Source organism: Panthera uncia (genome assembly GCF_023721935.1).
Source record: "Panthera uncia isolate 11264 chromosome A1 unlocalized genomic scaffold, Puncia_PCG_1.0 HiC_scaffold_17, whole genome shotgun sequence".
NCBI lineage: Eukaryota > Metazoa > Chordata > Mammalia > Carnivora > Felidae > Panthera > Panthera uncia.
The window spans coordinates 74,170,115-74,314,293 of record NW_026057577.1 but is presented as its reverse complement, the minus strand read 5'-3'; positions in this window follow the sequence as shown (position 1 = coordinate 74,314,293).

Below are 144,179 nucleotides of genomic sequence, written 5' to 3'. Positions count from 1 at the left end.
TAACTGAATTTCTATCAAAAATAAACAAATATAAAGTACTACAAAAAACACAAATAGTGTTTTGTTATTAGTAACAAAAAATAAGTTATAATATTAACAAAAGCTAAAACTATCTAACAATCATCTCATCAAAAATACTAAGACCATTCTAAATGATACCAAGGAAGCTCAGTGGAGAGAGTCTGCTGTTGGATAGGAATACCTAATACTGAAAACAGAACTTTCCACTAATTCATAAATAAATTTACTCCAATAATAATCCAAATTGGCTTTGAAAAGAATAGATGTGTTCTAAAATTTCCATGAAAAAATAAAAATCTGTGAATATCTAAGTATACATTCTAGGAAAAAAATGAATAAAATGAACCAGATACTAAACAAACTTTGAAACAACAGCATAAAAAATAATATGGCACAGGTGTAAGAACAGATGGGTAAATCAAGAGAACCTAATATAAAGCTTTAAACAGACCTATGCACACAGAGATAATACTGGATGAAGGTGAGATTAGCTACATCTGTAATACATTTTAAGCAGAAGAGAAAAAAGCACTTGCAGGAAAGATGACAAAATGACAACAGCTATATGGAAAGATGGCAGTGACAGCAACAGCAAGTCTTTCAATCTTTAGAATCCCTACATAAAAACAGACAAAAAACTAAATAACAAATCCAAAAAACAATAGAAACCATTTACAACAAAATTAAGTGACAAGGTATGTCCACAATCCCTCCAAATATGAGAAGGTGTGGAAGAACTGCCAAATACCAAATGATCTCCCTGGTAGTATACTCATGTGCGAGACCAAGTGATAGTATCTGGTGGCATATCTGAGTGATAAAACTATAAAAAGAAAATCACAAGAACGTGATTACTTTAAATGCCAGGATACTGATTACTTAAGGCAAGAGGGAGGGCACTGTGGTCTGTAGGAGTTTCTGGGGTGGCAAACAAAGTTCTACTTCTTGACTTGGGTGGTATTTGACTTCCAAAAACTATTCATTGCTGCTGTGTATGAATAGCTGGAAGGTAGTACTGTCATATTGTTCTTTGCACTTTTCTCCTTTTCTGTTGCATGAAAATTGCTCTAAAGAATACAATAAAATGTGGTAATCAAGAAACTGGCATATATGTTTTACTCAAGGACCAAGTTGTAAGCCAGAAAATCCATTTGTCATCTATTTCCCTAAGCCTAGCATCTAGAATAGTCTCTGGGTTTCTTTGATAGCTATGCCATATATAATCTTAAATAATAAAATAATATACACAAAATAGTATATATAGAAATATTGCTCTTTCAAAATTCTGGAATTTCTCAATAAAATTGATACTAAAATATTAGGAATGTATTATCACTCAATAATAAAGGATACATGATAGATAGATGATACCAGGCAGAGATTTTGTGACTAACTGCTTTTATAATACAAGTGACAGATTTTATGAAAATCTATCCAAATAACCCATTTATATCCCAATTATGACAATAAAGTTAATATTAAATGTGTTCACTATGTTTTGTAGTTTTAAAAATAACTTAACAGATATTATTACATTAGATCCTTCCAACATCTCTAAGAAATGATTCAGGTGAATTTAATACTATTTTCTTTTCACTCTTTAATTAACTTGGCTAAGATTTACATATTACATTAGTGGAAGAATTAAAATTCAGACTTAAGTGTTATCTTTCTGTGTCTAGTGGTTTTGTTAGTCATCTTAAAGCACTGATTTTTCTGGATTTGGAGCATAGTCCAGCCATATTTGGTAATTAAACCCAGGGGTTTAACCTCATTAACTTAATATTCTAACTGTGTTCATTAAACTAGGAACCTGCAAAACATAAGGGAACTTCTGAAATCTTTCCTTCTGCTTTCAAACTCATCAAAGATCACTAAGCAACCAAAGACGATTAAGGTAATAAAAGGAATGGAAAGACTATTTTGTTTGTCATCAACTAACAATCCTTACAAGGTTTAAGTAATTTCAGAAAAGCAGATTTCCTTAGAAACTCTAGGGCTGCAGTTTAGTTGCAATTAGGATATTAACAAAAAAAAACATTGACATAGGTAATGAAAATTCTATTTGGCTAGGAATACAATTCTTAAGATTTCTGGATCCCAGTACTTTGCTAGCCAAACTCTGGGTGCTTAATATTGACATCATGACTTGAAACATATGTAAGGGAGCTTTTTACAACATTAGTCTATTTCAACTACCCATGTTTTTATTCTATGTCAGGAATAAAAATAAATCTGATAAATGAGAACGTGGGAATTCAAGCCCTCCTAATCCGAGCTGAACAAATTAAAAAATTATATATATATATATATATATATATATATATATGTACATATATATATATATATATATATATATATCAATCAGCCATAAACTATTTCTTTAGTGGCTGTGAAGGCTATTACTGCGTTATTTTTACAAAGATTTATAAAGCAAACATCTCGACATACTATTGATCCCTCACAAGGAATTCTGGGGGAACAAATCAATTCAACAAATATTTATTGATCTGTGAATAGTGCCCGACGCTGAAAAAGGTACTACCAATACAAAATTCAGTATGAAATGAAACTCCTTGCCTTTAACTGGCTAACAATCAAGGAAGGAGAAAACACAGGAAACCAAATAATTATAAGATAATATACATGCATTTTTACCTGTGTTCTTTAAATATAGTATCTTTATCTTCATGCAACCCACAGTTCTGCAATGGCTCATGCTTTCAGAGGACACAGATGAGGTAATGATTAATTCTACATTGGAGTGTGGGAAGTCAGGGAAGTTGTTTTAAAGAAATTTTAATTTTTAACTAACTCCTAAATTTCATGCTAGCTCCCACAATCAACTTAAAACCTATATATTTGTGGTTTTTAACAAATTATTTTAGTTCTCTTTGTCCATTAAGTAACTTTGGGTTTTAAACTGCAAGTAAAAGAAACTAACTCAGAATAAATTAGGCAAAATAAAATGAATGAATTTGAAAAGATGTAATGATATCAACCCTAAGGAAATCAGAATGACAGATCTTAGAAAACATGGGAACCAAAAAGGATCTGGAGAGTTACATAGCAGAAACTCACGAACAGTCTTTCAACATGCTGTTGTCCAGGAAAAAAAAAAAAAATGAATTCCAATCATGTGTTAAAAGCAGAATATACAAAATACATGCCAAATAATACCATAAGTGTATCAATCAGCACATTAAAAGCAAATACTCATGTAATGGACACTCAGATATATAGAACATTAACACTACTCTTAGAAGCCTTGAATGTGTCTCTTCATCATTAGATCCAATCATTTCTCCCTAGAAGTAATCAAAATTCTAACTTTGCAAAAATGATTTTCTTGGTGCTGCTAAACTTCTGTAAAGTTCAAAAATAAGCAAAAAAAAAAAAAAACCCTCCAACTAATGTACACTATCTATTCTTTTTTATTATACTCAAATTCAAATCTTAGAAATAATGAGTGAAAAGAGGGATGGAAGGGTGAGTGGAGGAAGAGACAGACAGAGGATCAGGGGTAGGGAAGAGGAAGAGAGGAGAAGGAAGAGATTGCCTTATTCAGGTTGATCTAGTTTTGGGAACATCCCCACCCTTGAATGACATTCCCAATAGAGATTACATAGAATCAGGAGAGAAACAGTACCTAAACCTGTACAAAGTTGCCAATACCAGCAGCAATGTGAGTCAATACTGGTCAGGAAAATTCATAGATGTCTACTATATCCACACATTTTTTATTAGTGTCATTATAGAAAAACTTTCTATATACTAAAAGGTTTCCAAATTCAGAAAACTGTTTAATTTGGGACTATATATCTCAATTCAATCAAAAATTGAAATTTTGTCCCAACATTTTTCTTATAGTGTCACCTAACTATACCTTCTCCACTTTCCCTATTTTGTAGTTTTCATTTAAAGAGGTGATCAAATTTTACTCTTACTAAGAAGCCAACTAAAGCCCTTGTAACTATCCTGTAGATTAAGAGTTGGTACCCCCAAGTCAGGATGATGGTCTCTTTGTGCTAATCCTTAACATAATTTCTATTTAATGAGCACCTACTCTCAACTATGTGCTGCAAAGCACTCACATGCACTACTTTAATTTTTACAATGATCCCATAAGATAGATACTATTATCATCTCCATTCTATGGGAGAAGAAAAATGAGATTTAAATATGTTAATAAAAATCATAAAAACTGTCATTCCTTTTATTTAATCTGAGGCACAAAGTCAAAGTACACTGGTCGCTTGACTGCTATTAGACATTCTTAATTCAACAGAAATAAGTGCCCATATTAAAAGAGAAAATTTAGGGATGCCTGAGTGGCTCAGTTGAATGAACTTCCAACTTCACTCAGATCACGATCTCATGGTTTGTGAGTTCAAGCCCCATCTAGGGGTTTCTGCTGTCAGTGCAGAGCCAGCTTTGGTTCCTCTGTCTCCATCTCTCTCTCTGCTCCTCTCCAGCTCACACTCTCTCTTCCTCTCACTCAAAAACAAACATTTTTTTTAATCAAAGAGAAACTTTAGAAACAATGATCTAAAAAGTGAATTGAGATTTATTTTCCCTTTTAAAGTACTCTAGGAAAAGTAATCTGTATTAAACAAGGAGTGGTATCTTTGTGATAGGAAAGATGTTCAGTTTGACAACAGAAGTCATTTCCTTATAGGAATAAGTAATATCAAAATATAGTGCCTGGCTTTTAAGAAATTTGATTTTTTATCATCTATTATAAGATTCTATATAATAACATAGCCCAGCTTTGTTATATTATTAGGAATAAAATATCACATAGCACACCATTATGCTAATGGGGTCCAATGAATCACATTTCCCACTATCCAAATGTTGTCTGACATGGACTTGATCATTGGTTTCCTTAGGCCAGTGTGAAAAGCACATACACTCAGGGGCTTGCCTTCATGAAGTACTACTGCCGGCAGGTGAAGACGCCCATTCTACCCTTCTACAGTATCAAAGACCACATGGAGAGGAAGGCAGCCATCCCAGCCAAGCTGAGCTCCCAACAGACACTCTAAATGAATGAATCTGCATGATTGAAAACAAGGTAAGGTAAAAGAAAAATCACCAAGCCAACACACAGAATTGTAAGAAATCATTTTTTTCATTGCTTGAAGTAAGCAACAGAGAATTGATTTAGAAATTTGTACCAGAAATAGACAGCTGACGTGACACAAACCTAAAAACTGTGGTACTGACTTTGGGACTGTGTGGTAGTGGATGCTGGAGGAATGCTGAAGAATCTGCTATTGGAGGTTAGAAAGATGTAGCTCTGAAGCAATAACAAAACTTTTCTGCAATATTTGGAAGACAGAGAATATGCTCAATGATTCAGTAATAGACTTGTAGATCTGGCAAACAATTCTACGCAGAATGTTGAAAGTGTCAATTGTCCTTTTAGCTATATATGATAGAGTAAGAGAGGAGAAAGGGGCACTAAAAAGGAATTTCACTTTGCAAGGTAAATTTAGAAAACGGACAAAGAAGTTGCTTGGCTGGAAAATAAAACTATTTCACATATTCAGTCTTTCAGCAAAGGATTCTCAAAGAAATATATGACTTTAAGGTAATTATCAAATCAGCAATGTGGCTGTAAGACCCTTTGTTAAGACCTCAAAAAGCGTTAAGGGGATGCCTAATAGACATTCTCATCTAGACAAAAAAGGCTTCTAAGAATCATATAAGCATTGTCACTGTAGGGTCTAATATAATAAAAGAGGTCTACCTTTAAAGTAATTGTAGATGTGGCTTCAAGAGCATTGAATGAGCTTCCATCTAACATATAGAAAGATCACAACGTTTTTAAGGAAATGTATCAGTTTGGACTAAAATGATAGAGACAGTTTAAAAGGAAAAGGAGCCTGTGGCTCCCCAGTTTAATAAGAGCAACGAGCTGAGAAAGCTGCTCACCTACAAATACAGGTTTTTCCCATTAAAAAAAGAAGTCAGATGTCTCATACAGAATCAAGTTCTCAGAGATGAGATCCAAAAGCAACAAAGAAAAATGCTTTAGAGAATGACTCCCAGGGAGAACTGTGCCCTAAGCAAGAAACATTCCTCACCCCTAGTGTGGGGATCCATGATAACCAGTGCCTACCCAGCTTTTAGAATCGCAACGCTGAATTAACTGCCATGTTCTCTTTCTTCTTCTTTTTGAATGGGAGTGTCAATTGCTGTTCCCTCTTTCTGATTCATTGTTCTATGTGAAGAATGTGAGGGCTGGGTGCCTGGGTGGCTCAGTCAGCTAAGCATCTGACTTTGGCTCAGGTCATGATCTCCCGGTTTGTGAGTTTAAGTTCAGTTTCGGGTTCTGTGTTCACAGCTCAGAGCCTGGAGCCTGCTTTGTATTCTGTGTCTCTTCCTCTCTCTGCCCCTCCCATGCTCGTGCTCTCTCTTTCTCAATAATAAATAAATGTAAAAAAAAAAAAAGAAAGAAAGAAAATGAGGGCAAATAACTTGTTCTTTTAGGTCACGAGTATCTGGATCAAAAGGAGTTCCACCCCAAATGCCTCATCCATATCCAGACCCGATTCTGTTTACCAGATCATGGGTTTCTTCACTGATATGATGACTGGATGAAGCCATGGGTGTTTAGAAAGTGATGAGTATATTTTGTGTATGGGAAAGATAAGAATCACTGCAGCTGGAAGTTGGAGTATGGCAGATCGTTATTAAAATTTCTGTACATGTCTGTACATTTCTGTACAATAATCATACATTTCTGTAACAATAATCTCATGAGATCCTCTCCCTCATGATATTCACTTTTGCCATTCTGACATCCGCACATGTAATGCAAGCAAAGGCTTGATAAGCACTTGCATTTGTGACTTGAGCTCTGTAAACAATGCTCCCACTATGTGAGGAAGCAGAGTCTAGCCTTCTAGAGTAATCAAACACCACATGTGGAAAGAGCAAGCCATCGGAGTTGTCTTAGCTGAAACCAGGCCCCAGACAGTATTCTAGCTGCAAGGGTGCAGCTGCATGAGTGAGCCCAGGTAAAGGCAGCAAAAGAACTACCCAGCCACAGGTTACAATGTGAATTTTTCTGTAGCTCTTATCATCTATAACTTAAGCTGAGAAATAGTAAACATTCAATGAATACTGGCTAATTGATTGACTGACACTTCCATATCAATTGTTTTTATTCCAGGAATAATTTAGTTTGTAATACTTTACATGTCCACAAACATATAGCATATTAAAAAGGTGTTTAAAGAATCAGCATTTTGTTAGTTATCCTCAGCACTCTAGTACCACCAAAACAGACATGTAATTTTGACTTTTGATTTTTACCTTCCATTTTTTTTTCACATTATGATGTAGAAATAAGGCAAATTTGTTAAGAATTCCACAGTTTAAATCAGGTCTAAAATCACTGAAGCATGCATATTCATGTTTGATGCTTGAGATTTAGATTAGAAGACTGGATATGTCCTGAATAATGCCCTACTCAAGCTAGAAGGGCAAGGATAAGAGGATAAAGGAAGTCCCAGGTCAAAATATCACAGACTCTTAAGTATTATTACTTCTTCATTAATACCTCCCCAGTGTGCCACCATCATCTCTTAGCTGAGATGATGGATTCCTGAAAAAGTCTCCTACATGGTCTTCCTGTAGTACCAATGTAGCACTATAGTCTGTTCTCAAAAGAAGTTTAAGTTGCTCTCTTTATAGCATAATTAACAGTATGTCAATCTTGTGGTCAAAACTTAATCATTTTATTTGTTAGAGTAAAAACTATAATTCTAATAATCATCTTTAAGAGTCTACCCAATCTGCTACTTGTATACACACTTCTACCTCTCTGACTTCATGTACTTATCCATCAGTCACTCTGCTGGAAACACAAGGAACTTATGCTATTCCCTGGTTACATCAGAGATGTTATCACCTTAAGACATTTTGTCAGGCTGCTACTTTCTGGAATATTCCCTCCCAAATAGCCACATGGTTAAGCCCCTCACATGATCCAAGTAACAGTTGCAATGTCATCTTGTCAATGAGGCCTCCTTGACTGCACTATTTTAAAAAGTTTATTTATTTATTTATTTTATTTTTGAGAGAGAGAGACAGAGTGCTAGCCGGGGAGGGGCAAAGAGAGGGAGACACAGAATCTGAAGCAGGCTCCAGGCTCTGAGCTGTCAGCGCAGAGCCAGATGAAGGGCTTGAACTCAAGAACCATGAGATCATGACCTGAGACAAAGTCGGATGCTTAACCGACTGAGCTACCCAGGAGCCCCAATGACTACATTATATAAATCTTGCTCTCTCTCTCATGTCAAGTATATGGCTAACCAGATTAAACACTTAATAAACATAAGCAATTAATGTATTTTAAATGAGAGTGTTTGATAAAATAAACAATGGTGGCATGACACAACATTAAAATGAAAAAGTTACTTAATTTCAGTCAACTCTGTGTGTTAGTTAGGACATATATAATGCCACATCCTTTTGTTTGTAGAAGATCAGGAGACTATAAAAGGATGATAAACTTATTGTGGGTGCAGAAACTTGAGCCAAACTAATTTGGTTTCAGAATGCATGGGGTATAAAGTGGGGTGAGTGTTGCGGAGGACTATGAGCCTGGCCACCTACAGGAGTTAAAATTCAAATGCCAGGAAGAGCTAGACTAACAGCCTAAATACATGTCCTGGACAGAGTGTAACACGAAAGGAAGTGGTAGGGCCTATGGAAAACAAGAAAGTACATAACTAGTAAGGAAAAATGAAATACATTATCCTTCAGCTATACTTGCTATGTTTCCTCAAAGCATAGATCTCCCATTTAGTTCCATTAAAAAAAAAAAAAAAAAAGGAGCAAGTCAACTAACTTCCTGTCTCTGCATTTCTGTTGGAGTTTTTATTATTACTGGGTTATTGGGGGTGGGGGGTGGGGAATACATTTAGATATCATTTAATACATAGTTCCCAAAAGAGTTAACACTCTGCTTCTGTGCCTGATGTTCTGAGTCACTCACCCATACAGAATCTACTCTTATATTCTAAAAATAAATTCAATGATTTAGTTTGGTCAGGCATTTGGGAATCTAAGTCCTCATAGTCTTCAACTGTGACTGTGCTTGTGTGAAATCCAGACCCTTACAGAAAGAGATTCTTAGAAGTGACACATAGATCTCTTGCCATATGGTTTGCACATGCGTTTTCTGCATGCATGGCTAATTCAAGGGCATGAGAAAACATATGCAAACACTATTGGGCATAGAAATTTAGACATTTCTTTGAAATGTTGACCTTTAAATGTTTAACACCTGTAGTATACAGGATATGATAACACCTCACAAAACTACAAATCTTCACTGTAAATATAAGTGGTAATGGTCATCCTTTGAAAAAGGAAAGAAATATTCTCTCCACACAAGGTAATTTCAACTAGCTGAGTTTGGAATGGGAGTATTTGTTCATTCCAAAGTTTTCTTTTTTTTTTTTTTTTTCAAAATAGACAAGATAGCTCACTTAAATCACCATCAGAAATATAACGTCCATCATTCTATACCTTTCACAAGTTTATAAGTTTATAAAAAACAAATAATATCTCAAAATAGAATCTGTACAACAAAAGTAAATTCTATCAATTTCAGTTTTTTTGCACTAAGATTACGATAATCTAAAAGTATATATCATCTTGAATTTATATATAATGCTTTTTTAAACTCATTTAATCTGAAACAATACTATCTAAGGAAAATATTTCATTGTGGAAACAGTAAATCTGTGACACTACAGCTATATTTTTAATAATTATAATTTCAATTTAAATTACCTGAGCCAGGTGGAAAAAACATTTTAATTTTCTGACCCTGTTTATTCATCTATAACATGAGCTCAATAATACCTACCTCAGATTGTTTGAAGTATCAAATGAGATAATAGGTATCAACAGGCTTTGTAAATTGTAAAATGTTGTCTATCAGCTAACTTAAAGTAGATCTAGATCAACCTGCTACTGAATCTTGATTTTGTCACTGGCTTGCTGTATGATTTTAATTAGTTACCTAGTAATTCTGGTTTTGGTAGTGGTGAGGTTTTTCTGTAGCATATTATAATCCCCCTTCAAGGTTTTATATTTTGTGCATAAGGTGATTGCTTAGAAGTAGCTAGGGAATATGAAGTATGATAGCTGAGATACTCAAACTGAGTTGATAAATTTCTATAGACAATAAGATGATCCATATGCAAATAATAATAACTAAAACTGATTGATTTGTTTTCTGAGGAGCTATTCTGTACAAAACACTTTATAAATAAACAACACGAGTCATAGGATTCTCACAACATTCTCACTATGAAATACATGATGTTAGCTCTACGTAATATAAAATAAAATGTTCATGTCTGTTAAGTAACAAACAGAAGTCACAAAGTAGAATACAACTGGCAATATAAATATTTTTCCCCTTCACTTCTGAGTTCATAATGTTTAACTATCAATATATATTGGCAACTGTCATGACAAAAAAAAAAAGATCTACTTTACTGTGGTCATAATAATTGCTCCCTTTGGCAAATACATGAAGTGTGTGTGCCCTTAATCTTACAATCCATTCTTTTGGAAAACTACTAGCAAAATTTATAAAAAATAAAATTTCTCATATCAATATTATGAAATATACATGGTTTACCCTATAATTGTATAGAGACCAGAGAAATATTAATGAACTAAACACTCATTAGGAAAGAAATTGAAAGGCAGCCATGGTAAGAGGTGATAAGAACATAATACATGAGCTACTACTCTCTTCTCTAGAACCCTTGGTGACATCATGACTGCATCACCAGATTCTTACCTTGAGCCTAAACATGACCTTGGAATCATTCTTAACATAGTTCTCTATATATCTATTAACAATTCATTGGCAAAAATGTATTTGTCATCTATAGCCTAAACCAGTGATTTTCAACTGTAGTTGTGTATTACAATCACTTGGACAATTTCTAAAACATATCAATACTCTGCTCTGAGGGATTCTGATTCATTGGGTCTGAATATAATATATATATATATATATATATATATACACACACACACATATATATATGTGTATATATATATATATATACACACATATATATATATACATACATATATACATATTTTTTAAGTTACCAGGTATTCAATCAAACTGAATGCAATCAAATTGAGTATGCAATCAAATTGAGAAATACTGGCTAAGCTCATGGGTAAATATGTTTATTAGTATGTTAAAAGGACAACAAAGAATGAATTAGCATGGATCTTTCAGAAACAAGTACAACTAAAGAATAACTCACTATGAATTTCAGACTATAAATATTTTAAAATCTGAATATAAAGTTTCCCTATTTGTATTCTTCATAAAAGGGTTGACCCATAGTTAAAATATTTAATGTGTTTAATGGAGGATGTAAAGGGGAAACAAAGTCAAGTCTTCTTTTCACCAAACGTTTAACAGTCTTCCTAAAGGACTAACAGAGCAGTAAGGAAAGAAGGAGTAAGTGTGATGAGGTCTGCATACCAGAGGGATACAGAGAGGCCAATTTATTTTTCAACAAATTTCAGAGCAATATTTTAACTACACAGGCATCCTTTTTCATTATAGCTCATATTCATTTCATATATTTCACATGAGTGATAATCACTTTTCTAAAAAAAGTATTCCATGTTCTTTAAAATTATTTTTCAGCATTCACATTCTTATGAATGTAAAACACAGCCAAATTTTGAACTAACCTCTTAACATTTTTTTTCTTGAGTTAAAGAATATCAACAACAAAGCACAGGGTGTAGCATACATTCACCAATTGTGAGCTGAGAGCACTCACTGAACAACAACACTGAACATTTCATTCTTACTCTTCATCTACTTATGTGTGTGTGTGTCTGTGTGTGTGTGTGTGTGTGTGTGTGTGTGTGTGTGTGTATCATTAACTTGACATTTGTGCCAGTAACAAATTACAAGAGTATCTTCAGGACACTCAGTGGTCTTTTGCTGAAATTGTAGTCAAGTTGCCAGTTTCCATTGACATTCTCCAACAATTTGGCAGTTAAAGCCTTTGAGTTACAAATCAGCAGGTTTCATCTTAAACATCTGTGGACATTTAAGTTCACCGGAAAATTGGCAAAATTATCCTAAGGGATAAAAGACACTTGAGAGTGATATCAGTCATCCATCATCTCTCACAATCATTCCAGCAGAGCAACAAATTTAGAAGATTGGCGCTGGGCTCTCTTGTCTTCTCATTCTTGCCAAACCTGCCTTTCCTCTCTCACTCTCAAGTGCCCACAAGGTGTTTTCATGGTGGTAATTGCTCACACGAGCATTCATCATGGCTGATTGATGGGCAATGCAAAGCATAAGAAATGCCTCCAAGTGACCCCTCATCAGACATGTCACACAGCTGCCCTAAACCAAACTGAGAATGTGACAGTAAAACAAGTTACAATGTGCAAATAGGAAGAAAGTAAATGGAAAAAGCATAAGAGAGAAAATTAGACCAAGTGAAGATGAATTGTCAGATCATAAATTATTTAATTATACTTGCTTTGTCTAACTTTACATTGGCAGTTAGTGTAATATTTTACCACTAACTGTACAGGGTTTATGCCAATTCCTCCTCTATCAATGAAGTAAATTAAAAGTCATCCTGTGAAAATTATCACTGATTAATAAATGGACAGTGACTAAGATTACAAGACTCAATTTGTAGACCCTTATTTTCCTTCTTCTGTATTTAAGACCAACAGCCCTAAACGTGTGAGTACGTGAGACTTTTCAGAGTACACAAGGTCAAAACTCTATTTACAGTAATACTAAGATATTATTTATCTCCTCATTCTCTCAGGAAGAGATGGTAGACTTTCCAGAAGCTACATGATATATTCAAAATTATTTGAAAAGGTCATTAAAATAGTTGTTTCTAATTACTTATCTGTGTGAGGCTATATTTTCTTCATAAACAAAACAACAAACTGCAACAGACTGAATGTAGAAGCATGTTTGATAATCCAGCTTTTTCCTATTAAGACAGACATTAAAAAGACATTCAAAATGTGAAGTAATGACACTATTCTTGATATTGTTTTTGTTTCTACAAGTGTTGGGATTATTATTTCATTTAAAATGACTATTAAATATTTTAAATGTCTCAATTTTTCTTTGTAATTCAGTAAATATGAATACATGTAACCAAGATAAACAAGAGTTTTTGGAGGTCCTTAATAATTTTTAATGTATCATGAGAAAAAAAGGTTTGAGATTTGCTGTTTTAAACAATTTTTTTTTCAACGTTTTTTATTTATTTTTGGGACAGAGAGAGACAGAGCATGAACGGGGGAGGGGCAGAGAGAGAGGGAGACACAGAATCCGAAACAGGCTCCAGGCTCCGAGCCATCAGCCCAGAGCCTGACGCGGGGCTCGAACTCACGGACCGCGAGATCGTGACCTGGCTGAAGTCGGACGCTTAACCGACTGCGCCACCCAGGCGCCCCATAAACAATTTTTAAATGTTATCAATTAATTTTATTAATCTTCTTCATCATTTAAGATTATTTTTTCTTAAAAAGGTAATTGTGCACTAGCACTGAGATATTGGTTTTTAATACCACCATCCAGTTAAAGGATCCAGAATGTGTTAGAAAAATGGCTAGTTCTAAAACTTGGGTAGGAAATATGCAAGATGAGCCAGGACCATCTTGTGGTGCTAGAAATGAAGGAAATACTAAATAAAATAAACAGCAAGAGTAACAAACAAAACAATGATGGGGGTACCTAAAAGGGTCATGGGAACCAACTGAAAGAGTTCCAAAGGGCCAAAGCTGGAACAATTTTACCAACAAAATAAAGTAGTATTGGGTTATAATCCAAAATATAAAATAAGTATCTTGTAAGCCCACACTGATAAAAACTTTAAGTAAATTGGGCAGAAGGTATAAATAACCTGTCCAGAAGAATCATAATAATTTAGGTAGATACTCCTGTCTTAAGGAGGTAGAACAACCCACACCTTCAGTGCGTACTTCCGTCCACAGAATATGGAAAGGGGAAAATAAAGAGTAACTGTAAAGTGGAAAACCCTTCCCAACACTACAAAAACAAGAAAGCAAAGGAAACTAGGCAAGTCTGAGAAAACTGAGACAGCCAAGAGGAGTCTAGGGAGACAGGATAACTAAATATAATGTGGTACCTTAGATAAGATCCTGAAACAGAAAAAAAAAAGGCATTAGGTAAAGAGTAAGAATATCTGAAAAGAAAGTATGGATTTAGTAAATAATGTATCCATTTTGGTTCATTAGTTATGACACCTGTACCACATTAATGTGAAATGTTAATGATGGGAAATTAGGTACAGAGTTTATGGGAAATTTGTACTATTTTCTCAATTTTTATGTCAATTTAAAACTTCTAAAAAATAAAGCTTATTTTAAAGTAACTTAATTGTGAATATACTACATTTTTTTGGTTGAGCTCTAAGATCACAAAGAGAAGAAGACAAATAACTATTGAGGAGACTCTTTGTCAATATTTCTCAAAATGTCCTAGTACACCTGCATGAGAATCTAGCAAAGGAACCCAATAAACCAAGTTCCCTGATTGAACCTTCACCATGTTCTACTGAAATAAAAACTGTGGAAAGCAGAACCCAGAAATCATCATCTGAACATCTGAATAACTTTGTTTAATAAGACATGCTGTATTATTTGCAAAAAGAATTTTTTGCACCTTTACTTACTTCAGTGAAAGTAACAAAAATAATCTGACCAAATAACAAATAACCAGTAGATGAAATAAGTCTTTTTGAAAAACTTGAATAAATAATTTAGGGTTTATGTATTTAATTATTTGTAATCAGATTAATCATGCTAATTTTCAACATGGCTCAGAGATTGACACAACATATTTCTCTCAGTACTAACCTATTAGATAACCAAAGTTTTATAACTTAGAAGAGCAGAAATTTATTTATTAACTATGTATCAAATAAGGCTATTACCCTTAATTTAGTCAAATTTCATCTTATTTACCCTAAGAATTTCTAAGGAAGGAGAACTAATTTCACCTAATTTTGATTACATTTCAAATTTGTAATGTGAATAAAGAACTGCGTCATCAAATTTTAAGAGTCAAGTTAATTTGTCTCCAGCACAGTAATTGTCTCTTTTGTGAAAAAAAAATATTATTAGTAAACAAATGAAATTTTAAAACATTTCATTATGGTGGGATGACCAAGGGAAAGAAGTCATACCAGAAAGGTTGACAGAGATAATTAACAGCGAGAGCAGGCCCCCTCCCTTCTACAACCTTCATGGTCATTCTTAGAATTTCTACCACCATCAATCCTTCATGGGATATTCCCTAAGAAAGGTGATGTGTTGTAGCAAAGCAGACATTAAATAGGAATGTTAAAATTGTTTTTTCTGGTATAATTTTATTTGTAGAAATGGGACATAATAAGTGTAGTGTTATGTTTCTTGCTCTCTCTTCATCTCTGAGGATTTTGAAACTCTCAACAGAAAAGATAAAATATTCCATTGTGCTTTCCTTGCTTTCTGAAAGTATTTATTTCTCTTTTCACAGGAATGAAAAAAGAATCCTAACTACTTGACAAATTTTGATAAAAGTATAGAATAATTGTGAGAAAATTAGTGGTTGAAAATCTCACTCACTAGCACTTCAGTTGCAAGCTTACAACATTTGAACTTTTGATAATCTGTGATTCTGAGAAGCATTAAATTCAAACTACTATGGCTACCAGAAATTATGGTGAGAGATCTTTCACTAGATAACTTCCATCACCACTATTCATAATGTACAAGGGCAACATGAGTTGTATATTTCTTAAAGGATAGCTTTAGGACTATTTTGATGTTTAAAATATCTGGAACTATGTATTACCAGAGCTAGAAACACCAACAACATGTTCAAGACAATAAATGTAATAAAAATACATAGAGTGAAGATCTAATTCCACCAAATAAGATATTCAAGAAATTTAACTTTCTTTGCTATAACTAAGCTTAATTTGTATTCTAAGCATCTGTATCACTGAATGGCCACAACAGTCATTTCAGTGTCTCTTCTCATCTTTTCCCTGGGTTACCAGATAAATTCTTTAGAACTTTTACAGTGACAGGTTATGAAGAATATGGGTAGAAATCTGGGCATTTTCATTCATTATCTGTGTACGTACTACCTTGCAATTACTACTAGATGTTTGTGTTGCAGGGAGTCTTTGGTCTTTCATTCATGCACATAGCATCCTTGTCTTGAAAACAAGGTATTTGCAGTTTCATTGGCTGTGTCATGGCCATACTACTTTCTACCATTCAGAAAAATATTTTTGCTGTTCTCTATCTAGGCTCTGCAGGAGCACAGGAATATTCTAGTGGGCTTCTTCAGGCCCATTTGCCTAGACACCCACACAGATATTTCTGAACCATGCTCAGATAAAGAGAAAACATGGAGCCTTTTATTTCCTAGAATCTGTTTCAAAAAAAGACTATAGGATTATTCTACCTTCAAAGTTCACCAAGTCCACCTGGGGTGGGGGATATTTTCCTTGTCTAAGACTTGGCAATTAAAGGTGGAAAATGGGAGGGGGGAAAACTGTATCTGACCCATTTCCAGGAATCTATCAGAGACTGACAGCTCTTTTTCCCCTTTTTCTTCTGTCCACTCCCCAGTCTGGATATTCTTTATGTGGTTAGTGGGACACAGGCAAAACATGGTTCTCATTTATCTTGTATCTTTCCAAAATGTTTGTATTATATTTGGTGTTTTTACTCAAAAATTTAAAAAATGACTTATTCTGTAAATTCTACTATAAAAAAACTGCCTTGACACATTGGATGTCTCATGGTCTAGCTGCTGGAATGAGGGCAGGTCACAGAGCAAATTGGAAACATTGGGGAGGAGGTAGAATACCTAAGTTATTGCAAATATCATTCTGCCAAATGTATGTGTGTATATATCTTAGGAAATAAATCTTCATACTTCTATACTTTAGGCTTTTACTGAAAACATAACTGATATTCCTGGAAAGTGTTATAAAATCAAAAGGAAATATTATCAGAGTAGAAAATTTTCACAAATTGCATCTATTTCTGGTACAAATTATTTTTCCATTCAGGAGAGCTTACTTACTCAACACAGATACACTCATTCTGGTAAGGTTGAATCGACTGCCTCCTGAGCAATAAAAAAATATATAAAAACTGAAATTAAGGCACAGCTTATGTATATTTTATTTATCAGCCGATATTATCTTGGTAAGTATGAGAGAACTACTTACGAACTGATGTATGCTAAAAGGTTTTTAGAATGTGTTGAGAATCACTTATCAGGAATATTTATGTGCACATTTTCATTAATATATACTTCTAATTTAAATCTTAGTCTTTCAAAACCATCTTTCTTTAGTAAGAAGTGACAGGGAAATCTTTCATTATCTCCAATTTCATTTCCAATTCTTGACGGACATACACATTCCTTCCAGGAATAGAGGCAAAAAGTAAGTGATTTTAAATTACATATGGTCAGTGCTTTGGTTTATGTTTTATCCATGCCCACAAAAGGGTATCCACAGGAGTGTTCAGCCTATCTAAAATGGAACAAAGAATATGGGGAAATTATAAAATGAAAAATAAGTATTAGTGTGATGCTTGAAATTAATCAGCAAGTTGTAAAAGAAGTTATTAACACTTTTTAGATGAATATAATATCACACTTTAGTCTTGAGAATTTTCAAACTTCATCAAACTACTAAAAATTGTCTATTTCTAATTCTATTCAGCAATAAATTAGGGTCACCTCTCAGTCCAAGGAATCAAATCAGAATAAAGATGTGTAGAAAAGAAAAACTCATGGGAAGTACCTGAACACATTTCTCTGATGAAAAGCTACCCATTGAAAGGCCAAAACAAGCGAAACCCATATTCTAGAAAATTGTCCTCAAACAAGATGGACCTCTTTTTTGTGAAATAAATATTTAAAAAATATGATGTAATGATTTTTCCAACAATAGTGTTCATCCTTTAAACAAGAGTTTTGCAGAAAAGTGTGTATCAGGTTGTTGAGCCTCCAGGAATTCCCCCAAATTACCCCCTATCCAAGTCTGGGCCACCAAGTTATTCAGTGTCTTGTTTTTGTTTTTGTTGTTGTTGTTATTTTTGCTTTGTTTCAGTGTCAAATGTTAATCATCTAAAAAAAATGAAACATTATGATTATGGTTTAGCCACTATAGAAAAAAAATTAAGTAACCTGAGTCTTATTTTTCTTTAAGAAAAAAAAAAAACCTTTAAATTCTCAAACTGCACATAAGGCAAAAATCACAATTTCCCCCCCTGTCAAAAAGAATGATACATTAGGCTCACGCTGCACATTTGAAACATTTTTATACAAACTATTTAACACTGCATTATTCTGTGTAAGCATTAAAAGAATTTTCCACTAATCATTGCTCATGAATTGATAATTCTATGCGCTATAGGTGTTAAGTTGCATTTTATGTAGTCCGTACCTAAGAGGTTCAATGTGTTCACTCCATACATGCAATCTCCTCATTTAATTGGCCCCATGAGAAAACAATTCTCTTAACCCTATCTTCTTTTCTAATCCCTGCACAATGATAAAGGATAGAAATCTGCCTGGCAGCAACTACGAGTATACAAGTTGGCTGTAAAGAGTATAGCCTTTTATTGGATGTCTCCCTTTGTGCTGGGCTGACACAAATTGCCTTCTAACACGAGCAGGATCAATTAAGCTGGTAACAAAATTGTGGCAGAACAATGAGACCTACCTCCACCATAATGCCAGAGCTTTCAATATACAGATCCTGTGACTCCACAAATGAATAAAGACACGTATGCCTTATTCAAGTTGCTTGCTGCTAGGAGCTGGCTATGTTAGAGAAAGGGCTTAAGGAATGTACCATATCTTCTCTTTGAAAGTAAAAGTGCTGACACCTCACTGAGATGAGGACAATGAAAAGCAGCATGAGCTAGGACAGACGGAAGACAGAATTATAAAGACTCTGAAAGATAGGAAGAACACATCTTTGACATACAAGCCACTCTGGAATCTGAATAAAAGTACCAATCTGATTATAACTTCACAGAAAAAAAAAGTATATAAAATTTTTATTGAGCCTATTTCTTAGTGTATGAAATGTTGAACTTGATCAAAGATCCATTAGTTGTCATTGGTGAGAAGAAGCAAAAGTAAGATACCTAGCCTTTATCAATAATTAAAGCCAAATGAAAAATCAATTGCAATTTGGACTTGAGATTCAATCTGCCACAATATCTACGCGTTAGTTACTAAGAATGTTTATTTATACTTTTTTTCATATTATGCAACTTCAGACATGATGGTGTATAGCTCTAAAGGAAAGGTCTATCTCACAGGGAAATTTACTATGTGGAAAAAACGTCCAAAGTGCTATACCAATTACCCTTTAGAAAACAGAGGTGGCATTCCCACTTAACTTTCTCTGCAGAACTTCTCCAGACTACCAGAAATGTACATTCCCTAGGGTCCTTTATTTACTAACACGCTTTGAATCCTTCTTTCTAGTGCATGTTGTAGGAACTACTTCTCAAACAAATGTGGAGACTTCTAAATTCAATTGTCATTGTTTTGCCTTATGTTATGTGATCAATAAAAACACAATTCTTACTAATTGGCTTCATATTTTATTGGTTTTATTAGTTTGGGAAAATTTTAATATAATGGACTTGAAATGCTTTGTTATATCCAAGCAATGAGGATTTTTTTCCTATAGAAAATAGATTTTAAGTGAATACCTAGACAACAGTAAATTCCATATAAGATATACAAGCATTCCTCATATATATATATATATATATATATATATATATATATATATATATATAACTTTGATACCTAGTCTCATCAGATCACTAATTTCAAAGAAGTGATCAATATCTTAACACATAATTCTCTTGGTCAATTCAAGAGGCCTAATCTGAGTCAGCCAAGGAAGTCACCTCAAAGTGTTTTCAAGTATTCAGTGTCCTACCTAGGAAGTTTCTTTTCAGAAAGGCAGTGCTATAAGGTCGTAGAACTAACATGCATTTGAATTACCATGTCTTAGACTACTCCCTAAACTCTTCTTTCCCAAAAGAGGGATAGCCCAATTCTAAGACAAGAGTATATTGGTTTGAACTCCTCACAAATCAGGCACTAAGAAAGGCAGTATATCTGGAGAATGATCTCAGCCAGCACTATGAAGGAGTGGGGAAATGAATAAGTATGGAGGAAACAATAAACATGCATTAATGGGTTTGATCCTGTCCCAGCTAAATCTCAGGAATCCTGAGACTGAGCATACATGCCTCAGAATTCTGCACAAAGAAATATTTCCTTGAGTCTACTAGTTGTTCTGATGTCTAAATAGAAACTCACAGAATAGACTGACTTCAACCATAGACAAGGACCACTCCCTACTCAAGCCCTACCTTTATGATTTAGCTAGTCCCCATCTTTATGTTATTTCTCCTTTTCTTCCTGTCTAATTACCTGTTTAAAGTCTCTGAGTTTAAATCTGATTCAACTATATGACATAAAGTATAAGACACTTCTGTTCATCCTTAGGTCATTTGCATCAACAATAGGTCATTAACCAGTGAATAAATTATTGGATTTAAGTCGGGTCTACCCTGAGTCTAAGGTGGTGGAGATATGAGGTGCAGATTATGCTAACCCTTTCATTAGGAACGCATAATAAAGCACCTAAGCATAAAGCATGAAAGAGACATTATGAGGCTTCCCAGGGGAAGGCTTCTGAACTGGTAAGTATCTGGATTGAGTATTCTAACCACAGAGGTTGATAATTTTTCTTCCTTATATAACCCATGATACATGGTATGTGCACAGTCCCCTCATTCTCTGAACAGTTTTACAGCTCCTGATACAGTGCCTCATATTCTGTACCCAGATGCCATTGAATAAATTCAGTATTTATTGACTGACTCACAGACTCAAGAAATTCCAAGAAAAAGATAATAGGGTACATAGCAGGAAAATATTGGCTATAAGTACCACTGAAGTGAATCTACTGATTTGGCAGGTCATAACTAATACTGCTGCCTTACATGACCATCCTAGTATAGAATATTACCAGTTCAAACTGAAATTATACCTTTGTCAGCAGCAACCAGTCTCTTGCCAGATCATGCCCATGAAGTCCTTAGAAGAAGCAATGAAAAGCCTTTAGAAAACAAAAAATGACCAAAGGAACATAGATACCCCAAGCTCAAATATACTTTCAGTTTGCCAAGTCACTTCAACACACCACTACATAGTGAACAAAATATCTAGGAATGGAGGTAAATGTGATTCAGAACACAATTTAGAGAAAAATAAATAGTTACAAGTGAAATCCTCCTGGGCTACCAAGAAAATTCTTACCATTTTTCATTGCAAAATTGTCAGAGAGCTTTAGGAAGAAAGCAAAAATTTTAGTAGCTCTCAGAAGATCACCTGCTCTTTTTTAGTATTCTGTATAACCCAGGATGCTACCCTGTATGCGCTTCAAATTATTTTAGAGTTTTCTTTCTTTTTTATTAAATTAAAAAGAAATCTTTTTTTTTGTTTGTTTGGGGTTTTTTTGTTTTGTTTTTTTGGTAAAAAAGACTAGAATATAAATGCACAGATGTAGGATGTGCTTTTATTCTGATTAGATGTGATAGTTTGTCACTTTTATCGGATTTGCTTTGGCTAATCAAGGAAGCAAATATCTCCTGATGTATCATGTACAGCCCTGTAGGTCAGGAGCTATGAAATAGTTAAGGATAGAATTCACACCCTTAAGGAACATGAAAACTAGCAGGAGAATAAGATGAGTATGCAAAAAGATAGACTACAGTAAATCATAAGAGAGATGTGAAGTGATACTTATAGAAGGAGTGGATGGATGCATTATTAAAAACTCATGGAAAAGAATATTTGAGATGGTGTCTAAAAACTAGGGAGTGTTTTAACAGGAGCTACTATAGGAAAAAAGGGAAAAAAAGATTTAAAAAAACAGGGCATGTCTCTTTTGTTTGTTTTTTAATTCAAGTTAGTTAACATACAGTGTAGTTTTGGTTTCAGGAATACACCCCAGTGATTCATCACTTACATATAACACCCAGGGTTCATCCCAAAAAGTGTGCTCCATAATGCCCATCACCCATTTAGCCCATCCCTCTACCCACCTCCCCTCCAGCAACCCTCAGTTTGTTCTCTGTATTTAAGAGTCTCATGGTTTGCCTCCCTCTCGGTTTTCATCTTATTTTGCCTTCCCTTCCCCTAGGTTCATCTGTTGTATTTCTTAAATTCCACATATGAGTAAAATCATAAGATATTTGTCTTTCTCTGACTTTTTTCACTTAACCTAATATACTCTAGTTCCATGACTTCTTTTTTTTTTATTTTTTATTTATTTTGGGGGACAGAGAGAGAGAGAGAAAGCAGGGAAGGGGCAGAGAAAAAGGGAGACACAGAGTCCAAAGCAGGCTCCAGGCTCTGAGCTGTCAGCACAGAGCCCGACACGGGGCTCGAACTCACGAACGCTGAGATCATGACCTGAGCCAAAGTCAGTTGTTTAACCAACTGAACCACCCAGGTGCCCCTCCATGACTTCCTAATAATGATTTCTGTTTAGGAAAAGTATAGTTATAGATAGGCATAGAAACTTATAGGACATATAGAACGTAAAGAGATCATTAAACACCCAATTGGAGAAATTGTAACAATTTGAAAGCAAGATTCTAAAATTTCACAGGAGTAACATAGTTAGCTCTTTATTGGTTGGATATATGGAAGATGTTTCAGAAAAAAAGGTTCTCTCTCAGTAGCTAGAGACATCTCCAAAATTCATTTTCCATGACCCAAGTTATATGAAAGAGGAACTCCTGGGCTCTCAAGATAAACCTAGGCACCCAGCCTGTGTACATTTCAAAGGTCATCTTCAGGATAGTCTCATTCCCTGCTCTTAGTCCCAAAGATCCCTTGCTCATGGTGAATATTAGAGATAGGGATATGTGATAAGTGGAAAGAAGGAAGGAAAGAAAGAAGAAGGGAAGAAAGGAAAGAAACTTCCTATATATCGATATAGATAGATATATCTAGGTCGATCCACATCTATCTATAGAGTGAGAGAAAGAGATACTTCTCTAAATTTTACTTATTTATTTATTTATTTATTTATTTATTTATTTTGAGAGAGAGAACATAGGTGCAAGCAGGGGAGGGGCAGAAGGAGACAGAAAGAGAGAATCTCAAGAAGGTTCCATGCTATCAATGGTTGGTTGCAAACAAACAAACATTAAAAACGGCACCTGGTTGGCTCTAACTTTTAAGAGTTAAGTGTCCAACTCTTGATTCAGGCTCAGGTTATAATCTCATGGTTCATGAGATCAAGCTTGTATTGCTTGATCCCTATTTTTAGCAAAGAGCCTGCTTGGGATTCTCTCTCTGCCCCGCCCCTTTCCTCCCCTAATGCATATGCTCATGCACTCTCTCTCAAAATAAATAAACATTAAAAAAGGGGGAAAAAGGTCCATTGCTTAATGACAGGATCAAGTCTATACTCTACCTTTTGCCCATTTTTTCCCCATTATACCAAACTGCGTCTCTATGACTTTGTAGGGACACGTCCACATATATTCCAATGATTTCCAAACCTCTTAATGAAATCCAGACCTTTTCTCCAATCACCTGTCTTATACATTTAGCTCCTGGGTAAAGACATCCCTATAGATGCCCAACAGACAGGTAAAACCCACCGAGTTCACCACATAACTCTGTCTTCTGAATATACTCAACCTTTTCTTATCTGTTTTATAAGGAATCACATAAAACAGAACCGTATACATTACTCTTAACTTTTCCTTCTTCTTAATCTATCATATCTAATCAGTCACTGAACTTTCATTCCTTAATATTTTCTCCATTCCTGGTGCTAACATCTTGGTTCTGACCTGCATTTTCTCTTACTATTAAGAGATAATAATCTATTATGGTAAGCATAAGGGACCCTCAAACCCATCCTATGTCCCTTGACTATGTAAACACTTTGATAATCTCTTCTTTGTTAGAAAACACAAACATAGAAAATAACTGGCATTCAAATTATCTACTTTGTATTACATTTTAATGTTACATTTGTTAAAAAATCATTTTTGTTATTGTTTTTGAATAGTTTTTAAGAAAATGAATTAATAGAGCATTATTTATTTTCTCATTAACTTTCAGTAAATTAAATTCAGCCTCTAGCAAAGACTGTAGGGTAAAGCTGTTTTCTAAAATATTCTGCTTAAAATACACATTATTAATAAGTCTTCATAAGTTGAGCAAAACCATTTAACTTAAGTGTTACACCTAGAAATAATATATATTTATTTCTGAGGTTGCATACCTAATTTGTTGCTGGTACCTACAGAGAATTCTGTTATGAACTAGTTCGTGATATAGGACATTTTTACTTCTCAGAACTACTTGATTGCATTTTGCTACTCTATTACTCATCGACAACGAGCTAGTCAAAATAAAACTACTAAAACATTACCTAGTTGTCTCATCTGTAAATAAACATATATCTATACATATAAAATATTCTATGATTCTTAAAATAATGAAGAAAAAGCACTTGCAGAGAAAAGGCATGAAGGAGGATTTCACTCACATAACAACTTAGAGTACTGAAATAAAATATTTTTTAATGTGTCGGGAAAGATTTGGTTACGAACTAGGCATAAATCCTACGTTTCAGCATAAACGACACACATGCAATGACGTGCACATAGACATGCACTACACAGACATACAAAGCCTGTTCAAATCTTTCCCTTTATAACTGTGTATCACAAGCACACTGTGTATCTTAGCAAGCAGTTTAATTCATATGCCACCAAAAACCATGATACCCACTCTTGGTAACTCAGTGCCCATTTGAACTTTCAGTTCCTTCATTAAAAGCTTTTTGTTCCATTTATTCCCTCATTCTTATCATGTTCTGTTTTGTACTCATCTTTCCCACATAATAATCTAAAAAAATGAAAGAACATGTTCAGGTAAATATTTTACTCATGTCAAGCTAAATGGGCATGGGGAAAGGAGGAAAAATAAGAAGAGAGAGCCCTGGACTCTCCCATCTCTCTGTGCCACAACAGCTGTTGAACAATTTCTCATTTGCCAGGCTCTGGCTATCTCCAAGCATTTTTTGTTTTTTGTTTGTTTGTTTGTTTTGTTTTTTTCATACTCTTTCCTCTCTTTGGGAAATTGCTATCACTGGGCCTGGATAGCTCCTTCCCTTCCTTTAAGACTCAGCATAGCATCTCTTTGTGAAGGACGCCCTTCCTACCACCATGTGTATGGCAGGTACCCCATTATTCTCCTTTACAGCATCCTCTTTTTTCATTATTTACCAGAGTTATTCAGTACAGAGATGTTTGTGGGTTTACACGTATCATGTCATCTTTACAATAGACGACGTGGTCCATAAGGGAGGGCCGCTCTTTTTTACCACTGTTGTCCATCAGACAACACAATGCTTGGCCCACTACATTGTAGATGCACAATAAATATTTAAGGAAAGGGAGAAGGAAGAGAGGAAGAAAAATGATGAAAACTGAAGAAAAATAAAGCTATAAAGAAAGCAGGTAAGTTTTTAAGAGAGGGTAACTATGAGAAAAGAGCAAGCAGAAAATGGTAGGGATGAAGAAAAAAGTATGGTAAGCTGTTGGGAACAAAAATAAAAAGAAAACACAATTAAAACAAAATGATCTCTGAGACAGTTCAGCCAATACAACATTTTTTCCATGAATATCAACTAGAATACTAGACTGAAACAAGACTATGGATGTCACCAATGAAAAATTGTCATACTGATGTCTCCTTGTAATGCATGCACTGGTTTATGGACCCAAACTCCTTGAGTCAGCAACACAAATCTGGCTAATGTTCTTTAGAACAGCATTTGCCCTTTAGGGTTCCGATTTAGCTGACAGATGTGTAAAACCCCTTGTAACCAGTTACCTTGCTATTGATTACACATCTGTGAGGCCCATAGATTCATGCTTTTTTCCAGCTAAGGTCAGCATTACCTTAAGCCCTTCATCCTGATGCCGAGCTGTCTGTTTTAGAGGGCATGACATAAATTCAACCTATGCCTTGGCCTCTTCCACCTTATACCCCCAGTGTTCCTGTAGATGAATATGGAAGATATTGATCTAAAGTTCTCTGCTGGGAAATAAATGTGTGTCAGTGAATTTTGTGTTAAGGCCAAAGCCTGGTGCCATCTCTCTCTTATACATAAGCAAAGCCGAAGCTTACAGTTATCAGAGGACACTCCCAACTGAATTTAGGTAACAAATATGCAGTTGTCCAATGAAGCCTACCCTAATGGCCATGTTAAAAATTGCAAACTGACCCCATCAGTCGCATTCCCAGTCCCCCTTAACCTGATCTACTTTTTTATATTGCCCTTAATACCTCCTGACATATTTCACAGCTTATGCCATTTGTTATTTATTTGCTTCTCTTTCCAGTAGAATATAATTAAATTAGGTCAGGGATATCAACTGTTCTGTGCATTAATGTATTCCAAGAATTTAGAACATGCCTACCACATAATAGTCACTTGATTAATATTTTATTAAAAGGTGAATCAAGAATGAATGAATAAATAAGTGAAGATCAGTATTCTATATTATGGGAGGAAAGGAGGCAGGTAACAAAGATATAATCGTTGAGATCTTTGCCTTTAAAGAGCTTATGATTTACTTGGGACAATAAAGATACACACAGGAAATTGGACGATAGCCCTATGACATAGCAAACATTAGTAAATATAATTACATGTGTTAATAAATGCAATTGAAACATAAGGAAAGTAGCTTCCTGTAGCAGGAATAATACTAAACTTGGAACTTGGGGGTTGAATTCTGCCCTACAATTTACCAACTATAACTTTACCACTCACCAACATGACTTAGACAAATTACTTAAACCCTTTTAACATCAGGTTCCTTATCAGTATGAATGAATAATAATGGCTTCTTCATTGGATTCTTTTGAGGATGAAGTGAGACTACAAATGTCAAAGTAAATGGCCAAAAATATTCACTCAGTAAATGTCTACTGAATGAACAGACATTCTCATTCACAAATAAGACAAGCACAGTGGTTAGTTTAGTTCCCTAAGGTCATCCAGTTAATGTAAGACTAGGAATTCCAAGGCTTCTGATTCCCAAGCTCAGTGTTATTGAAAACAGTGTATACTGCCTATTCTGTCTCTTGACTTTATTCCTATGAACAATTCTGTTTCTCACACATAAGAAAAATTTATCATTTGTTCTAGAAAAGGAGCATCATTTCCCTGAAATGCCCTCATTAGGCTCCAAGATGTCTAAGCCCTGTCTCCCTTTAATCGGTTTACTTGTGAAGGAGCAATTTGGTTTACGACCTCTCTGCAGAGTCTGAAGGGTTTATGACCATGTGGTGTCAACAAGGAGCTCTAAGATGCTTTCAGTTCCATTTACTAGCTTTGGAGTCTTCAAACTGTAGGAGCCTATTTGTTCTGAAAAGACTGGAGTTTGAACATTAAACCTGAGCAGACCCCATGCTTTTTCTCTTACTGTGGAACAAGAGAACAATGTCCCTCTTACATTGAACAATCTCTTCTGTGGTTCATTCTACCCAAAGCAACATGCCCTGGGAAAATATTATCAGTATTAATGTGTTTTTAATAACACATCAAATTAAAACACATCATCTTGTCCTTTTACAAGGCTTCCAAAAGGCTGGGTGAATCTGCTTTGGTCAGTCTCATAAACTTTTTGTAAATGGAAGGAAATAAAGATTTCCAGGGAGACAACAAACTCACTGGCTCAAAGCTAGAAACCTGGAATATCTATAAATGAATGATGAATCTATGATCATGGAAAGGGAAAGCTACTATTTTACTTTCAAATGCGTAAATTGAGACAGATGTAAACAAGAGAATAGAATGTTTAAAGGCTCAGAGGCCTCAAACCCATTCATCATGCAACCCAGTTAGCATCACATGAATCCCAAATTATGTAGTAGAAATTTCAAAATAATGTTAAGGAGAAGCGCAGGAGATGTAATAAAGATAACTCAAGTAAAGTCTCACTCTAACTAGCTCTCAAGTACAAAAAGGTGTGGTTGTTACACAGGTATTACTGTTTGATAATTTAAGACCAGGATATGAAATGGAACCAGGTAACACTCTCAGTCTCTCAAATAACACACTGATTCTTGTCTGTGCCACCCTCTGATAAGTTTTATTGTTGTTTTTTCTCCTTACTCATCAGCAATTATGTGACTTTTCTGGTCAAATTCCCAATTCTGACTGACTCAACTTTTTGGTGTCCCAATTCCCATAACCCCAAAAAATGAGAGGAGAATCTCACTGGCCTGGCCAATCTTTTCTAACTCTCTACCTAAGGACTGGGACCCCCAGGGGAAGTGGAGTTGCATGGGCAGCACTCCTCCTGTAGTGAAGGCGGGTTCTGCAGAAATCTGTGATTAAAAATGATAAAGAGACCCTACCTAAGAGTGAGAAATGTAATTTCTTATAATCCTGTAATGAATCCACTTTTCTCCATTGCCACTATCTTAATTGAGCTGAAGCTACTGTCATCACTCACCTACACTGCCTGTTAACTGATCTCGCTAAATCCAGGTTCTCTTCTTCTAAACACTTCCTGCTGCCATCAGAATCATTTAACATGTCATTCCCTGTTCAAAACTCTAAAATGGCTCCTGTCTTCAGATGAAGACAAGGTCTAAATTTTTTAACATGCTTGCAAAGCCTCTTCTGACTCATTGTTACATCTTCATGGCTCTCTCTACTCTTGCATTCCCTCAGCACCAAGGCTCAGGTGGACTAACCACTTAAGAGTTCCTTAAGCACACCAGGCTCTTTGTTGCCTCCAAGACTCTGCATAATCTGTCCTACCTGGCATATTCTTCTCCTTCCTTACATCTGTCTAGTTATTCATGTCCCTTAGAATTTAATTTAGATGCCAACTTCTCAATTATCTCCTTCATCTAGGATGAGCATCCTAGCTGTATTCCTCTTCTAGCCCACATTACACTACTCAGTTGTCATGAGGTAATTTACTCTCCTATTCCTGCCACTCTCCCAGCCAGGCAGCTCCCAGGAGGCAGACCTCTTGTGAATGTAGACCCACCACAGAGCCTGGCATATAGTCAGTGCTTGATAAATATTTCTTGACTGAATGAATGAGAAGACAAAGGAACCTCAAAAACCTCTAGAACTATCTCCCAGTTTTATCCTTTTCCAGATGGTCATTTAGCCAATGATTGATAAATTTTATCTTCTTTCTGCATCATGGTGAAAATATAAAGCAATCCAAAGAAATCACAAAGCATAGTCTCCATAGCTTTAAAATTCCAAAAGCCCCAGAAAATCCATCAGTGTTACCCATATGTTTCCCTCCCCCCACCCCAAAAAAATACTTAAAATGATTGCAAAATATTGAAGCAAAAATAATACAAAAACAGGGAGGGGGACAAAACAAAAGAGACTTAAATATAGAAAACTGAGGGTTGCTGGAGGGATTGTGGGTGAAGGTATGGGCTAAATAGGCAAGAGGCATTATTAAGGAGGGCACTTGTTGGGATGAGCACTAAGTGTTCTATACAGGGGATGAATCACTGGATTCTACTCCTGAAATCATTATTGCACTATACACTAACTAGCTTGGTTGTAAATTTAAAATATATATATATTTTTTAATAAAATATTTTAATAAAATATTGCAAAATATTTTATTTCTCTGCTCTGCTGGTATTAACTCTTAGGCTTGTTTCCTAACACCAGAGTAAATAAAAGGGCTTACAATTGGCCTGCTGACAGGTACTCAGATAAACTCGTTGTCAGAGATATGCCTCTGAATCACTGAGTACCCCCGTCACTCTAACCAAACACAGAAAGTAAGGCCTCAACTGCAACTATAACCTCAGCCTTGTATATACATGGCACATCAACACATTCACATACAACTCCTTGCAAGGTCATGTGCTAAAAAAGTCAATCTTGCTCAGGCTAGGAAAGAAATGTGATACTTAACTACATTTAAAAAAAAAAAGTTTTTTTTCTTTGTATCTGCCAAACAGAGCCGCTAATAGCTTTTTACTATGTTTAACTTCTACTTACCATTTATGGAGTGTTTGGTAAAACCCACTTAGACCTACAGACAAGGTCCTCCTATAGTTTTCAGGTCCATGGGTTACTCTTCACCCCCAAAAATGCTTGACACATTGAAACTTGTCTGCAGGATTGGTGGGTCTCATTACAAGCTTGGCAAGTAGACAAAAAACTGTTTAACTTTTCAGCCTCCCAGAAATATAACATGATTAACATGAGTGGACATTTAGTAGTTTATGAAACAAGGTTCTAACCAGTTTTTAAATCTATTAATCTTTTCTCTTGGTTGTGCCCAGCAATCCCTGAAAAGCAGTCACTTAGATGTTAGCCCATGTCACCTCGTTGCAATTCCTCAGCTACTTTTTTTGTATGTATTTCTTTATAGTTACAGTCACCTACCAACAGAAACAATTTCTGTGAGGTGAGCATTTTAATTCTACCAATGCTAAAATCAGATTAAGGATTCTATTTAATTAAAAAATTATTGACATTAGGGGCGCCTGGGTGGCTCAGTCAGTTGAGCCTCTGACTTTGGCTCAGGTCATGATCTCAGGGTTTCTTAGTTCAAGCCCCACGTTGGGCTCTGTGCTGATGGCTTGGAGCCTGGAGCCTCCTTCACATTCTGTGTCTCCTCCTCTCTCTGACCCCCACCCACCACTGCTCATGCTCTCTCTCTCTCTCAATAATAAATAAATGTTAATTTTTGTTTTAATTATTGATGCAAATATTTTAAACACAGAATATAGGTAATGTAGGTAATGTACAAGAAGACACTAATTAGGAATCAAATGTATCAAATTTTGCACATGTATTATGTTACCACCAGTATGCCAAAGAAGCAAATGGAGATTGCAATTATTCTCTCATGGTCAGGCTATAAGAAAGGATGGAATTCATCTCCTAGTCCATCATCTCATGGCCTATAGGCTTCACGTGATTTACCCAAAGTCATATAGCTAATTAGTGTTAGAGCTTAGACACAGAAAAAACAAAGCAAAGTAAAACAATGCAACAAAAACAAGCTTCTAATTCCCAGTACACATCTAAAATTTACTTCATGTAAACAAACCTAACTATAATTCCATTTGCACTGAGGCAATAAGCTTCTCTTTATGTATTTATTTTTAAAATGTTAAATTGAAGTAAAATTAACATATAACATTATATTAGTTTCAGAGGCACAACATACTGATTATATATCTGAGTTCATCATGAAATAATGTGAAATAATCACCACAGTAAGTCTACTTAGCATACAAAATTATACATTTTTCTCGTGGTGAGAACTTTTAAGACTTTTAATAACTTTTAATAGCTTTCAAATATGCAATACAATATTACTGACCACAGTGACCATACTGTACACAACATTACCATGATTTATGCTACTATCTTATAACTGGAAGTTTGCACTTCTTGCTCCCCCTTCACCCATTCTGCCTACTCTCCAACACCATTCCCCTCTGACAACAACTGATCTGTTCTCTGTGTCTATGAATTCGGTTTTTTCATTTGTCTGGTTTTGTAGATTCCATATATAAGTGAAATCATATGGTATCTGTCTTCCTCTGACTTATTTCACTTAGCATAATAGCCTCAAGGTTGATTCATATCATGGAAATGCCAATATTTCATTCCTTTTTATGACTGATCAGTATTCCAGTGTGTGTGTGTGTGTGTGTGTGTGTGTGTGTGTGTGTATCACATCTTCTTTATCCATTTATCCATCAGTGGGCACATAGTTTGCTTCTACCACTTGGCTAATATAAATAATGCTGCACATAGGGTGTGCATGTATCTTTTGGAATTAATGTTTTTATTTTCTTTGTATAGATAGGTAGAATTGCTGAATCATATGGTATTTCTATTTTTAATTTTTTAAGGGACTTCCATACTGTTTTTCATGGTAGCTACGCTAATTTACATTCCCACGAATAGTATGTGAGTGTTCCCTTTTCTCCACATCCTTGACAACACTAGTTGATTGTCTTTTTGATATTAGCCATTAAAATAGATATGAGGTGCTGTATCACTGTGACTTTGACTTGCATTTCCCTGATGATCAGTAATGTGGAGCATCTTTTCCTGTTTGCTAGCCATCTGTATGCATTCTTTGGAAAAAATGTTTATTCAGGTCCTCTTCCCATTTTTTTTTTAATTTTTTTTTTCAACGTTTTTTATTTTATTTTTGAGACAGAGAGAGACAGAGCATGAACTGGGGAGGGGCAGAGAGAGAGGGAGACACAGAATCGGAAACAGGCTCCAGGCTCTGAGCCATCAGCCCAGAGCCTGACGCGGGGCTCGAACTCACGGACCGCGAGATCGTGACCTGGCTGAAGTCGGACGCTTAACCGACTGCGCCACCCAGGCGCCCCCTCTTCCCATTTTTTAATCAAATTGTCTTTGTTGTTGTTGTTATTGAGTTGTATGAGAAAGATTCTATTTTATTTTTAAGCTGAAACATCCAAATAATGGATTTATCTTTCTCTGATTTTTAAGTTTTTAATTAAATCTCTTAAAAATACATTATCTTCATCAGTTGATATTTCACTAAATCCTGACAAGAAATTTTTTTTCCTCAAAGAAGAATCTCTGTGCCCCAGCACTTCCCTCTATATCCAGGACTACTTTTTATTTATTTACAGGATGTACTATAAATGATGAGGTGGCAGCTAACTGCTTTTGGCTTTTTGTCTGGGCACCTAGTGGTTTGGGGTAAAAATAGGAAAAACTGAGATATTATGTTCTCTAAGAAGAGGTCTTTGTCGTCTTAGGGTGAAAGGCCACATTTCAGTATTTTTTTGAGAGAGAGAGAGATTGCACATGTACACAGGAGGGACAGAGAGAGAAGGTGAGAGGGAATCCCAAGCAGGCTCTGCACTGTCAGCACAAAGCCAGAGATGCAGGGCTCAATCTCATGAACCGTGAGATCATCACCTAAGCTAAAATCAATAGTTGGAGGCTTAATTGACTGAGCCACCCAGGTGTCCCCAAGACCACATTTCAGTCTTAACTATTTGTTAGCCTTGAGATTCCTACACTAACACCATACTTCTGCTTGGTGAGGAAACTCTGCTACATGTTAACTTACTCTAAAGAGAAAGCTACTTACAAAAAATGTATTCATTGTGTTTCAGTGCAGGAGTATGTTTTTCTTTCTCAGATTTCCCTGCCAAACAGTAGTTTCAAGATTAAATAGGCATAACAATGTGTGTTTAGGTAGCCTGACATTCTCCAGGCATCTTTGTATTACTCAGACCCGTCAATTACAAAGATAGCCTTATTCATAGAATATCACTTTGTTATCAGTTTTATCTATTTTATGAATATGGTTCTCAGCAAAGTTATGCATGCTCACTGACTACAAAATAGACTCATATCCCAGTTCCTTCCAAAACCAAGTACCTAGTTAACCTAAAGTGTAATTTGCCCACTACAATAAAGCCTTCATGTTCTCCACATATTCTCACTGCGACTCAGTTCCCTACCCTCTACAACCTGTCTTCTACTTTCACCACTCTATTGGATTTATATTCAAAATTAGACCTCTGATCTCCTAACAACCATTTTCCATATATACTTCTTCATCTCAGCTCTGCTGAAAACTCAGTGAAGGTGACCATCATTTTATTTTTGAGCCATTCCACCATCTTAGCTTCCGAAACTCTGAGCTCCGTGTGTCTTGTTTTATCTCTGTGACTACTCTCTTCTTAAATGTCTTCCTCCTTTGACCCCAGGCTGGATATTGTCCAGTTTCTTTCTTAGCTCTGGCCTTTCTTTTTCTCTTCTCTCTTTTTTTTCCTTCATTTCATCTCTCCTTTTATTCTGGTGGTTGTCAGCCTCAGAACTTCCCACACTCATGATTCTCATTCCTAACTGCCTGCTGTTCAGCACCATATGAGCTGATCCATACGAGCATCAAATTCAATGTGTTCAAGAATAAATTCATTATTGTGCTCTTTATTATATCATTATTTTCTCTGTTATTCCAACTTAAAAGAATTTAGAGCAACAATTCTCTCTTCTCTTGAGAGGTCTGTTAAAATTTTTGGCTGATTCTTTCATTCAGCTTCTCACTCTACAATATTTGCTGTGCATCTATCCTATGCAGGCACCATGCTGCTATTCATTACAAACACAGTGGTACCCACAAGAGATAGGATCTCTGTCCAACACACAGCACCCATTTTACTGTTTCTATACTTATATAAACCCTTTCATATTTGTCTTCTGAGTTCCAACTGCGACTAAAGCAACTCAGGAAAATATATATATATATATTTTTTTACCTATTATTGTGATAGCCTCTTAACTAATTTTTTCTCGGTTTCTTCTTTGTTTAATCCCTCATTGACATGATTGTAATATTAAACTTGTAAAGAACAGAGGAATGCGTGGATGGCCCAGAGAGTTGAGTGTCTGACTTCAACTCAGGACATAATCTCATGGTTCTTGAGTCCAAGCCCTATATAAGGCTCCACGCTGACAGTGCAGAGCCTCCTTGGGATTCTCTTTCTCTCTCCTCTCTCTGCCCCTCCCCTACTCATGCTTTTTTTCTCTCTCAAATGAAACTTGGGTAAAAAAAGAACAGAAAATAAACCTATACAAAAGCCAATAAATATTCCCCCATCCACAAAATGAGTTTAAATAACATTAGCATGGCATACCAAGCTCTATCACCCTGTGCACCTTTTCAGAGCTTATTTCTTGCTGTCCACAAACACGATGGATCCAAGAAAACATTATGCAGAATTCTACCATTTACCCCATACAAGTCTCTACCAATGCTCTTTCTCCATTTGTGTAATCCCTTTAGCCTAACCACTGGATTTTTCCCCAAGCACAATTTCCCAAAGGCCAACAGGAAGAGAGCCCAGTAACACCTGCATACATAAATGGTTGCATAATAGAAAAAACCTTGAGTTTAGGCAAACTGGATCTTTTATACTGGACCGTAGCTATGTCAGCTCTTTGCTTCATACAGAGGCAGTGTTTCTATCTATGAAAGCTATTTGCTATATAAACATTCTTGAAAAGAGAGTCTTCAAAAACAGTAACCAGTGCCTTTACTGAAAATATATGCAGAAACACAAGAGACTCAAAAAGAATGGTCTTCCAACACTGCTAGCTCTGAACATCCCCCCAGAAGCAGAAAAAAAAAAAAATTCACGTTTCGCAAAGTCTTATGTGATTCTGCCATCCTCCAAACACAAGCCAGTTAAACTCAAGTACTCTAATATCTTTCTCGTCTGAATGTAAGTGATATCTTCCTGATATTATTTTTAAGCACAACACTTTCACTGTACTGTACTCACTTGTGCTCATCTTTCTCCCTCTACTAGACTTGAGGTTCTTGAATTGAGGGTATTACAAGAGACACAGCAAATACATATTATGCTTTTAAAAGAAGGGAAAAATATCGGGGCGCCTGGGTGGCTCAGTCGGTTAAGCGGCCAACTTCGGCTCAGGTCATGATCTCTCAGTCCGTGAGTTCGAGCCCCACGTCAGGCTATGTGCTGACAGCTAAGAGCCTGGAGCCTGTTTCAGATTCTGTGTCTCCCTCTCTCTGAACATCCCCTGTTCATGCTCTGTCTCTCACTGTCTCAAAAATAAATTTTAAAAAAACGCTAAAAAAAAAGAAGGGAAAAATTAGATTAACTTCCATGAAATGGAAACATTCCTAGGAGTCAAAATTACCAAAACTTACTCAAAAATAAATTGAAAAACTTGAAGGGATATGCAAGTAAAGAGACTGAATTGGTCGTTTTAAAACTCAAAAAAAGGTCCAGGCCAAGCTGGCTTCATTGGTAAACCCTACCAAACACTTCAAGAAAAATAAATACCAACTATTGACAAACTCTTCCAAAAAATAGAAGAGAAAAAGAATACTTCCCAACTCATTCTATGGGACCAATATTGCCCTGAAACCAAAATGAGACAAAGATAATGTAAGAAAACTGTAGGCCAATATCCCTTATGAATACAGATGCAAAAAATCCTCAGTAAAGAACTAGAAAGCAAGACCAACATATAAAATATATACATCATGACCAAGTTAGATTTATCCAAGAAATACAAGGTTGTTTTACCATATGAAAATCACATATTGTAATACACACTTTTAATAAAATAATAAACCCAAGTCATATGGTCATTTCAATAGATGCGAAAAAAAGCATTGACAAAATCTAGCACATTTTTGATAAAAACACTTAACAAACTAAGACTAGAATGAAACTCCTTCAACCTAAAAACGGGCATCTACCAACAAATAAATAAAAAAATCGACATCTCACATTAAAGTCAATAATGAGACACTGAATGCTTTCCTTCCAAGTTACAACAACGATAACCCCTCTTGCCATTTCCATTCAACATTGTGGTGGGGGATCTATACGAGGAAATTAGGCAATAAGGAGAAATAAAACTTATCTGGATTAAAAAGGAAGAAGTAAAAATATCTTCATCTATAGATGACATGATCTAGCAAACAGAAAACGCCAAAGAATGCACCAATACCTACGGAATATAATAAATGAATTCAACTAAGATTTTAGGATATAAGATCAAGAAGTAAAAATCAATTATATTTGTATATACTAGCTACATAAACAACCCCAAAATTAAATGTAATTCCATTCATAATAATATCAAAAGGAATAAAACTTAGGAATAAATTTAACAAAATAAGCATGTTTATACTGAAAGCACAAACTATTATTGAAAACATTAAAGATGACTTCAATGAATGAAAAGTAATCCCATGCTCATGGATTCAATCCAACCTCTATCAAAATCCAAAATGGCTTTTATGCAAATGGACAAGATGATACTAAAATTTATATGAAATTTTATATGAATAGCTAAAACAATCTTGAAAAACAATAAAGTTGCAGCACACATATTTTCTCATTTCAGAACTTTCCACAAAGCTCAGTAATTAAGACAGTGTGAAAGTAATGTAAGGATAGACCTATAGATAAATGGAATAGAATTGAGAGTTCAGAAGGAAATCCTAACATTTATAGTCAAGGGCAAGGCAATCCAGTAAGGAAAGAATGTATTTTCAACAATTAGTACTCAGATAGCTGGACACCTACATGCAAAATTATGAATTTGGATCCCAGCTCACATTATTACTTTAATTAAGTATATCATAGATTTAAAAATAAGAGCTAAAACTACAAAACTCTTCAGAGTAAACACAGGAGCAAATCATTGCAACCAGGGTCTGAGAAAGAGTTCCTGGCTATGACATGAAAAGCCACATGAGATAAAAGTTTGAAAAATTAGATTTGAACAAAATTAAAAACTATGTGTAAAGTTACCATCAAGAGAATGAAGAGACAGACATGCCTAGGTGGCTCAGTAGATTGACAGTCTGACTTCTGCTCAGCTCATGTCTGGCAGTTTATGAGTTTAAGTCCCTCATCTGGCTCCACCATGGAGGTGTGGAGCCTGCTGGGGATTTTCTCTCCCCATCTCTCTCTGCCCCTCCCCTACATGTGCTTTCTTACGCTTTCAAAATAAATAAATAAATAAACTTAAAAAAGAGAGAGAGTGAAGAGACAAACCAAGACTGGGAAACAATTTTCAAATTATGTATCTGATAGGTACTTGTATCCAAAATATATAAAGAACTCTTATAACTCATTAATAAAAGACAACCCAATTTTAAAATGGGCAAAGTATTTGAATAGGGAGTTATCCAAAAAATTATATGGATGGCTAATAAATACAAAAAAGGTCTTCAACATCATCAGTTATTTGGAAAATGTCAGTCAAAACATATTGCCTCAGTTTCTACATACAACATCTCTCCAGTTCTCTTGCCTTGTAGTTTCTTTTAGGTTTATCTAATGGGAGATACAGATAAAAGAATCAAGGATGGAGTTGGAGGGGGGGGCGGGCAGGGAAGAAAAGTTGGAATAAGTCCCTGGATACCTTCCTGGGGTATTTTGTGTTGAGAATGCATTTCTCTAACAATGGCACAGTTCTTGTTGGGTGACCCTTACCAAGGGTTACAGATACAGACAGGTCCTAATAACCATTTTCTCCACTTGTCACGTCATAGCTTCCTTCCCCCAGAATACTTCATTATTCCATCTTAGTCTTTCTTAATCTTACTTGGGTGTCAATGATCTCTCATAAACCTCTTTTTAGTCACACCTTTTGAGTAAGCCGTATGTTTTAGAGAAGCTGTAGTCAGAAACTCTCTGTAGTTTAGAGATTCATATAGTTATTCCCCTTTGAAGTTTCTCATTTTACCAAGTATCTGCTGAATAGCAAGACACAAAATCACTGCTCCATAATCCCATGGACCTCTGTCCTGACTGATTTTAGAAAACTTTTCTTAGGGTAAATCCTTTACAGAAAAGTCCTTCTCTTCTCTGTCTCAAGAACACACAGCAGAATCTCCTCAACAACTCAATTTTGAAAAGAAAATTGAGAAAGAAAACTTGTCATGTAGTCTCCTACATTTACAAAACTTCCCTGTGAGGTAACAGAGCTCAGAAAACGATCCATGTGTGGAAGAGTACGGAAAAATAACTTCAAAAATTGCTAAAAATTGGCCTTTCCATACCATCATCTATGTCAGCGTTTCTCAACCAGGGGCATTTTTTCCTCCAAGTGAACATCTGGCAGTGTCTGAGATATTTTTGTTTGTTACACATCAAGAGTATTCTGTTACCTAGTGCACAGAAGTCAGAGATACTGATAAACACTGTATAATGCACAAAATGGTCCCTTTTCAATAAAAAATTATCCAACCCAAAGGTTGATAGTGCCAGTGATGAAAACCCTAACCTACACTGACCTACTGACCTACATGGTTCTAAGACTAGGTGAGAGGTTGCAGCTGCAGTTGTACTCACTTATGCTTTATCTACTGGCTGAGCCAAATACAAATTCCAGGCTGCCATAAAGAACCCTTTAAAGTATGCCTATAATTCATCCTGTCAGAGTATGCCTAACCTGTGCTGCAGTTAAATGGAATGCATTTTTGTTTCTTCCACCTGCCCTCCTACATTTTCTATCCTTTCCTAATTCTCCTGCCTTGAACTGTTGTGTTGTCATTTGCTGGACTTGTAACCTCTCCTCTCTATATTCAGATTCCTAAACCAGCTCAATTCTCCATCTCGACTTCTAGCCTCCCACTATTTTGCATTTCTCTACTACTGTATTAGGGACAAGATCTATCTCTTAAACTGAGCTATAATTTTAAATGGTACTTATCATCATTTGCTTTATATTATGATCATTTAGAAAATATGTTTTCTAACACTAGACTATATACTCCTTTGTATGAATACAATTTATCTTTATATAATCATGATAATAACAAAAATTAATGCTTATTGAACCCTTCCTTTGAGCCAGATACCATGCTACATCCTTTTTGTAGATTATTTCATTAAATATTTTGTCTTCAAAAGTAACATCCAAATAGTTAACTGTTACATCAGAGGCACTGACCAGCTCAACCAAATGCCAGTGGCAATCAGTATGTCCAAACTAGAGTGTGCTAATGAACATCAGCCCAGCTTGTAAAGCACTTTGTTCCTTCTCTATTACTTCACATGCAATTGGAAGTCAATGAAAATTTGTAGATTAAGCTAATAAACCATTGAAGATATAACTTAACATTAGCAAGAAACCATTTCTTCTTCACCTCTGTATTGACAGAAATTAGACAAGTCATCAAAATACAGAAGGTACTTGCAACTATTCATAAAATAAACCCTAAAAAATATGTATTATGTATTTTCTCTGTGCCAGACACAGTATTATATGTTTATTGTATTATTTCAGTCCATAGAATAATGTCACCAAGAAAAATTTACTGCAATATTACAGTTTAGGAAACTAGATGCAGAGGGATAAACCTTCACAGAGTTAATATGTTACAGTTTCAGACCAGCTAAATTTAACTACTTAGACAATGCTGCTCATAAGAAACTTTACCAGGTGGCCAGTAATGGTAAGCATTCACCCCCAGTAAACCAGAGGAATGGGTGGGCACAATAGCATTCAGGTACCAAGTTACTCAAAGAAAGGGTAAGGAAGTGTTCTAGTTCTTTCACACTGGATTTTTTTCTCTTTTCTTTTTTAAATAGCTAGTGAACAAAAGGTAATGGTTGTAGCTCCATGTTGCATTTGTAGTATTAATAAAAAGATTCATACATTAAGCTAAAGTGAGAAATTTAGTTCATACATATTCTGGAACAAAATCTCTAACTCTTAACCAGTCAGTGAAAAAAAAAAAAAAACTGACCATAATAATCTTCCATTCCAAAATTTTCTAGAACTTTCTGTGATGTTTTTGTGCTGACCAGGAAACCACTATGGTCAAACACTGGTCAACTTTTACTGCCAGTGATTCCTTAACACGGCACAAGTACACACTGGAACTATGGATTCAAATGGTTCCACATTATTTCCTTTCAACATCTCATTTGAGAATTTAAGAACACAACCTCAAAAAAATAAAGTGAGCCCTCACAAAGCAGAGCAATTGAGCACACCTGGCTTAGTTATTCTTGTTGAATATTGCTTTTAATACCACAATAGGGGCACCTGAGTGGTTCAGTTGGTTAAGCATCCAATTCTTGGTTTTGGCTCAGGTCATGATCTCACAGTTCATGGGATCAAGCCCTGAATCGGAGTCCATGCTAACAGCACAGGGCCTGCTTGAGATTCTCTCTCTCCCTCTCTGCCCCTCCCCTGCTGTGCTCTCTCTCTCATTATAAATAAACTTAAAAAAACCCACAATACTCCTCTGTTGTTTTTCTCCACTTAATCCTTTTAAGGTTATTGTATGATGGCTATATATTACATGAAATTTAGTCAATCAAATAATTTATGTGTCATTAAATAAAAATCCAAGCATCTGCTTTGTTGGTGACCTTTGACCAACTCTGGCTTACTGCAGTGAGGCATATAGAAAGGCTAAAATTTTTTACTTAAGCTAAGGGAAGTAGTTTTGAGTGTTCAAGCTACATTCTTTGCTACTTGGACATCAAGCCCCAATTCCTTTCCTACTGTAAATTTGGCAAATCCCCGTGAACTTTTTTTTTTTTTGAGGGAAAGCGAGAGAGGAAAGTGGGTGTGCCCTAGAGGGAGAGGGGCAGAAGAGAAAAGAGAATCTTAGGTAGGCTCCAAGCTCAGCACAGAGACAAACGCCAGGCTCAATCCCACAATCCTGGGATCATGACCTGTGCCAAAATTAAGAGTTGGGCCCTCAACAAACTGAGCCACCCAGGCACCCTCCAAATTATTTTTTATCTTTCCCATAAGTCAAAAATTCAGTGTGACTGGAATATATGTACGTTTCTAAGCAGAGATAGACCTATCTTTAGCTTGTCTGAGTTCCAATCTTTAGCTTTAATTTGAAAAATTCCTAATTTTCCTAAGTACAAACCCAAAGATGAACTTGAACTGCTATTTTCAGAGTCAGTAGCACTGGAATATTGGAATCTATTTCACAAAGACAATTAAATTCCTGGATTGTATAGGGTGCCCCCTTAGGAAATTATGCTAGTTGTCCTGTTTTGTCTCTCTACAGCTGCTCCTATAGTTCGCTTGTATATTAGAGTCAGGGTTCTTTAAGGAAAACAGAACCAAGAGTTCTGTTGGCGATGATACCAACAGAATGATGATAAAGAGTAACATATTAACTCTGATACAGAGACAGAGAGAGATAGTCATGAAGAGAGATTGCTATAATTGGCTACATGATAATGAAGGCTGAGATGTCCCACCAACTGCTATCTGCAAACTGGAGACATAGAAGAGTCAGTGGTACAGCTCCACCCCAAGTCTGGAAGTCTGAGAACAAGAGGAACTGATGGTGCAAGTTCTAATCCACATGCAGAACAAGACTGAGGTCCCCACTTGAAAACACTTAGGCAGGGAAGGCAAATTATCCCTTATCACACCCTTTATTCTCTTAGGCCTCTAATGGACTGTATGATGCTCCCCCAATCTACTTTAGTCTATTCACTCAAATGTTAATTTTATCCCTAAACACAGACACACCCAGAATAAACTTTAAGCACATTTTAAGCACCCCATGTCCCAATCAAGTTAACACATAAAAGCAACCATCAAATTATAGTGTCTGTCTCTGAAATTCAAGAAAATATAGGAGCTAGAGGAGCACTGACCTAGTCAGAATCTAGTCTTAGACACTAGAGACTGTGCATTCCTTAAGAAGGGTGTCCATATCTCACTAATCTTAATATCCACAATACATAGAATAGTTCCTGGCACAAAGTAGGTACCCAGTAAATGTTGAATTAATGTCTCTGTGCTGTGTGAAGTTCAAGTGAGCATTCAATTACATTATTTTAACAAGGTAACATCTATGTTATCTTCTATTACCTCTGTAGCTCTCCAAAATCCAGCATCTACAGCAGATGGATGATTTTCTATATGAAATTCTATACAAAAGGAACTCAAATACCAGCAATTCTCCAATCTTTTTTTTTCTTATAGCACCTATTTAGATATGTTCAGAACAAAGTAAGTTTCACATTGAGCCTTCAACAGAAGGTTAAGCTACACATAACCTCTTGCATTTCCAGCTTGCCAATTTGCTTGTTAGTTAAATAGAAAGTCAATATCATGGAATCATGTGGTTTTGTTTCCTTACTTTTCTCCTTTGGAAGGAAAACTGCTCTTTCATTAAGGATGAATTCAGAGATGCAAAAAGACAACATTTCTACCCAGTTGTTTTCTGAGCTTTTACAAAGAAACAAAATAAAATACAAATGAACACATACCTGACGTCAGGGTACAAATTCAAATCTATTATCTGAAACTGCTTTTTCAATAATCTCTAAAGAATAACCATATTCACTGTGTTAATAAATGAATGCAAAAATGATCCCTGAGTTTATATTGGCTCCAGACTGGATTTCTTGGCCTGTCAGAGCTAAGTGAGTTATTTGCAGAATGCCTTCCATCAAAGCTTTCTCAAGGACCAAGGCTAAGGAGGACACCCCATGGAATTGCAAAGACAGAGAAGCCATATAATTGGACGAAAATGGACAAGTTAAATCTTACTAATGCTGCCCCCAGGAACTCTAAAGTAGCTGTTGATTTTTTTATGGCCCAATTGGGAAGCCATGTGGTTAGTCTAGCCCACAAAGGGTTATATTATCAACTGTAGGGATCATATTAGCAAAATATATTTACTTGATATAAAAGTCTTAAAATTTATTGGTAGAAAAAAATGTCCCCTCTACACAGTTATGTGTGTAGGACCTCATGCATACACACAAACACCCAACTCATAATTCTACAAACTACCATCATTTGGGGGGTAAGATTTCCTTTAACTGAAAAATGGATGTTATCTTATACCATGAATGTTCATCCTTCCTCTCCAGTTTTCAAAAATATTTTATTAGATACATGTGATTATTTTCCCAGTTTAGTTCTTCTGGTTGATCTCATATGGCTGTTAGGCTTAGCACACCTGACAAGACAATTAAGCAAAAGGCAGCGAAAACAAAGAACATAGCAGGAAATGTTAATGACTTGAATAAAAAAAGCAATCTTTTTGGCTCATGTTATTAAGCTGCCCCAAATACTTTCTCATAGGCTTAGTAAGCTATTGATTACCTCAGCACTAGTGTCTGTCAGCCCTCATGGGAAGCTGTGATACCATAATTGTGATGGAGAAGCTACTGTCAGAGAGCTACATATAGGGTCAATTGCTCGGTAAAAATTGTGAAAATATATTTTTTTTAAGTCTTATATACGATGATGATAAAGAGTAAAGAGTAACATTTGAATTCAAGAAACATGGAATTTAACATGATAAAATTAACAGACTCCTACCAAGCTTAAAGGAATGTCAAGTTGAAAAATGTGAATTCAGGCATCTTCTCTCTTCTTCTTCTCTCATTTAGGTGATCTTATCCACTCCCAGCACTTTGTACACCTTAATGCAGATTGTGCCCAAATTTAAATCCAAGCCTAATCTCTTCCCCATGAGCTCCAGACTTGTTTATCATTCTGCTTTCTTGGCATCTTCATTTTTGTGTATAATGGGAATCCTAGAGTTTTAATATGTCCCAAACACATAACTTAATTCCTCAATTTTTCCAATACTGCTTCTCCCCAATTTTCCCATTTTCGATTATTTTATATCCACCTGAATGAGTAGAGAAAAAAAAAACAAAAGCATTTCTTGATTTCTCTCTTTTACATGAATACAACAGGAAATTCTAAGAATTCCACCTTCAAAATAGATCTCAAAGCTAATATTGCATCTTATGTATGGCTACTATCCTAGTCTGCTGAAACAGCACCTTTCTTCTAAATCCCTTTAATGTGCTTCGAACTAGAACCCATTTTCCACCCTGCTCCTCATGGTCCAGTTTCCACATAAAATTTATGGGAATATTTCCAAAAAAAGGGTAAGTTCCAAGACATTGTTCACTGAGAGATAATTATATCAACTAGCAAGTGACACCTGGTAGTCATATAGGAGCTCACCTCCACTACTGACCTATAACAAATAGTCAAGCTACTGAACTTAAGGGTGTAGAACATAAGACTTCAATCCACTTTAAAATTAATGAAATTTTATTTAATACGTTTGTTTATTTATTTATTTACTTATGTATTTATAGAGAAAGCATGAGTTTGAACAGGGGAGGGGCAGAGAGACAGAGAGAAAGAGAGACAGAATCCCAAGCAGGCCTCACCAAGAGATCATGAGATCATGACCTGAGCCAAAACCAAGAGTCAGATACTTAACTAAGCCACCCAGGTGCCCCAAAATTAATGTAATATGGAAAAGCACAAAGTACCTGTGTCTCCTTTCTTCACCAGTCATCAGTGTCTACATCTAGCATCATGTTCACTTTTTTTAAGTTTATTCATTTATTTGAGAGAGACAGAGACAGCATGAGTGGGGCAGGGGCACAAAGAGTGGGAGAGAATCTCAAGTTAGCTTCACACTGCCAGCACAGAGCCCAATCTCAAAAAACTGAGATCATGACCTGAGCTGAAGCCAAGAGTTGGTCACGTAATCAACTGAGCCAGTCAGGTGCCCCATGTTCTCCTCTTTCTGTATGGGGCCTACTCTTCTGAATGGCTCTTACATGACATTCTCCCCTGGCTCACTAGCTGCTACATGTTACCTGTGGAAATCATACTCAACTGTTTCTGGGGACCTGAATGGACCACAGGGCAGCCAGTATATCTGGGAAATGCGTCTGTATCCCTCACATGAGCTTGATCCGTGTTCAGCTCCCCAAGCTTCCTCTCACCTCTCCTCTATCTCTACGACTCCTCCACTACAGAATTATGTAATCCATCTATACAAGACATTGTTCAATAATGAACATTTCTGATAAAGTGGAATCATAAAGGAAAGTATTCAAAAGGCTAAATGAAAATTTTTATCAGTTATTTAATCTTGTGAAGGATGGGATTGTCAGGGCTAATTGGAAGAACATTGAAAACACATAAGCAAGTACAGAAAATGTCTCTAGTACGTATTTTTCAAATTTGAGTATGGTTCAGATTCACCTGGAGGCCTAAGACACAAATTGCTGGAACCCTATCCCAGAGTTTGTAAGTCAAAAGATCGGGGGTTAGGGAGCCCAAAATTTTGCATTTGTAACAAGGTCCCAGGTGATGCTGATGCTGATTCTCAGAAATGTCACCTAAGAACTCCTCTTCTAGGCAACAACCTCTTTGACCTCAGCCACACAATTTCTCACTCAACAGGCAAGAGAAATAAAAGCAAAAAATAAACTATTGGGACCTCATAAACATAAAAAGCTCCTGCACTGCAAAGGAAACAATCAACAAAACTAAAAGGCAATCGATGGAATGGGAGAACATATTTGCAAATTATATACCAGATTAAAGGTTAGTATCCAAAATCTCTGAAGAATTTACCCAACTCAACACCTGAAAAACAAATAATATGGTGAAGAAATGGGCAGAATACATGAATAGACAATTTTCCAAAGAAGACATCCAGATGGCCAAGAGGCACATGAAAAGATGTTCAACATCACTCATCATCAGGGAAATACAAATCAAAGCTACACTGAGATACCATCTCACACCGGTCAGAGTGACTAAAATTAACAACTCAGGAAACAACGATGTTGGTGAGGATGTGGAGAAACGGGAACCCTCTTGCACCATTGGTGGGAATGCAAACTGGTGCAGTCAACAATGTGGAAGTCCCTCAAAATATTAAAAATAGAATTACCTTATGACCCAGCAACAACATTAGTAGGAATTTTTCCAAAGGATACAGGAGTGCTGATTCATAGGGGCACATGTACCCCAATGTTTATAGCAGTGTTATTAACCATAGCCAAAGGATGGAAAGAGCCCAAATGTCCATCAAGTGATGAATGGTAAAGAAGTTTTATATATACAATGGAATAGTACTTGGCAATGAGAAAGAATAAAATCTTGCTCTTTGCAACAACGTGGTTAGAACTGGAGGGTATTATGCCAATTGAAATAATTCAGTCAGAGAAAGCCAGATATCGTATGTTTTCACTCATATGTGGAATTTGAGAAACTTAACAGAAGACCATGGGGGAAGGGAAAGGGAAAAAAATAGTTTCAAACAGAGAGGGAGGCAAACCATAAGAGACTCTTAACTACAGAAAACAAACTACAGAAAGCAAACAAACTGGTTGATGGGTGGGAGGTGGGGGAAAGGGGAAAATGGGTGATGGGTATTGAGGTGGGCACTTGTTGGGATGAGCACTGGATGTTGTATGTAAGTGATGAATCATGGAAATCTACTCCCAAAGACAAGAGCACACTGTATACACTTTATGTTAGCTAACTTGACAATAAATTGTATTTAAAATAAATAAATTAAATAAATAAATAAGCTTTAAAAAAAACTCTGAACTCCTATTTTAGTTTACATGCCGTAAAGTAGCTGCAAATGAAATGTCTTGACTTCACCTCAACTTATTCTTGTCCATCAGAGACTTCCTATAGAGCTTAATCTGTGTCATCCTTGAAGCCCCACTTCACCAAATGAAATTCATAATCAAAAGAAGCAACTCTGGACTCTGAAAAGCATTAAATTAAAAAAACAAGGAACCTTAAAAAAGAAGACCTTGTACGCTTATCTCCAAAAGAAGCCTATCAAATTCAGAGGGCAACCTATTGCAGTCAACTTTAGCAGTGGAGCATCCATGGATCTTCATTCAACTGATCTGAGATGGGTCTGGGTATTTTAACTTTTTTAATGTTTATTTTTGAGAGAGGGAAGGAGAGAGAGAGAGAGAGAATGTGCAAATGGGGGAGTGCAGAGAGAGGGAGAGACACAGAATCCAAAGCAGGCTCCAGGCTCTGAGCTGCCAGCACAGAGCCCAATGCAGGGCTCAGACTCACAAACTGTGAGATCATGACCTGAGCTGAAGTTGGATGCTAACCAACCTAGCCACACAGGCACCCCTGGATATTTTTTTTAAATCTCTCCCAGGTGATTTGAATGCACATCCATGATGGAGAGCCACTGCAACTGGTATGGTCTGATATCCTATGCTTTTAGACTTACTCCTTTTTAGCCATATTAGTGTATCAAATTCCCTTTGTGCATGTCACCCCAAATGCATAGAAATGTGAAATTAAAGCAGTGGTTCTGAAGCAGGGGGTTTTGGGAGCCCCATCCAATGATATTTTGTCAATGTCTTGAGGTATTTCTGATAATCACAATTCAGTAGTTCTACTGCCATCTAGTAATTGCAGGCCAATGATGCTGCTAAAGACGCTACAATGATGAAAAGTTCCCCACAACAAAGACTTACCCAGTCCAAAATACCAATAATGCCAAAGCTGAAAAATCCTGGTCTAAGCATGGAGGATGAGGTCCCAAACTTTCACTGGAAAGGTATCTATTTAGCAATATATAAGGCATCAGCAAACTCTAATAGAAGCAATCCTAGGTCTTTTGATTTATGTCGGTGAAAGGGAGAAGAAATTTGGATCAAGCCAAACCCAAGTTTGATAATTTAAAACAACCAAACAATAAAAATATGTTACCTTTCTCATGATTCTGTTTGTACCAAGATCTGAGTGTGCAATACTAGTAAACATTTTTAATGTTTCTTTTGGTTCCTAGTTTTCTGAAAACTTTTCTGCTTCATTTAAAAATTCTATTTGATAAAACAACTGTAGTAGTTAATGGAAAGACATTATTGGTAACAAAACCTTGTAGTATACTCTAGGGAAATTGGAAAGCTTGACATAGTTTTAAAAGGTCAACATAGTTTACAACCTATTTATGGCACACTGTTTGGGATTAAGAATGTCATTTCTCAATCATTTGGTTAAGTCAATGTGTAAAGACCTAGTATGAAAAACAGAAGCCTCATTTGGGCTTTACTTTATTGATGTTTATCATTGATTCTTCCATCACTGTTTCTCATCAAGCTGCTCTTGCTAATTACTGCTGGCACAAAATCACATTCTATATTTTCTCTCAAGATTGGATTTTTACCCCAAGTGAATAATGAGGAAAGGGTAAATCTAAAGTAATAATGCATTTTATCACCTTTCTGCTCGTTTTTTAAATACCATTGACACTAGAACCATTTTGCTATTCTTATTGTTTTTACATCAATAAAATTAAATAAGAAATAAAGTCAAGGTTTGTAATTTAATTAATCTAGGAGCTGATCTCAGACAGGCAATGTGGCAACAATTGACATCACTTTCACTGAATTAGACTAGGAGGAAAATGCTTTTTTATGCAAACAAAACTAAATGCAATAAGTATGAGAATGACCAGTAGCATGGATTCTGAATACACATACCCTCTGCTGCCTATTTTGAAAGAAAGAGCCTTGTCAATATTGCATAACCACATACTTCCAAAGAGTACACAGTTGAGGGACTAGGAAAAAAGACAAAAGCAAGAACTAGTATTTTCTGAGTAGTTAATATGCATCCAGAAAAATGCAAGTTACACTTGACATATGAAATCTCATTTGAGGAAAAATATAGCATGGACACTGTCCACAAAACAGAAAATAGGTCAGGGGAGATTAATTAAAAACTTCCAGCTCTTCCTCAGGACAGACGGGTGACTGACAAGGCAATATATCTGATCTAAGATCTTTAAAACTTACAAATTCCAAATCCCACCCTATCTCATATCATTAATTACCACACGAGCTGAGCAGGAAAGATATTATTGTTCCAGTTATAGGGATGAGGAGTCTAAAACCCATTGGTATTGAGTGACAGTGTCAGGATCAACCCACTACTAAGTGGCAGAAACTGGAGACAGAAAATATCTCCTTTCTACCACTCCATACTACCTTTGCAAAAAACTTTTCCTCCCTGAATTAAGATTGCTATATGTGGGAAGAGTTCTAAAAATGATTACATAAATCTAGCTCCCAATAATCATTTCAGAGCTAGCATCTGAGAGTAACTAGTTATCAAATGTATTGCTCATTAAAAGATTTGGGCAGGGATGAATCATATTTATTTATGCTGGAGGCTCAAAATGCATTTATCTGATTTACAAAAGCTTCTACCTCATCCTCTGTCAAACTGCACTCATTCCTTCCCATGTCCCTGTACTGTTTCTCTCTTCTCAAGCCCCTGCTTTTTTCTCTCCCGCTGTTCTCATTTGCCCAGCTTCTCTTTTCTCAATATTATGTGGGAAGAGTGAGAGTATTAACTGATATAATGTTTTTATTTGGGGAGATGGAGCTTTACTACCATGTGTCAAGAGTCTTAAAATGGTAATATTTGTAGATGCAGAAATCCACTTCATATAACATATCCTAAGGGAGTGATCATAATGGGATGTAAAAGCAGGACTCCTTCTGTGTCAGTTTTTGAAGTCCAAAGGCAACAGGTGCTCACCATTCCCACCTTACAATGAAAAGGGTTAGGGCACCCAAGTGATGATGGCAAATAGAACGTGGGAGAATTGGTTTTGTGACTCTTACCTACAAAATAGGTTAGAAAGGCTTAGAGTGGAGAGGGACACTGGCAAAAGAATTTATCTGAAGCAGGTTGTCAGTGGGTTATGCCCTTTTCCTTCCATGCTGCCATAGTAAAGGGAGGGGTTAAGACAATCCCTTTCATCATCAGTCAAGTGGAAAGGCCTCAAAATGACCATTTGGAGATCTTGGGCATGGGAGCACAGGTAGGGCAGACTATTTTCTACTCATGTCTGAAATCATATTTCTAAGAAGAGTGGCTGAGAATGGAGAGGGCAGATGGATCGTATGGCAGGGAAGGAACAAAGGACAAAACAACCAACCTCTTTTTCTTGCCCTTAGCCAGAAGCCACCTACAAAGAAATGTGTAACTTCTTATTATTACACTATACTGGACACATTTATTACTGAGAGGGTCTCTTATTTATGATTATAAATGATTGGGTATTTTTTTTATCTGAGCTTGAGAGGATCATCTATCTGTATAGGCTGCCCTAGATTTCAACAAATAGCAACATAAATTTTCTTTATTATCCTATGTTCTCTATATTTTCTACTAAACGTTTGTTTTATAAGTAGAAGAGAGAAAAAATTAAGAAAATGATGTGTGTCAATATCAAACTGGAGAAAATATTTTAGTTATATGTTGCACAAGCTTTTTCTTTTCTAACTTTATTTTAATAGATTGCTTATTTAAATAATATTAAAAATAGAATTATCAAATTTGCTAATTATACAATACCATATTATTAACTACAGTCACCTTGCTGTTTATTGTATCCTCACATTTTATTCTTTTTAGAACTAAAGTTTATACTTTTTGATCTGTATCTTCTCATTTCCCTCTCTCTGAGTCATTTGCAAAGAGAAGATCCTAAGCATTCTTACCACACACACACACACACACACACACACGCACACACACACGGGTTAGCTGTGAAATGATGGTTATATTAATTATCTTGATCTTGATAATCATTCCACAATATATATGTATACCAGATCATCATGTACAACTCTTAAATGGATACAATCATATTTGTCAGTTAGATAAAATTTCCAAACGTAAACCCTCTTGCAGAAATTTTGCTAATTATATATAAATGAAAAGGATTGCAAAGCAAATAACTCTACCACATCTACTCTGTGAGGTCACTGTAATCATCCATATTCTACAGATGAGAAAACATTTCCATAAGCCATGAGGGCCGAAAGTTAGATAGCTCCTGAGTACCAAAGTTCCAAATTCTTATGGCCTGGGTTCTGTTTTAAGGAGGATTTGCATGTGAGGTGAACAGAACTAGTTGACTTTGAAGATCCTTTCTAAATCTGACATATTGTCAGTTTTTTGTTACATTAAAAAAAGCAAACTTAATTCTATAAAGAGAAGAAAGCACAGCTGAAAAGAAAATGTTCACCCTGTTGTATTTTATATGATTTACCTAATGCTTGCAAATAACTTGAACAATGAATGAAAATGTAAGTTTCTACAGGACAGAAATTGCTATGAAAATAAATATGTAACAATAAGGAATAGAATAAAAACTGAAATCCAAAGTTCATTGTCTAAAAAGAAAGCACAGAAGAAATAAATGTCAATTTTATGTATATGCAAGATCTAATCATGTATTGATAACAGTAACTATGCTATTTCTTTAATTGGATGTAAACTATTCCCCAGCTTCATGAAAGACACAGCTTTTTACCAAATCTTTCACTGAAAAGAGCTGAGAAAAAATATTGGAAATCATTTTCATTTCACACAACCAACTTGAGAATATGGAACTAATTTGAAATCTCTAATATATTCGCAATATCTTTAAAGACCACCTAGTAGCAAATTTAGTTTGAAAGAAAATCCTCTGCTTGCCAGGCCACTTGAATTTAATTAGAACAACATACTCTTTTTAGCTATAGCCCCGTCATAGTTCTGGTAAGTTCAGAACATCATGGTTTTGGAGAAAGAATGTATCGATGGGGAAAGAAATGTGGAATTTATACCTTATCAGAAACCTGCAGATCAATCTTTCCTCCTGTTGAATACTGTAGCTGGACTGAAGGGTGAGCACACTTCTTTGCAAGCAACAGCACTTGCTTAGGAAGTTGCCACGATCCCAAAATAAAGTGAGATGACAGGACAGATGTGTTATGTCTACCATATGGATTCCAGAAAACACTCACAATTTCAAAATGCTGCCTAAAATTAGTACATATGTTTGTTCAACAAATATATACCACTGATAGCAGTATGAACAGAGTTGGTATATATTTTTCTAACTTGGGACTTAAATTCTTATTCCCATCAGGTCTTTAGCCTGTGGTCTGTGCTGCTCAAAGGTTTCCTCCTCGATCTGTCTTGGGTTTCTCCAGTTCTCAATGCCACATTTTTGCCATTCTCAGATACGTGAGAACATTCTTCATCCTTTTAGCTACACAAAAATATGGTGTGGCTTCTTCAGGCCCATCAACCTAAATAACCATTATGAGACTGTTTTTCAGCAATATTTTCTTACTGTGGCAAAAATATACATAACATAAAATTTGCCTTTGCCATTTAAACCATTTCTAAATGTATAAATTAGTGGCATTAAACACATTCACATTCTTTGGCAACCATCAACACTATCCCTCTCCAGGGCTTTCATCATTCCAAACTGAAACTGTGTCCATTAAGTTATAACTACCCATTTCCACCTTCCTCTGATCCCTAGTAACCACTACTGCACTTTTGGTCTACAGTGAAGACAATTTTTATGCTACTTCATATTATTAATAGGTTACCATAAGTCCTGGTTGATTGTCCTATTGTTCTATAGGTATTGAATACCTATTGTCCAGGTATTCCATCATATTTAGCATGATGGAATTTGCTAAATTTAGCATTTAGCAAAACCAGGTCCTGGTTTTGATGATTAAATTATATGGTCATCCTACTAGGGGACTATGGGTTCTGTTCAGCTAGTGGATTCTACCCAGGTAGGCAAAGCCACAGATCCTTTCAGGTCTCAACCATCCATAATTCCCTAAGGCTTCAATCCCCCCAAATACAATAGTGATGAGAAGTATGTGATAGGTCAGGGCTCAGAAGCCCTCTTGCATCAAATATTTCCTTTTGTTTTTTTCACTAATCCCTAGTCCATAGAGCCTTTATCTAATCTGAAGGTAGGGCAATGGGTTCTTTATTCTTCAGAATGGAAAGCTTAGCTGCTGTTCCCTAGGCTTTTGAAATTCAAATATTTATCTTGCCATGAGACACAAAATATAAATTTTGAAACTCAAAAGCCAAAATTGACTCTTTTCTTCCTGCAGTTCTACTCTTTCATGAGTAATGCTTCTGTGAGTCTACCTTCCTAAATGCAGAAATTATCAAGTAACAGGAAATTCAAAGAAAAAAATGTAACCCATACATGAAAATACTACCCCAACATATTTAAAAACTTCATTCTTGTAACTGATTTTTCGAGAGAGCAAACTTGTGTGTGTTATTTATCTGTTGCGTATGGACCCTTGGTTGCTGCTGTTATCCATCCACTGGGTGTTTTCTATGGTGAAGGAAGAAGTTTCTATTAGGAAGGGGACACTAGCAACTGCTGCTGACATGCTGTCAGGGTCTTGCTGAGCTACGGTACAAACCGAAGGCAGTTTAACAGCTGTTACCAGAGCACCAACGCAGGAGGCAGGGTTTAGAAGTTTTAAAAACATTGCACATCAGAATCTGGATGTTCAGTCTAAGCTGGAGACAGAAGATAAACACAGTTGCTAAATTAAAGTGAGGACATGGGATCAAGAGAGTTGAGGATGTACAAAATAGGGTAGAGGGAGACAACAGATAGACTTGGAAAGAATGGATACCAGTGCAGTTGAAAGAGGGTGTAAGGTAAAGGATGAGGTACTGAAAAAGAAGAAAGGAAAGGGAGGGGACAGTGCAGTTGACAAAAATTCTATAATTTATATTCACAAAATGGAATGTGTATATCTGGAACAATAGATCTTACTAAAGCTACTGTGATTTCCAGAAGCAGTTTCTCCTGTAATTGTAAAATAATTTAGACAAATTTTAAGTTATGTGACTACACCTGGCCCATTTCTCTGATCCACTGGACCCTGATGCTAAGGTGAATCCCACCGTGATTCCTCACTACCATACCCTCAAACCCAGTTCCATTACAGTTCCTCATGATTGAGAAATGTTATAAAACAACCATTCTTCTAAATTATTTTTTCTTTTTTTTTTAATTTATATTCCACTGAGTGTTTTGAGACTACACCACCCTACATTAAAGTGCTGGGCTTATTATACCCATGTTTGTACTCTCTGTTATGTTAAAAAGGAAGAATCTCCCAGAAACCCAAGGGAAGCCATTAAATTAACATTTAGTTGTTATTCCATTCCGTAAATCCAAAGGGCAGAAGTGTACATCTTGCATGAAAAATAACTGAGTTCTCTGCATGAAGGCACTCTCAGAAAATCATTAGAAATATTATGAATAGGCTGAATTTTCAGTAAGAGAATAAAGATCTCAAATCATATCTTGCTCAGTGATATTCTGTGTATTTGAATTTGTGCTAATATCCTCTTTTTTTAAGCCTATAATACGCTCTGTTCACCTCTCAAAAAAACTTCAAATCTGTCTTTGAAAATGCTATGCTCATTTTACCATGTAAAATTTTTTGAAATGGTCTTTTCTCCAGCCATATTATTTGTCTTCTGATAAAAAATTAACCAATTTAAATAAGTTTTATATCATGTCTGGTGCCCTCTTCCTTGAAAGGTTTCAGATCAGAGTTGGCAGAGCAGATTTTAATAGCATGGAGATATTTCTGTTTCATCCTCCCTCATTTCAATATGAAGAGCTGACCTGACCTTAACTGACCTAGCCAAGTGCTAAAATTATAAGCATGTTACACACGGGAAAGGCACATTTATATAGGATGACAGATATGTTTTGAAGGTGGTATCTTCTGCCCACAATTACATAAGTGATACAAATTAGGCTAAGAAAAATTAACATAATCATTTACAATAGAAATCATTTAACACTTCTTCAGACAAAGTAAAATATTACTATTCTTTGTATTTATAAGTCTGCAAAGTTTTATTTCCAGATTGATATTTTTATATCAATGTTCTCTCATTCTATTTAAAAATATTTAAAGAAAAATCCACTTGAAATGGCTAGAAAATTAGGGCTTGATAGAAACAGATAATTGTGATGGGGTACCTGGTGGCTCAGTCAGTTAAACGTCTGATTCTGGATTTCAGCTCAAGTCATGATCTCACGGTTCTTGAGTTCGAGCCCTACACTGGGCTCTGAGCGGACAGTGCCAGACCCTACTTGGGATTCTCTCTTTTCCTCTCTCTATGCCCCTTCCCACTCACTCTCTCCATCTCTCTCTCAAAAGAAATAAACTTAAAAAAAAAAGATATTTTGTCACTTTGTTGAAACGTACATTTTTCTACCATAGCATAAAATAAGTTATTTGGGAGAATTAAAGTACTGAGAGATGTACATAAATTCTTTCTAAGAAGACAAAGAATTACATGGGAATATTAGAAAGAAAAGGCTAGAAGAATTTAGGAAAATAATTGTGTTATGGCTTTCTGCAAGGCATTCTTCTATTTAAAAGACACACATGACTAAAATCACACTCCTAAATCCTGTATAATCTGTTCCCAATTACACACTCAACAGTTTGGTGACAAAAGAGACTAGCCTGGTTGTTTTCCTCATACCTCCAAAATATGTACAAAGTACCCTCCACCTTTTGTGCATGTTTTATTATGACCTAGCATGCTCTCTCCCCATCTTCCAGTCCACCCTACTAAGCGTACAGGATACAGCTTAAGTCTTTCCTCCCTCATGAGCCTTTTCCTGACTCAGCCCATGGCAATTCTTTGTTCCTTTGAATATGCTCAGTGTTTAATATTGAGAAAATGTAGAAGTTATAAAAAATATAAATCACCCTTGATTCTATTACTTAGAAATACTAAGTAAAATTGGGGTGCCTGGGTGGCTCAGTCGGTTGAACTTCCAACTTCGGCTCAGGTCATGATCTCATCATCTGAGTTCGAGCCCTGCGTCGGGCTCTGTGCTGACAGCTCAGAGCCTGGAACTGCTTCAGATTCTGTGTCTCCCTCTCTCTCTGCCCCTTCCCCATTCATGCTCTGTCTCTCTCTGTCTCAAAAATAAATAAACATTAAAGAAAATTTGAAATACTAAGTTAAATATATAGTATGATGGTCAAAGTGCTATGTAGAAAAATAATGCCAGGGAAAGATTTCCCTAGGGAGTGACTTGGGAAATAACAAACTCTTCTTCTTGAAAAAAAGTTTCAGATAGAGACAATCTGCCATGCACATTCACAGAATAAAACAAACAAACAAACAAACAAACAAACCTAACAAAAACCAGTATGACTGGAGCAAAGAATTAAGGAATGGACAAAGTGTTAATATAAGAGAAATTAAGAGGCAGGGGGCAAGACACAGATAGTGTAGGGCCATATAAGCCATTAAAGGACTTTAAACTTTCCTCTGATTAGGAAACCACTAGATGGTGCTGAACAGAAGAGTGACAGAACCTGACACACCTTGACTCACATTTTAACTAAAACACACTGTCTGCTGAAGGCGGTGAGAAGAAAAGGAAAAATTAGGAAATTATGGCAGTAATGTAGGTAAGCGATAGTAGAGCCTTTCACCAGAGTAGTGGCAGTGAAGGTGGTAAAAAAATTTTTCTATCCCAAATACACTTTGAAAAAAGTCCTCACAGTTGGTTGAATACAAAATATAAGAGTAAAAGAGCCATTAAGGCTGATCCTCAAGGTTTAGGACCTTGGAAAATAGAACAATGGGAGTTGTTGTCAACATAGATGGAAAAACTATAAAAAAAAAACTTTATTGGAGAGGAGATTAGGACATGTGGACCATTGTCAACTTTGAGGTGACTTTAGTACATCTAAGAATCAAAGCCATTGCTGCAAACTTTATATATAAGAAGAACTGAGCTGGCCCTAAAAAAATGAGGAGGACTTGAAAAAAATGAAAAGACAATATTTACATTTAGAAGGGATATGAGAAAGACAAAACTTGCACTATCTTGTTCTTGTTTGCTCTCTTGCTCCCATGCACGCGTGCTCTTTCTCTCTCTCATATTGAATGAAGGAATTATCAATGAATATGTATAGTCTGTGTAGAAAAAGTCTGAGTCCATATTGGGGAAAGATTAGGAACAGGTTTGATATAATTTACTGCTAGTGCTCACTGATCTCCTCTTTCCTCTTCCTGTAGCTTGCTCCTAGTGTCTGTATCCTCAGGACCTGTTCCTGAATGAGTCAGTCATAATTAACCTAACAGTGTCACCTGACTCAGAGCACTATGACTTATGCCTTAGGAGACCCTCTCTTCTCTGAGGTAGGTTTGAGCCTGGCAAGCATTTTGAGACTTCCCAGAAGGGAGCAGTGAACCTGACAGGCACTTGACCTGGACTATCACATACTGATCTACATCATTATCATCATAAAGATGAGATTCAATGGTTGCATGTCCAGGTGTCCTGGGTAATTCCTTTAGTTGTTGCTACAGAAAAAAAAGTATGTTAACAGCTTACCAATATTCAGGAAGAGTGAATTACTATATATTTTGAGTTTTTATTTTAATTCCATTTAAGTGTTATATTAGTTTCAGGTGTACCATATAGTGATTCAACAATTCCATATATCACCCAGGGCTGATCACGACAATGAACTGTTGTATTTTAACTATTATTTCCATAATTTCATCCTTGGATTCCCTTAAAACTCTTGGGAGAATGCCAACCTGTCACAAAGATATATAAACACCCAACTTATTAATATTTTCTATGTTATTAAAAAGATAGAACCTCTAATACTGGCCACTTCAATTTCTACTTTCAAATTATTTATTTTATAATATACCTGTAATTATCCATATTGTCCCATAAAATATGAAATTTGAAATAAAACCCACAGGTTTTTGTGAATGATTTATTTTCAGTTAGTGAATGCTAGGGCAAACTTACAGTATCTGTCTATAGAGGTTCTAAGAAGAAACGCAGCCTTAATGGCACCTGGTGAAATCTCTCTCTTCTCATGCTGCCTGGTTAAATGCTACATGATTGAGCCTCCTAGGATCCAGATACAGGTCCCTGCGATGGGATGTTCTGAGTGCCTGGCACAAAGAGGGAAATACAGTATAGTACAAGCGTACTACATTTAGTGCATTGTGTGCAAGCTTCATGGTCATGCCTCATGGGAACAAATTCCTGCTCATCCACTTGCTAGCTGTGTAACTGGGCAAATTTATTTAATCTCACTCTATTTCAACATCTTCATCTACCAATTTATCATCTATCAAAAAAAAAAAAGATTTGCATGAATATCACAAACCTCATTGAAAAGTTTTAAGGATTAAAAAGATGAATCATGTATGGTGCTTGGTCTGATAACAAATCAGCATGCATTTATAAATATTAACTGTCAATATTATTACTAAAGGGGACTTTGACCTGAGATTAACTGCAACATGACTGGTTATTAATTTTCTAGTTTTTAGCTTGATCAAATTATATTTTGTTATCAACACTGGGAAAACAAATTTGATTGACGTAATAATCAAAGTACTAGGTAGATAATCATATGTGTCTGGTATAATTAACTGTGATTCAAAAACATGTTTTAACTATGGGTTTCTTATAACTAAATAATAAGGATTATGATTGTGACATGAAGGTTGATCTGAAGTTTATTTTCTTAATATTGAGTCTGAATTCTAAAAACTGATTCTTATTCTATAAATAAATTAGAAACTTTTATTTGAAATAATATTGCTATGACAGGTAGAATATAATCCTAAACACCAAAGAACTCTTAACTCTGAAAAACACTATTTAAATAGAGGACTGTCTAAAACATGTAACAAAACACTTCGAGCCTAGAGCAAGATGGTACATAATTTGTGAAATCCAATCATACTTAAAACACACTATGTATTTTCATCTCCTAACAGCCTCATAACTTCCTGATTCTTCCCCACCTCTTTACCCATTCCACCTCAAGTCCTTTAACGGCTTCCTGCAACATTCAAATACTGTGTTTTCTAGCATTTGGTCCTTGGTTGTCTTTTATTTTGCTCTACCCAGTCATATTGGGAGATGTCATAAAAGTCATAGTGTTAAATATGATCCCCATACTTATGATTTATCAGTTAAAGTCCAGATAATTGCAGATTTGTAGTATTACAACCTATACAGCATACTTCTAACTAGTCATGGCCACCTTCCTACTCAGTGCCAATTCTGCCACTGAATGACCTTATTTATATGTAAGTCTAATTATGTCACTTCATTGTTTATAAATGTTGCCAATGCTAGATATTCTTGTATTTGTGATTTTTTTTTGTTTTAAAAAATTCTCAAACATACACAAAAGTAGAGCAAATAGTATGACAAATCTTCATGTGCCCATTACAATTCTGTAATTATTAACATTTTGTTACACTTTATATAGCCTTTTTTTTTTAAAAAAAATCTTACTGCTTAAGTATTCTTAAACAAATTCCTAGGAACTCCAATATGTATTTTGTAAAAATAAAAGAACATTTCCTCATATATTTGGGGTTACTCAATGTGATTTTGTAAAATGCATGTCCAAATGGATTGAATCAAGTTTGTCTAGTTGAAATTATCTGATGACTCAATTTAAAATTATTTAAGTCCTCTCATCTTTTTAAAAAATAAATTTCAACATAAATCATAAATATTCTCAAAATCTGGCCTCTTCAAGGTATCCCTTTATTATAACACATCAGACCATAACATTTAGAAGATACCAGTCAAAAACAAATGGATTAAAACAATGAGATACCACCGTACACTTATTAGAATGGCTAAAATCCAAAACACTAGAACTGGTAACACTAAATGCAGACAAGAATGTGAAGCTACAGGAACTTTGATTCATTGTCGGTGAGAAACGCAAAGTGGTGCAGTCATCTTTAAGACAGTTTGTCTATCTTTTAGAAAACTAAACATACTCTCACCATACAATTGAGCAATCAACTAAGTGAGTTGAATACTTATATTCAGGGGCACCTGGAAGGCTTAATTAAGTGTCCAACTCTTGATTTTGGCTCAGGTCATGATCTCACAGTTCATGGGTTTGAGCCCTGCCTTGGGCTCTGCACTGACAGTGCAGCAACTGCTTGGGATTCTCTCTCTCTCCCTCTCTGTCTGCCCCTCCTCCACTTGTGCTGGTGCATGTGCTTTCTCTCTCTCAAAAATAAATAGAAGTAAATATTTAAAAAATAAAAAAAAAAGAAAACTTACATCCATGCAAAAACCTATAATGGATATTTACAACAGCTTTCTTCACAACTGCCAAAACTTGGAGCCAACAAAGATAACCTTCAGTAGGTGAATGGATAAACTATGGTACATCCAGACAAGGGAATATTACTTAGCAATAAAAATAAGTGAGCTATCAAGCCATGAAAAGACATAAAGGAATTTTAAATGCATATTATTAATAGAAATAAACCAATATGAAAAGGCTACTTACAGTACAATTCCAAATACATAAAATTATGACCAAGGCAAACTATGAAGAGAGTAAAAATATTAGTGGATGCCACAAGTTCAGAGGCAGAAAGGGATAAATAGGTCATACACAGGGGGTTATTAGGGCAGTAAGATTATTCTGTGATACTGTAACGGTAGATACATGTCTATACATCTGTGAAAAACCACAGAAGGTACCATACCACGAGTGAACCCTAATGTAAATTATGGACTTTGGATGATGGTGTTTCAATGTTGGTTCATGGATTGCAACAAAGGTACCAGTCTTGTACAAGATGTTAATGCTGGGGAAGGCTACATATGTGTGGGTGCAGGAAGTATATGGGAACTCTATTTTCCATTCAATTTTGCTAGGAACCTAAAACTTCTCTAAAAAATAAAGCATATCTCTTAAGTTTATTTATTTTGAGAGAAAGAGAAAGTAGGAGAGGGGTAGAGAATCAAAAAGCCTATTTCGTTATATACTTTAAAAAAAAAAAAAAAAAAAAAAAAAAAAACATTCCAAGGAGCATCTGGGTAGCTCAGTTGGTTAAGCATCCATCTGTGGCTTGGATCATGATCTCACAGTTCATGAGTTTGAGCCCAGCATCTGACTCTCTGCTGTCAGTGAAGAGCCCTCTTCAGATCTTTTTCTCTCTTAAAAATCAATAAACATTAAAAAAAAATTGGAAAACTTAAAAAAAAAATCCAAAAGATCTCTACCTTGTTAGAACATGTAAAATATATTTCATTAACATTTTATAATATTCATATCAAAATATATGGTATCAGTAACTGATGTCACTAGACAATGAACTTTTGGAGATCAGGAACCATATTATCCAATTATCTTTGATTCCTCAGGGCCTAGCACATTCCCTGGCATATGGTTTATACCTAGTAGTTATTACGGCAAATATAATATCCTAGTTGAAACAAACTCTTTAACATAAGCAAATTTCTCTGAAAACAAGTGTGTAAACAAAAAAAAAAATATTTGCAATTGATTCATCATACTTCTAGATTTTAATAATTTTATATAATCAAATACTTGAAACAAGGGTATATGCTGGATAGTAAAATTACAAGAAATGAGAATGATGAATTCAGTTTCCACATTGACACTTCTTGTTCATTGCCTTATTCATCAAGTTATTTCTTGGAAATATGTTGGCCATCCATATAGACACAGTTCAAATGCCTTATACCTATTATTACATACCTAAAAACTTTACCATTTTCTTCCAAAAGAATGGATGCTGTTTTCTCAAAAAGAAACTGAGTCTTTGTGAGTATAATTGACTTGTTCAAAGTCATTAACATCAATGATAAGCTAACTTTCAAGCACTTCTCTTCATTCTCCTTTGGTATTCTATTTTCTAAGCAATGCAGCCTCACACATACAGGTGGCAAAATGGAAATGAACAGTAATTAAGTGATTTACTCCAGGTCAGAGCAGAAGACTCTGAAATTGTTGTGTAAACATGAAGGGAGTGACATGAGTGATTCTCTGTAGACATCAAACATTGTGTAAGTCAGTAATTGCAGACAAAATCACTTCCATATTAACCATGGCATGGTTTCCAAATGAAACAGCAGCAAGCAACTTCTTGAAAAGAAAGATGTCTAATACCAATTAACAATCTCTGTCAAAAACTTTTAAAAGTTATATTTTTCAGGGCGCCTAAGTGGCTTAGTCAGTTAAGCATCCAACGTCAGTTCAGGTCATGATCTCACAATTCATGAGTTCAAGCCCTGCATCAGGCTCTCTGCGGTCAGTGCAGAGCCCACTTAGGATCTTTTGTTTCCCATTCCCTCTACTCCTCCCCTGCTCGCGCATGCGTGTGTGTGTGTGTGTGTGTGTGTGTGTGTGCTTTCTCTATCAAAAATAAATAAACAATAACAATTTTTAAACAAGTTATATTTTTCCACTGTAATCTATCTTCTCCATGTAATTTAATATAAGTAGAAAGAGGAATTTCAAAACTAATTCACAAATCTCTGCTCAAGAATAAATGGAATCAAGACACAACAGGAAATGGAAAATGGATGTTTCCTTCCTCCCAAAATTATACTTAATTAAAACCAATGCGTTAGGCAACCTACAGAATGGGAGAAGATATTGGAAAGTAACATATCCAATAAAGGGTTAGTATCCAGAATATATTAAGAAATCATAAAACTCAGCACCCAAAACACAAATAACCTGATTTAAGAGGGGACAGAAGACATCAACAACATTTCTCCATGGAAGACATCCAGATGCCAACAGACACATGAAAAGATGCTCATCATCACTTATAATTAGGGAAATACAAATCAAAACTATAATGAAATATCACATCACATCTGTCAGAATGGCTAAAATCAACAACACAGGAAACAACAGGTGATGGCAAGGATGTGGAGAAAGGGCAACCCTTCCACACTGTTAGTGGGAATGCAAACTGGTGCGGTCACTGTGGAAAGCAGTATGGAGGGTTCTTCAAAAGGTTAAAAATAGAATTACCCTATGATCCCAAATCCATTAACTGATGAATGGATAAAGATGTGGTATATATACACATGGAATATTATTCACCCATAAAAAAGAATGCAATCTTGCCATTTACCACAACACAGTTATAGTTAGAGAATATAATGCTAAATGAAGTAAGTCAGAGAAAGACAAGTAACATATGATTTCACTCTTATGTGGCATTTAAGAAACAAAACAAATGGGCAAAGGGAAAAAAGAGAGTGACAAATCAAAAAATAGACTCTTAGTAATAGAGAACAAACTGATGATGTTTACCAGAGGAGAGGTGGGTGGAAGGGTGGGTTAAGTAGGTAATAGGGATTGAGGAGTACACTTGTCATGATGAGCACCAGGTGTTGTTTGGAAGTGTTGAATCACTCTATCATACACCTGAAACTAATATAACCCTGTATATCAACATAAAGGGGTGCCTGGGTGGCTCAGGGGGTTATGTGTCTGACTCTTGATTTCAGCTCAGGTCATGATCTCATGGTCATGGGATTGAGCTCTGCATCTGGCTCTGTGCTAAGTGTGGAGCCTCCTTGGGATTCTCTCTTTCTCTCTGCCCCCCACGTCACAAATAAATAAACCTTAAAAAATGTTTTTTAAAAGTTAAAAAAAAAATAGGTTGACATCAGTTTTAGAGATTCTAAGTCCAGGACTGAAATATAGTTTATTCTTATAACTAGTTTTCAGTTTAAGTCCACACTTCTGTCTCTACTGTGCTAGACATCCTGTGCTTCTACTATAGATACTACTTTCAACTCTTTCTAATATACCTGTGGAATTTCTTTCCATTGTTACAGTCCTATCTTCTGAATGCTCTACCTTCTATCTTTATCTAAAACTGTCTTCTATACCCATTCCTCCTCATAAATTCTTGATCTCTTCAAATCCACTTTAGCTACTCCTTCCCAGAAATACACCAGGGATTATATCATAATGAAGTTTTACTCAACATTTTCTCAAAAGACTCTAGACCATTTGCTTTCTTATCCCTTTCCTTGTCAGCATGGACAGAAAGGTAAACCATCTGAGACACACCACGATATTTCTAGTATCATTAAATTTATAACCTCTCTTTTCATTCTATTTCCCTAACTAGTAAAACCCTAACCCTGGATCAATGCTGTAAATATCTCTTTCTCCTCTTGGACTAAAGAGGCTGAACACCTATGGGGAGAATCATGTGATAGTGCAGATTGGTACCACTACAAATTCACAGTCTGCAATTTTACTAAGATTAATTCCCTCCTCTAATATTTTCACTCATTATCCCAAACTACTTTCATTCTTATTAAGCTCCATAATCAATCTTTGCTACATACATTTACAAAAGATTATCTTGCATCTTATTAAAACCATCCAGTAAGGGGCACCTGGGTGGCTAAGTCGGTTAAGCGTCCAACTCTGGCTTTCAGTTCAGGTTATAACCTCACAGTTCATAAATGTGATCCCCTAATCAGGCTCTGCACGGACAGTCCTATCTTCTGACAGGGCAGAGCCTGCTTGGGATTCTCTCTGTCAACCTCTATCTGCCCCTCCCCTGCTCGCTCGCTCTCTCAAAATAAATAAACTTTGAAAAAAAAAAAACGTTTAGTAAGATCTCTGTTAAGTCACTCTTACTACCTATTATGTCCATAGTCACAGCTATTCTTACCAGCTTTCCTATAACCTCAAAGAGAAAGCTCTTCCTCTTGGAGTGCCTGGTGCTATCAGCACAGAGCCTGGAGCCTGCTGCAGATTATGTGTCTTTCTCTCTCTGTCCCTCCCCCACTCATGCTCTGTCTCTGCCTCTCAAAAAATAAATACACATTAAAAAATTAAAAAAAAATAAAGATCATCCTCTTGTACAAGGCCAACCCTCTATGTCTTGAACTGTACTCCTCTTGCTTTTATTCATTTTTCCTCAAAATCCTAATCACTGAATTCATCTCCTCATTGGCTCTTTCCCTTCAGCCTAAAAACATACTCAAGCCTCTCTCATTCTATAAGGAGCTTCTATTGATACTGTCTTTCTCCTTCCTAAAGTATCCAAACTTCACAGAGGGTTAGAGTGTATTTGCTTATTCTACTCCCTCAGAGACCAATCAACATACAGTAATCCAGCTTTCTCCACTATCATTCTACTGAAATTGTTCTTGCCCAAGATACCAACAACCTTGCATAACCAAATAAACACTTAGCTTTTTTTTTTTTTTATTTCTTAGATGCCTTTAACTATTGATCACACCTTCTTTCTTGAAACTCTCTTCAGTGTTTTCTTTGATACCATTCACTTGTGTTTCCATATCTTCCTTCCCTCTGTCCCTCCCTCCCTCCAAATTAAAATATTTGTTAGGAAATTAAATTATACACAGAATGTAACTGTGTGTACCATTCAATAAAATTCATCTTTCAATACAGGACCTTAGAGTATAGAAAAGCATAGGTGAACTTTGTAGGACAGGATGGCTGCCTAGTTCAGAGCTAATATCCATGATTTCTAACAAAAACTTTCCTTCATCTTAGCTCTACCTAGTTGAGTGGGTGAAACTTACAACAAAGTGCCAAGATACGCATCTGCACAAATGACTTCAACATGAAGTTTTGTAAAGTCTGAACCTATTACCCTACTATTCAACTGGGCCTCTGCTGCTGAATATATTTTAACTCCTACATGAGACTTCTGCCCATGTAGGTCAGCACCCACTGGTGCTGATTTCCTGCCCCTCTCCTCTCCCTTCTCTGTTTCTATTGTCTGCATTTCAGGAGTATAAGGGGTAAAAAGTTGCTGTAAAACATATACCTAGAAGTTGTTGGTTCCCTTTTTAGCCATGGTTCTACTACTATTTGGCTTTTTAGTCAAATGGCCAGCCCACACTTTTCTTTTCTAACCTATATTAAACAGAAAATTGCAACTGTTGAAAAATAAATGTAATAAAAAGTAGAAGAATTGATGGAAAGGGTTGTTAGGCAATAATCTAGAAGTAAATTCCAAGTACCATACAATCAATTAATTTGGCACGTAACTACTTTAAAATGCAAATACTAGGGACACCTAGTACTGGGTGGTTCAGTCGGTTAAGTGTCTGACTCTAGATTTCAGCTCAGGTCATGATTTCACAGTCTGCAAGTTCGAACGCTGTCAGGCTCTGTGCTGATAGCATGCAGCCTGCTTGAATTCTTTCTCCCACTGTCTCTGCCCCTCCCCTGCTGGTGCTCTGTCAAAATAAATAAATAAACTTTAAAAAAAAAGTAAAATGCAAATACCCTCAGAGTTGTAAAATATATTATTTTTCATAGAACTTACAACTCTCAAATATCTTATTTAACTTGTTTCTGTCTCTCCTTACTAAAACTCAAGTTCAAAGGATTCAGAAACTTCATTTGTCTTTTTCACAGCTGTATCCAGAGTACAAATATTCAATACATATCTTTCGAGTAACTGAATGAATTCTTCTATTTGTATTTTAAGGAGTGACTTTTAGATTCTTATATAAATCCTTGGTATTAATAAAGAGGTATGAGGGTTAAGAGTTGACCTGAAAGAATAGAATACACTGGGGTGCTTGAGTGGCTCAGTCGGTTAAGCATCAGACTCTTGATCTCAGCTCACATCTTCATCTCAAAGTCTTAATCCAAGGCCATCCTTGGATTAGAGAGTTGATACTACTGTTCATAGTGATAGGGGTAATGGCAGGCAAGAGTGCTGGTGGTTACTCCATTGGACTCTATGATTCTAGTGTGCAGAGAGTTAGTCATCTATTAAGTTGACCGAATATAAAAGTGAATGACATGAATAAACTAGAAATCTGTTTTGTACGGTTTTATGCTGACAAAGATTAACATAGAATTATCAGTGCATGCATGTGTACTTTGTCTACTTGCCAATGTTTCTTAAGATCTTATTGGTTCCTGTGCATAACTGAAAATCATCTTGGTTCCAAAGTGCTGGACTATTAATGCTTGGAAGGGCAAACAAACATATTAAAGGATAATACAGACTGATAATAAAAATGGAAACTCTGGACATATGCTAACATCTTGGTCCAAGATACTCAGTACATTTCCAATCCCTAAACTTGTAAGTCCAAAAAACAGTGGCATTCACTAAGAAGGTCTGTGTCTTCAAGTCTTAAATTGCTTAAAAATAACCGTTAGTTGGGAAGAATCTCAATTCAAAAGGGAATAGAGACTTGGTGTAAAATTCTGCACCTGGAGTTGGTTATAAAGCCAAACTTTGCAGAGTTTAAATCATATGGTGATGCTGCAGCCAAGCAAATATGGGTCCAAGAAATTAAATGACAATACTGTGTTGGATCTAGAAAGCAATAAATAATGTAACAGCTGTTTCTTCTTCAAGGTTGTTAATATGAAGATAGAATGCTTACATTTTCTCATTTTAAATATTGACTTTTGTTCATCTTGCTAGTCAGGCATACCAAAGTCATTTGCTAGATGTATTTTGTACTATTGTAAATATATCTACTTCAATAAATTATATGACTTTTGATTAACTCTCCCAGGTACCACAAAATGGAACTGTTTGAAAAGCTTGCCAGCTTTGTCCACTCTCTTCTCATTAAATACATGATATTACAACAGGAAGCAAACAGCACCAGCCCCCATAATGTCCTTCTGTTTTTAACATTCAGAATGACTGCACCATGGTGTTGGTGGTATAGTGGTGAACATAGCTGCCTTCCAGAATGACTACACCATGTGTGTAAGTTCTCTTTTCACTAAGTCCAAAATAAAAAAGACATTTCTCATGGATATTTCCAGGTACAAAAATTAACAGATGCATTATTCAATGTAAAGTGAATAAAATATTTTAAGATTATTAGTTACAAAGTAAGGTTTTTTCCTCTTCCGTGATTTACTCTTTTTATTTTTTTAATTTTTATTTATTTTTGAGACAGTAAGAGTGATAGTATGGTCAGGGGAAGGGCAGAGTGGCAGACAGGGGAACCGAAGCAGGCTCTGTGCTGACAGCAGCGAGCTCAGCAGGAGTTTGAACTCACCAACTGTGAGATCATGGCCTGAGCAAGAGTTAACGCTTAACCAACTAAGCTACCCAGGTGCTCCTGTGATTTACTCACTTAAAAAATATACTCTAGGATAAGAAAACTGACAATTATTTATGTTTACTGAAAAGTTTAATTAAATCACTTATAACTGTATACAATATTACTGGGATTTATTTAAGTATTCTGTGATTGCTACTGTGATTATTCATTATTGCTTCTTCCTCCTTTTAAAAGAAGAGTCTATTTCCCTGGCCAGAGAGTAAGCAAATGGCCCAGCCTTGGTAAACCTTGATTATCACAGTATCCTGACCCTAGCAATTGGACAGATCTGTCATGTGATCTAAGGCAGGCCAATTAGAGTCCTTCCCTAGGGTTTATGTGGCAAAGCTTCATGTAAGACATTCTTCTCTATCAGAGACTATAAGGATATATCCCCAAAGATACCAGCAGCCTTGTTCCTCACTACATGGACAATTATAAAAACAAAGCCTCTGCCTAGAGACCAGTCTAGATAAGTCAATGATAGTAAGTGCTAATTTATCCAAGTCTTTGTTCCTCAACCTTGACCAAAGATCTACAGGTATCTGGCCATACAACTACCGCATTTACCATCTGATAATTCTTCCTATTTGTTTTAACTGGCTTGAATTGGGCTTCAATCTCTTTCCACAAAAGAAGGCCTAACTAATATATTGCCTTTTAAATATTTTCATCAAGAATGCATTACATAGGGGTGCCTGGGTGGCTCAGTTGGTTCAGCATCCGACTTACACTCAGGTCATGATCTCATGGCTTGGCTCCTGAGTTCAAGCCCCACATCCAGCTCTGTGGTGACAGCTCAGAACCCAGAGCTTCCTTGTGATAGTGTCTTCCTCTCTCTCTGCCTCTACCCCACCCAGGCTCTCCCTCTCTCTCTCTGACTCCAAACATTTAAAAATTTTAATTAAAAAGAATGCACTTACATAAAGTTATCTTTTTTCTTAAAAAGAGTTACTTAGCCTGTAAAGCATACTTGAGGCAAGAGCTTTAGAGAGAGACAAAATTCAAATCTGAGTTCTTTATTTACAAGTTGCATGACAAGTTACTTAAATTCCCTTAGCCCCAGCTTTCTCCTTCATAAAATGGAGATAATAATAGTACTGGCCTCAAATTTTCTGTGAGGTTTAAATGTACCAATGAAGATATGGGGACTCAGAGAGGTTCAGTAACTTATTTGATAAAAAAAAAAATTATTGAAGGGCAATGGCAGAATTATAATCCAGCCCTGTTTGTCAGCAAAACCCCTAGTCCTTCAAGCATAGTAGGCCACCACAGGGGATAATAGAGAGGATATCTAAATGTGGTCATTTATAATCCATTACAATGGTGAAGCCTTCAAAAGAAGAACTCCTGAGCATGGCTCTCTAAATGGAGAAGTGTGGTTGCAGCAGGACCTAACCCAACCTTATCCCCTAATCTTTTGTCTTATTGTATGTGAATTTAACACATGATATGTCAAATTGTTTCCAAAAATCATTTATAAAATTAAAATTCTATTTGAACTGTTAAATTCAACTATACTTACTCTCTCAGCCCTCACCGTGTCTTTTCCATTATCTCCTACTGCACTTATCACATGCCCAGATGTTGTTCTACCTCACAGAGACTCAGAAACTATAGAGAGAGAGCGTCATCAGTGGCTTAATAAATACATCAGGAAGACAATGAAACAGAGCCATCCAAATTAGAATTTTCAGTTGATGAAGACAACACAGCCGCAGATCATCCCTTTCCCACCAGCAAACTTACATATTACTAAGTGGTCAAATTGCTGGCCTATCTCTTAACACCAGAATGTGAAAAGTCATTATTAGAAGTTATTAACTTACAAAATAGAATAATAAAGAAGGTTTTCACTATTTGGATTTCATGTGAATCCTAAGATTAGAGTAGACATAACTGGCTTTTATTAGAGCAAAACGTTTGAGGATACACAGTATGGAAATTACTTGACTGGCCATTATAAGGGAGTTTTGCCAGGTGAGAACCTCCTTTGTTAAAACAGGGTCCGGTCCTTCAGTAGAAAAGCCCTGAGCACAACTTTCTAAATGAGAAAGGATGTTTACAAGTGTATCTCAATCCAACACCCTCAAGTGCCCCATTCCTTTTGAGTTTTCACTTTGATTAATATTGCTTTTATCACTGTTGGCTCCCAGTGAGATGTTGCCCTACTTTTTATAAATCTAGCCATTCATTAGCTACCATTATCCCAGCAAGATAGGCTAGAATTGTCAAGGGGATTATTAGGTAATACTAAGAAAAAAATATACTAGGAAAATATAAAAAGCATTTATCACAAAACGTAAATGTAAAATAAGACTTTGTCCTTGTTTGTCACAGTTTTAGCCAAAGCTTCATAACTGAGGGTTATGAAGACTCTGAAAGACTCTATAAAGCTACCAGAGACTCCCCATCTCTTCAACCAAACATGCTATGAGGTAGGAGAACTAGTCCTTCTATCTCCATTGTCACCCAGGGGATCCTTTTAAAACAAATGCTATGCCTTTCTCCCTCAGCTTGCTATGGACTTGTTGCTTATTACACCCATACTTCCACCTGGTGAAAGGAGAGCCTCCAAGGAAAGACACCACAGATGGTAAACCTTTGCTCAACTGTGACAATCTCTAGGCTTAATATGGTGCCTTTTCCAGAGTAGTGTAGAAACAACTGTCATGTTTCCTCCAGAGTGTGGGGGGTATATTTGAATCAAGAGACCATATTATATTTCTTGCATGAATAATTCTGAATGTTGGAGAATACCTGGATCACCTCATGATTACAGAGCAGGGACAAAGGGCAGCAGTAGGATAAGTCTCCTTGGTGTAATAAAGATACCCAAGTTTCCTAATGACAAAGCAGATGCCACAGAAGACAACAAATCTGAGCCATTTTGAAGGTATCCCAGCCGAGAAGGGAATCTGCTAAATGAAGGTAGCTCCCAGTGGGAGACTGAGAAAACTTCACAGATTGTCCCCCTGAGAGAAGGTCACCTATGTTACAAGATTGAATTGCGGTGGTCTGTGCAAGGGCTCTGAGGAATGCACATCTGAATCTATAAGAGACCCAGAGATTTAGTATTATCCTCACAGAGGAAATTGAGTAAAGAAAAATACATAAGAACAGCTTAGTGAATGATTGTACTTTTCTTCTAAGTCCTCCTGCCAGTGCTAAAACCCTTGAGAATCTAAGAACACAGGAGGAGGAAGAAGAGAAGTTAAACCACAGTCCACATTCCTTTTCCCCATGGAAGTTTCCCAATACATGGGTCAGGTTTATTGAGGATAAGGGAAGATGTTTTGAGGTTGGAATGGGGTTTAAAATTTTCATTAAGATTGGCATGGACCTTTATCACTTTGGAAACGGCCTTATTTATCAAAACCAGACTGTCCTTATAGTTGAATGTGACTGAAAGCTTTGACATCTGTATGGAACCCAGGTTTTCAAGGGAAGAGAAAGGGAAATTTAAGAGAATATTTTTATTTTTTGGAGAAAGAGAGAGAGAGAGAGCCAGGGAGAGGGGCAGAGGGATATAGAGAGAATCTTAAGCAGACTACGTGCTCAGCACAGAGCCCTACGCGGGGCTCGAGCTCACAATCCTGGGATCATGACCTGAGCCAACAGGCTCAGGTCATGATCTCACAGTTCGTGAGTTCGAGCCGCGCGTTGGGCTCTGTGCTGACAGCTCAGAGCCTGGAGCCTGCTTCAGATTCTGTGTCTCCCTCTGTCTGCCCCTTCCCTGCTCATGCTCTGTCTCTCTGTCTCTCAAAAATGAATAAACATTAAAATTTTTTTTAAAAAAAGGTTGAGAGACTAAAGAAAAGTAAATTCACTGCTTATAGCCCATCTAACTCATCTTAACTAGTTAACTTATTATACATATAAACAAACTTGCCTGTCCCTCTAGTCCTTCATAGGATATTCTGTATGAACAAAACATGCAATCTATTTAGAATACTCAAGTATTCCACACTGAGGCTAGCACTGAAAACAAACTTATCAGACACATTAATACCATTGAGCTGGACCCAGAAAAAACTTCACTTCAATCTCCTTATCTTAATGATAAAAGTGAAAAAATTTCCTAATAAGCCATAAAAGACAGAAGGTTCTTCACTATCTCATCTCAGTTTACTCTCCTTTCCTATCTACCCTCACTTACCTTGGAGGCTGACCCCTTATGTCTGATCTTAAAAGAACTTGTTATTTTCTTTGCCATTCACAACAGACTATCTTTATATATCTCTGAATTTGTGTGTTCACCTTTCTCTGCTCTTAGAAGTCCCTCTCTAACCTGCTCTGCCTTTTTAGTCCCTAGTGACCCAGGATAATGTCTCCTCCATTGCAAAGCTTAACTAAATCCCACAAGCCAGAATCTGGCTTGTCTCCCAGCACACCTTCTTCAGATTGCTAGGAAATATAGCATTTATTCCACTATAGTTCCATTAGTTACTTTAATGAAGATGTCCTCAGCCAAACCATGAGGAGAAAGATTTGCCTCATTCATCTGTGTACCCCTAAGTACAGTTTCTGCACACATAGAAGACATGCATTACACACTTAATTCAACATAGGAATTAATAAATAAACACAGACAAAATTACTACAGTATTAAAGCCATTTTCCTTTATGCTAAAGGTGCCTAGGACTACCAGATGCATTACCAGGATACTGGTGTAAACCAAAAACAAACAAAAAAACAAAAAATATTTACAAGCAGCCTACAGAACAACAGTATCTGTTTTGATTCTTTCATTTTACAAACAACAAGAAAGAAGTCCACAGCAATCTGGGAATAGACCAAGGCCACTTAATAATGCAGTATAAATATCAACACTGGAACCTAGTCTCCTAATCACTAACTGTAATCAGACTCTTAGACTTCTCTACAACTTCCCTCCAGGTGTATGCATATGAAAGACTTTTGTGAATATGGTTAATGGATGTACCTTCAGTGCCTAGAAGGTACATATAGGCAATCCATAAATATTTACTTCCTAGATGAATAAACATAAATGTCGTATCTAGTAGACCTTCAAGCTATGTCCAAATTTAAAAAAAAAATAATGAGAATGCAGAGGTAACACTACAATTCCAACTTCAAGTTGTCAGTTAAGCCTCAGCTATATTTAAAGATTAATTTCTGTTCAAACACTATTTTACTTCTTATTTTGGTGTGTGTGTGTGTATGTATGCGTAATTTTGCTGTCATAGGACAAAGAACTTGAGATCAATTAACCCTAAGAAATTTGTATCTCAAGGACTCAAGATGAGCTTATGTATAAAAGGCAAGACTAGTAATGCAATTACTTTGGAGATGTTTTTCCCAAGTATCACTTGTAAAAAGCATACACATGACTAACTGAAGAATAAAAGAAAACATGGCACAAGTTTGCAAACTTTCATTCTCAAGTATGGAATTAATGTTAACACTTAAATCCAAAATGTCTGTGGGCCTTTGGAGTGGGTCCTTGTGACAGCATCAGAGCTGGAGCCTCTGTCAGCATTATGTGCTGTGGGGCCTGGGCCACCTGCCCTGCCCTTCAGAGCAGGAAATTATGAGAAATAGTCATGGGTTAGAAGAATTTGTGGGGGTGGCATCCTTGGAAGGATACCGAGACAGCACCAGTTGCCATAGCACTATGATCTGGCATTTCCAGTGAGAAAAAAACTGAAATCTGTCTGCCATGCCAGAAAGTGGAGGCGGGAAGAAAATAGGTACAATTCATGAAGCGAAAAATTTGGAAAGCATTAAATCAGACTTTAACAAGTAAGGAAGGGCTACTTTTTAACACTACAAATAAATTAGCTTCTTGACATGTGATCTGATGTCGACCAACTTTTAAAAGGCAAGTCAAGTGTCAGGTAAGCAGCAAAACTTCTATTGAGTAACTGCATTACTATTATTTTTGTCTGATTTTTTTTTTAATTTCCCAACTTATACTGTAGGCCATTTGAAGTTTTTCTTCACTCTTAAGATGCACATCTTGTTCAGCTTGAACCAGAAATATAGAGGGTAGTGAGAGGATATCAGAGAACTTCTCATGTATTAAATTCTTAATCTGCTTGTGGAAAAAAGTCCCAAGACCATGTTTTCTCTGAATATATTTTCAGGAGAGATAAAGTAGCTGGTGTTGCCTCCCTGCTGAATATCTCATGCCAAAACAGAAAACTTTTCTGTATAGTTGGTCTCAATCCCCAAAGAAATTGAGGACAGAGCTAGCTTGGAGATTTAACAACCTGTAATTATACACACCTCCAGCATGAGATCTGGGATCTCTTTACTTAAAATGAAAGTCTGTGCTTTCTCATTTTAATTTTGAGATTTATTAATCCCTTTTGTGCTGCATTCATGAATATCCTAGTCTCACTTTCACTTAGGACAAACTTCATATCTTCCCCTAGCCAGCTGCGCATTATAGAATACATAGGGCAAAGAGTTACACTTCACACACTGTATAGTACTTTATTGTCTCTTTAACACTATGAACTCTTGGGGCCCAAAAAATAAAGGTTTAAATAATCATGGTGTGGGTGGAACCCAGGCAACATGATAATTTGGCATAGGAAGAAGTGAAGACAAATAGTGCTATGAGGCGTGCGGATATAGGAGGATCAGGATCCAAATGATTTAACCAATAGCAGCAGGATAGTGGAATTAATTTAGTGAGCAGAAGCAATTGCTTAAATTTTTCTCTTTTTCTTTTTTCTTCTGACATTCTTTCTTCCTATAAAATAAGTGGCAAGAGACAACATCCAGAAAGGAGGATATCTGAGACATGGGTAATGTGGCAGCAATCTACTGGCTGTCATTCAGATATCTGCCAGATGAGTAAGTGTTGCAGACTCTTGTCTGATAGGACATTTGGATATTCACTTAACAGGATTACAAAGAGCACTCCAAAACGCACATTTCTATAATTAGTTCTTTCAACTGACTTTGCTTTATGTTGTCTCTCTGATTTTTGATCAACTGGAAGTAAATATTTTCATAGATACTTCCTGATGTTGAGTAAAATAAAGTATAAATATCTTCCAGTCCAATAAGCATGTAACTCTTGCGCATTGACAAACTCATCTTTTAGTCGAAACACTTAGACTGAAAAGTAGTAAGTTCTCTCTTAAGCTGAAATTTAAAGGCAATAACTAAAGTAAAAGAGCTTCTATTAAATAAAATTACTTATGGGGTGGGAGGGAGGTGAGGGTGGGTGATGGGTATTAGGAGGGCACCTTTTGGGATGAGCACTGGGTGTTGTATGGAAACCAATTTGACAATAAAATTGATATAAAAAATAAATAAATTTACTTAAAAAATTTTTTTTCTAATGATTATTTTTGAGAGAGACAGAGTGTGAGCAGGGAAGGGGCAGAGAGAGGGAGGGAGACACAGAATCCGAAGCAGGCTCCAGACTCTGAGCTGTCAGCACAGAGCCTGATGTGGGGCTCAAACCCACAAGCCAGATCATGACCTGAGCTGAAGTCTGACGCTTAAGTGACTGAGCCACCCAGGCACCCTAAATACAATTAATTTTTACAGAATGTACACATCAAGTTAAAGTGTGGATTCTATTTGGACTCTCCAAGAATTAAGTTTGTATTTATCTTTAACTATGCTCCCAAAGACTTTGTGATTTAGGTTATAAAACCTGAGTTTGGCATATAAGGACCCTCAGTATTTGTCCCACACACCTTTCCAGATTTATGCCTTCATAACCTCAGGTCTTCTCAGCCTCTTTCCTCATCCCCTTGGGCCCTTTGTTCCAGCCCAGCAAACTTCTACTTTTCTTTCATTTAACAGGGTCTTTTGTGTATGTTAATTCCTCTGCTCTGAATTGCAGCCTCCTTCTGCTCCAATGGGAAGGAAATTTGTACTTCTAGAATATTCCCGATTTTTCTCAGACAGTACCTCTCTTCCTCTTAACAGAATTTTGTTCTTACCTCAATTTATGTATGCATATGCATTTGTATCCAAGCCATTATAGCACAAAAGAACCCCAAGCTGGGAAGAAAGTTCCTGTGGGGAAAGTCCTGTATCTGAATCATGCCTGTTATCTCCATTATATGGAAACTAGTACAGAAGAAGAGTCCCAACAATGGCTTAACTGGGCAAGTCACTTTAGCTCTCCAAGCCTCAGTGTCCCCAAATGTAAATTCAACTAAATCACTAAATGATGAAGTTTCAAGAATGAAATAATATGTGTAAATGCACATTGTTTAGTCAAAAGTGTCATGTGAACGTGAAGAATTGAAGACCAGTTAACTGTTTCCATGTAATTACTTCTCAAATATGTCCTGAATATTAACACCTTAGTCGCTTAAAACACATGCTGGTTTTCTCTTTGGCATTCTTTTCTTGAAGAAAGTAAGAATCAAAGTTTAAAAAGCAATTCCTTTCTCATCTTTCAGACTAAAAAGGCTGTTTGCATTTTCAAGTTTATAAATATTTCTATCTTCTCCTGATATTTCCAAAATATCAGCCACCCTTATTTTAAAAGCCTTTTGACATTTGTAACAATCTCTTAAGAGTCATGAAATAACGACCAGTAAATAACCTAAAGATTTTAAGTTTTCCCTCTCTTCCATGGCTGGTCATGGAGTCTCAGCTCCTGAGGACTGAGGTCATGCCCTAATCTATCTATTTGCCTTTAAAAATAAGTTGAGTTCCTTTTAGATTTATATAATATCTCCTCTTCAGTATGGAGGTCCTAGGGTCCTTATTTTACAATTCTTAGGAATATTCTATTAGCTCTGTGAGCTTTGCTCTTGTTCGAACAGAGGAAAAGTCCTGTTTGGCACTATCTATAAATAAAGTCATTTGTTTTTAAAGAAAAAGCATGTTATAAGGTTTGTTTTTATTTCACTGCTTCTTTTACATTACTTTTACCTATGTGAGCATTATTAACAGGACTGTAAGAAGGCAGTATCCTCCCATTTGGAGGAATACTTCTGGGTATTCTAAAGACACTCTTTTTAATAGTATCAAATAAATCTCTGTAAAGAGTCTTAGTCCCATTTTCTCCAATGTGGTATGTTTTTACCTTTAAACTAATCAAAGGATTACTTCATCTTTAAAACCATATTTTCTAATTCAGGAATAAAATACAAAATAAAACATTGCTAATGTAGAGGAATTACGCTGTATACCAAGTATGGAAAACACTAAACAGTGTCAATGAATTCACCCAAATGCCCAACAGCTACTTCCCATAACTGACTTGAAACAAGTCTGTCAACTAAATGAAGATTAATTGACCTTTACTACCTGTACCCAAATTACCTCACTTCGTTTAAAGCCTTTAAGATCTTGGGTGTTCTAAAATCCTTAAGTATACAATAGTAGATGGGCTGTTGGCTAAAAAAAAAAAAAAAAAAAAAAAAACTATTTGTGGTAGTCAGCTTTATAGAAAATCAACATAATTCAATTTACTGACAATATTAAACATAAAGAATTTCTCAACTTAAGCAAGGTTGGCCTTAACCCAGTGATTCTAAGCACTATTTTGTCCTTCCCTCCAAAGTATTGAATGAAGAGAGAGACAGAGAGAAAACGTTGGTGTTCCACCCGGCTTTATCCTCTTTGTTTTTAAATCAGCAAAATGAAAAGCTTTCAAATTGTAACACTGTGATTGAAATTGGCCCCGAGTACCCTATAAATGCTCCACTGTTACTACTGTTCCTTCATTGCTTAACCTCAGAAGAGCTATCATGGGCCAATCTCAAATAAAATACTAATACAAACAATAAGAAGGCTGTGAAAAATCAAGAGAAACATCTCCATAAGATGCCCACAGAGCAGAAGTGTTTCCAAGATTAATACATTTGTGGAGTCAATTTTAACAGATTTTTGTTTGGGAGTTACTTTTTCTTTGGTTTAATGTTATGGCTTATGTATCATTTTTGTTTTGTAGATTAGAAAATAAATAACTAGTTTCCAGGTAGGCTATGTTAAGAATTACATAAATCATTTCATTACACACATTTGTCCTGCATCAATTTGGGCCCTCAATAAAGTCAATAATCCTGTTAAATTTGTAGGTTAGTTGACAAAGAGTTGAAAAAGGGGAGGTCTTGAAGTTGTCATAATCTGAAAAGGACATACTGGGCATTTTATACATCATTAAGCCACAGCCTACTTCTAGGAAGTTGATCATAAAAGTCAGTAAGGAACTTCCATATGCAACACACAGGTAAATCTAGCACCACCATCCTCTTCCCTTCCTACACACAGACTCTTGTTTGTACATGTGTTCAGCTTGGAAGAAACAGTAAGATTTAGTGAATAGTCAAAATGTTTAGCTCTACTTTTGTAAAAGAATAATGATTAATGACTCACATCATCTTCATGCTGTCTGCCAAAAACTGAGGGAATTTCAAAGATGAGTGAAATCTATAGGTTTGTTGGGTTTTGTTTTGTTTTGTTTTTTTCAGTTACCTGTACAAAATCATGCTCTGGTTTCCTCAAGTGATGGATTTTAATTACATGCAACTGAGAAGGTAATAAGTCTCAGCAAATAGCCTGAACAGTGGTACCATCAGACCTCATGGAGCAGCACTGTGAATGCTTTTGAAACTCTAGAGAACCAGTGGAAACACTGATATACCTCTGTTTTCATGGCCCAGTTTCCTCATATATCTCTTTTTAGTGCCTCATGGCTTCTGCTTTGTCTCTTAGCCTCTGACCTTTACTTACCTCCATCTTTTTATGGGATTCACTTTCTCAAAAATCATTTCTAAACAGTTCTGATTTGTTCAAATAATCATTATTCATTTATAATTTTGGAAAAGAAAAATTAAAGAAATATCTGTATTACATTTTGTAGTCTAAGTGGGACCACCAAACGGTAGACAATGTCATGGGAAAGTGGGACTCTAAGAAGCTAGGAGAAATTTATTTTCTATTCTTTATTGGAATTCTCCTCCATTATCACCAAAGCGCTGATTCTTCCCTAATGTTTCACCTTGTTCTCCTGATACATGAGTCTGTTGCCGTGTCACTTTCATGTTTAAGGACTCTTACTCTCAAACTGCTACTTTTATTTCTTTAATCATATTATGCTTTAAGCAACTACTCTGTGTCACAAAATTGTTAAGGTTTTTCTTTCCCCCTCCAGATCCTGGAATATTGGTCAGCTGACTATTCTACTTATTAACAAGAATACCCTCTCTCCCCATCTCAGATACACACACACACACACACACACACACACACACACACACACACCTTTCTAGTTTGAACACCTGGTCTCTTGTCACTTTCCTTACAGTACATTCTTTTCCGCTTACAACAAAGAAAAGGGTGTGTTTTTAAACCCTGAATAGAATCTGAGTTCAGAGAAATTTCCCCCTTATCAGATAGAAACATGAACATAATGAGACTTTCTGGGGCCAACATCAAGCACTGTCTTAATCCATAATCAAGGCAGTATCTGAAAATTCACCATGCTTTGAGCTATCATTGTATTACAGAAACAACAACACTACTTTCTAATTTTACCATTTATTCTTCATTTTTTCAGGTCTTTATTATCATTATGCCTTTCTACTTTATTAGCATACTTTTCCATTCCAACATTTATTTTGTATCTGTTACTTCTCCCCATTCAGTAAAAAAAAAAAAAAAAAAAAATTGTAATTCCCTACTTTATTTATTGATTGATTTAATTAATTGATTTATTTTTGAGAGAGAAAGAGAGAGAGAGATCACAAGTGAGCAAGGGACAGAGAAAGAAAGAGAATCCTAGGAGGGGCAGAGAGAGTGGAGGGAGAGAGAGAGAGATAAACAGGGCTCACCAGAAACAGGGCTCAAGCTTACCTGATGTGGAACTCCAACTCACTAATTGTGGGATCATGACCTGAGCTGCAGTCAAATGCTTAGAGACTAACTTACCCAAGTGCCCCCACTTTATTCTTAAATTATGGAAAAATATGTAATTTTTCTTTTAAATCTAAAGTTTCTGGGAGAGAAAATTTCTGTTTACTTAGGTGCCCAAGTAATACTTTAAAATTTACCATTTATGTAAACTACCTGTATATTTACTTTCTAAAAGAACCTATTCTTTAGGACAGAGAATCCTGTAGTACACAACATACATATGCAATTTGCCATCAACATGTAATGTACCTATCTTCACTTTATCTACCATTCACACTACTAACAGGACTGGCATTTTCTCCATTTTGTTGGCATAGTAATTTAATAATCAGTATAGGAAAAGTGAAAATATAAATGAAATAATATTTGAAGAGTACAGACAAGTTGTTCTGTAGAATACATCACTTTGAAATTTTTTAAATACTCCCTCATAATTAGATTCAATTTTTGCATTCTTCCCAAGAATATTACATGACTGATATGTGTCCTTCTAAGTACAGCAGATCTAGAGGTACATGAGTTCAATTTGTTTGATGTAACAGGTTTGATTCCCTAAGAAGCAGGCTCTGATAGGGAGGCTATATGAAGAAATTTTATCAAGAAGTCCTCTTGGGATCACCACTGGGGAAACGAAGGAAAGAAAGATGGATTCAGCACAGAGAGGTTAGGCTGTGTTGCAATCTGAACAAAAGTCTCAGCCAACCCTATGGGGAGATGTCAAACTGATAGAGCAAGGAGACCAGGCCTGTAGGCACCTGCCTCAACCATTCATTGGATGAGGGCCACACTGGGAAGAGGATGTGCCTGTGGGTGAAATGACCTCCTCACCCAAGCAACTCCAAAGAGAGCTGACAGCTATCTGACAGAAATATTCTAGCTGTGGGAATGCATCCTTCAGTCCTGAAGGGGGATTTGAGTAGCACACTCCAGTATCCACTGCATCCATTTAGTGGTAATGTTAACTTTGATCACTATTTGCCTACAGTATTGCTCCATTGTAAAGGTACCTTATTCCCCTTTATAATTAACAAGTAATAATATGGGAGGAGGCTTTGGCATTAAATTGTCTGCTCCCCCCACAAACTTTCACCAAATCATTTTAGTGCCCATTAAGGATTTCTGCCTCAGTCTATCCTCAAAACTATGAAGGATTAAAATGTGATTTTCTACTTGCTTTTTTTTTTTTATTTTATTAATTGGCATTCCACTGTAAAGGTCATTCCTTTTCTTGTTATTTTATTAATTCATTCACCTTTATTAGTATAAACTCAAATTGTATTTTAATATAATGAGCTATAATCCAATAGTATTATTATTTATTTTGATGCTTAAGGTGTCTTATATTTGGCCAAGAGGGTATTCATTAGTCTGGCATTGTGTCCAGTTGCAATAGTTAACTGTTATCAGAGAATATTTATGTAGTCTTTATTACAAATAAAATATATTTAATTCACAGTATTATTTTTAATTTTTTTTAATATTTATTTTTGAGATAGAGAGAGACAGAGCATCAGCAGGGAAGGGGCAGAGAGAGAGGGGGACACCGAATTTGAAGCAGGCTCCAGGCTCTGACCTCTCAGCACAGAGCCCGACCTGGGGCTCAAACTCCTCAACTGTGAGATCATGACCTGAGCCGAAGTCAGACACTCAAGTGACTGAGCCACCCAGGCGCCACAAATTCACAGTATTTTTAAGACATAACACATGCCAATTTTATAAGAATTCAAACTACACAAGAGTTACCTGTAAAGAACCCATAAAATTATACTTAAGCCTCCAATTTTTCAGTGTCTGATTATAATTGAAAACTGTTTAACTGAGCATTATTCAGTTATTAATATATCAAATAAAAAAATACTTGTAATTTTCATATCTCAATATTTTACACATTTTTATTATATCCTATTAATTGTATTTTGTATAATTTTTACATTTTGTGTCTCTTATTAAATATATCTAAATTTAATCTTTATTTAAAAAGTACGTGATGTATTGAAAGTGACACTGATACTGATACAGTTTCAAGAACTTCTGGATTTTTTGTTGCAATTCTGCCAACATTTATTATGATTGTGATTATGTAACTTAGGTGTTTAGATCTTATTTTCCTTATCAGTAAAATGGAAATGTTTACAATTAGTGTCAAATATGATACCAACATGAAAGCACTTTGCATATTATAAATATATATAAGCTTTAGACCTTTGCGATGACTACAAATATTTTGTGGAATCATATTTATGGGGAAAAAAATGCTGTGGTACACTGAGATTTCTTTTGACATTAACTGTGGATTAAAAAAAAAAAAAGAAAGAAAAAACATATGAAGAAGTTTCTCCTCACAAGACTAGGCTACACATGACAAATAAATCTAAGCATTCCAGGCTAATCTCTATCCCTTGTCTTATTTATCTTACCTATGTTGAAGATGTAATTATTAAGTTACTTTGACTAACTTTTATGATGCCTATCATGTGTTAATCCTGTGCTGAGTGCCTCGAATACAAAAATAGATAAGGCAAGGACTCTGAACTCAAGGAATTTATCTAGTGGGAAGACAGGAAACCACTACAATTTACAACACAGAGTGTGGTGAATGCTATCAGTGATTTGACTGTGAAAACAGCAAACTCAGATAACAGTGGCTTAACAGAATGAGCTTCGTATTTTTACATAACAAAGAATATAGAGGAAGTCAACTCAGGGCTAGTGGAGTAACACCACAACAAGATCAAGGTCAAATCTATGTGATTGTTTTTGATCTTTCATGGTTGGTGGTAATATGGTGGCTATAGTTCTAGTGATTGCTTTTCATTTCAGGCAGTAAGTAGGCCAAAAAAAAAAAAAAAAAAAAGTCATCTGAATCTGTGTCCTTTTTAAGTTTTCCTAGAAGCCCCATCCAACAGTGCTCTTACCTCATTGACCAGACTTGTTACCTCTTCTATGGTCACCTCTACTCATGGGAGGCAAGGAAACCAAGTTTTATCTGAACACACTGCTGCCATCAACAAAATTAGGATTCTGTTGTAAAGGGGAAAAAAATAACAGGACAGGCAAATACAAATTTATTTCACAACAGAAGAAAAATTAAGCTTACCATGGAAGTATTAACGAAGGTCACCTAAACCATCATCTGATAGTATGTTAATAGGTGTGGACCTTAACTCCTCATCAAAAATACCCAAAAAACTTACTACTTTATCTAGAGATCCTCACACCTGTCAATAGCCCTGCAATCCCACCATCCCTTCCATTAACAAAGTCAGAAATCTAGGAATCATTGTTAACTGCCCCTGTCACTCTCCTAAAAGCCACTTTATTATTCTACTTTTAGATATTATCAATTTGCCAATTTCTCTATTCCAGAGTCATCCCACAACTCTCAACTTTAATAGGAGCATCCTAATTTGCCTGCTACTTCCACTCTTGCTCCTGACCAATCCATCCTCTGCTCACACAGTAGTAATAATGGTCTCTTTTAAAAATATAAACCAAATCATGTCACTTTGTTATTTAAAATTTCTCCAGATGGGTGCCTGGGTGGCTCAGTATGTTAATCATTCAACTACTGATTTCGGCTCAGGTCATCATCTCATGGTTTATGGGGCTTAGCCCCACATTTAGGCTCTGCACTGACAGCGCAGAGCTTGCTTGGGATTCTCTCCCTCCTCTCTCTCTGCCCCTCCTCCCCCTCAAAATAAATAACATTTAAAATAGTAATAATAATGAAATTCCTCCAGAGGCTTCCAATTGCACTTAGAATAAATGCAAATGCATATAAATATAATAGTATGTAGTATAGTAGTATAAGATTTGCCAAAGAGATCAATTTTCCTATTTAGCAACTATGAGTCCAAGAATGAATTCTCTAACTTGTCTGAGCTACCTTATGTATGATTAAAAAGTTAACTTGATTAACATTAACAGCTCTAACATCCTTTGAAGAGCAAAAGCAGTCTGGGTTGCTATTAATACATTTCTCGTACTTTTAGTTGTGCATATGTCTGTTCCTTTAGAAGGTAAAGATTAGTCACAATAGGATATCAAATTTTTTTTTTAGAGTTGCACCTGTAGGCAACCCTGTTTCATAAAGCTTTTCATCAGGGGAGGCAGATGATAGGTTAGCTCTGGAAACATACATATGTATGTAATGTAATCCAAATGTAATATTGGATCTTCTTATGTTCAGAAACTCTTAACTATGTTCATTCCAAGGATACAAGGTACCAAACAAATTAATAAAATTTTAAGTTCTGAAATGCAAACTAAATTTTCTTGATAAAGTTTATTTCTCATTCCTATTCAGAAAACAGATACAAACTGGCTTAATTATCATAGGACTAAAGTTGGTAAACTGTGCCTCCATTTCTTCTGTGCCTCCATTTCTTCTATGAAGAAATTAGAACATATTTCAGAACCACTAATTAGCTCTAAAAATTTATGAAAAATAGAAAATAAGAGAATATCCACATTATTTATCCATCCAATAAATATTTGTGCAATATTTTTATACCATGTACATAAAATAAAAATATTCATAACTTTGTGCACTCTATTCTCAATGTTCTTTTATATGTATAGTCTAATCTGTGCAAAACACATTGTGCCAAAAAAAAAAAATCCATATGTATTAAATCCCTCAGGCTCTAAGAATAATATGTACCCTGAATCAGTAACTCTGTTTCTTTCCTGACTTGTAGTCTTGTCATCTGATAAAAACAGTGCTTTGTCTCCAAAATCCTTACCATCCTTTAAGCTTCTATTTGCCATAATTGAAGATGTAATCAGCAGAAATGACTGTTCTTAACAAACATTTATATCAAGTCCTGTCACTGCTCCAAAGGAGCCATTATAATGAATAATTTTAGGAGTAGGTTGGACCCAAAGAAGTCTAAAAGACCATTACAGCCTATTGTGTCAAACAGACTTGCAAGAGAAGAGGTCCTCAATTTGACTTTCAAATGTAGAGTGAAATCAACTCTAGGATCCATATTATGTATGTTAAGAGTCTCTCAATACACAAAGATGAGTCATTTTATTATAGTTTATCAATGACTCATCTTGTCCAAAAGTGCCTTAATCAGCACCAGGAACAGTCCATCGTTGATTTATACAGCCACTGTCCCTCCAGCCTTTAAAAATGCAAAACTTTATGTTCAGTCATTTGTCAAGAACTATTTTATTTGTGGCACCCTAAAGATATTCTCTGGCTTTATCTACTATGCCTCAAATTGCTCCAAGTTTCTAGTACAATAAAAGCAGCCCGTTGGCTCAAAAGGATTATGTATTTTCTCGGTACTATCCTCAATGAAACAACTTAGTTTATCAACTAAACAAAATTGATGCCTTACAAATCTTGAGAAGATTATATAGAAGAATGTGATAATGAGAGAAAGAGAGGGTTTTTACTGATAAGGGCAACTGTAGGAAAATTTATCTTTTTTATCCATCCCTCATCACTATGTGGTATGACAAAGACTGACACACCACAGCTTCAGGGATGGACTCTCATATATCTGAACCATTAGGGTCATTTTTAGAATTAGGTATGATAATATAACTAAGGCCTGAGCCAATCAGAACATGGGATTCCACTGGTAATACTTAATGGTTTACAAGTGGGCATGGAACCAAATCACTCCTGTCAAAGAAAGGCTCAGGATGTTTATTTTAGGCTTAGAAGAGGAAAATCCCCTTTCCTCCCCTAGATCTATGCAAACACTGGTAGTCATGGATGCTACAGCTGACAATCTTGTGGCAACAATGACGTAAGCCAGAACAAGTTGAAAATGTAGAGGGCAGCACTTAGAGACCATAGAGACAAGGACCTGCCACCTCAATGACATGATCCAAGTCATACATATTTGGATCCAATCAACCCTAAAACTTGCATTCTCACAAGATTTTCAAGTTATATAAGTGACTAATACCTTATATATTGAGCCAAGTTTTAAAGTACTAAATTTTTAATAAGCACCAGTCAATGGGATATCTAGACAGGGGCTTAAGAAATGGAACAAAAAGTATACAAAATATTGGTTTTGTTTTTAATGTTTATTTTTGAGAGGGAGAGAGAGACAGAGCAGGAGTGGGGGAGGGGCAGAGAGAGAGAGAGAGAGAGAGAGAGAGGAAGACAGGCAGAATTCTAATCAGGCTCCAGGCTCTGACCTGTCAGTCCAGAGCCAGATGCCAGGCTCAAACTCACAAACCATGAGATCATGACCTTAGCTGAGGTCGGATGCTTAACTGACTAACCCACCCAGGCGCCCCCAAACTATTATTTACTTACATGTGAAGAATAAATTGAGAGCTAAAGAAGCTTTCCTGATAAACTAATTTTTCCTAGGACCTCCATGATGCTATACTTAAAACTTCAATGATTTCTCAAAATTAAAGATGTACAATATGGTTAGACCATAACTGTATGAACACCAAAGATTATAAAGTAATACAGTTTAATCTCTATTTTGAGCCTCCATTCTGCCCAATGTCAGAAAACTTAATCCCAGCTAAAGTTAGCCATTTCAAATATCTATTCAAGTCAATTCAAGTTTTTCCTTCCTATTCCTTTTAAAGAGGAACCAAATTCCTGGAAAGCTTACATGGTATTGATGGAGGGCATTGGATTCCTGGTCATCACTTTTCCATGTTGACAACCATTGCATGAACACCATCCTATCTGTCCTCACAGTGGTCATACCTCTCAACTGGCACACTGGTGTCAGATCATTGTTTAAGTTACTCTGTATGCTCTACTCATGAGACCCATATGAATTAGTTCACCTTCTCTCAGCCACATCTAAGTACCTCTGTGTATCAGAGAGAACTCACAGGTGCTCTCCTCTCCACCCTAAGGACACTGGAGAATCAAGAGTGATAGTGCAGTTTATACATCTAAGCCTAAAATACCAATTCATTCTTTAGTACTGCAATAAGCTAATGCAGAAAAATCTTGTTTGCTTTCTTGGGCTCTTCTCAAGATCTGAGAACAAATATCCTCTATCCTCATATGCCCAGGTATATTAACTTGAAAGGGGCAAAGAGTAGAGTTTTCTTGAAGACACACCAACACCAAACTCTCTTGAGTTCCTACTGACTCTCCTTTACCAGCTGAAAGGTTTTATCAATGGTAGATGAGTAGATAGGATAATGGCTTCCCAAAGATGTTCACATCCTAGTCCCTGGAACCTACTAATATGCTACCTTATATGGAAAGGGGATTTTAAAATGTGAGTAAGGATTATGAGAGGAAGAGATTATCCATCTAAAGATGCTATGTTACTGACTATGAAGATAGAAAAAGGGGCCATGAGACAAGGAACCAGCTTCTAGATAATTTAAATGTCAAGGAAACAGATTTTCCCATAGAGACTCCAGATGAAATGCAGCCCTGAAGACCCATTTTTGGACTTCTGACCCCCAGGACTATAAAATAATAAGTTTGTTTTGTTTTTGTTTTTAAATTTTTTAATGTTTATTTATTTTTAAGAGAGAGAGAGACAGCACGAGTGGGGAGAGGCAGAGAGAGAGAAAGATAAAATCTGAAGCAGGCTCCAGGCTCTGAGCTGTCAGCACAGAGCCCGATGCAGGGCTCGAACCCACAAACCCTGAGGTTGTGACCTGAGCCGAAGTCGGACGCTTAACCGACTGAGCCACTCAGGCGCCCCAGTTTGTTTTGTTTTAAGCCACCAAGTTTGTGGTAATTTGTTATAGCAGCAATAACATGGCAATGAGTCCTCAAGAATTCTTCTAAAATCTTCTAATTTATGTCTGAAATTGATGTCTTCTGACTGTGATAGCAGTTCCTTGTACTACCAAGGCTTTGTATCTAGGAGTCAAATAGGGATAAGTCTCAGAGACTACTACAAATGTGTCAGTGCAGAAAAATGGGGGTGCAGATTAGTTAATATTCCATAATAGCATCCCATCACAATGGGTAACAGTGAATAAAATCTCACAAGATAGGTATCAGTGATAGGAAATTTATTATGTTTGTTATAATCCACAACACAGTTGTGGACTAATAATCAGTAAAACTCTGGAGCATTATAAGGTTTAAATAACAAACACAGAACACAATACTAAAACTTTCATGTAGATATTTTGTGTATTTATATTTTGACTTTCATGAATAATACGTATCCATAGATAAATATTCTATTTGTGACTTCAAATATTCAATTTACTGATTTAATGTGGAATCATGGTTTCTAAAAGCAACAAGACATACTTAGCTCATGTATTTCTAATCAGCATCAGTCAATACTGAAAAATCAGTTCCTCATCCAAAGTAACATTCTATTTTAAGGTATCAGGTACATGACTTATCCTAGAAAGTTGTTAATTAAAGCTATGGTCCAACACTGATCTTAGTATTTCTTTGCATCTGTCTCCTCAAAGGGCAACAAAAGCAAAAACAAAACTAAACAAAAAACAAAACTAAAAAAAAAAAAAATTAGGATACATCAGACTAAAAAGCTTTTGCACAGCAAAAAGAAACCATCAATAAAACAAAAAGACAACCTACTGAACTGTAAAAGATATGTGCAAATGATCTATCTGATAAGGGGCTAGTATCCAAACTATATAAAGAACTCCTACAACTGAACACCAAAAATAAAAATAATAATAAGTAATAATAATAATCCAATTTAAAAATGGGCCTGAATAGACATTTCTCCAAAGAAGACATACAGAGGACAATAGACACATGAAAAGATGCTCCTCACTAATCCTGAGGGAAGGGCAAAGCTAAACTGCAATGAGATATCATCTTACAACTGTTAGAATGTTTATTATAAAAAAAAAAAAAAAAAGAAGAAGAAGAAGAAGAAAAGAAGAAAAAAGAAGATAACAAATGTGAGCAATATGTGGAGTAAAAGGGAATGTCATGCATTGCTGGTGGGAAGGTAAATTGGTGCAGCCATTGTGAAAAGCAGTAGGGAGGTTCCTCAAGATATTAAAAATAAAAATACCATACAATTCAGTAGTTTCATGTCTTATTATTTACCTGAAGTGAAACCGCTAATTTGAAAAGATATATGCACCCGTATGTTTACTGCAGCATTGCTTACAATAGACAAGATTGGGCCCCTCCCGAAGCAGATCACTGAAGGAGAAGCAAGCTGAGCCTGCCCCTCTGGCCCCCATGCACCTTGCCTATCCACCCCAGCTAATACGCCAGATCCCCAGCACCACAAGCCTGGCAGTGTGCAAGTAGCCCAGGTGGGCCACGCCACCCCACAGTGAATCCCACCCATAGGAGAGGGTAAGAGAAGGCACACACCAGTCTGACTGTGGCCCCAGCGGTGGGCTGGGGGCAGACATCAGGTCTGACTGCGGCCCCACCTACCAACGTGAGTTATTCCAGACAGCACAGGGGAAGTGCCCTGCAGTTCCACACCACTCCAGGAACTATCCAAAATGACCAAACGGAAGAATTCCCCTCAAAAGAATCTCCAGGAAATACAACAGCTAAAGAATTGATCAAAAAGGATTTAAACAACAGAAAGTGAATTTATAATAATAGTCATAAAATTAATTGCTGGGCTTGAAAATAGTATAGAGGACAGCAGAGAATCTATTGCTACAGAGATCAAGGGACTAAGGAATAGTCAGCAGGAGCTAAATAAAAGTGATAAATGAGTTACAAAATAAAATGGAAACGACCACGGCTTGGATTGAAGAGGCAGAGGAGAGAATAGGTGAACTAGAAGATAAAATTATGGAAAAGAAGAAGCTGAGAAAAAGAGAGATAAAAAAATCCAGGAGTATAAGGGGAAAATTAGAGAACTAAGTGATGCACTAAAGAGAAATAATCTACACATAATGGGTATTCCAGAGGAGGAAGAGAGAGGGAAAGGTGCTGAAGATGTACTTGAAGAAATAATAGCTGAGAACTTCCCGGATCTGGGGAAGGAAAAAGGCATTGAAATCCAAGAGGCACAGAGAACTCCCTTCAGACGTAACTTGAATCGATCTTCTGCATGACATATCATAGTGAAACTGGCAAAATACAAGGATAAAGAGAAAATTCTGAAAGCAGTTAGGGATAAACGTGCCCTCACATATAAAGGGAGACCTGTAAGACTCGTGACCAATCTCTCTACTGAAACTTGGCAGGCTAGAAAGGAATGGCAGGATCTTCAATGTGATGAACAGAAAAAATATGCAGCCGAGAATCCTTTATCCAGCAAGTCTGTCATTTAGAATAGAAGGAGAGATAAAGGTCTTCCCAAACAAACAAAAACTGAAGGAATTCGTCACCACTAAACCAGCCCTACAAGAGATCCTAAGGGGGAATCCTGTGAGACAAAGTACCAGAGACATCGCTACAAGCATAAAACATAAAGACATCACAATGACTCTAAACCCATATCTTTCTATAATAACACTGAATGTAAATGGACTAAATGTGCCAAACAAAAGACATAGGGTATCAGAATGGATAAAAAAAACAAGACCCATCTATTTGCTGTCTACAAGAGACTCATTTTAGATCTGAGGACACCTTTAGATTGAGAGTGAGGGGATGGAGAACTATTTATCATGCTACTGGAAGCCAAAAGAAAGCTGGAGTAGCCATACTTATATCAGACAAACTAGACTTTAAGTTAAAGGCTGTAACAAGAGATGAAGAAGGGCATTATATAATAATTACAGGGTCTATCCATCAGGAAGAGCTAACAATTATAAATGTCTATGCGCCAAATACCGGAGCCCCCAAATATATAAAACAATTACTCATAAACATAAGCAACCTTATTGATAAGAATGTGGTCATTGCAGGGGACTTTAACATTCCACTTACAGAAATGGATAGATCATCTAGATACACGGTCAATAAAGAAACAAGGGCCCTGAATGATACATTGGATCAGATGGACTTGACAGATATATTTAGAACCCTGCATCCCAAAGCAACAGAATACACTTTCTTCTCGAGTGCACATGGAACATTCTCCAAGATAGATCACATACTGGGTCACAAAACAGCCCTTTATAAGTTTACAAGAATTGAGATCATACCATGCATACTTTCAGACCACAATGCTATGAAGCTTGAAATCAACCACAGGAAAAAGTCTGCAAAACCTCCAAAAGCATGGAGGTTAAAGAACACCCTACTAAAGAATAAGTGGGTCAACCAGGCAATTAGAGAAGAAATTTAAAAATACATGGAAACAAACGAAAATGAAAATACAACAATCCAAATGCTTTGGGATGCAGCAAAGGCAGTCCTGAGAGGAAAATACATTGCAATCCAGGCCTATCTCAAGAAACAAGAAAAATCCCAAATACAAAATCTAACAGTACACCTAAAGGAAATAGAAGCAGAACAGCAAAGACAGTGTAAACCCAGCAGAAGAGGAGAAATAATAAAGAACAGAGCAGAAATAAACGATATAGAATCTAAAAAAACTGTAGAGCAGATCAAAGAAACCAAAAGTTGTTTTTTTGAAAAACATGAACAAAATTGATAAACCTCTAGCCAGGCTTCTTAAAAAGAAAAGGGAGATGACCCAAATAGACAAAGTCATGAATGAAAATGGAATTATTACAACCAATCCCTCAGAGATACAGGGAATACTATGAAAAATTATATGCCAACAAACTGGACAACCTGGAAGAAATGGACAAATTCCTAAACACCCACACACTTCCAAAACTCAATCAGGAGGAAACAGAAAGCTTGAACAGATCCATAACCAGTGAAGAAATTGAATCGGTTATCAAAAATCTCCCAACAAATAAGAGTCCAGGACCAGATGGCTTCCCAGGGGAGTTCTACCAGACGTTTAAAGCAGAGATAATACCTATCCTTCTCAAGCTATTCCAAAAATAGAAAGGGAAGGAAAACTTCCAGACTCATTCTATGAAGCCAGTATTACTTTCATTCCCAAACCAGACAGAGACCCAATTAAAAATGAGAAATACAGGCCAATATCCCTGATGAATATGGATGCAAAAATTCTCAATAAGATAATAGCAAATCGAATTCAACAGCATATAAAAAGAATTATTCACCATGATCAAGTGGGATTCATTCCTGGGATGCAGGGCTGATTCCACATTCACAAATCAATCAACGTGATACATCACATTAATAAAAGAAAAGGTAAGAACCATATGATCCTGTCAATCGATGCAGAAAAGGCATTTGACAATATTCAGCAACCTTTCTTAATAAAAACCCTCGAGTAAGTCGGGATAGAAGGAACATACTTAAAGATCATAAAAGCCATTTACGAAAAGCCCACAGCTAACATCATCCTCAATGAGGAAAAACTGAGAGCTTTTTCCCTGAGATCAGGAACACGACAGGGATGTCCTCTCTCACCACTGTTGCTTAACATAGTGTTGGAAGTTCTACCATCAGCAGTCAGACAACAAAAGGAAATCAAAGGCATCAAAACTGGCAAAGATGAAGTCAAGCTTTCACTTTTTGCAGATGACATATTATACATGGAAAATCCGATAGACTCCACCAAAAGTCTGCCAGATCTGATACATGAATTCAGCAAAGTTGCAGGATACAAAATCAATGTACAGAAATCAGTTGCATTCTTATACACTAACAATGAAGCAACAGAAAGACAAAGAAACTGATCCCATTCACAATTGTACCAAGAAGCATAAAATACCTAGGGATAAATCTAACCAAAGATGTAAAAGATCTGTATGCTGAAAACTATAGAAAGCTTATGAAGGTAATTGAAGAAGATATAAAGAAATGGAAAGACATTCCCTGCTCATAGATTGGAAGAATAAATATTGTCAAAATGTCAATACTACCCAAAGCTATCTACACATTCAATGCAATCCCAATCAAAATTGCACCAGCATTCTTCTCGAAACTAGAACAAGCAATCCTAAAATTCACGTGGAACCACAAAAGGGCCCGAATAGCCAAAGTAATTTTGAAGAAGAAGACCAAAGCAGGAGGCATCACAATCCCAGACTTTAGCCTCTACTACAAAGCTGTCATCAAGACAGCATGGTATTGGCACAAAAACAGACACATAGACCAATGGAATAGAATAGAAACCCCAGAACTAGACCCACAAACGTATGGCCAACTCATCTTTGACAAAGCAGGAAAGAACATCCAATGGAAAAAAGACAGTCTCTTTAACAAATGGTGCTGGGAGAACTGGACAGCAACATGCAGAAGGTTGAAACTAGACCACTTTCTCACACCATTCACAAGAATAAACTCAAAATGGATAAAGGACCTGAATGTGAGACAGGAAACCATCAAAACCTTAGAGGAGAAAGCAGGAAAAGACCTCTCTGACCTCAGCCACAGCAATTTCTAACTTGACACATCCCCAAAGGCAAGGGAATTAAAAGCAAAAATGAACTACTGGGACCTTATGAAGATAAAAAGCTTCTGCACAGCAAAGGAAACAACCAACAAAACTAAAAGGAAACCAACGGAATGGGAAAAGATATTTGCAAATGACATATCGGACAAAGGGCTAGTATCCAAAATCTATAAAGAGCTCACCAAACTCCACACCCGAAAAACAAATAACCCAGTGAAGAAATGGGCAGAAAACATGAATAGACACTTCTCTAAAGAAGACATCCGGATGGCCCGGAACATACCATATGTTTTCACTTTTATGTGGATCGTGAGAAACTTAACAGAAACCCATGGGGGAAGGGAAGGAAAAAAAAAAAGAAAAAAAAAAGAGGTTAGAGTGGGAGAGAGAGCCAAAGCATAAGAGACTCTTAAAAACTGAGAATAAACTGAGGGTTGATGGGGGGTGGGAGGGAGGGGAGGGTGGGTGATGGGTATTGAGGAGGGCACCTCTTGGGATGAGCACTGGGTGTTGCATGGAAACCAATTTGACAATAAATTTCATAGATTGAAAAAAAAATAAAGTAAATAATACATAGGAGGGCCTGGGTGGCTCAGTTGGTTAAGCAGCTTGGGTTATGACCCCGCAGTTTGTGGGTTCCAGCTAGGCATGGGGCTCACTGACGTCACTGTGGAGATCGCTTCGGATCCTGTGTCTCCCTCTCGATTAGCTCCTACCCCACTCACATACACACTTTAGCTCTCTCAAAAGTAAATAAACATTTAAAAATTAAAGTAAATAATGCATAAAAACAGGTTAAATGTCCAACATTGGAGACTGGTTTTAAATATACAATGGACAATACATACTCATTAAAAAGGATGTTAAGTATCTATGTGTCCTGACATGGAGAAACACCTACTATATAATGTTGAGTAAACAACAAAACACACCCCTAAAACAACAACAACAAAAACCAATTAAAAAACAACTTTTATAGCATGGATGTGAAATTAATCGTGTAGTAGGTTCAAATTCCACAGTCAAAAAGTCAAATTATACACACATGACACATTTTTTTTTATTTCTAACTTAGTTTTTGAAGCCTCATTTCCTTTTAATAGTAGAAAATTTAAATTTGCCAATTCATGTTAAACTTGGATACTTTTAATTTAAAATTATTTTGGTTGGTACATATTCAATTATATCAGTATTCTAAAATGCAAACATTCCTCCTTCCCCTTTCCCACCCACTACTTCATCTTTACCTTCCCTTCTGTCCTTAGGTGATATAAGCCCTTAGAGAACTTCTATCATCCTGACATTAGAGGGAGTTGACTGGGCCACGTTGACAGGCTTCTGTCCAGGCTGTTGTGTACTGACCACACCAGTCCCCCATTCCACAAATACTCCTGCTTCATCACCCTCTGCCTTCTAGGCACCTTGTCGATATAGTTCACTCTGCTCCCTCCTCATTCTTACCAAGAAACCTCTTCAGGACTGTCTGTGGGATACCCATCATTTCCACAACCCTCTTGGGGACAAATGATGTTCTTGGAATCCCTTCTATATTAACAGGGAAGAGTAGAGGGCTCTCAAGGTACTTCTTAAGCCCAATGACAAGATACCTCGTTTAGTCATTGCTAGTAGTTATCAGGTTGAATGCAGAGATCCTTCAAAAAACTACAGGTTCCACTAGTTTCGTGAAGGGAAGCTAGCACTAGTTTCTTTGTTGTGGGGTCTCCCTTCACTCCTGTCATCTTCAACATCTTCCTCACAGTACTCAGCTGTGAGTGGATAGGTTGTTGGGTCTCTGCTCAGGGAACTACCATCAACTTAAATCTGCTTCTTCCTATAGCTGATGCTTTTATCTCCTACAAGATTATCAGATTCTTTTCTCAATTAGTAGGCTTATTTCTTTACATTCAATATCTAACTTCTACAGTGAAAAATCTTTTCCTCTCACAAATTCCACATTTTGTAAATGAAAAAGCATCTGGTCTTACAAAAGCCATCCAACTTGTTTTTCCTCTGTCTCTCTCTCACATATATACACCTTCGTGTATATATATATATGAGACAATGTCCATAAGGAATACAAAATGTTATTCTTGGTATCACTGGGGGGTTGGGAATTTAGTTGACTTTTTCATTTCTTAGGTTTCTTTCTATAGCTTAAATTTTTGTATTGAGTACATTTAATTTGTTATAATTTTTTATAGATTTATCCTTCATAAAATTTTCTCTTTCAGATAAGCAGAGAGCCCGGGTGTTAAGGATGAGAAGCTGGTTGTTAAGTAATATTCAGAACTCTTTTAGGAAGCCAGGATGTCAAGCTGTGTGATGCCACCAGTTCAAGTACTGATGTAAATACCTCTCAAAAATAACATTCTTTTTCTATCTACTTCCTGTGCATCAAAGAACAATTTAGCTCACTCTTCTCCTACATCCATCTAAAAATCAATACCCAGATTCTGGAAGCTACTGAGATTATTTGGAATCTCCCTCAACTAAAACCTCATCCACAGGGTCTTTATGAATTTCCAATTCATATTATTGAATTCTGGATGTCACAGAACACAAGGATTACAGACCAAAAAAAAAAAAAAAAAAATGGTGACAGATGTAGGTGTTAATGCTATCTGCACTGATTATAATAGTTGTGTGTCTTTGCGCAAGGTAGTTATCTTTTAAGTCAGGATCCTCATCTATGAAAAAAAAGTAAATACTAGTGCATTATCCAACTGATTATGAAAATTGGTGCATAAAGTAAATGTAAAACACTAAGCATATAATAGATTTACCATAAAAGTCAGTTACTAGCATGAGAACTCAAAGTACTACAACCATCTGATCCTACCAACTTTATTCTATTATTATTCTGCTACCTGTTACCAGGATGTGATCTTTTCTAATAATAGCAAAGGTTCTTTTGTACTCTATCTCTGCAGGAAACCCCTGAAATAAGTAATTAGTACTGCCTGGTCAGACAGACATGGTTCAGCTCTGTAACTGGCCAGTGGTATGAATTTGAGCAAATTATTCCACATCTTTGAAATTTATAAGCAAAATGTGATTATTAACCCCTGTATTCAAGGGTTGTTATACTAGAATTAATGGAAAATAATGCTTAGTACAGTACAAACATATAGAAAATGTATTACATGTGACCGTTATTTCTTGGTGAGCAATATGAAACCTTGCTCTCTTCTAATTCTCAGACAATAGCATTTTTCTTTCTAAATTATCTATCTATTAAAGAAACATCCTTTTTGTTTTCTCAATTATGCAAAGGAAATACATTTCTCATCTAAACACCTACCAAAAAGTATTAACAAAAAGTCTAAAAACCAACAAAATATGAGACACTAAATAATTGATATAAGTTAATCCTCACTGAAGATCACCTGGAGTGCTTTTAAAAATATTCAAATAAATAATGTTTTATGTTAAGTGCTTGATAGTATTGGGGGGGGGGGTTAAGACAGCATTAAATGCAGTGCTGTGCATCATTTCCATCTGAAACAATAATAAAGAAGATTGGCAACTTTCTACAGCATGATGAGATCATCCTAATGTAGGAAGGAATATAATGGGTTGCTTTTCACCTTTTCAAGATGAACATTATCATGCAAAACCAGTATAACAATGAAATAATTGTGTTACTAAGATCTCTAAGTAAATCATCATTTCAACCAATGCTAAATGTGTTTTATGAACATACTTTAGGTAGACTGGCAGCCTCCAAGAGCAGCTTAGCACAACCAGCCAATTCAATCCTTTTTAAAGGGAGCTATATATTTTCTCTAATACAATGTGACTGCTTCAACCTTTTAATTTAAACCCAGTCTTGGCTTTAATGAAGGATTATCCTGGCAGGAAACCAAACTGCATTTTTAGGGTGTGTTTTAATGTGTGTATTCTCTGTCGTCAATCAGAAATATCATAGTTGTGGCAAGTAAAAGGATACATATTCCATTCCATATATTTTTTTTCTTTTTGGTACTTATGCTTACTGGAAAATCTTGGTTAAAATATTTAGCATCAGGAAGTATTATTATCTAATTTACTTCTGGAGAAGGTAAAAAAATTTAATGATTTAGATTGTATTTGTATTTTCCACTAAAGATAAGAATCTAAAATAGAGGTTGACAATTCTCTAATCCTACAAATGCCAGATAGCGAATACTTTGGCTTGGTGGGCTGTAAGTTTTCTGTCCCATCTACTGAACTCTGCCATAGCAATATGAAAGAAGCTATAGACAATACACAAATGAATGAGTATGACAGTGCTCCAGTCAAATTTTATTTACAAAAAATGGGTGACCTAGGCTTGGACTGTGATGTAGAAAATGTATCTTAATTAAAAAATATATATAAAAAATTCACTGTACAGAATACACACTGTGTGGAATTCAAGATTTAATCAAAATAGGCAGCCAGTTACCACTAAGCATATTCCATGATGAGGGTGCATGGGACAAGCTGAGGGCAAAGTACAGGCTAATAGCACTCCCCAACTAGGTGGAATATGTGGGATATTCCTCAGACACTCCTGGCTACCCAAGAACAAAGGAAAGGGGTTTAGGTGCTTGTTATGGTGATATGGGAAACAAAGGCAAATGAAAAATTAAATTCCCTACTGCCTACAACCCATTGACAAGTCCTTGAAAGAGGCAGTGACCTCCCTCTAGGGGCTCAGCTGCCTCACTGATCACACTTTGCTAGGCACAAAAAGGAATCCTGGCTTAACATTATTGTGATCCCCCAAGACCTAGAAGTCAATTTTAACATATAAAATTTCCTTTGGAAACTTTATCTCAACTCCCTCAAGATATATGCTGGCAATCATACTCCAAGTATATGGCCCCCTGATATACATCTGAAGGGTCTCTTGACTGAGTTTTTACTAAATGGTAATAAATGGTGTTTTCCTAACAGCAGTTAGCCCCTCAAGGTCCTGGAAACATTGTTTCCAAAATACCTTAGAGACTTAACTCTATCCCTAATCCCCTCCAAACCTAAAGGTATATTATCAGTTACCCATCACAACCCCAGTGCAGCTCTTCGGGCCACGGGTCCTGTCTCCATGCTTTAATAAAATCACCATTTTGCACCAAAGGTGTCTTCAAGCATTCTTTCCTGGCCGTTGGCTCCAGGCCACCCCACCTTCACCCCAAAACCCCATCATTCCATATCCAAGATTCAGTGTGAGATGCCATGAAAGTACAACAGTAATGTAAGAACAAATTCTTACCCTCAGGAAGCGCATGATTTTCCCAGGGAGCCAAGAGTGGAACAGAATAAATTGACAGCAATACTAGACATTATGTAATCAAGGATTAAATAGATAGGCTTAAATTAAGCTCAGGTCTTTCAGGACTCTACTTGGTGTATACATTTATTTAATACATTTCAATTAAATAAATTAAGAGTAAATAATGCTATTATCCCTAAAAAAGTTGACAGTTTATCAGTTAACTTAATATCCAGAATTACCTATTATTCTATATATCTACATTCTTGACATATTACCACAGAAATTTTTTCATTGATATGTATTCTATGGATCCAACCCACATGAAACTGACTTTAAAATTGTATTTCAAAACTGTCTGAAAAAGATTTTTCACCTTTTTAATATTCACACTTCAGAAATTCCTATCAACTTCTCTGAAACGTATAATTCATCCTTGCAAATTAGCTAGAGTTCAGAGACCTAAGCCCAGGAGGGAAGAAAAGAAAAAAGAGAGAGAGAGAGAGAAATTAAATAAAGAAGAAAAAGAAATCTGAGGATATATTCATTTAGCCTGCCACCAGATTTATTGTTAATTAGCAAGGAAAATTTTAGATACTTTGGGGTGTTTAAGCCTCTCCAATAATGTGTCCAAAGTTTTGGGGTTTTTAAACTATTGTCTTTGATATAAAACTCCATAATTATGAAGAACGTTTAAATCCACATCTCAGGAGAAGTATTGCTGCCAGAGATTTTTGACTAAGACCTGTCAAACCCTTGCTCTGAAGGACAAGGTATGATATCTGAAAACAAGGGGAAAAAAGCCTGTAACATTCTGTTCTACATTTTCAGCTTTGAAACTTAATTGTTACATAGTGCTTATTATGCATAATCTATCCTATCTCCTGCAAAAATTCTTTTGAATTTGCTTTCCTAAAATGAGAATTGGAATTAAAGCTAGATCATTCATAGGTTTAAAAAAAAGTACTTTTAAAGCAGCAGAGCTTTGAATAATTTAAATAATCATCTGAGGATAACTGGTAAAAGTGGTCTTCATGTCAAAGTGACCTTTGCCATTTGCCCAATGCTAACTTGTATGCCACCATTCACTCACCCATTGGCTCACAATAGCCTCTGAATGGTCTTGCCAAGATACTTGTTGACTTATTTCTTTCAGATGCTTTACCAGGATTTTCTTTTCATCCTCCCTATACAGTGGCCCCAGAGAAGCAATTGTCCCTGGTTCTATTATGCAACACATGCCACAACAGATTTAGCTTTTCCATTTATATTTTAAATGGTTCAGGCAAAGATAGGAAGCCATCAGTTCTTAACAGACAAAAGGAGAGTTAAATTAATGAGTTTCTCATCAAAGTGTGCCAAGTATTCTATTGCTGTGTTGTACTTTCTTAGATTCTATGAAATAGGGTAGCTACCTTGGGTTGGCTGTTTGAACTGGTTGACCCCAAGTGACACAATTTTGACAGAATAGGGATCATTGTGTGTTTTAGCAATATGTGCTTTCTAAAGTCACTTTCTTCTGAAATAGAAAAGTTGATTCTGACTGGTGACTATTTGTTTTCAAAATCATTTGTTTTTCCAAATAATATTGAAATAATCCCCCAAATAACTCCAATACTCACCAAATACAGTTTTTCTTTCACATACCCTTGAAATTGTAACTAATTTAAAGAATAAGCAACATCTTGGCTTTATAAGTTGTGTTTCTAGAAAGCAAGTGTTTATGAATAGTAGTTATTTTTCCATGCAGTATCATAGCAGCAGACCTATGCTTTGTTGTTTCTGTGATAACATAGGCATTTCCTCATATTGTACATTTCTAAGTTCATCTTTTCTGTTCTTACACTTCAAATCTGCCATCTTCACCCTTGATATTTATTTATTTATTTATTTATTTATTTGGTACAGTGTAACAGAAAAGAGTGACAGAATTTGAAAAATAGACATTGCTTCCTAAAATTGGTGAGATGTTTTTAAGAAAAAAAATTACAACTCACAAGTATTTGAAGACAAATTCTAAAATAAGTCTTGTTTTTCAACGTCTTACTGGAGACAGTGTGACATCAAAGAAGAAAGATGGCTGTGGAAACATGGATTGAAACTGGAAAAGTAGGTTTCCTCACTAGTAACCATAACCTTTGGCAAATTAACAAATGTTTTTTGTTTTTTGTTTTTTGTTTTTAACCTCATTTTACCCGCTGGTAAATTTGGTATAATAATAGCAATCTACCTGACAGAGTTGCTGTAGAGATAAGTAGTTTTGACAAATGCCTGACACATAATAGAGGCTCCATAATTGCCGCTAATACTATTAGCAACAGCTGAAAAATAAAACTTAAGATAGCTCTGCCTTGGCCCTTGTCACCTTTGCTGGGTAGAGATATCTCTAAAGCAACCCTGTAAGTTTCTGAAGATAAAGTGCGAGTGACTCGGAAAGCAAAATGGCCTGCCTCTCCCAAACTCCTCTGAACCGTTCTCCAAAATCTACTAGTGAGACTCTCTTTACTTAAGGGAACTATAAATTTCTTTTTAAAATCATGAAAATCCAGCTTGAATGATACACACCTCCTGGTTCCAGCTGGGAATCAGGCCAAGACAGCAGTGTCATAGGCAGCTGTGTATATCTAAACTCCAAAGAAGTGTCAGTTATATACTTTCATATTTACAATATCAGTCTCCAAATAAATTATTTGTTCTCACTGTTCTGAAGAAAACTTGGTACAGTTCTAGCATGAGAGTTTTGCTATTAATTTGTATAGTATTTTGTCTAATCTCAGCATAAAGGTAATTTCTTTTGTTAACACCTAAGCTAAGTTTTGATGTGCACATTTTGAACCCTCTTTTTGTAGTTATCTGTTCTGACCTGGTATGTTAATTAGCCTGCATTTTTAGACCAAAAAAAAACATTACTGCCACTCTGCAAGATGAGGCTCTCAGAGATGTGCATTCTTCACTCTCAAAAGGCTGTCCTATGGGGAGTGGGAGGGAGGGGAGGGTGGGTGATGGGCATTGAGGAGGGCACCTGTTGGGAGGAGCACAGGGTGTTGTATGGAAACCAATTTGACAATAATTTCATATTAAAAAAAAAAGAAAGCAAAAATTAATTATAAGCATATTTAACCATTGGGAAAAAAAAGGGTTGCCCTAGAAAGGAGGAGGAGTGAGCTATATATTGCTTGAAACTGGTAGAGATGCTTGCATAGAGGCTTACCCTGGGAAGCCTACTGAGAACTCACAGTCCAATAAATGGGCAGTTGCTGCCTCATTTGGAAGGCATTAACTTAACAAGCTGTTCCTTTATCTCTTTCATTTCAAAGTTGATGATGACTGACAATGAGAACATAAATAAAAAGTAAAACTCCAGTGGGGAGACATCACCATGAAAAATGTAAATACACTGAACTTGGAAGATGCAAATGTTAGGTAAACACAGTAATGTAAATTAAGAGGTGGCTTGCAAACTAATAAATCAAAATACAGAATTTAAATTTAGGATAATAATCCTACCAGAGAAACTAGAGCAAATGTGTATTGCATATTGCACTTTTATGTAGTAAATCAGAAGCTAAATATGCCATCAAAATAAAAGGTCATAATATAGGGCACATCTGATTGGGTTAAAAGTCCTTAAGTGTCTTCTATTATTTTAATATGAAGACAATAAGTAAGATTCATTTAAAGTTTACTATCAGTGATGTACTGGAGATGGCTTACATAGGGTAATGAGTGCCAGTTGTGCATATCGCTTTCCAAATGAGCCTCCAGTGATATTATATTGAGGGTATTTGCTCCAGGGTGGGAGTATCTACTCCGCAGAAATTGTCAAACATTGTAAATCAGAACTTCTGTTTGGAGAGCCACTTGTTAACCATTTACCAGCACACCACTGCCTACTACATACCAGAAGCTGTTCTAAGCAGTTTAACCCTCAAAGAGTCTTATGAAACAGGTAATATTAATTATCCTTTATTTAATGACAAAACAATGCACAGAGAGATCAAGGGGTTTTCCCAACTTCAAACAACCTATAAATAACAGTCATGATCCAAATGGCTGTTACCTGATTTGGCCTGCATTTTTTTAATGTTCCTTTGTTTATTTTGAGACAGAGACAGAGAGCATGTGTGCACATACATGTGCACACACAGGGGAAGGGCAGAGAAAGAATCCCAAACAGGCTGTGTGCTATCAGTGTACAGCCCCGATGTGGGGCTCAATCTCATTAATCGTGAGATCATGACCTGAGCTGAAATCAAGAGTTGGATGATTAATCAACTGAGTCACCCAAGCACCTCTGGCCTGAACTCTTTTATTTGTTTGCTTATATCACTTTTTTTTTTTTCATTTGTTAGTTAACATATAGTGTAATCTTGGCTTCAGGAATAGAATCCAGTGATTCATCACTTGCATATAACACCCAGTGCTCATCCCAAGTGCTCTCCTTAATGCCCATCATCCATTTTCTCCAACCCACCCCATCTCCATCAACCCTCAGTTTGTTCTCTGTATTTAAGAGTCCTTATGGTTTGCCTCCCTCTCTGTTTTTATCTTATCTTCCCATCCCTTCCCCTATGTTCATCTGTTGAGTTTCTCAAATTCCACATATGCGTGAAATCATATGATATGCCTTTCTCTAATTTATCTGATTTATTCCTTCCAGTTCCATGCATGTTGTTGCAAATAGCAAGATTTCATTCTTTTTCATTGCTGAGTAGTATTCCATTGTGCATTTATACCACATCTTCTTAATCCATTCATCAGTTGATGGACATTTGGTCTCTTTACATAATTTTGGCTTACACTTTTAATCATTCCTCTCTTCTACCTTATTTTTCTATACCAAGTTTGATTGAATGTTTTTATATTTTGAGGGATTTAGACATTATCCATGTATTAATGAACCAGAATGTTCACCCACCAGTATTTTTGTTTTATTGTAATAAAAATGTTCAACATTGAAAACATATTTATCTTCCCCATGGGTTATTCTATTAAACATATTTCCTTAAGTCTTTAATAGAAAAGCCCATTAAATCCAAAGCAAATAGATATGTTACATGTTGACCTCTACTCAGTTCCAAATTGAAGAATGAACAATTTACATACTAATGAACTGCATGTGGAGTCAGAAGAACAAAGTAGCATCCTTGAAAAATACTTGAAGCATCCTCCATTAAAAGGCAGAGAGTCAAAAAACCACTTTCTACATGTACATAGGATGAACATTTGCCTTCCTGCTAAAGGTTAAAGTATCCACTTTTCAGTACTGATAGTATTTAGCCAATAATTTTAATAGTCATTCTAATTCTGGAATTTTTCTTTGGACATCTATTTTATCTGCAACGTCTTGAAAGAATCAAAGTTCAAGGGCAGGTCATGAAGCAGCATTGCTGTATTACCATATTTTTTTTTTTCAGAATCTCCATGAAAAATCATCCTCAAGGGTGGCTCCGATTAATGTTTCACAGCCAATTCTTATTAGAATATTGCATAAAGGATGTGAGGGGACCTGGGGAATCGGGATATAGACAGTTTGGGCTTCACAGGCTTGTTAAAAAAAAATCATTACAAATGTTGATCTCATATCTAAATCCTGAACTATAGATTTCTTTACTTAAAATAATAAGTAAAATATTCCATTCAGTTAAAAACAAAACAAACCTTAAAATCATATTTGATCCTTTTAAGAAAAAAAAACAAAAACAAAAAAAAGAGGTTCTTCAAGAAATGAGTAAAACAGGGCACCTAGATGGCTCAGTCTGTTAGACATCCAAATCTTGGTTTCAGCTCAGGTCATGATCTCATAGCTTCATGAGTAGGGGCCTCGGTGGGTCTCTGGGCTGGCATCACAGAGCCTCCTTGGGATTCTCTGTCTCCTCTCTCTCTGACCTTCCCCTACTCATGCTCAGTCTCTCTCAAAATAAATAAACTTTTAAAAAAGTGAATAAAATAAATAGCTGAGATTGATGGATACTTTCTTTTGGAAACAAGTCCTTGGTTCACTCACTATTAGTACTCTTAATTTGGTATTTCAAAACTACTCGTGGAGCCCCCAAATTGTACTGATATAATGTGAATTATGTAGTTTCTGGCCAGTAGGCTTTCTGACTAGCAACACTCATGGAACAAACACTCAGACAACAGAGACCTATACATGTTCAGCGTCTACCATACAAAGTACATGAGAGTATGTAATGTCCTCAAATTTGGTTGCTTTTGAAGCAAAGGACACAGAACTTTGAACTGGATAAAAGACATAAGAATACTAAAAGGAACGGAAGAGATAAAATGGGGTAACCCCAGAAGGGATGTGATTTAGGGAATCGTGTATGACCAGGAAACAGTGTTATATCATAAGGCACCTAAAGGACTTTGGAGGACAGAAAAAGGATATAGGAGCATTTGACTTTTCTAGAGGAATTTTTCTTCTTTCTCAATTTTAATGAGTGATGGCCTTTAGGGATCAAAATTAAGTAGGTCTCAATAAGGTCAAGAATAAGCTTTGCCTAAGCTTTGCCATACTGATGGAGTATGAAAATACTCCATCAGTATTTTCCAGCATTTGGTCTGTGGACTGGTAATATCAGAATCACTTATTTATAACACAGATCCCTGGGCCACCTCATCCAGTTGTGCTTCATAATTTCAAACATACTGAAGTTAGGCTGAAATAAAGGATAAAGCACAGCAAGGAAATAATAATCCAATAAAATCCAATCCAAATTTTATATTTTAAAATCTTAAAATATAATTTGACAAGCAACAGGAAATCACAGAATGGTCTAAACTTAGCAATGATAGGGGAGGAATGTGAGATTTGAATCCTCTACATATGAAGAAATCTTGACAAAATTTTGGCAGTGGCATATAAGCCTAGGACTAAGGAAGTGAAGGTAAGGAGATGGGACATGAGTGACTGTAATGAAGAAATCGAGGTATAGGTTTTGGAAAAAAAGAGGTATCAGCACATATTAGCATTGTTATAAAAGTAGAAATATCAAAAATGTATAATATTATGAGGAAATATAGAAAAAAAATTATATGCCTCAAAATCCAAAGCAGTAAGAAATCTAATAATGTTCTATTTGTTTTATAACATGCTTGTTTTAAGAGATATGAAAAGATATGCTCTATATTTTTAGTATTTATACATCTACTTTTAGAATAAGCATTTTTTCTCTTTACTAATTCAATCAAGAATTTCACTAGACAAAGAATATTGTCAAAATGTCCTTACTACCCAATGCAATCTACAGATTTAATGCAATCCTTATCAAAATACCAACAGCATTCTTCAAACAACTAGAACAAATAATATTAAAATTTTCTGTAACTACAAAAGACCCTGAATATCCAAAGTAATCTTGAGAAAAAAATAACAAAGCCTGAGCTATTACAATTCCAGATTTCAAGATATGCTATAAAGCTATAGTAATCAAAACAGTAGGTACTGGCACAAAAATAGACACTTAGATCAATGGAACAGAATAGAAAACCCATAAATAAACTCTCACTTATCTCATCAATTAATCTATGACAAAGTAGGCAAGAATAAATGGGGGCAGGAGGAAGACAGTCTCTTCAATAAATGGTGATGGGAAAACTGGAAAGCTACATGCAAAAAAATGAAACTGGGCCACTTTCTTACACTATATACAAAAATTAACTCCAAATGGATTAAAGACCTAAATGTGAAACCTAAAACCATAATACTCTTAGAAGAAAACATAGACAATAATTTCTTTGACACTGGCAGTAGCAACATTTTTCTAGATAAGTCTCCTAAGGCAAGGGAGACAAAAGCAAAAAAAAAAAATATTGGGACTACACCAACATAATAGTCTTTTGCACAGTGAAGGAAACCATCAACGAAATAAACAGGCAACCTAATGAATACAAGGTATTTGGAAGAAGTAGAAGATATTTGCAAGTAATATATCTGATAAGGGGTTCTTATCCAAAATATTCAAAGAACTTATACAACTCAACATCAAAAAACCACACAAATAATCCAATTAAAAATAGAGGATCCTAATAGACATTTTTTTCAAAGAAGACATACAGACGGCCAATAGACACAGGAAAGATGCTCGGTCACTCATCTTCAGGTAAACGCAATCAAAACAACAATGAGATCTCATCTTACATCTGTCAGAATGGCTAAAATCAAAAAGACAAGAAATAACAAGTGTTGGCAAAGATAGGGAGAAAAAAGAATCCTCATGCACTGTTGGTGGGAATGTACACTGATAATAGGCACTGTGGAAAACACTACGGAGGTTCCTCAAAGAATTAAAAATACAAATACTCTATGATCCCTTAATTCCACTACTACATATTTTTCCAAAGAAAACAAAAACATTAATTCAAAAAGATATATGAATGCTTATGTTTATTGCAGCACTACTAACAATAGGCAAGATATTGAAATAACCCTGTCCATCAATACATGAATAGGTAAAGATGTGGTGTGTGTGTGTGTGTGTGTGCGTACACATATATATAATGGAATATTAGTCATAAAAAAGAATGAGATCTTGCCATATATGACATCATGGGCAGACTTAAAGGGTATCATGTTAAATGAAATAAGTCAAACAAAGAAAGACAAATACCATATCATTTCACTTATATGTGAGTGTAAAAAAAAAAAAAAAAGAACAAACAAAATAGAAACAGACTCACAAATAGAACAAACTGGTGGTTGCTAGAGGGGAGTTGAGTGGGGGGACAGGCAAAATAGGTGAAGGGATTAAGAGGTACAAACTTTCAGTAATATAGTAAGTCATGGGGATGAAAGTACAACATAGGGAATGTAGTCAATAGTACTTTAATACTTTTGCATAGTGACATACATATAGTAACTACACTTATGGTGATAGGCATTGTATAATGTATATAAACATCAAAACACTATGTTGTACATCTGAAAGTAATGTAATATTGTTTGACAACTAAACTTCAATTAGAAAAAAGAATTGCATGGACAAAATACCTTTGCTCGACCCCGCCTTCTCTCATTCACTCTTTCTCTTTGACAAGAAACCATTTAAAGATTTTCTAAAATCCTTGATAACCATGGGTTCCATGTCAAGTTAGGCAAACTCAAGTAGGTCACGTGTGACACTTCAGAGTGTTAATTTTCATTTAAACAGGACAGAAGAATTCAGTGTAGAATTTTGGTGAAAAACAAATACAGGGCAAGAATGATTCACATTTCCTAGTTCTTTGTGCCTTTTTTAGTAATTTCAAACTCCCATCCTAAATTAACAATTCTGTTTTCATTAAATAAATTCAAAAGTGAAAAATAAAGGCAATATGAATGAGAATATTTACTCATAGCATTTATTGGAATTTTAATTATAAATCCAGCATATTATTTTAAAAATTATATATCATAGAAGTTAGAAGTGTGGAGAAGACTTACACATGATCTGTTTAGATATCCTAATTTTAAAAGTAATTATATACACACATATATATGTATATATATATATGTATATATATATACACACATATATATATATCATATATTATGATATTGTATGTATATTGTATGATATTTTATGTATATATTGTATATATATATGATGTACAAACTACATATAAGAGGAATTAGAACTAAGACCTAACTACCTAAGTTTTCTTCTGGGCCATAGGTCTAATATTCTGTAGAGACAGTTTTGTAGGAAGAAAAGCAGATAAGATCTGATTCTCCAATTAATTTACTTTTCGTCATGAAGACAGTCATCTAAGCTTTAAAGATCTCAGTTCTTTCATCTGCAAAATGGGGACTGAGCTGGGTGATCTAAAGGGGCCACTACAAAGTTAATCATTTATCCCTTTACATTTTTCCTATGTGCACATAACCAAGGTAAGAATAAGATTTAACTATTCTGGAGTCATCATGGAAATATGCCTGCTGTCAACATTTTTGAATTAGAGAAGAAGAAATGGGAATGTTTGGAATATTCTCATCAGAAACTAGATACTTATAGTTCTATCAGAAATATATGAAATTACCTCAAAGAATCTGGACTTTAAGTCATTTTTAACTCTCTTTTAGAGTCAAAGAATAATAGTAGCTATTTAAAATTTCCAAGTAGTAGGGCACCTGGGTGGGTCAGTCAGTTACGTGTCTGATTTCGGCTCAGGTCATGATCTCATGGTTCATGGGTTGGAACCCTGTGCCGGGCTCTGTGCTGACAGCTCGGGACCTGAAGCCTGCTTTGGATTCTGTGTCTCCCTCTCTCTTTGCCCCTCCCCTGTTCACACTCTTTGTCTCACTCTTTCTCAAAAATAAATAAACATTAAATTTTTTTATTTAATTTCCAAGTAGTTTTTCTGCTATTTTCAAGAGTAATTAAAGGGAAATTTACATTAGAGGAAGATTTTTCCTTTCGGCGTGAAGAACATCCCAGTGCTATTAGTTTTACAAATACAGAGTAAATACTCTCTTCTGGAATGAAGTTCTAAACAATGTGGATTCAAAGGATTAAAACACTGTCCATAAAATTTCAAAAGCTTACCATTGAGTTGAGGAGAAATCCTAAAGACTATGTCCTCCTAAGATAAATGTAAATTGTCAAATACATGTTTAAACTGCTGTCTAGTAGTTTACAGTCTTTAAAAGTGGTAGGCAGTACAGCCAATATGTGCTGAATGGCATTTAGCCGGGGCCACCATCGCCACCTTGAGGGCTGGAGCAGAAGAGCAAATCCACATGGATTTCTCTCTCTTCCTCTCCATCCCCATTTTTCTTTCTCTTTCTTCTTTCTCCTCCTCTCTCTCTTCCTGTTTTTCAACAGAAACGTCCAAATGGGATGAATAGTAAACTAGTAATAGGCAATGAAAACAGATGGAAATAGGCTGAAGATACGGGTTTTAATATTTCTTATTGTCTTTATATTTTCATAGTTTCCAATTTTTCTACCATAAACATAAACAATAGCAATTATAAAAATATTTTTAAAGGAAACTAACACAAAATGTTACCTTCTAGGAACGTAGCTTAATTCTGTAATATAGAGTAAATAATAGATGTCCTTGTTTTAAATAAATTAAAAAGAGTAATAATGTTTGGATTAGGGGAGAGTAACTTTGGAAAGAACAACAATGATACTATTTAATAGTTCCTTAATTGGTTTAGTTTTGTTCTCTTTGACACCCTCAGAACTTGTAACTCTCCTGAAAGCCTCTATGAGATTTCTAACTAGCTCAACATATAAAATTGTTAATCTTCATGAAGTAATTTAGCCTCTGTAAAAATTAACCCAGAATCCCACAATATAAAAATACCCAGTGCTAAGTCCAATTTCTAAAAATAGCCCTAGAATAACCCTGCCAAGAGTAGGCTCCTTCATGCTATGTTATTACTTTAAGGATAGTTATAACACAGCAAACATCTCAGACCTTGCTTGGAGCTGGTCTGTCCTCAATGCTATCTTAAATTTCTGTATAGAAATATGTGAATCAATGACTACTTTACTAAATATGAATATGGAAAAGACACGTTTCCTCTCTGGTCAGAAATAAACACCAGTTTACATCTCACAAAACCATTTACTGTCAGAAAAAGTTGATATATAGTGAAAAGTATGTATATAAATCAGATTTATTATAAACTAGATAAAAAAATATTTAACCTATTCCAGTTGGATAAGTTCAACATACTGGCTAAACACCTAGACTATGACACACTGGAGACACTTAAAATGCATTGCAGATACAGATTGCAGATACTGCCCCTTTCAACATTATATTCCAGATACATACTCCATATCTCTCTGGGTAGACTGAACACAGTTGGTTTCCAGTTAATATGTGTTATATTGAATTGGATTTAGTATTAGAAGTGAAAAATCATTTGATATACAATTCCTTAACAACAGCAACATGGGACAGCTGGGTGGCTCAACCAGTAAAGTGTCCAACTCTTGATTTCGGCTCAGGTCATGACCCCAGGCTCATGGGATTAAGCCTTGCATCAGGCTCTGTGCTGAGAGTGGAACCTGCTTAAGATTCTCTCTCTCTCTCTTTCTCTCTCTCTCTCTCTGTCTCCCTATGCCCCTTTCCCCCACATGCATGCTCTCTATCGAAAAACAAAACAAAAAACAACAACAACAGAAACCTTTAACAAATACTGACACTTGTTGGGTTCTTCCCTGTAGAGCTACTCAAAGCCAGTTTCTTCAACTGTTTTACTTAATGCACTACAGAGTAATTGCCTTTTCGTCTGTGTTTATCCCCATTAGAAATTAAGCTAAGGATGAAGAAAAAGTGTATCATTGCAACCACTGTATGCTGCTCTCCTATGCCTTCCACTTAGTGCTTCATTCATTCATTCTTTTTTCATTCATTCACTCATCCCTCTATCTATCCATTCAATAAATCAATGAAGACTGAAAATATTTAAGGACAATTTGCACATTTCCTCTCAATCTTCTCTTCACCCAAGTAAATATTCTCATCTTTTTTTTTTTATCATTCTTCTGTGACATGTATTCTTCTAGCCAACACAACCAGAAGGATACTAGGATACAGCCAGGTTATGGTAGTAGGAAGAACTATTTCCTCTCTTATTCTAAGCCCAGGCTTCTTTGCAATATAGGCACTCATTCAAAACAAATAGATAAATAACTGAGCCTGTTTTGCAATAGCATCCTAAGTTAAAAAAAATCTAATATCTAATTATCTAGTATGGTAAATTACAGTAAAAAATCACAGTTTACTGAAAAGTGCGTTCAAGGAAAGATATATATACTATACCATGTGACACAATCTTTTACCTACAAATACTATTTTACTATTGTTTTGTTTTAATGTTTATTTGTGTTGAGAGGGGGGAGTAGAGAGACAAAGGGAAATAGAGAATTTCAAGTGGGCTCCACACCCAGCACAGAGACTGATGAGAAACTCAATCTCATAACCATGAGATCATGACCTGACCAGAAGTCAAGAGTTGGATGCTTATCCAACAAAGCCACCCAGATGCCCCCTATTTTGCTTTTCTAAACTTTAAAAAAAAATTATCATCATTGCCCTTGAGGTGTGAGTCCCATTCTACAAAGAAAGAGGTGGCCTCCCCTTCCTTGACCTACTCCTTCTTTAAGGCCAACCCCTGCCTCCCTTCTTCAGGACCTGTACTTTCTAATGCTTGAAGCTTTCTTCCAGCCCCTTTTAGCAGGAGGGTTAAGAGGGGAGGTGGCCCCCCTTTCTCTCCTTTCTCTTACCACCTTTCCCACTCTGTTTTAGACTTCTTGATGGTCAATCTCTGTCATATCCAGTGACTCTTTTGGTTTCTGTTCCCCAACTGCCCAAGGGGCTCAGAACCCCAACATTGTCATCCTTTCACTATGTTATTTTTTGGAAGTAGATGGAAGGGACTGAAATTGTGGGGGAAGTTAAGAGTCACATCAATAAAGAGGAAACCACCAAGCTGAAAAAAAAATTATCAACATTCAACTTCCAAAGACCAAGGGCACCTCACCGGCTCAGTCAGTAGAGCAATTTTTGATCTGGGTATCAGGAGTCTGAGTCTCACATTGGGTATAGAGATTACTCAATAATAAAAAATAAAAAACAAAAACAAACAAAAAACCTCCACAGACCATAGACTGTTTTCTAGAGATAAAAATAACACCAGCAAAGGCACTATATGTATATACATACTTAGCCTTTCAGTGTGACATCATGATCATCCCTAAAATGTACAACAGAATACTAACTTGATCATCAGTCTTGATCTCTTAACTCTTCTGCACTTAATGAGCCTGGAACTTTTCAACTGAGAGCTCACTGAATTTAAAAAATAATAATAATATGACTGAGGATAAACTTTGCAGCAATACCCTTAAGAGTATTTCATGGTCCACATCATGGGGAAGAATCAGGAGAAGGGAGTCCATCAACCACACCTGAGGAAATGGTGCTTTTCAAAATGCTGACCCTGCATTATGAGGACTGGAGTCACTAGCCCCACATCATGATGAGTGCTAATTTTTGGATATCAACAGTGACCTTCATTATTGTACATCTTTTCCTTTCATTAGTCAATTAGTATTCACACCATCTATCTTGGTTGTGTAGAAATAATCCCTCAAACATTAGGCAGGCTTCCAGATGAATCTCTAATGTGAATGGTTTGGCACAGAGTCAATGAAAGGTGATTTTATGTTATACAACAAGCTCATGTCAAGTTATTTCAGTGGCACTTCGCTAAAATGTACGGACTTTGTGATTCATTTTTTAAAAGCTCTGTGGTTGACATGCCCTCACTTGAACAAAGTTTCTTTCCAGATCATGGGGCTTTTTCACTAATGTCTGAAGCTGCATCTTTCTTCTTTGGTCTCCATTACCTGGGGGACCAATTGCAAGCAAAAAGGAATTCATTTTAGCAAACCTTGTGACTTCTCTGAATCCACAGAGCCTTCCAGAAATCGAGGCTTTGTGCCAGCTCATTATTATCCTAACCATGTGGATCCTCCACTGAGCAATTAGGATATAAAGAGTTTTATTATCCTAGAAAATAGAAGAATGCAATAAAATGCTCCATGAAAAGGAAGAGCATGAAAATCTGAACTTTGTAGCAGTTTAGGCTAGCCTGAGAAAATCCTGTATTCACTGCAGATACATAAAAAGAGAGTCATGGAAGTGAACCAGAAATAAGCCTGGAAACTTCTTTTACTTCTCTATTCTCTTCTTGCATTCAGCTGCATTATTCACAGCCATTTGCTTTACCCTTGCAGATACGGGGTTATGCTTTCTGTTTAGGAACTATTGTCCAAGGCTTAATCTGATGGAAGTCACTACAGCTTTTTTCTGTTGTATCATTCAGCACTGAGCTGAATTCTATACAGGACATTTTGAAGTCATGGAAGCCACTGAAACAGAAAGCAAATAAAACTTTTAAGAGACGTGGGTCAACTGAACAAAAACTAAAATACAACTATGAACTCAAAGAAATTTTCAGGTCTAAATTTAAGATGACATCTTTCTTGATTTTATGCTTAATTATAAGCATACATCCTTAATAAAAACCCTCCCACCAATCTTTACTTCAACATTTAGGTAAATTCTGTATTGTTCAAATGTTACCTTTTCCATGTTAGTGGTAGTGTCCTATGTAAATTTTAACAAGCTTAAGAGCTGGGACAACATCAAACTAGCCCGTCTTTCTTGTGCACACACACACAGGGCTCATACACAGACATAAATACACACATCATCTACATTGGTAACACTTGAATCCACATCCTCAAAAATATTTACTTCTAGATAACAGATCACATGGTAGTTGTCTGTATCTCGAACTATTCCAAAACTGGTTCAAAAACTCTGATTGGGGAGGGAATACATCATCTGGTATATAAAATACAATAAAACTGGGAAGCATATTTGGACAACTCTAGTAAGGCAAATAACTGACTCACTTTATCATTGCTGTGGCTTTTTTTCTGGAAACTGAAAAAAAATTATTCTAAGAATTAGAAGAGATCAGGAATACAAAAGCATGAGGAGAATGATAAATGGCCTTTAACATACATGTACCAATTGAAGTGGATTAGCCCCTCAACCGCACATCCACCTTCAAAAACCAGGTCATTTGCTGCCAGATTTCTGGAGAGAGGATTACCTAGCATTTCCATATCTGCCACACATTGCCTAAGCATTTATGCTTGATCCATCCAGTCTCCCTACGAAAGCTTCTTATCTCTTCCCTCTCCATTTCAAATTTAGTTTCTCAGCCTCTGCAACCATCTCCATTCCACCATTCAGTCAAAAGCCAAAATCTTACCTTCTATACTCACAAAGCTAAAGCTATCAACTAAAAAAATTAAAAGCCCACTCCGTCACAAAGATGTATCCACCAATATTCCTTGAGCATATCTACACTAGATGAGAGCTAGCATTAATCCAGTCTTAAGGAAACTGCCCCTTCTGGCCTATACAATCATTATAACTATTTAGCTCCTCACTCTTTAAATCTCAGCATAACTGTCACTTGCTTAGAAATGCTTATCTGGATTCTTTGACATGGTCAAATCCCTGTTTCATGTATTTTTTAAAAGTTTATTTATTTTAACAGAAAGCGAGAGAGCACAATCAGGGAAAGGTCAGAGAGAGAAGGAGAGAGAATCTCAAGCAGGCTCTGTGATGTCAGCACAGAGCCCAACTTGGGGCTCAATCTCATGAACCATGAGATCACAACCTGAGCCGAAATCAAGTCCAACACTTAATCGACTGAACCATCCAGGTGTCCCTATTTCATATTTCCCTGTAGTCCCATGTATATCTCCTTTGTAACACAACACAATTTAAATTTACAGTAAGTTGTGTAATTGTGCTTAGTATCCACTGCATACACTAGAAAACAACATGCACAAAGGCAAGGACATTGCCTCATGTTTTCCCCTCACAGTATCCCCAAACCTAGCACATAGAAGATACTCAATTAATATTACATGGATAAACGAATGATTGAATGAATAAATGAGTCTATGTTTATGGGTTTATATAGTTTTTGTTCATAAACATATCCAAATATTCATATTAACAAAGTTATTTTAAATTATTACTTTAATACAAACTTAAATAAAAAATAATAGTCTCTGATGGACGTGCTTTCACAGGCATGGAAACAGAAGTGGCTAAAGATCTGAATTTATTCACTCTCAAGGTGGTATTACATCCAAATTTATATGAAATGGTTCTAATTTTTGTAACGGCATAATTTTGCTGAACACCATCCTCCGCTTTCAAAATTGTTTCAATTTGACCAGCGAATTAAATGGTCATCTTACTTGTCATAAAGGCAATTCTTGGAACTCTTTGTGAAATATGTGCTTTACCATAAGAGAGATATATTCCAAGGTTCCAATTTTATTTTTTTATTTAAAAAAAAAATTTTTTTTAGTGTTTATTTATTTTTGAGAGACAGAGAGAGACAGCATGAGCGGGAGAGGGCAGAGAGAGAGAGGGAGATCCAGAATATGAAGCAGGCTCCAGGCTCCGAGCTGTCAGCTCAGAGCCCGACGTGGGGCTCGAACTCATGAACCGTGAGATCATGACCTGAGCCGAAGTCAGATGCTCAACTGACTGAGCCACCCAGGCGCCCCTCCAAGGTTCCAATTTTAGATATTTGCTTTCTCTTTAGATGTATATGGAAAGTGTAAGTATAATGATAGTCTATTAAAATATAAAAATATTTTGGATATTGTTGAGCTTAGAGAATTATCAGATAAATACCAAATGTGGGGCATTCCGTGTTAAATAAATTCCAATGTAGGCTATTTCATTAAGTGAAGTTTCCCAATTGCAATCTGACAGGCCAAGCTTTATTTTTTTACCCCACTATTATATTCAGTTTTTCTTTATACTTTAGAAGTTGTTCTCTACCAGAGCTGGCCCCAATTCAATATTCAGTTAAGTCGCTCAGGGAAGAGATGTAAATGACCTGCTGGGCCATAAAGTCCAAACCACAAAAGAGTATTCTAATAATAACGAACACCTTTGTGTTTTCTTTGGCAAAACCTGGATACAATTCCAAAAGAATACTCAGTTGTTCAAATAATAGATAAGATAGTAACAAATTTTATTTTATGTATGGTAAATTTTCAGAAAATGAATAAACTAATAAATGCACAGTCCCTTTTTATAAACCCTCCTCCAAATTATTTCAAATCATAAATGGACCTTATTTCTTTATGTCAGTAAAACAACATGGAAAATGTAGAGGATTTAAGTATTAATCATCTTAACGTTTCTACATTTAAATTAGTGTGTACAATAGAAAAGTCAATTTGAGAATACAATTGAAAAACAGGAAAAAAAGAAAAACATGGGTGTGAATACATTCTTGCTTCTTTTTTCAAATGCTAGTGAGAGTTACTCATTGCAAATACTGTCTTAGGATTTTTTTTTAAGTTGTTGCTAATGAAACAGAAAAAAATTATTCATCAATAATAGGATACATTATTAAAAAGTGTCAAAACACCTATCTTCTTTATTTTAAGGTATTTTACTAAAATATCAGTGTAATATACTCCTAAATGGACATGTTTTTAGTGGATCTGACTACTGTCAAAGAAGGACCTTGAAACAGAGAAGGCTTGAGAAAACCCAAATGCTTCCACATTAGACTCTTACAGTAAGAGAATATGTTAGTATCCTTCACTGGGTCCTTATTCCCCCAATAGGTCTAATTCAAAATTTAATTGCACCATTGATAAAGGGTGGGGAGGGAGTATCCCTACAGCTACTCAGAGCTTGGGTGCTACTAGCTAGCTGTATCACACCCAGAGTTTCCAGACATGGAGAAAAATATGCCTGCTTTTTGGATAAAGGTCCTTGAGGTAAACCCAAATTTAGAGCACAGAAAGCTCTGGGCAGAGAGACAAGCCTATCACTGGTCAGTAGGGAGAAATCTACATTCTTACCCTCACTTATTCATTTACTAACTTACATCTATTGAGGATCCACAGTGTGCCAGGCACTGTGCTGGGTCTAACACCAAGGGAAGCAAACACAGTTCCTGCCCTCATGGAATCTATGGTGCAGTACAGAGAGGAGATGGGCATTAAATAATCCCACCAATATATGTATAAACATGAAATGAGATAGAAGCTGGCCCAGACAAGGGGGCAGGAAGTAAACAAAGCCTAATCCATCAGATCTGGAGGATCATGAGGAGATAACTAAGCACACAGCTGGGGGCAGGAAGGGATTGTCAGAAATCACATCCCAGTTCCAGGGAACAGCATGTGCAAAGATCCCATGACAGGAGGCAGCATTATGCACTCACAAAACAAACATGAAACTAGAATACAGAAAATGAGAGGAACTATGGCCAGCCTAAAAAAAGAAACTGTCAGAAGATGTGAATGTGATCTTTCCCAGAAAATGCAAAGAGTCAACATCCAGGAGCTGCTATTGCTACTGGGATATGGGAAGGTGTTTTCTTGGAAGGCTCAGTAAAACTTCAGTTCCTGTGGAATAGCTGCCAATTTAATCACAACATAGGCAATTATTTCTATGAAGAAATGAGAAACAAATTACAACCAATTTTGTTGCTACTTGTGTATGTTTGAAAAAACATTTCTCACTACAGCCATGTAGCAGAAAATTAAGGTAGTTTCTCTCTACTTCAAAATCAGACTGTTTCCAAATTGTCCTTCTACCACTTACCTGCTGCATGACCTCGATTAGTTCACCTCATTTGTGCTTTAGGTTTCTTAAATTTCAAATGGAGAAATGTTATTATATGCCCCATAGAATACATGTCAGATATGGAAAATTCTTCTAAGATTGTTGGACCCTTAAACATGCAATAAACACTGATCATTGCTACAGCAGGCCCATGCAGCCATCCATCCCCCTGGTGCTGTCACGGTGACTGGCAAATAGCTCACGGCTGTGCCTCTCCTGAAAAGTGCCTTCAGGGGACAGGAGCCAGCTTGCGCAAAAATGCTACATCCTTCAGCTAATTTTGACTGAGAGGAGGTATAAAGTCCTGCCCCACCCCAAAGTGTGACAACTCTGTGGTGTTAGTTATACCCCAGAACTCCCTGCAGGATCAGGCTGAGACTTTATCTTTACCTGACTACTTCCCCTGCCTTATCCTGCTTCCCTCACCTGTCTTTCAGCTTTCTTCAGAGAACACTCTCAGTAAATCACCCCTCTCTGGCTCTGCTTCTCTTTTCTGCTACTCTTTGAGACTTCACAATCATTTTTGCAAACTAAGAGCTCAGTTCAGCTGACTTCCAAAAAAACAAAAAAAAATAGGTCTTTGTTATCTAACAGTTTCACACTTAGTGCCCAGTTAATGCCTTTTACAGGTTTCTATTATTGTACATTTATCGGCTTACGTCTTTAACAATAAGCTGCCCTAGCCTGTGAACTTCAGAAGAGCAAAAGTTGTACATTATCCAGCTTTTAGTCCACAGGACACAGCACAGGGTCTCACATTAATAAGAACTAAGCAATTAACTTGATCTACTTGATTATAAAGCATGAGGTTGTGCAACATGCACATCATTACATTATTGTCAGAAGTGAATCTCCCATGCAAATAAACGATACGAGAGCACTTTCACTTTGGAGATTAACCCAGCCTAGCCCAAATGACACTTTTCCTATTCCAAGTTGCTGGCTGATCTGTTTGCTTACACACCAAGTTCACTAATGCTGCCTTTCAGGATTTTCTGCCTCATTCTTATACACCTTTATAACAGACTCTAAAATCCTTGATGTCATTGCATGCTGAGAAACAAATCAGGCAAGAAACCATTAAAAATCCTTTGACATTATGAAAATACTCCCAGAATGAAAAACACTCCCAAGAATGTCATTGTGTCCTTGAAATTTACCTTAAAAATAGTATTATCTACAATATACTGACACTCAACACAATTCATTTGGCACTACTGCCCAACAGGGAGAAAAATATTCAGAGGATAATTTTGAAATAGGCAACTGACACCTCATTATTTCACAACATAGGCGCAACAAAGATTAATGGGGATTTTTTTTTCCAGAGAGACAGAGAGAGATGGAAAGAGAGAATCCCTAGTAGGCTCTGCCTACAAGAGGCTTGAACTCACATAGGATGAGATCTTGACCTGAGCCAAAATGAAGAGTGGGACACTTAACCAACTAAGCCACCCAGGCACCCCAGTGGGGAATTTTAAATAAGGAGATATTTGCAAATGAAGCAACTGACTGATGGAATTCTCTATCTGATGAAATGACTGGAAGAGAAGCCTGAACTCAGAAAATTCAATCAGCTACAAGGTGATTCAGAGTGCATATGCATGGCCTTATTTACATACAGCATTTTCTCCAGCTGCAAATGTAAAATGTGAATCTATAATATTCATCTACTATATTCACATGTGCGTGCAAATAGCATATCTGATGTAATAAAAGATATTCTTCTGATTCCTTCACTGTCATAATCAACACATTTATATTCATGTCTCTCCTATTTATTCATCCCAAACACCAGAGCCATCAGGAGGCACTAGGCAGGACTTTTAACATCCCAAGTCTTGTTTTCCTCCATAAAATTGGGATAAAGCTTATTTAGTCATCTAATCTAAATATCCTGCAGCTCAGCAATAAAGAAAAAAATATGCGAAATTGAGCATTTTTTTTTCCTTTAAACTCAGTAAAAATGAATAGAACCTTCAAACCAAAGAGAACAGGCTGGGAAGAATGCATGTTGAAAGCTGATTTAACCAAATAATTTAGATTGGAATGTCTGATCCACAAGATAAGTATAAAAAAAAAAAAATAAGACCAACACAGTCACATTTTCCTCTAAGAAATAGCAAACACCTGGGCACATACTATACAGCCTTATTTTCAATAGGGAACAGTGGCTCATCCATTAAATACATTCTTAATTTTGCTATGGACAAGAACCTAGAATATATATATAAGTTTGTCTCTGAGAGAAAAACGTACAGGGCAAATTCTAGTGTATAAATTTTAAGCACAGTGTGAACAATAATCTACTTTTCTCCTTGGTAAAAATGTGAAAAGCACTTTTGTCTTCTCTTAATTAAGGGCCACATGCTGACTCTGTAGTAATCAAAGGTCTCATTAGTCCCAGGGAAATTTTGGTATGATCACATTATGTATAGACTGCATACATATATATACATATACATATATATATACATAGACATATATATGTACACACACATATATATACATATACATATACATACATACATATATGTATATATATGTGTGTGTACATATATATGTCTGTGTATTCCACATATTTGCATCTTATAGGAGTTGCTGCAATTAAATTCCTTGACTGAGGTATGATTTGTAGAAATTTGTGTCAGTAGTTGGAATATGAAATCTGTTTTTTTTTTCTTTTTTTCCCTGAGAACTATAGAGTAGGTGCAGACAGATTAAGATGTGTTAGGCACTAGTGAGCTCAAGTAAAACAGAAAGACAGGTCTTATTTTGATACATGGTTTAATATCTTTTCCATAGACAATCCACCTTGAGAAACTCAGTGTGATGTTTAAGTATTTACAAATAATTTTCTCAGGATTTCTAACATCATTTCTTCATTGATAGCTTCCTATTCCATAAGGAAGAAGATAAGCACATATTTTTTGAAACATGTATTGAACACCTCTTCCTTGCCTGGCATGGACTGTTTTACCTTATCAATTTTTATCATACTTATGATATAAAAGATGAGGTGAAGAATGGAAGCCACAATCTACAATAATCATCAAATTCATTTTGCTGGTGAGAGGTAAGCAAAAGAACCTAATACATTTTAAATAATTTGTTAAAATTTTTAGTCCACTGTCTTAAGAAAATATGGTCTAATACACAAATTTTGATTCAAGAGATTCAGAAACACATTCTAAAGATATTTTAAATACTTTTTAGAGCACAAATGGGATTATAAACTTGTTGGCTTTCATGTTAGACTGTAAGTTTCTAGAAAGAAGGGACCGTATCTTATTGAACTTTCCACTTATAAAAGCACTTAATCACTTTAATGTTCTTTCTTTTTTCATTAATTGAATGAAGTCTGCATGTGTTTAGTGCTGAATACATGTTTACTGAAGTAGAAAATATTTTTGTGGCAGTTAACTTAGAGGGACCTCCAGTGATTCCCACCTACTGATGTTTATACCTTTGTGCAATCTCCTTAGTGCAAGTGGAACCTGTGACTTGCTTCAAATCAATAGAATATGCAAAGGTGATAGCTGGTCACTCCCATGATTAGGTTAAATTTTATAAGACACCAATTTTAGCAACTGGAGAAATAGACTCTTCCTGCTGGATTGTTGAGGTGAGTCCTTATATCAGAAAAATCCATGTAGCAATAAACTATAGGCAGTCTCTAGGACTTAGGCAGACTCCAGCCGATGCCAGCAAAATACCAGCCTCTTTCATGTAGGGTTAATGGGAAACCACCCAAACCAATCTTTTTGGAATTTAAGAAAAAAACCTTATGACTTAACAAAATTTCTTGTTGTGTTGTTAAATTATTCCTGACCCTTTCTGAGAAATAAAGTAATGAATCATAGAATTTTTAGAGCTTAGTCTCCAAAGGTTGCAAATACATGCTCACAGGACAAGACAAGGAATATAAATGAGCAAACCAAGTCAGCTGTAGGAAAACCTAGTGGTGCAAGGGCTGCATGAATGGCAACTATCATTATGCCTCAGTGTTTGGAATCGAGCAAGGGGCAGCAGGAATGTAGCACACTGGAGAGCACATGATGCATCTAAATGGCTCAGTAGCTGCTTGCCCACAAGTGCTTATTGGTCCCAGTGTTGCTAGATATTGAGAATTTTTTCAAAATACACCAAAACCATAAATTATTATTAGGACCCCCCCATCTGAACTCTAAACATTGAATAACTAATTATTTTAAGTTTTTAAGGCCTGCCTCCATAACAAGGTGCTTTTAGAATAAAACATTCACTCTATTTTGACCCAAGCCTTCCTCTAGAGCTGAGGAAATCAAGAGCCAATATGGGTAGATTATCTGTAAAAGGCCCTGTAATTAGGAAACAGAAGATTTGGTTATTATAACCTCAGCTCATGCACCTGGAAAGTACAATATGAAATTAGAGATTAAAGATTCACATGCAATCCTTTTTAAGTATAAATTATTAATTTGTGTCAATTGAAAACAAGGTACAGCTAGTTTTATAGTGGAAATGATATGCTTATGAGGTTAAAGGACTCTTTCTACCCTTTATTTAGTGATTCAAAAGACAAAAGCAAAGTATATGCAAAATTCATTCAGTCTAAGCATGACAAATCACTATTTACCAGTCATGTGCAAACACTAACATTGTTTTAAATATCCATACACTTCAGAGTGAGGCTGTCAGCTTTCTCCTTTGTCTAAATCACACTGCCTTCCACTAACAGTGAGTGAATGTCAAACCATAGCTGCAGCTTCTTGGAATCCAACCAATTAAGGGATTCACAGTAAAGGTATTCCTCCCTAGAGTTCACAAGGAGTAATGGGGTAAAAGCAACCCAGCATTCCATCTCTGTGCACAGAGACCCTCAACCTTTCACTGAGCTCCAGCTTTGATTTATGAGTTGGTGGCATATGGCTCAGATTTCAGAAGGTCTGATAATTTCAGTGATAATTATCTAGGTGTGAATGTGTGGATGATCAATAACATTATTGTGTCCTGGGTAGTCAATAGGTATACACGTTCATATTATTTACAATTCAGGCAAACTGACCAAGAGACATGTCTAGAATGCCTCATGTGGAAGATTAAACAAGGTAAGAAATGTATCAGCTGCTTTTCCTTTTCAGGGAAATTCAATCAATGTTTAGATGTGCATTATATAGCTGTGTTTATTTAGTAGAATATTAAGAAGTTTGAAATGACTTTGAGTCATTATTTACACCAACTGAGGGAACAGTAATATCGTCAGTATAAAACAGTGACTAAAAAAGCATTTGGATTTGGCTTTTGGTACATTATAGTTTTTCACGCCTTGCATTTACCTCTACTAAACCTTTATTGTAAGGATGAATCACTAAATAGGTCTAGAGAGAAATGGGAGGCACTGGGAAAGTGAAACATATCTTCATTTGACTGAACAACTTCCATTCATTAAAAATGAGACTGGGGTCTATTGGCATGTCCTTTTAACCCACCCCACCCCCATTTCATTCAAATTTCTGACTCCTAGCACAGCATTCACTCTGGGGAAAAATATATTTCTTGATATTAAAAATATTTATTAAAGTAATGTGTGCATAAAGCTCAAACAAAAACTAGTAGAAAAGCCTTATTTTAAAGGACAGTAATTGTTATGCTTTTTACATCTCCTATTCCTGCTGGCAAAGGGAAAACCATTTTAATTTTGCTAATTGTTTCTGTTTCTGTTGTAATACTGGTAATCTTACAAAATCTTGTATCATTACTTCTAGGTGTATTAACCTTTATACATCATTTATTGGCTTTTTGCAGTGATAAAGTAGGAAAAAACTGATGTCCTAGCAGGATTACGCTGGCTCATAATTGAGTAGAGTGATCAATCCATCCTCCTTCTCTTTGCATGATAACATTTCAAAACTAGGAGGAAAAATGTTCATGTATCATGTTTTTCTTTAGAGAATGTCTTTTATCTCATTGCTAAGGACTCTGCTATTCTAGCCATCAGTGAATTGGGATTCTACAGAGGCAGTTGAATGCTGAAACCAAAAAATGTCATTAAAGATATTCCCTAGCAAGTCAACTACAACTATTAACTTCTTCCTTAGTCCCTTCTTAGTTTTAACCCTAAGCAAATCATTCTAGGAAATGTTTTAGGGATTCTCTTATCTATTAAATGATAACTTTATTTATAGACATCCATGATTTCTAGAACTTCCTGACTTCTTTCTCATTTGAGTTTCAGCCTCACTCATGTCTCTGACATGTTTTAGGTTACACTTTAATTATTCTACCTATAGGACTCACTTTCCTTAGTCTCATTTTTCAGCCATTTGGTGATAATAAACCAAGTCAGTCTGTCTTTCTACTGTAATCTCACTTCATTTCTATCCGCATTGAGACATGATATACTGGAAAGCACGGACCACCAGGAACCCACAACCTAATTTCCATTTCTTAGTTTCAATGTATGGCTTGGGACCCATCTAGAAAAAAAGAGCATTGAACTAAATGAACCCCAGGCCCTGGGTATCTGCCCTACTTGATGTCATCACAGTGGTTAGCTTCATGGCTCTAAGAGCTGATATTTAGTCAATATGCACAACTGTGGACACACCAGGTATTTAAACCAGTTTCTGTTGTCATCAGTCAGTGCCCCATCAGAATAATCCATTCACCCAACAAATATTTACTGAATTTTTAATTTGAGTATGATGGTCACTAGGCCTGAATATGTCTGGCTCTGCTGGCAACTTAATGTGTGACTCTAACCCAACCATTTAACATATCTGGGTTTCAAATCTGGAATACTCAAAGTCCTTTTTGTTCAATTGATCTGAGGCATCAATGATTGTACTGAACTCAGTGAAATTCACTTTTTAAAGTTAAAGGAAGTAAGTAATATTTTTATAAAAGCCATATAAGTTAGTTTTAAATTATAAATAAAGATGAGTAAAGCCAGTTGCATGAGGAAAAGAGTACAGCCATTTAGTCTTTGAATAAATGTCCAATTATCTGTATAATCTCATTTTCAAGTTTCTAGCCATATTTATACATTCGGTTGATTGGAATTTGAGTCTTGAGGAGAGATCTTGATTTGACAGAGTAAATATAACATGTGATCTTGGAAATAAATAATTCCATTGAACACTGCCAACCACAATTCCACTCTTTTTTCAAAGCGCCAGTTAGGTTCTAACTCCACAGCAAACAGATGAGCATGTGCTCTGTGCCAGGTCTGGGAGAGCTCCCTGGCACACCAAAATGTGTCAAAAATTATCCTCACCTTCAAGCATTTTAAAATGCAGGAGTGTGACAGGCACAAAACCCCAGCCGGTCTATAAAAGGCCATGGCTTGCTGAGTCCCTATATCAGCGGCATCACAGGAGCAGCCACTGTGCGGTTACACAGAAAAGGGCTGCCAAAGGAGACGGGATCTAAGTGTCCTTGATTTTTTTGAAAATCAAAAGCTAATATATACATACACCATAATATATACATATATTATTATACATACATATAATACACATTTTATTAAAAATCAAGAGCTAATACATACATGTATGTGTGTAATAAATATGCACATGTGTGTTTATAGGTGTATGTATACAAGGTGAGTGAGAATGAAAAGACATGAGGGGGGGCACCTGGGTGGCTCAGTCGGTTAAGCGGCAGACTTCAGCTCAGGTCACGATCTCGCGGTCCGTGAGTTCGAGCCCCGCGTCAGGCTCTGGGCTGATGGCTCAGAGCCTGGAGTCTGCTTCCGATTCTGTGTCTCCCTCAATCTCTGCCCCTCCCCCGTTCATGCTCTGTCTCTCTCTGTCTCAAAAATAAATAAAAACGTTAAAAAAAATAAAATAAAATAAAATAAAAAAAGAAAGGACATGAGGACCCATTCTCATCATTAGATTAAAATATTTAATTTATATGAAGTGCTTTGAACAATTCCTGGCATATAGTATGGACCACCAAAGGATGAGCTATTAGGTTATGGGAACCTTCTGATGCTGACAAAGTCCAGTGCACTGGTGAAAGCAAGTGATTACTGAGCTGCATCATACTCCCAAGCCTTAATTCTCCTGCCCTTCTCTCTGGGCACATCTACCTAGCAGAAACTCAATGGATGGGCTTACTCTTCTGGAACACAGGGTGGACATATGAACCAGTTAGGTCAAAGCATCTCACTTTCCTATTTTGGGGTCCTTCAAATGGCCAGTAGTACTGACCACACTGGATTTCTTCTCTACATTTTTCTCAAATCTGTCATTGTCCTAGTTTTTTCAACAGTGCAAAATTATTTTTTATGCAAAAAGAAAAAGATCATTGATAGAAATGTCATTGTGTGAAAAGAGATAATGTTTCCGAACAAATTGGGTAAGAACCTTAGAATGAAATAATTAGGGATTTTTAAGTACTTTAATATATGTTAACAACAAGAATTAGCTGTAGTTTTATTTTTAACATGTAATCTGTTGAATAAATTTTGAGATTTATGCATACTATTTTTCCTCTGAAAATTTTCTTGGAATTCTAACAATATACAGTTTCTGATTTTGTCTTTTAAAAGCTAGTTGCAGATAAGATTTTGCTCTCATGCAAAAGGTTAGCATTTGCTCAATTAAAGAGAGTATATTCTTTGCAATCTCTAACAAATTCCTTTATTAATTTCTCAAGAAAATTCAGTAGTAGGTGTTAGGAAATAAAACTTCTTATTGTATTCTTTAAAAAAAAATCCATATAGGGAGTTAATAATCTTGTTTTTTGAAAAAAAAAACTTAAAAGGAAATGATACTTTTACAATGAGTCTGAAGACAGAACAAAAAAAAAAATTAGCCTTTCGTAATTTATAAGAAAAGACAGAGATGTATTTTTATGTTGTCGAGAACAAAACCTCATAAACATTCCATCCATGGCACAAATCTCAAAACCTTTCAAGAAACAATTAAGTGAAGCACATCTGAATGTGCTGTGTTGTGAAAATGCTGAATGAAAAATCTGTGGTGTATCCCCACTTCACTGCAGGTGATGGCTGCTGCTGCTTTTCTAATGAAGTATCTTCCATCAGAAAGCTTTCAGCCAAAAGTAAGAGTCCTTTCTCTAAATGCAGATGTGTGGCAGTAGGCATTATCTGAGCCAGTAGAGAAGCTGTTCACCAGATTTTAGGAGCTAAATATTACAATAAAAACCAGTCAGTCCTGCAGTCACAATTTCTACTCAGCTTTGACTAGCAAGCGGGAAATCCACTTGCAGGGTCCTGGTTCCCCTCTGGCTTCTTTCTCAGCTTTGGACTGCTTTTGCATTACCATCTCCACTGTTATTTCCATTAACCAATTATTTCCTGGGGCAGAAGAAACCTTAAACCAGCAACTCTTTCATGCTTAATCTGTTTTCAATTGCTCGATGGTACAGCTATAATGGTATTCTGTGCTGTTAATTTGTAGACTTTATTAACCAATTTTTATTAGCTATTAATTTGAAAAGTTTGTTTGTTAGTTTTTGTAGGCCTGTAACTAACCCATGCAAGATTTGCAGAGGGGGAAATAAAGACAAAGGAAAACCAATGCACTACAAGAATGGGAAATAGATGCAGGATTACACCCTTCAATCAGGAGATTGCTGACTACATCAGAACAGAGCCCCCAGTAAATAGAATGGTTGTGATGAGACCTTGTCATAAGCAATGCTGTGAAAGGATTACTGAAGACATTAATTCAGAAATGAGAGTATCAAAAGTGACCTGAATAAACCAGCAGTGCTCTGTAGCAAGATGAGCAACCAAGAAAAAGCCAGACAAGTCACGTTCTACTTTTAAGACTTTATAAGTACTTCTCAGTGCCTCCCTCCACCCACTAAAACATGGCCCCAGTCCCCAAAGAAAAGCAATGACCCTTTATAATGTTTTAGTTACTCATCAAAACACAGGCTTGTGACTTTATGCTCAATGCCTCTCAGTTTGTGAAAATCTGGGGAATTGGCTTGAGGTTTTTTCACCAAATGTGAGAAGGCAATGCTTTTCTGTATTTCCCTCTCAGCTTTGCTGATTTTGCAAAAGTCTCTCACCCTCTGTTTCTCCATCTGCACATCAGGGAAACTGCAGCAGCCACCAACCTAATTCATGGGGATGTATGAGTTTTTAATGAGACAATATTTATATAGTGCTTTGAGCTTCTAGGGAAACTCTGCTATATAAATACTAGCTATCCTCAAGGTACTATTAGCATAATCTACTGAGTAAAATGAGGACTTTTATTAAGGATAGCAAACAAGAAAAATGGTTCTTCAGCAAAAGCTATCGGGGGATTACCCTTAAAAACATTAATTTATCCTCTTTCTCAAATTCCTGTTTTAGTATGAATGACAAGTTGGGAGTAGGTAGGAATAGGTACAACTCAGTTAAGACTCACTAGACCCAGGAGCACATCTAAAACTGGGTGCCTACTTTAGATTTGACCTCTCAGCAAGGAAAGAGACACTTAACGCTTCTTATTTAGATTTAAAATAGAAGTTGCTAAGTAAGCAAACACAATTGGAGCAATACCTGATGGTATAGCTCTTTCACTTTTGAATTAAATAATATTTTCTTTAGGAGTCATGTTCCATGTTGATGGCAAAAACTGGAGAGTGTAATGAAGAAGGAGATAAAGGAAGACCAGTAGACCATGTGCTAGGGAGAGACAAATACAAGTTGGCAGCTATAGGAATAACATTAGCTTTATACTTCACAGTTAACTAACATATCAAATTAATTCATTCCATAATACCATCTTTGAAGTCCCTGTTATTATATTATCCTCTGCATCAGTTTGCTAGGACTAACCACAGACTGGGTGGCTTAAAAAACAAACTTATTTTCTCAACAATTCTAGAGGCCAGAAGTCAGATATCAAGGTGTGAGTAGGGTTGATGTATTTTGAGGCCTTTTTCCTTGGATTGTAGATGGCTATCTTCTCCTTCAATTTTCACATGGTCTTTCCTTTGTGTGTCCCTATATTCTAATCTCTTTTTATAAGATCACCAATCATATTTGGATTAGGGCTACCTTAATATCTTTATTTCATCTGACATCTCTTTAAAGGCTGTATCTTCAAATACAGTCAGTCTTAGGTATCAGGGGTTAGGACCTCAATATATAAATTTAGGGTTGAGGAGAACACAATTCAGCCCATAACATCCCATTTTACAATAGAGAAATTAACATAAAGAGGATAAGTGATTTCTTTAAGAGCTTTAGACCCCTTAAATCAATTATCTGATGGCTCCAGTCTTGAGTCTTGAATTCTGACTCCTGAGTCCTCACTCTTGTGGGATGGAAGGGCTATAAGGGTCTTCATGTGGGAGAGAAGCCATTCTCAGAAGTCAGAAATGGCTTTGCATGCCTTCAGGAAACAAACTAATTCAGCTGAAGCCATTAACTAAAAAAATATATCTATACCATTTTAAAGGGAAACAAGCATAGTCAAATATTATTTCTTGTCATTCAAAAGTATTCCTAAATAGGCTAGTCATAGGCTTATAAAAATAACTTGGGAGGGTGGTAGGGAGGGATTTCTTGGAGATGGCAGGGGCAGGTTATCATTATTCCTAATTAATCATACGACACGTAGAATTTGCAGTTACTCGTTAAAATACTTTTCCAACTCTATGCCCATTTGATAGTTCCATCATATTTCCATATATAAGATTTTATTCCCCCAAAAAGAGTAGTTATTTCCATCTGTTTCTTCCACCACCTCAACACAAGACGTAAGGAGGCACCTACTGAGAGGGTCCAAACATCTGGATAAAGTTTATCAACCAAATGTTTCAGAAAATGCAAAAGAAATGTCCAAAGAGTATTAAGGCATGGAGTGTTAAGGCATGGCAGGTTTAATAGCAGTGAGCTGGATCTCATTTTCTCAAAATTCATTCTTTACTACTTGTCCAAAATGACCCCCTATCCACCTTATTTAAAAACAAATGTTCCCTTCCTGTGAGCATTTTACATTTAGTCTGTATCATTTTTATTTATTTTATCTTGAAAATCCTTGAGAAAAGGGACAGAGCCAACTTCTAGACCAGAAAGACAAAGTAGGCATCATCAGACCTGTTTCTACTCTTAACCACTAACGAAGTCATTGAGCCTTGCTTTTTCATCTGAAATTTGCAAGTAATAGCGGCCTGCAGGGCCAGTTTCATGGGTGTGCAATAACATAGGGGCCCAGTCTTAAAAGGGCCCCATGTTTGGTTTAATGCTCTGCTGACATTGTTTTTGAAATTCATCATCATTCTTTTGAACAAGGAAGCTCACCGTTTCATTTTGCACTGGATCCCACAAGTTCTGTAGCCAGTCCTTCATACCTGCCCTCCCTGCTTCACAAAGCCTGAAAAACTGCTTGGTAAACTAAAGAGCTCTAACTGTATAGGATAAGTCAAAGTTCACTTTCACAGTATGTGAATGAAATAATGAAGAAGTGCCTCCAAATGAAACTAGCAGTGGGAAAAAAAGCTGGAAACTTGGCATCCAGCCCTGGACTTGTCACTGTCTTGGTGGCTTGCACAAAGCATTTATCTCTTCATACCCTCAAGAGTTCATCTGAATGATGATTTTTTTGTTTCTCTTCTCTGGTGACATTAGTGGCATAGTGCCATCTGGGAAGATTTAAAAAAAATTGTACACACACACACACACACACACACAAACCAGTTCTTGCATCTTACCCTCAGAAAGTCTGTAATTTCATTGTTCTGAGCTAAAGTCTGAGTAAACTTTGGGTATTGGCATTTTTTAAAGATCCTAGATGGGTAAAGAATGTGGAGCAACTAGAAGCTGAGTATATTTTGGTATAACTACTGGAAAAATGAGTTGTTGTATACACTGAACACACACATATACCATGGTTCAGAAATTCCACTTTGGATATATGCCTAAGAAAATATTTACATATGTTCACCAAAATATTCATAGCAATATTTATGGCAGCACTATTTGCAATATCTAAAAACTGCAATCAACCCAAATGTCCATCAATAAAAGATGTAAATAAATGGTGGCATATTCACATACGAAGCATACGACAATAATGAGAATGAAGGCGTTACGGCTACTTGCAGACTCTCACAAACCTAGTGTTGAGCAGGAAAAAGAAAAAAAGACACAAAAGAACATAAAACAGTATTATTTATTTCATGGATATAAATTTCAAAAATATTTTACAGGATTCAACATCAGGACAGGAGTTACTTTTATAAGGCAGTAATGACTAGGAGGAGTAAGAGGGCTTCTAATAAATAGGAATGTTCTGTTTCTGAATTCGGTAATGGTTACATGGGTATATATTCATTTTATGAAACTTAATAGAGCTAAGCACTCATGGTTTGTACATGTTATATTTCAATGATAAGCTAATATTAAAAATACCTGCATAATTTTAACATGCAGCCCAAGGTTGAGAATTACAAGACTAGACATCTACAATGTTCCTTACAACACTGAGCATTTTTCTTACACTTTTCTCAGATCTTTATCTCTTTTAAGATTGAGTAACACTAATAGTGCCCCTCATGTTTCACTGATACTTGTTTCTTTTCACTCAATTCTCACATGCTCACCTTCACTACAAACAGGTCCCTCCATGTGCTGGTTCTGTAAGTTTTTTAATATGATAGTTAAAACGTCTGTGATTCAATCATGCACAAACTGTTTGATCACAGAAACAAATATTTCTTTATATCAAAGTGTTTAGTTACTCATTTGTTCATTATACATTCCACAGATAATCAATAAAGAGAAGGAAGAAGGTCTTGGTGCAATAACCTGGTACCGCTACATGCACCAGGCTTATGCAAACACTGTCCTGAGGACAGCAGAGTAAGTATGCTTCATTTTGTCCAGTTACCCTGGAGATTGCCTGTCTCCTCAGCAACTCATAAAAACAGATAACAGGCAGTCCACTTGCTCTCTGCTGGTGAAGAACATGTTGGAGAAATCTATTCGAAAAACCAACAAAACACCTAGGAGAACTTAGGGATGAATTTATCAATAAAGATCAATAGTGCTGCTTGCATGTTCTATAGCTCTGAGCACCCAGTCTAAACGTGCAAGTCAGGTAATGGCTGCACTGCTGGCATCAAACCCTTTCAGCCTTTTGCTCCTTAGAAAGCAGAATCCAAGAGATATGCATGAATAGGATCATAAACACAAAGCCTCCACTTGCTGGATAGCACTCAGAACTGCAGGGTATTCAGCTACATTGCTGTCTCAAAGGGGTTCTATAGCCTCACTGAGATCCAAAAACCCAGGACAACATGAACATGTCATGACCACAATGAAAGTTTTATGGATTTTTCTCAGAAAAAAAAAAGAATATTAATAAAAGTATATCTACTGTGGCACACTAATCGCAAATTTAAGGTAATTTTCTTGTGAATTCAAAGGCATGGAAATAAGAAATGAGGCTTGTGGCTGATTACATCTTACACTTTGGTAGCAGAGGTGGCATTTACACTTTAAAGAAAAGGAGATTGCCTTAAAGGCAACTAGAATGTTTAGAGTCTGTTTAGAGTCCCATGCTCCTCAAGAGGAAAGGAATACCATGTTTATATACTCAAGCTGCTAAGGTTGAACTCAAAGCAGTAAGAGGTGTGATAAAAATTTTTTAAATCAACTATGTTCAAGTCCCAAAACATGGTTTCCTGGAGAAATTGTCTAAAAATTATGTAAACTTTGCATACACTTTTGTTAACAACACTCTCATTCTAACAACCCTTCAACCAATAAAATGAAAATCTCTCCAAAATGTTTTGAAATTTATCACAAAAATGCACAATAGATAGGAATGTTCGGTTTCTCAATTAGGTAATGGTTAGATGGGTATATTTAATTCGTGAATCTAAGAACATAGATTAAATAAGGGAAAATTCTCTTTCTCCCTTTCTCTCATTGTCTCTCAATATATATATATTCCAAAGCTAACATAAAAAACTTAAGTATTTTGGCGTGCCTGGGTGGCTCAGTCAGTTGGACCAACTGTTGATTTTGGCTCAGGTCAAGATCTCACAGTCATGAGATAAAGCCCCTGCAGTGGGCTCCACGCTGAGCTTGGAACCTACTTGAGATTCTCTCTCGCCTTCTCCTCTCCCCGCTTGCACTCTGTTGAGTGCCCTCTCTCAAAATAAATAAATTTTTAAAAACTCCAATATTGCCCAATAAGTTTTTAAATTTATAATTATAAACTTATAATTGCAGTTGACTAAATTTTTATACAGGTATTATTAATTTGCAATGGGGATCAGTATTGAGGAATGTCTACTCCATTGATTTAAAATTATTTTTTATGGGGCACCTGGAGCCTGTTTCAGATTCTGTTTCCCTTTCTCTGCTCCTCCCGTGTTCATGTGCACTCTCTCAAAAATAAACTTAAAAAATAAATAAATAAAATTATTTTTTTAGGAGCACCTGAATGGCTCAGGCAGTTTAGCACCCAACTCTTGATTTTGGCTCAGGTCATGATCTCACAGTTCATGGGTGGGAGCCCTGCCTTGGGCTCTGTGTTGACAGAGCAAAGACTGGTTGAGATTCTCTCTCCTCCTCTCTCTGCCCCTCCCCACTCAACTTCTCTGTCTCTTTATCAAAGTAAGTAAATAAACATGTAAAAAAAAAAAACTTTCAAAATTATTTTTTAAGTACAGATTTAGTAATATCAATGGGTCATATTACTCTTCATTAACAATGTTCAATGAATACCTACTATTTATAACACTCTGTCCTTGATGTTCTAGGAGATAGAAAGATGCCTAAGCAAGGCCTTTACCTTCAAAGTACTTACATGTTTTAATGGGTGAATACCAAAGAAATAATGTGATACATGCAATGAATACTTTAACACTTCTGACTCTGAGTAGCTCTGAAGTTAGGCAGTTAGAGAGAGATTTTTTAAATAGACTTTATAGAGTGGTCAACTTAGATAACTGAAGTGTCTTCCAGAGAAATGGAATGATATGAACAAATTCACAAAACAATGTTCTTCAAAATGGGTTAATTAACAACCTGCATCACAACCCCTTTAAGAAACTAGTAGTCATATCCCTTCTGGATTGAGTAAGTCATTTTAAAGCTGACGAATATACTATCTTATTTTAATTCCACTTTGGTTAACATACAGTGTTGTATTTTTTTAGCTGCACAACATAGTGATTTAAGAATTCCATACATAACCCAGGACTCATCACAAGTGCACCACTTAATCCCCATCACTTATTTCACCTATCCACCCCCCCCCCACCTTCCCTATACATTTTTATATAGCATGCCAAGCAATCACTAACAACAAGAATACAATGCAAATAATATACTCAAATTAAAGACTAATATAGAGAAAAGTCAAGGAGGCCTGGGGAAGTGGCTTGAAATGGTTGATTGGAAAAAGAGCATGGACTTCTTTTTGTAAACATGGGAAACTTAATTAATTTGAGCAGTGGAACAAGGAGGTCAAAGAATTGTTCACTGATTCAGCAATGGTGTGAAGGACAGAATGGAGTAGGTAGAGTAATAAATGCAGAGTAAAAAGTGAGATGACCACTCTTGTTGTCCAGACATGAGGGACTATGTTCAGTTGGGGATGAAAGTGAGGCAAAGGAGGGAAATAAATGGATATTAACACAATTAGAAACAAACTGCAATGTTCACAACAGAAATGGAAAATTCTCATGTCAGTCTATCACCATGTTGAGTGCAAGGCATAGGCTAAGCTATTTGACCACACAATAGCTGTTTCCCCTCATCTGATTAATATTTCCTTTCTTTAATGGTTGCTATTTCTTTACCAATGATAATTCTATCAGCATTTAATTCCCCCTTTCAGATAAAAATGATTAAGAATCCCAATTACTGAATGCCATTGTTTTTTTATTGAGATATAATTGCCATACAACATAAGTTTAAGAAGTAGAGCTTGTAAGTTTGATACATTTATGTATTACAGTATGATTACCATCATGGGAATAGCCAACACCTGTTAGGTCCCATAATTCATTTTTTTTCCTTCTTTCTTTTCTTTCCCTTTCTTTCTTTTTTGTGGTGAAAATAAAATCTAGTCTCTTAGCAAATTTCAGTTTTCTAATATAGTATTCTTGAGTATATTCACTATGCTGGCATTACATCTCCAGATCTTATTCATCTTCTAATTGCAAGTTTTTACCCTTAAAAAAAATCTGCATAATCTTTTATACACACACCCCCAACTACCCTCGGTAGCCATCATTCTACTCTATTTCTATGTGTTCACCTATTTTTAGATTCCACATATAAGTGAAGTCCTACATTTTTTGTCTTTCTATATCTGACTTATCCCACTTGATGTAATTAATGTCCTCTTCTTGATAGTATTTGAGACCAAGAGTGTACTTCCCTAATACCTCCTCAGAATCATCCAGAACAAGCCCAAACCAACAAAAAACCCATCCAACTCCCTTCACTAAAATATTTCTTAAGTTTTTCTAGAGTCTCCCTTGCTGCAAAGTAAATAAACCTAACTTTGACCACAGTTATGTTCCACAGTGGACTTCAATATATAGGATATCAATAAAGACAAATCAACAATAAATGATTGGTCAATTGAATAAAGGAGATAAAAAATAACTTCAATGTATGAAGACTGAGCAAATGTAATAATACCTTGAAAGAAAAAGATATTAGAAGTATGAGCTAATTTTAGACTTGATAAACTTGAAGAGACAGCATCACATTCAGAGAAAATTTTGAGGACATAACACCTTTATGGGCCACTGGCAGTGGAAAAGATATTGAGAAGAGGTAGAGATAAAGCACCCTTATGCCAAGGTGTGCTTCATCCCCACCTTCAGCCCGACACAATACCCTCCTCCTTTTCCAACCCTGTATAGCATTCAAAGATTAAGGCATCCTCAGTTGTTTCTGACTAACCACTTTTTTGCACAACATCAATGGAGAGATCAGTAAGTCATTATGTAGATTATGTTATTCAGCCTTAAAAAGGAAGGAAATCCTGCCATTTGCAACAACACAGATGAACCTGGAGAACATTCTGGTAAGCAAAATAAACCAGACACAGAAAGGAAAGATAAATATTTCATGATCTCATTTATGTATAAAATCTTAAAGTCAGAGTAGTGAGAATGGTCATTACCAAGGACTGGTGCTGGGATAAATTGAGAGATTTTGGTCCAAAGGTACAATCTTTCAATTCCAAGATAAGTTCTGAAGACCTCATGTAATGTATAATACGTTGCATTATAGATCTCCAATGTTCTTAACACACACAACCAAATGTTAATTTCCTTAATTGAGGTTATCATTTCACAATATATACACCTATTAAAACATCACATTGTATACTTTAAATATACATATAATTTGTCAATTTTATCTCAGTAAAGAGGGGGGAGGGGGAGAAAGTCAATGAAAGCAATGAGCTAGTCTCTTTTCTCTGCTGTGTTCCAAACACCAGATCTAGCACATCACATAAGCACTCAACACATATGTGTTTAATGAGTGAAGGAGAACAACAAATGTGCTAGACCACAGAATGCTGAGAATTTGGTTAATCCCCATCACTGCTCTAACTGTGGGAGCAATGGATAGAGTTTCTAGTGACAAAAATAAATACGTAGAGTTGAATTCAAGTATTTTATAACTGAATCCAACAGAAACCTGAAAGACATCAGGCACACAGGATCTGAGGGAACATCAGCATTCAAACTATTCAACTCAGACAAACAGATGTGGATTCAAATCCCAGTAATACCGTTTCATGTCCCAGGATGACTACTATCAAAAATAATCAGTGTAGGGGGGAAGAGAGGGAAGATGGCAGCGTAGGAGGACGCTGGGCTCACCGCGTGTCCTGCTGATCACTTAGATTCCACCTACACCTGCCTAAATAACCCAGAAAACCGCCAGAGGATTAGCAGAACAGAGTCTCCGGAGCCAAAAGGAGATGAGAGGCCCACTGAAGAGGGTAGGAAGGGCGGCGAGGCGGTGCATGCTCCACGGACTGGCAGGAGGGAGCTGGGGCAGAGGGGCTGCTCGCCGGCCAAGCAGAGCCCCCGAGTCTGGCTGCCAAAAGTGGAGGGGCCTGATGGACTGTGTTCCAACAGCAAGCGCGACTTAGCGTCTGGGAGGTCATAAGTTAACAGCTCTGCTCAGAAAGCAGGAAGGCTCCCGAGCGCCATCTCCCCCACCCATCCCCCAGCCAAAATCCCAAAGGGAACCAGTTCCTGCCAGGGAACTGGCTCGCTCCCGCAAACACCCAACTCTGTGCTTCTGCGGAGCCAAACCTCCAGCAGCGGATCTGACTCCCTCCCGCTGCCACAGGGCCCCTCCTGAAGTGGATCACCTAAGGAGAAGCGAGCTAAGCTGGCCCCTCCTGCCCCTGTGCACCTTGCCTACCCACCCCAGCTAATATGCCAGATCCCCAGCACCACAAGCCTGGCAGTGTGCAAGTAGCCCAGACGGACCAGGCCACACCACCCCATAGTGAATCCCACCCCTAGGAGAGGGGAAGAGAAGGCACACACCAGTCTGACTGTGGCCCCAGCGGTGGGCTGGGGGCTGACATCAGGTCTGACTGCGGCCCCGCCCACCAACTCCAGTTATACACCACAGCACAGGGGAAGTGTCCTGCAGGTCCTCACCACTCCAGGGAGTATCCAAAATGACCAAACGGAAGAATTCCCCTCAGAAGAATCTCCAGGAAATAACAACAGCTAATGAACTGATCAAAAAGGATTTAAATAATATAACAGAAAGTGAATTTAGAATAATAGTCATAAAATTAATCACTGGGCTTGAAAACAGTATAGAGGACAGCAGAGAATCTCTTGCTACAGAGATCAAGGGACTAAGGAACAGTCAGGTGGAGCTGAAAAGCACTTTAAACAAAATGCAAAACAAAATGGAAACAACAACGGCTCGGATTGAAGAGGCAGAGGAGAGAATAGGTGAACTAGAAGATAAAGTTATGGAAAAAGAAGAAGCTGAGAGAAAGAGAGATAAAAAAATCCAGCAGTATGAGGGGAAAATTAGAGAACTAAGTGATACACTAAAAAGAAATAATATACGCATAATTGGTATCCCAGAGGAGGAAGAGAGAGGGAAAGGTGCTGAAGGGGTACTTGAAGAAATTATAGCTGAGAACTTCCCTGAACTGGGGAAGGAAAAAGGCATTGAAATCCAAGAGGCACAGAGAACTCCCTTCAGACGTAACTTGAATCGATCTTCTGCACGACATATCATAGTGAAACTGGCAAAATACAAGGATAAAGAGAAAATTCTGAAAGCAGCAAGGGATAAACGTGCCCTCACATATAAAGGGAGACCTATAAGACTCGTGACGGATCTCTCCTTTGAAACTTGGCAGGCCAGAAAGGCTTGGCACGATATCTTCAGTGTGCTAAACAGAAAAAATATGCAGCCGAGAATCCTTTATCCAGCAAGTCTGTCATTTAGAATAGAAGGAAAGATAAAGGTCTTCCCAAACAAACAAAAACTGAAGGAATTTGTCACCACTAAACCAGCCCTACAAGAGATCCTAAGGGGGATCCTGTGAGACAAAGTACCAGAGACATCACTACAAGCATAAAACATACAGACATCACAATGACTCTAAACCCGTATCTTTCTATAATAACACTGAATGTAAATGGATTAAATGCGCCAACCAAAAGACATAGGCTATCAGAATGGATACAAAAACAAGACCCATCTATTTGCTGTCTACAAGAGACTCATTTTAGATCTGAGGACACCTTTAGATTGAGAGTGAGGGGATGGAGAACTATTTATCATGCTACTGGAAGCCAAAAGAAAGCTGGAGTAGCCATACTTATATCAGACAAACTAGACTTTAAATTAAAGGCTGTAACAAGAGATGAAGAAGGGCATTATATAATAATTACAGGGTCTATCCATCAGGAAGAGCTAACAATTATAAATGTCTATGCGCCAAATACCGGAGCCCCCAAATATATAAAACAATTACTCATAAACATAAGCAACCTTATTGATAAGAATGTGGTCATTGCAGGGGACTTTAACACCCCACTTACAGAAATGGATAGATCATCTAGACACACGGTCAATAAAGAAACAAGGGCCCTGAATGATACATTGGATCAGATGGACTTGACAGATATATTTAGAACCCTGTATCCCAAAGCAACAGAAGACTCTTTCTTCTCAAGTGCACATGGAACATTCTCCAAGATAGATCACATACTGGGTCACAAAACAGCCCTTCATAAGTTTACAAGAATTGAAATTATACCATGCATACTTTCAGACCACAATGCTATGAAGCTTGAAATCAACCACAGGAAAAAGTCTGCAAAACCTCCAAAAGCATGGAGGTTAAAGAACACCCTACTAAAGAATGAGTGGGTCAACCAGGCAATTAGAGAAGAAATTAAAAAATATATGGAAATGGGGCGCCTGGGTGGCGCAGTCGGTTAAGCGTCCGACTTCAGCCAGGTCACGATCTCGCGGTCTGTGAGTTCGAGCCCCGCGTCGGGCTCTGGGCTGATGGCTCGGAGCCTGGAGCCTGTTTCCGATTCTGTGTCTCCCTCTCTCTCTGCCCCTCCCCCGTTCATGCTCTGTCTCTCTCTGTCCCAAAAATAAATAAAAAAAAAACGTTGAAAAAAAAAAATATGGAAACAAATGAAAATGAAAATACAACAATCCAAACGCTTTGGGACGCAGCAAAGGCAGTCCTGAGAGGAAAATACATTGCAATCCAGGCCTATCTCAAGAAACAAGAAAAATCCCAAATACAAAATCTAACAGCACACCTAAAGGAACTAGAATCAGAACAGCAAAGGCAGCCTAAACCCAGCAGAAGAAGAGAAATAATAAAGATCAGAGCAGAAATAAACAATATAGAATCTAAAAAAACTGTAGAGCAGATCAATGAAAACAAGAGTTGGTTTTTTGAAAAAATTAACAAAATTGACAAACCTCTAGCCAGGCTTCTCAAAAAGAAAAGGGAGATGACCCAAATAGACAAAGTCATGAATGAAAATGGAGTTATTACAACCAATCCCTCAGAGATACAAACAATTATCAGGGAATACTATGAAAAATTATATGCCAACAAATTGGACAACCTGGAAGAAATGGACAAATTCCTAAACACCCACACGCTTCCAAAACTCAATCAGGAGGAAATAGAAAGCTTGAACAGACCCATAACCAGCGAAGAAATTGAATCGGTTATCAAAACTCTCCCAACAAATAAGAGTCCAGGACCAGATGGCTTCCCAGGGGAGTTCTACCAGACGTTTAAAGCAGAGATAATACCTATCCTTCTCAAGCTATTCCAAGAAATAGAAAGGGAAGGAAAACTTCCAGACTCATTCTATGAAGCCAGTATTACTTTGATTCCTAAACCAGACAGAGACCCAGTAAAAAAAGAGAACTACAGGCCAATATCCCTGATGAATATGGATGCAAAAATTCTCAATAAGATACTAGCAAATCGAATTCAACAGCATATATAAAGAATTATTCACCATGATCAAGTGGGATTCATTCCTGGGATGCAGGGCTGGTTCAACATTCGCAAATCAATCAACGTGATACATCACATTAACAAAAAAAAAAAAGAGAAGAACTGTCAATCGATGCAGAAAAGGCCTTTGACAAAATCCAGCACCCTTTCTTAATAAAAACCTTGAGAAAGTCGGGATAGAAGGAACATACTTAAACATCATAAAAGCCATTTATGAAAAGCCCACAGCTAACATCATCCCCAACGGGGAAAAACTGAGAGCTTTTTCCCTGAGATCAGGAACATGACAGGGATGCCCACTCTCACCGCTGTTGTTTAACATAGTGCTCGAAGTTCTAGCATCAGCAATCAGACAACAAAAGGAAATCAAAGGCATCAAAATTGGCAAAGATGAAGTCAAGCTTTCGCTTTTTGCAGATGACATGATATTATACATGGAAAATCCGATAGACTCCACCAAAAGTCTGCTAGAACTGATACATGAATTCAGCAAAGTTGCAGGATACAAAATCAATGTACAGAAATCAGTTGCATTCTTATACACTAACAATGAAGCAACAGAAAGACAAATAAAGAAACTGATCCCATTCACAATTGCACCAAGAAGCATAAAATACCTAGGAATAAATCTAACCAAAGATGTAAAAGATCTGTATGCTGAAAACTATAGAAAGCTTATGAAGGTAATTGAAGAAGATATAAAGAAATGGAAAGACATTCCCTGCTCATAGATTGGAAGAATAAATATTGTCAAAATGTCAATACTACCCAAAGCTATCTACACATTCAGTGCAATCCCAATCAAAATTGCACCAGCATTCTTCTCAAAACTAGAACAAGTAATCCTAAAATTCATATGGAACCACAAAAGGGCCCGAATAGCCAAAGTAATTTTGAAGAAGAAGACCAAAGCAGGAGACATCACAATCCCAGACTTTAGCCTCTACTACAAAGCTGTCATCAACAAGACAGCATGGTATTGGCACAAAAACAGACACATAGACCAATGGAATAGAATAGAAACCCCAGAACTAGACCCACAAACATATGGCCAACTCATCTTTGACAAAGCAGGAAAGAACATCCAATGAAAAAAAGACAGTCTCTTTAACAAATGGTGCTGGGAGAACTGGACAGCAACATGCAGAAGGTTGAAACTAGACCACTTTCTCACACCATTCACAAAAATAAACTCAAAATGGATAAAGGACCCGAATGTGAGACAGGAAACCATCAAAACCCTAGAGGAGAAAGCAGGAAAAGACCTCTCTGACCTCAGCTGTAGCAATCTCTTACTCGGCACATCCCCAAAGGCAAGGGAATTAAAAGCAAAAGTGAATTACTGGGACCTTATGAAGATAAAAAGCTTCTGCACAGCAAAGGAAACAACCAACAAAACTAAAAGGAAACCAACGGAATGGGAAAAGATATTTGCAAATGACATATCGGACAAAGGGCTAGTATCCAAAATCTATAAAGAGCTCACCAAACTCCACACCCGAAAAACAAATAACCCAGTGAAGAAACAGGCAGAAAACATGAATAGACACTTCTCTAAAGAAGACATCCGGATGGCCAACAGGCACATGAAAAGATGTTCAATGTCGCTCTTATCAGGGAAATACAAATCAAAACCACACTCAGATATCACCTCACGCCAGTCAGAGGGGCCAAAATGAACAAATCAGGAGACTATAGATGCTGGAGAGGATGTGGAGAAACGGGAACCCTCTTGCACTGTTGGTGGGAATGCAAATTGGTGCAGCCGCTCTGGAAAGCAGTGTGGAGGTTCCTCAGAAAATTAAAAATAGACCTACCCTATGACCCAGCAATAGCACTGCTAGGAATTTATCCAAGGGATACAGGAGTACTGATGCATAGGGGCACCTGTACCCCAATGTTTATAGCGGCACTCTCAACAATAGCCAAATTATGGAAAGAGCCTAAATGTCCATCAACTGATGAATGGATAAAGAAATTGTGGTTTATATACACAATGGAATACTACGTGGCAATGAGAAAAGATGAAATATGGCCTTTTGTAGCAACATGGATGGAACTGGAGAGTGTGATGCTAAGTGAAATAAGCCATACAGAGAAAGACAGATACCAGATGGTTTCACTCTTATGTGGATCCTGAGAAACTTAACAGAAACCCATGGGGGAAGGGAAGGGAAAAAAAAAAAAAAAGACTTAGAGTGGGAGAGAGCCAAAGCATACGAGACTGTTAAAAACTGAGAACAAACTGAGGGTTGATGGGGGGTGGGAGGGTGGGGAGGGTGGGTGATGGCTATTGAGGAGGGCACCTTTTGGGATGAGCACTGGGTGTTGTATGGAAACCAATTTGACAATAAATTTCATATATTAAAAAATAAATAAATAAAATAAATAAAATGATTAATCTAAAAAAATAAAATAAAATAAAATAAAATAAATAATCAGTGTTTAATGGGTATAGAGTTTTAGTTTAGCAAGATGAAGAGTTCTGGAGATTGGTTACACAACAATATCAATGTACTTAACACTACTGAGCTATATACACTTAAAAAAGTTTCAGATGGTGAATTTTATATTACATACATTTTACTACAATTAAATGGGAAAAAAAACCAAAACAATGGCACCTGGTTGGCTCATTTGGTTAAGTGTCTGACTCTTGATTTCGACTCAGGTCATGATCTCTTCATTCGTGGGATCAAGCCCTGCATCCAGCTCCTCACTGACAGCAAGGAGCCAGCTTTGGATTCTCTCTTCCTCTCTCTCTTTGCCCGTCTTATCCCCACACCCCTCTTTCTCTCAAAATAAATAAACTTAAAAAAAAAAAAAAAACAGCAACAACACATGACAAGGGAGAAGGATGAGTTGTGTCCACTAGAGATTACCCTGACTCAGAACTAGGCCAGCTTCCATAACTGTCCAATATGTAGTCTCTTTAGAGTAGTGCTCTACAGCTATAGTTTTGTAGACTGTATAAACAGAGTGACCAATTTAAGTTACTTTAGGAAAAGCTGTTGTCCTCAGAATTATTTCCCAGTAAAAAGGAGCCCCTGGCTTGGTAGTCCCAAACATGAAGAACAGACAGCTGAGAATGTTCAAGTAGTTAAAGATGGGCAGGTATCACAAAAAAGAACATGATCCAAAAAAAAGTAAAATTCAGGAGAAAGCATCAAAGCAACTATCAAAGCAAGAATTTGGTTATTGTGGTAATAAAGTATGCAAAAATAACATGAAGCTCTTAACAATTAGAAGGAGTACTCCATGTAAAATAAGGTCATTATTCCAATTTGTCCAGTACTGGCTAGATGATGCAAGAAAAGGTAAACTTCAGGAGAAAGAGTTTGAAGGTAGAGAGTTTCAAACTCAGGTAAGGGAAATAAATGATCAGGAAAGTATGCCACACTTCTACAGGAGTGGAAGAGCAGGTCATCAAGAGGTGAGGAGGTAAGTTACATCTGACAGGGAATAGCAGCTAGATGCTATATTCTGACCTAGGCATCAGGCTCCATTCTTCCTGTCTATTATGGAAAATATGTACCAACCTGCTAGTTTCTCAGGCACATTGACACACAGAGGGGAAAAAAAATCAAGTCTGAGACTAAGTGGTCAATGCAGGACTTGGAAAAAACATTTTTAGTATGTTCATGGGATTCAAAGTTATATTAATTAACGATATCAAACACTGA